We start from the raw sequence: 138,465 nt of genomic DNA, 5'->3' as shown, positions 1-138,465 counted from the left end.
AAACACCTCCTCAGTCCAAATCTCTTCTCTTAACAAGAGGTCTGTCAGAGATAAACTTCACATCTCGCCTTGTTTGTCTCTGCATGTCTAAACAGCTTCATCCGAGCGGGACGCGTCACAGATCTGTTACCCTCAGCTCAACAACAAGCATGAATTGTTGGTTCCATTTTCCCCCGTGCTGCCAAATAATCTTCACTGGTGATGCACTATAATCTGCAAAATATATGTTTGCTGTCAAGGTTATTGATAGGTTTGCAGCTTGAACCCATCCGCTGGAACGTTGAAGGCAATATAATTACACTGCAAAGCAAGACACAAGTAGGCAAGCTTCTTCATGTTTCTCGTGCACGGGAGAGAACCGGACAGGCACCGTTCCTTCGCTTGACCCCAGTTGCTCTCGTCCGTTCTCCCGTACCACTGTTCTTTTATTGAGGTTACATGAATATGCATAAGTTCATTAACATATGACGTCTACATACACACAAAGAGTACCTTGCCTGTGTGTGTGTGTGTGTGTGTGTGTGTGTGTGTGTGTGTGTGTGTGTGTGTGTGTGTGTGTGTGTGGTGCTGATCAAAGGGTCAAACATCCTTGGTCAGGAAGAGGGTAGCCTCCCCCTCACCCTAGATGGTTCATCCTAGATAACACGGTGAGGAAGTCCTGCAGTTCATCTAAACAAAGAGCACTTAGACTAGAACAGACGCAACTACGTTAATCCTACCATAAAATAATAAGACACGGTATGACCTCTCATGCTCCCAAAGTGCTGTCTAATACACACAAAGTTTGCAGACTATCAAGGATCAAAACCTCTACCAATCTACAACTAATTACAAAACTCTAAGCATATATAAGTAAATATTTCTAAGCATAAATGACAATCAACAATACAAATCTAACAGTTATTGCACAGTGTAGGTGAGTGATTTCAAGCCAACATTTTGTGAAAACTATAAAGCCTACTCCACGTTTTTCATACATGCTATAACAATAGGAGATAAGGTTTCTGTTTGTATTTGTTTTACTTCCTCTTTGTGAGTTCAGATTTCTCAGCTGTACTCTGTGTATTGACACTGTGGATAAGGACTGAAGTCATTTCTAAAGAAGTTTTCTTAAACTTGCCTGTCTGAAGGGGTTGAAAGTCCATCATCTCTGTGAGGTAACCGTGCAAGAGAGGTCAGTAAAAGCACCGCCCTATTTTTGGTTGCCCTTTTCAAAGGAGACTTGGAACCTTAAATGCGATTCTGTTCATGCTCTTTGGGGCTGACGAACTAACCATGACTGCACAGGAGCACAAATTACAAGATCATCAGTCACAGCTGGAAACCTCAAGTGTCCAAATACTATGCAAAAAGCAAAAGGAGCTCTGTTTCCTACCCTCAGGGCACATTTGATTTTTTTTCAGTGGAGAGGGGATTAAGGACATTCAAATTGGATGTTTCAGGCATGCCATGGACTTTTTTCTTCTTCTTTTTTTCTTTCTGCAGGAACAGATTATGAGCAGTCAGTACAAATGTGAGGCCACACACAGCAACACTCCTGGCACAGATGCTAATGACAAGACTGCAGATCTAAATGTCCTTAATGTCTTTGAGAAAAAAATTAGTGCGGTTTTGTTGTCAATCTGGGAACTGGGCAGACTAACAGAGGCAAAACCAATCTGTCATTCTGAAAAATCACTCAACGCAAACCGGACGAACCAAAAAGAAATGCAATACAAAGATCATTGGCAGCGGTTCTTGTTTTGCCCTGACTTCCTCTCATGCCATCGTCAGGTTGACAGGTTGTGGTTCTTGGTGCAAACAAAACACAGTTTGTCACACAGTCTGGTGCAAACATTCATGTTCTTTGTGATTTGTCTTCTTCTTCTTCTTTACAGCATCCATTACAGCTCACAAAATCAGTACCCTGGCATTAGACCAAGAGTAAAAGAATCGATGATATTTGTGAAAACAATAAAATGAGCAAAGACTTCCAGACTCGCTGAAAAATAGCATTACAAATTCTTTTGTGACAACAATATGAAAGAGTGAGCTGTATAGTATGTGACCTGCCTTCACAAGTTTGCAGTAAAACTGCAGCTGCCTGTTCATTTGCACGATATTTAAAGGAGCACGTGCGACTGCACTGAGCCTTTCAACGTGTACAGTCTGGACTCTGAAAGCGGGCTGACCATTTATCCAAATATTTACTATTAAAAAGGTTATAAACTGAATGGAGATCTAAGAGAGACCTTTGACTAAATGACCTGTTACTATACATGTATACAGTATTAGCGTTTTCATGTGTGTGTGAAAGAGAGAGAGAGGCAGTCAGTCAGGCAGCGAACCCTATCAGATCAATGGTGGTCTGTTTACTCTGCTGCAGTGCTAAAGGGCGTTCAGTTGTCAAAATAAAAGCTGTGGAAGTGAACTGTGGGTCAGTGAGTTTGTTTATTAGTGTGGTTTACGTGGAGGAGTAGGGCACCTTTAATGTGTGCCGCTATATACAGCAAAAAGGGCAACAAAGTTCTCTGTGAAATATGGAGGAAGCCAATGTGCATCACTCACTGGCAGAAGTACAGACTTTCTTTACTTAAGTAAAAGTGAAAAAGTACAGGCTGGATTAATATAATAATAAAGCAATATTAGTACATGAGTCAGTGGGATTTAGAAGGTGGGGGAACCTAAAGATCTGTCATAGTGGCTCAGCTTAGGGAAAAGAATCACAATTCAGTAACAATAATTTCTAATGGTGACCTGTTGCTCTTTGTGGATTTACACAACTGAATTCAACAAGATGTTATCAAATGCTTCACAAGCTATCTTGGCTTTTTTTTTCTATCTCCTACACTGGCACTATACTGTTTATACTATCTTTGTACTCAGCAGTATGGACTTGATATCAATTGGAATTAAGGGACTGAATCTTAGCATCAAGCTGAAATGCAGATTCATTGCTGCTACACCTGATGTAACCTAACTCTGACCATGAGTACCACAGCCACTGTGCAACACAGTGCTTTACTGCAAATCCACCACAGTACTGCAAACTGTGTCTATCCTGGACAAAGCGATATTTTCATTAAACATTTGAATAACACAAAATTAGGTTAGCTTAGTTTGTTTTGCAGGAAGTTTCACAATATGAAAATATCTAATTTATCAAAACACATCATATTCAAATCCAATATGTAATTAAAATGATGACATCACATGTAAACTTTATCAAGTGTCACTGCGCAGTCCTTACCTTTAAATCTAACCTCTCTTCTTCCTCTCTGGTCTTTCTTATCTTTCTCCATCTCCCTCAAAATGAATTTTAAGCTAGCAAACATCAGCAAACACGAACATTTTCCGTGTTTGCTGATGTTTGCTGAGCTGATGGAAAGCCGCATTTGAAAAAACATGACACTTAAAAGAACGTCACTCCCTTTATGCTTCCTCATCTTGGGTAGCACTGGCTAGATTCTAAAGTACCGCACCCGCAACTTACGGACACCTGCACTGGCTCCTACAATCGGCCCCAATTTTAAACCCGTGGTATAAACGCTATAAATGATACTGTCAAATCTAAAGTAACACGCCTGTTTTAAAAATGTGTGAAAATGTAAGAAGTAAAAGTAAAAAGTTGTCAGAAAAAAGTACAGATACCTGAAAATTCTACTTAAGTATAGTAACAAAGTATTAGTATTTCATTACTTCTCATCTCTGCTCACTGGTTTCTGGAGTCCACATTTTGAATCTTCAGTGTTGGCATTTTGGCCACATCCGCTGTCTTTTCCGGAACCAGAAGATACATATTTAGATGAAAGGGTGAGGTGAGGATTTGTCGGCTAATGCTAGCAAGCTTGGTTAGCAAACTGTATCTATAAACTCTGAGTAAATGCTGCAAAAGTTGTCAATACAAATTGGGTTCAGTTCGGGGCAGCAGTGTAAATATTGACATCAAATTTTGATTCAGTCATTTAGTTTTAGTCAAAATTTAGTCATCAAAATTCTTTTAATTTTAGTCTAGTTTTAGTCAGCTAATCATTATAAGGTTAAAATCTAAAATTGATGCACTCATACAAAGTATGAAAGTTAGTTGTGTTGTTACAGGTGAGAGTTGCTCCACGCGGTTTACAAAGTCTTATTTTCATTGGCATCCATGCAAAATATGTCTACTCTTGTCTTCCTCCCGAGCCTTGATATTTTGTTGCATTTTCTTGAGAAACAGGGAACTACTTGTACTGTTTCCCAAATTATTCAATAAATAAATGATCAAATGTGCGTGTCTCTCCTTACTGACAAGAAATTACTTTTGACTGGAACGCTTCCAAACTCGTCCCGCCTTTCTACACAACTTAATTTGTTCTGATTGGCTCTCGTCTCTTCAGAATATTTTTTATCTCGTTTTTATTCACTGACAAAAGCGTCTCTCATCATACTTTTTAGTTACCATTATCTTGCTGTTGGTTAAAACTATGGCAAAAATTATTATTCAATGAAAAAAACTGGAGGCCAGACAGGGTTATCTAACTTGCATTAACCTGTCAATCAAGACAGCCAAACCTTAAGCTTTAAGACAATGCAAACAGGTGATAGGTCATCCTGCAGATTTTTATGAAGGGCAAAAATAGTTTTATACATCAGACTGCTAATGTTTTCATTTCAACACTGAAGCTTGGTATGTTAACATGGGAGTCTATGAGGATTTACCCAATTTTGGATCCAGCCTCAAGTGGCCACTGGAGGAACTGCAGTTTCCAGCATTTCAAGCTTTCAGACTGCTTTGTTTGGACAGGAAACAAATCTTTGTGCTGCTTTTGTTTTATCTCTTCAAGACAATAAGTCACTAAGAGCAGGAAATCACTGGCAGTCTCTTAAATTACTGTGTATGAATAAAGGTAAATATTTGCTCAGGGATCAAAGTCAATAAGAAGGAATGTCTCCACAAAACTTTGTGTACAACTTTAAGAACCGCACCCATATACTGGTTTACTGCTGCAGAGGTCTGTAATGTCTGATCCTGAGCGCTCAGGCACACCACTAAGAACCCATCTAGTAGTCCAAGTGCAAAGAGAGTACTTCCTGTCAGGGTGTGACACACAACACAAAAGAACCTCTGTCCCCACAGTGCAGCCCTGACCAGGAATATCACTCCCTGCTTTTCTGTTTGGAAGATACAGAACAGGGTACATAAAGCTCTAACTCTCTCTCTGTGTGTGTGAGTGTTTTTCCTTGATCTTCTTTGACCTTTGACCTTGACTTTTACTGAAAACAGGAACATTTTCTGTGTGTCTTTGTCTTCCTGTGTTCAGATTACAATAACAGCGGTCCCAGTTTGTTATGGTGTTGAGCGGCCTCCCAAATACACAATTATAATTATGCAAGATGCAGTTCTACAAACAGATTTGTTCTTAAGTGGCACCTAGGAGGAGTTCTTTAGAAACCGTGGCTTTCACTAGCTTTTCTGCTGCTAACATAATCCACAAGCAAATTCATGAACAGATAGGTTTCATTTTGTGGTGCAAAGGGCACAGCGCTCTAATTTGCTGTAAACTCTAATATTCTGTAGTCAGATATGAAAACCTGGTCCGGCTGTCTTAGCTAATTATAGGCCAATTTCCAACCTTCCACTTATTTCAAAAACTCTTGAAAGAGCTGTTTTAAAACAGCTGAATGATCATGTGTAGATGAATTGCCTACTTGATGTGTTTCAATACGGTTTCATCATAGCACAGAAACAGCATTGGTAAAGCTTAGGAATAACCTTCCTATGGCCTCTGATGGTAGACTCATCTGTGTGCTTGTCCTGTTGAATCTCATTGCAGTATTCAGTGCTGCCGATCATATTACTGCAGAGAGCAGAACACACTGTTACTATCAAAGGAAATGCAGTGCAATTCTTTGAATCATACCTATCTGATAGACTCCAGTTTGTTCATGTAAATGATGCGTCTTCTTCACACATGAAAGTTGGTCAGAGAGTACCACAGGGCTCTGTGCTAGGTCAAGCACTTTTTACTTAATATATGCTTTCCTTAGGCAATCTCAAAAGAAAAAACTACATAAATAATGAGGCTCCATCTTATCTTAAAGACCTTATAGTACTGTGTGAGCCCAATAGAGCACATCACTCTCAGTCTGCAGGCTTACTTGTGGCTCCTAGGGTATTTAAAAGTAGCAGAGTCTTCTGTTATCAAACGTCTCTACTGTGGAACCAGCTCCCAGTTTGGATTCTACAGACAGAAAGCCTCTTTACTTTTAAGATTAGGCTTAAAACTTTCTTTTTTGATAAAGCTTATAGTTAGAGCTGGATCAGGTGACCTCAAACCATCCCTTAGTTACACTGCTATTGGCTCAGACTGCTGCGTGACTTCACGTGGATGCACTGTCAGGCACTGAGCACTTAGTCTCCACTCACCTCTTTTCACTCCCACATGTTTATACACCATTGCAGCATGTCATTATATTTGTCCTTTCTCTCCTTTAGTCTGTGTTTTGACCTTTCTCCCTCTTCATTTTTTTCCTTTTCTTTTCTCTTCTTGTCTTTCCCCTCAACCCCCAACCAGCCTGAGCAGACGAGCCTCGTTCTTCCTGCTAAAAGGGAGTTTTGCCTTCCCACCATCACAAAGCGCTTGCTTATAGGGGGTTGTTTGATTCTTGGGATTTTTCTCCAGAATACAGTAGGGTGTTTACCTCACAATATAAAGCACCCTGAGGTGACTGTTTTTCTAATTTGCAGCTATATAAATAAACCTGAATTGAATCATCAGTCTGAGAGAAGCAGTTCATTACAAGTTTGTCCAGTTTGACGAAGTGGGGCCACTTACATGAACAAGCCTCATAAGGAAAAAAAAAGAAGCATTATAGTTTAACATTTGCACCTGTACTAACATCTGCCTCATGCAAGCAAGGATGGTTGTTTGAAATATGAGTTGAGCAAATATTTGTGCAGTGTGCACACTTTGCTATTGTAAGCCCACATTTACATCACATCTGATACCAAAAAGCATTTTGCCATAGCTGAACTTTACTTCCACAACACCCAGTGGAAACTGCTGCCAGCCACTTTTAGTTACTAAAGAGTCAACCACATTTCACCTTGACCATTCAACCAGACTCTGTGTGGACTGACACATAAATATTTGCCTGTGACTAATTTTAGAAACAGTTTGTGTTGAGATGCACTTTGGGGCAGGTCGGTGGGTGAGAGTGCAAAGTCACTTTTCTGACCATTCAACCTTTGAGCCTTCTGACAGCCTGTCACGTTTTAAGTGTATGCTGTGTTGCAGATGATCAGTTTGGGGTTCAAAATTCCTGTGTTTCATGTATTTCACATTTATTAACTATACCTTGTCTTATCCTGGACAGGGTAGTGAGGGGCTGGAGCCTATCCAAGCTGACAATGGATAAAATCCTGAGCAGGGTGCCCGGCCAGAAATCAGACCATGATCAAACTCTAAACCCATTTAGAATCACTTAACGTGCACGTCTTTGGTATGTGAGACGATGCTGAGAAAACTGACACTCAGAGGCATCGGCTGCACAGCCATGCAGTCCCATTGCATTGGTCTTACTCTCTTTTTATAATACAAATTTTCAATTTGTAGGCTGATTAAAGCAGATTAAAGGATGCAAATGTGAACAAATAAAATTTTCCATCCATTCATTCATCCACCACTTGCCAAACCAGGGTCACCGGGAACACCCTTGATAAGGTTAAAATAGAGAGAGACACAGAATAACCATCAACATACAAGATTTACAGAAACTGACAGTATCCTTCATGAGCACAAGAATTCTCTGATTCATTTTTTTTTTGTACTATTTTTTTCTCAAAATCCAAATTCTTCCTTTTTTCATGTCTCATTTTACTGCTCCTCCCAGCTAATTACCAAAATGATTTACATACTGTGGCTTCAGTGATCTGAGAGAGATGATGAGCGGTAACCCAACTTAACCGTTAAAAAAAAAGTTCCTCTTGAGTGATGTCACATGCACTATGTTTTTCCACTGTCTGTGCAGCCTTCTGCTTAACTTAATATGCTGGGCGTGAGCATGACTATGCAAAATCATTGTGGAACTGTAGGAGTCACTGGCCAGTGGATCAATCTCTTCTCGGTTCCAAAAAGAGAGACCACATCACTCCGGTCCTCTGCTCTCTCCACTGGCTCCCAGTTGCTTTTAGGATTGATTTTAAAATTTTACTGCTGGTTTTTAAGGTTCTTAACGGTACTGCACCTCCTTACCTGGCAGAGCTTCTTAGCATTTACCGCCCCAGGAGATCTTTGAGGTCAGCAGACCTGATGCTTTTAGATGTTCCCAGGTACAGACTAAAGACTAGGGGAGAGAGGGCTTTTGCTGTGGCTGCACCCAGACTGTGGAACAGTTTACCTCCTCACATCAGATTCTCCACAAGCCTTGGAACTTTTAAAACTGCTCTTAAAACTCACCTCTTCTCATTGGCTTTTAGCAAGGTTTAACTTATTGTTTTAATTTATTGTTTTATCAGTGAGGTGTTTTATGTACTTGTGTTTTATTGTATTTTTATATTTGTATTTTATTGTACAGCACTTTGGTCAGCCTTGGTTGTTTTTAAATGTGCTTTATAAATAAACTTGACTTGACTTGACTTCTCTCAAAATGTAGCTACGGAGTCTGAAAGAGAAGTGAGGACCACACCCAGATACCACGGGCATGGTTAATACAACTATTGCTGTGCATCCTGCTTGGAAAACATCAGGCTTTGTAGTTGTACACGCGTGTGTGATCACCACCACCAGAGACAAACACCCATCATGATCATTAACATTGTCAGGTGTTGTGGGCCACCCAAGTCTCCTCTGCTTCCAGTTTCAGGAGCAGGTGTAATTCTATAACCAGTAGAAGAAGACTGAAAGCTCCTGCTGTACATCAGAGTGAGTGACAGCGGAGCTTACTCAAAGATCACTCTCTGTCCCTAATGGCATGCTGCACTCCCTGCACTCCCTCCTGAGCCACATGCGTATCATCACTCTCCCCTCCAATCCGTCCTCTTTCTCTCTCTCCCTCTCATTACACACATATTTTTCTTGGCTCATTGAGACTTCAACCATATAGTCACAGTGGCGTTGAGACCTCCTCTCATTTTGTCCCGTTTGGTTTCCAGATTGTATAATGCAAAGACTAAACAAGCAGAGTTATTTGAGTGGGTTGCTGCATAATGAAGGCAGCAGACGAGCCTGCCAAGTCAACCAGCAGAGCGAGGTCGTCAGCATCCATATTTACCAAAGTACCTCATGAATTACATGGAAGAAAAAGCATGGACGAAATATATAAGTAAAGTGTCAAGCTTTATGGCTTCCTGCACACATATGTGTATCTTTTTGTGTACTTAAACGTAAATAAATGGAGTCACTGATAGATAATAAGAGTCCCATACCTGAGTTGGAACCTCAAATCTCAAAGATTAGATGCTTAGAGGACAGAATTAACTTAAATATAAGTAACAGATGGATCTTTTAAGGGGTAACAAATCTATCCAGCTCTGTTCAGTTAAATTTATATAGCGCTAAGTCACAACAACAGTGGCCTCACTAAATCAAAAGGTGTGGAATTCGATTTGAAGGGTCAAAAAGTATAAAACTATATCGGTAATCGGTGAATATGTTTGATATATTAAGGTGAAGAAGGAAAAAAACATGTTAATAGCAGCTGCTTATGATATTTTTGTGGCGTTTACACCTCACGCTGTAGAATAAGAGCGCTGCAGATGTGGAGACTCACACGCACCACAACAGAAACGCCCCACAGTCTGTAGCGACCGCTTGAATTAATTCCTCCACAGTTCTACAGACTGAGGTGCGTTTCATTTTTATTTTTCCCCTCCTCCACCTCCTCCACGCAGACCGGGTTTGCTGGTGAATAGACCACTGACACTCCCGATTCAGCCTTTTAGTTAGATCGCAAGGTCTGGTCCCACCCATATGTGAACAGCTTTTGTCACAAGTGAAAAAAAAAGAAGTCCCTTTCACATTTTCCCCCCTTGCCTCCCTTCCTCCCTCCTCAGTCCTCCCTTCCTACCTCCTTCCCTCCCTCCCTCCTCAGCATCAAGTGCAGTGTGAGCGGAGCGACTTGTCTCTCAGCCTCTTTGAAGGAGCAATGAGGAGAAGGCAGCCATCGCCCTGCTGATAGCAGAAGGTCTGGGATGCAGTGAAGTCCCGTTTGTTTTCCAGTTCATTTGTGTAGGTCCTGGGAAAACAAACAATAACGTTGCGGATTTGGCAGATCCATCAATCGAATGCGAGCAGGTAGGAAGCGCTATTGTGCACACTTACCCATTATTATTGTGTCCCGATGGGGAACGCGGGGAATGACTGACTTTATTCAGTCTCTTTCTTTCTTTCTTTCTTTCTTTCTTTCTTTCTTTCTTTCTTTCTTTCTTTCTTTCTTTCTTTCTTTCTTTAAAACTTATTTACATTTTTAATAGATTTTCTTTTCGTTTTACTCCGACCTGTTAATGTTTTAAAAGTTGATTTAATTGGATTAGAGTGCAAACACAAACACACACACGGGCTTCAGTAATTTTGAGTATAATTACTATTGTTGTGCGATGTTATTCCCTTAGGGCACACTGAAATACTTTCAGTGCATTCTTAAATAGACACGTTGTCAATTTACTCTCCACGTACAGGTGATGCAGATGTGGAATTACTGAATATGTGCTAAATATGGGATTTAATTGTAGATTTATTTACATTTTAGTGTTGCCAATGAAAACACACGCCTCACATTTTTACTTTGATTTTTTTAATCAAAGTAAAAATGTCAGATTTTTGTCAGATTTCTGAATCTTTTATCTCTTTACCACCTGACTGACAGAAGTGGATCTAATATTAAGAAAAAAGGCTTCAGTGAATGCTAACGCTTACTGATTTCATTATACACCATTGTGCCACAGCGCCACCCCTTGGTGACGTTTATCTCCCGGGCGCCCCCGATACTTTCCTGTGACTTCTTCCATGGAGGGAGGAAGAGGGCACAGCCTGAAATGAGGGCCTTCTGCTAAGACCGAGAGCCACCATGGCAGCATATCAGTTTCCACTCTCTGTCGAATAATTGCAGGCTTTCTCCTAGATTGTGTGTTTGTGTCTGAGTCTGGCAGCAAGAGTGTGAAGTTAAACACAAAACTAAACGTCATTTTTGTCTTCTCATTTATTGAGAGAGTTTTACAGCTCTTGTGGGCTTGTAGTTTATTGCTGTCTGTTGTAGGGTGGCTAAATGATGGCCAATGGGTAAGTTTTATTAGAAGATTTATGGTAAGCTGAAGCCAAAAAGTCCCAACTACAGTTATACTTACTTGAAGGACAGTGTGCTTAATGACAAGTTTATCAGCTGGAGGGTTGACTCCTTGACCAGTGAGGTTCTCTGTCTCAGCTGAGTCTCCTGGGAACTGTACCAAACCAGGCAGCATGCCTTTTTCACAACACATCAGCATCTAATTGAAAGGCAGTGTGTCTTTGGAACCCCCCACCTCCCTTGCCCCATCTTAAAGGTTTGTGTTCCAGCTGGTCTGTCATACTCAGTTTCAACCCTGTATATTTTCACCCCTGACTTCTGTTTAAAATTAACTTTTGGATTTGCACTTTTGTGCCAAATCATTCTCTCTCCTTGCATACGTGTGACTTCATCGCCACAGCCACGCTGACGAAACTGCTCTGCAGTGAAGTGACGGTCTGCTGAATCTATTAAAACGCACACAAATTGTAATTTTCTTTTTAGGTTTATCAGGGCTGTTGGCAACGTCACAGTCGTACAGTAGAAGCACGAGCCAGCAGGCTGTGTGCAGACTGCACAGTCTCAGTGTTTGATGTCATTCGTGTGCATGCAAAGAGTCGAGTGCAGCTAAGGAAACCAGATACTGTCATTACAGAAAGAGAAGGTTAACCATTGTGGCGAACCTCCAAGCCAATGTCTCAGCCCATTCGGAGGATCAGGGTTCATCTTATCCTTTTCTCTCCCCGCAGCCTCCAGCAAGATTCAGAGGATATAAATCTTTCAACCACACAGCTAATGTAACAGCTCCAGAGACATGTCTGAGGAGCACAAGACTACTTTAAACTGAGTGCTTCTAATAAAAATAAAACTGCACCAATTTGCAACCATTTTTGGCAAGCATTTAAATACATAAGTGTGATGTGCTGTCACACTGCTGTACAGCCAACTGTAGTGCTGCAGAACTGCAAGTCTGTTGGACATCTCTAATGTTTTGGGCTATATTGCCTCCCTGTGGCTGTATTGGGACTGTGCATATTGTGATCCAGGGGTCTTAACATTGGACCTTTTCATTCCAGGGAAATCAGAGTGTTCCTATATTCTGAACATACTTAATTATTAGTGTCTGGGGAAAAAAATCCCTGGCAAACAGTACAAAAAGTGTTGAGACATTTCACTTCAAAACCACAAACATGAACCTTGGGGTGACCAAAGTTATTGTGGTTCATAATTTGGGGAACCACCAACTTTAAATTGTTATGCTAATTCATGTTGTGGATGTTTAGATATTACAATTAATAAATGGGAAATTTTGACAGTTTGTAGTCCTACATGAAAAGCCAAGGCATTGCCAGTGTCATTATGGTTAAGCATCTGGGAACCATGGATCTCTGCACTAATATTTATGGGAAACCATCCAATAGGTTTCAGCCTTCTTAAGTTGAAGCTCAGGACGACTAGCAGGGAATCGCTAGTCAGTGGAATATGTCCTCCATGCACTACAATGGCATGTAAAAAAATTGCATGGCAAATGATCTCATGATATTGAGGTGTTTTAGTCTGAACCAACCAAAATTCATTCTGTCCAATAGTTCTCAGAGGAACAACCTGTTGGCTACAGCTAGAGGATTATTATGATTTGTCATATCAGGATGACTAATGGTCTCTTTTTTTTTTTTTAGCGTGTCCATGTCGTGAATGTTTATATACACTCAACAAAAATATAAACGCAACACCTTTGTTACTGCTCCCATTCCCCATGGGATGGACGTAGAGACCTAAAATTCATTCCAGATACACAATATAACCATCCCTCCCAAACAGTGGTCACAAATCAGTCCAAATGTGTGGTAGTGGGCACATCTGCCATATTGAGATAATCCATCCCACCTCACAGGTGTGCCACATCAGGATGCTGATCTGACATCATGAGTAGTGCACAGGTGTACCTCAGACTGCCCACAACAAAAGGCCACCCTGGAATGTGCAGTTTTGTCTCACAGCAAAATGCCACAGATGCCACAAGCAATGAGGGAGCGTGCAATTGGCATGCTGACAGCAGGAATGTCAACCAGATCTGTCGCCCGTGCATTGAATGTTCATTTCTCAACCATAAGCCGTCTCCACAGGCGTTTCAGAGAATATGGCAGCACATCCAACCGGCCTCACAACCGCAGACCTCGTGTAACCACACCAGCCCAGGACCTCCACATCCAGCAGGTTCACCTCCAAGATCGTCTGAGACCAGCCACCCAGACAGCTGCTGGAACAATTGGTTTGCACAACCAAACAATTTCTGCACAAACTGTCAGAAACCATCTCAGGGACGCTCAACTGCATGCCCGTCGTCCTCATCGGGGTCTTGACCTGACTCCAGCTCGTCGCCGTAACAGACTTGTGTGGGCAAATGCTCACATTCGATGGCGTCTGGCACGTTGGAGAGGTGTGCGCTTCACGGATGAATCATGGTTCACATTGTTCAGGGCAGATGGCAGCTGAGAATGTCCCAGTTCTTGCATGGCCAGCATACTCACCGGACATGTCACCCATTGAGCATGTTCGGGATGTGCTTGACCGGCGTATACGACAGCGTGTACCAGTTCCCACGAATATCCAACAACCTCGCACAGCCATTGAAGTGGAGTGGACCAACATTCCACAGGCCACAATTGACAATCTGATAGACTCCATGCGATGATGTGTTGCACTGCATGAGGCAAATGGTGGTCACACCAGATACTGACCGGTTCTGGGTCCCCAGACCCCCAATAGCGCAAGAAACTGCACATTCCAGGGTGGCCTTTTGTTGTGGGCAGTCTGAGGTACACCTGTGCACTACTCATGATGTCAGATCAGCATCCTGATGTGGCACACCTGTGAGGTGGGATGGATTATCTCAATATGGCAGATGTGCCCACTACCACACATTTGGACTGATTTGTGACCACTGTTTGGGAGGGATGGTTATATTGTGTATCTGGAATGAATTTTAGGTCTCTACGTCCATCCCATGGGGAATGGGAGCAGTAACAAAGGTGTTGCGTTTATATTTTTGTTGAGTGTATTTCAGGAAAAGGGGGAAATGTTGACAAATTTGTGGTCCCACATGAAAAGCTTGTCATTGCAAGAATCTTTATGGTTCACCCTCTGGGGAACACAGATGACTAAAGATTACACCAACCTTAACCTCCTAAGACCCGAACTCTTACATGGCATGCATTTTTTAATTTCCCTTTGATATTTGGGCTGATTGGGACCTGATGAATATAAAAACAAAGAATTACCAGATTTTTTTTGGTCTAATTTTTGTTTCTGAGAAAAATGAGAGCCACATATGAGGATATTCATTTGAAATTTCGATAGAACAGTTGCAATATAATGTCCTCGTAAGTGGATATCAGGCCCTTGTTGAGCAAGATTTAGTATTTTGGTCTAAATGACCCAAAATGTAATGTCCACATATGTGGACGCCAGGTCCTAGGAGGCTAAGTGTCACCCTCACGATGGTGTGAGTGTCTGCTAGAGAAAAACTAAGAGAGTCACCATAGTCAGCAGTGTACATCCTGTTGGGACCACGAATATGTGCAGAGAGTTTTATGGCAATTGTTCTTTTGGTGTTTTGATGTTAGCGAAGGATTAAATGGGCAAGATTTATGGGAATCCATCCAACAGTTCACGCTTGTGGTAATGCTAGCAGGTGACAAAGGAAAAGGCAGGATGTCATCAAAGTCAGTAGGATATATCCTCTATGCCATAAATATATTTATGCCATAAATATATGGCAAATGATGTACTGATGTTGAGCTATTTTAGCATAGAGTTTTAAGAGTGGAGTGAGCAACCATCAATGCTACAATTAGTATCATGTGTGGCTAAAGAAAGTATAATAATAATAAGAATAATAATAATAATTCCCTCATATGTTCTTATTTTTCAGAGCCAGGCCCAACTTAACAATGGGCCACATACCCTTCTGTGTCCTGACAGCAGTGACAGTGCTGGCTGTGGTGGCTGTAGCTGCTGTAGATGATGAGTACACCTGGCCGCAGTGGAAAGTTCCTCTGGTGAGGAAAAGACGTACTGTGCCTCTCAGCAGCCCAAGCTTCTCAGCTCATCCACAGCCAGAGCTAAGTGGGACTTGTGGGATCGAGTGCCAGCGTCGCCTTCCTTCACCTTCCCTGGAAGACTTGGAGCAGTTCTTGTCTTACGAGACAGTCTACGAAAATGGCACACGCACGTTTACTTCCATTTCTGTGCAGGGTCTCAACGAGATGACTGCATGGTCCAGAAATGCCTCGTCTAGCTCTCGCCACAAACGAGAGGTGTATGGCACAGATACCCGCTTCACCATCGCTGATAAGCAGTTCTCTACCAAATATCCGTTTTCCACCTCTGTGAAGGTGTCCACAGGCTGTTCTGGGGTTCTGGTATCCCCTAAACATGTGCTGACTGCTGCCCACTGCATCCATGATGGAAAGGATTATCTAGATGGAGTGCAGAAACTACGTGTCGGGATTCTGAAGGAGAAATCCAGGCGAGGGAAAGGAGGCAGAGAGAGAGGAGGACGACGAAAAGGTAGAAGAAGAAAGGGAGACACAGCTCAAGAAGACGGACAGGAAAAGGATGAGAATGGCGGTAAAGGGAGGGGAAAAGGGAAAAGTAGGAAGAACCGGAATAGGCGAAGCGTGGAATCTGAGAAACCATCATTTAGGTGGACAAGAGTCAAAAAGACCCAGGTTCCTAAGGGTTGGTTCAAAGGCGTGTCAGGTGGACTGGCTGCGGATTACGACTATGCTGTTCTGGAGCTGAAGAAATCCTCAAAAGTCAAGCACATGGATCTGGGTGTGATCTCCTCAGTCAAGAAGCTTCCTGCTGGGAGGATCCACTTCTCCGGCTTCGATGATGACCGACCTGGTAACTTGGTGTACCGGTTCTGCTCCGTGTCTGAGGAATCCAGTGATTTGTTGTACCAATACTGCGATGCCAAACCTGGCTCCAGTGGCTCTGGGGTCTACATCCGCCTCAAAGAACCAGGCAAGAAGAAGTGGAAGAGAAAGATCATTGGAGTCTTCTCCGGTCACCAGTGGGTGGATGTTAATGGGGACGGGACGCAGCAGGATTACAACGTGGCAGTGAGGATAACACCCCTGAAATATGCTCAGATCTGCAACTGGGTCCATGGGGACTCAAGCGCGTGCCAGGTAGCCTAAAAAACACAGGATCCCCCCAACCTCTACACACTCCTCGTTTTTAATCATCAATCAGGGGCCCAACAACTGCCTTCCTGTGACCTCCTGTGCCTCCCAGTGGCTCCTGCTACACTGGTCCACACACACACACACACACACACACACACACACACACACACACACACACACACACACACACACACACACACACACACACACACACACACACAGCCATTCAGACTCTGTGTTGACAAGAGAAACTCGTCAGCGCATCAGAACTGTGGCTCTTCAGCTTTTCTAATTTATTTGCTAAAAAGAAAAAAAAACAACTGAGAAAAATCATATATATTATATGTATTTTTCAGATCATTCTGATCTGCTGTTTCTAATTTGACCTTTTTTTTTTAAAGATATGACCTCTTTGGAAGGTTGAAAAGTGTGTATATTATATTATCCCTGGTACATTTATTCCCTGTATGAAAAGACTGCACTACAAGTCTTCTCCACTAGTGCGCATCAAGTTTGACAAAAGACCCAGGAAAAATTATTGTAACTCTTGTTTCGCAATTGAACTATATGGAGATATGGAAATAACTTTTTTATAAACATTTTTAATTGAACATGTTCCACTGTGTGTATCTATCTTGTTTTTTTGTTTTGTTTTTTCAAACTACCTTTTGAAGACAAATCGTCTGTCTAAATAGAGAAAGGGTCCTTATAGAAAATAGTTTTTTTTTCTCTGTGAGTCTTGCAATCTTTTTCTCTGTTCTTGCAACACAGTGAAATGTGGTTTCATTATTGTGAACATAACTGTGTTGGTGCTTATCCAGAAGATGTGGTGCTAATTTATGAAAAAGTAGAAGGCTTTTAAAAGATGTTTTGTTAGCCACATACTGTAACTATATATTTAATGTGAGGCTACAGATTTGGGTTGCATTAAGATGGATCCGAACAATCCAACAATTTACTTGAGCTGCATATATTTTTCCAAATCTAAAGGATATTGGATTTGCTATAATGCTATAATATTGTTGTGTAATGGAAGGTTTTAAATGTGGATTTCTTGGGGGGGGGGATTTTTTTTTTTTAGATTTTCATGTTGCTTATATTCAAAAAGTTCATGAGTATCCTTTTGAAGACCAAATACCTGACATTAAAGATGCAGATTGAAAACTACCAAACATTAAATCAAGTTTACTACCTGTGTGTATATGTGTGTTTTCAATTACGTACATTCAACCACAGCGATCTATAAAATATCTAAACCATTAAACAACACCGCCGGCTTTGAAACCCGCAGCTAGTGATGACATATTTAACCAAGTATAATGTAAAATCAAACTTTAAAAGTGCTTTCATCTTTTAAATTAAGAAAACCGATCAGTTGCACACAGTTTATTGGATGTTTAATCCATAAAATTTAAATTAAATTACGAAAAACTTCTCCAGAGTAGCTTCATATCAACTGTGAAGTATAGCTTTGGAAATGTGATAGTTTGATGCGACCGTGCAGCTTGATATCATTGATTAAGCTCTGAATTCTGCTTCATATGAACCTTTAAACAGGATTACAACCTTAAGCACTTTAGCAAATCTACTGAGACAATAAAAAAGAAGAAACAGAGTGTTATTGGATCAAGATTATAAGCCCAGATGTGAATCACTCTAGTGAGATTTAAAAACTGGCAGCACATGCAAAAAAGTTATTTTTTTCATGGAAGAACAGGGATGAAGAAAATTCTCTCAGATGTATGGGGTTGCACTGGCTTCTCCAGTCAAAGGTAAACTTAGTTTATCCACAGACTAATGTGGAGAACCTTACAGATTAATAGGTTTTTATTGCGTAAATGATTGAAAAAGCTGAAATTTTTTAAACTGAAAATGACACATTTCACATTGGATCTGTTTGCTTGTTTAAAAAACTTGCAGAAAAGTATTCAATTAAATTTGGACACTGTGGAGTTTAGGTTCTGAATGAGTAAAGGAAAAAAAATTTTTTTTATCAACATATGGCTTAGAGAAATAAAGTTAAATTAAAAAAAGACAAAACAATTGAGCAAAAAACAAAAACAAAAAACAGCACAAAAAATGACTTGCTGATATCACTCCATTTCATTCAAATATGGTCACTTCTGGTTAAGACATAAGACAAAAATGCCAGCAAACAAAATACTAACACTGAAGCATTCATGCTCAGAATGAAATCATAATAGTCAGTACAGACTACACATGCTTCGTTCTACACCCAGACTGTACAACCCCACATCTAGATTGGAATAACTGGGAAGAGACACCGGCCTAGGATGTGTGTTTCTTGATTATTTTGTGATCATTTCAAATTTTGACATACACATGTTTTTCAACTCTACTCTTTTAGACCTCTTTTGGAGGACAGAGCCACAGCAAAAGACAGTTATAAGAAAAAAACCTATAATGTAGCGTTTTCATGTGGTGAAACTGAAATAAAAGCAGTCATTTTGGAGCCAGACAGTTCAATCCATCATTGAATTTATTGCATCTCAAAGGGCTTACATGCACATGGGGAGGGCCATTGTAAATAAAATAAATTTACAACTAAACAAAAATACAATTTTCATAATTTAGTCATGAAAAATGTTAATAATCTCCCATTATTTTCTCTGAATCACATCTGATTCACACAACCAATCCACTAAGAGGACAACACACAGAGTAAGCTTGATAACTGTCTGTAGTTTACAGCACAGGAGAGGGGGACCGGTGTTAAACAATGTCCAAACATATGCATATGTCAACACTGAAAACATACACATTTCAATGTAAGTAAGCAGGAACAGAAGTGCTTTGGGTAACACGTTCAGAAGGTTCGACAGTGACCTCCTGTGGGTTTCTCTACACACTGTTCCTCATGTGGCCACATACAGAATTACATACAGTTCCACTAAAAATTGGCCGATCGTCAGTACTGATCATATGAAGAACTCAAACGCAGTGTTCAGACAGCAGCAGGATCGGATTTTTTTCTTCACATTATAACTTGGCCACGTTTGCTCAGTGGGTGCATACTGCTAGATAACACTGAAGTTAAAGGTACCATGTGGAGTTTTCCACTGCTAACAGGAGTAAGGTTTTGATGAGGAGGTGTAAACACTGTACATTTCAAAGGTTTTTCTTTACATGAAGTAAATGCTTCGTATTCATAACCATAATCAACGGATCGGGGATACTTAAACAGCTTTCTTTGGTGTGAAATACTGAATGCAAGCAGAATATCGTATGCAAACTCCATAACGTACCTTTAATCCGCACCCAAGTCAGTGATGGGATTTTCTAGTTGTTGCTAGGTTACCATGTTGATTAACTGCTGTTCTTAGAAATGACTCAATATAAATTTCAATCCTTAAATCAACTGGATGTCAGATTGATTAATTTGGGCTGGCTGAACACAGGGTTTGGTATGGCATTGCTATTGAGAAAGTCTGAAAGAAAGAACAGGCACCAGACATTCCCCGTGTGAGAAGTGTCAAAAGCAGACTTACGTAGACAGTTAGACAGGAATAGTCTGAATTTACCTCCGTGCTGAAGAAGTACATTTTAAGATATGTCCTGTAATAGCAATACCAGCAAATATCAGTAGCAGTATGGAGGATTATTCTAAAACAAAGAGAACATATACAAATGAATAACATAAAACAAAAACACAAAAGAAGAAATGTAGAAAAATAAGCCACCAGTTAAAAACAAGAAAAACAAGAGAAACAAACAAAAGGATCACTTGCTGGTCTTGTATGACTCAGAAGCCCATAGAAGAGGTTTCTAAATACACAGTATATTAATCATGTAGCGGTAGTCATATTTGCTTCCAAATAGTGTTGAAAGATGATGGTAAATAGAAGGATACTCACACCACTTCTTACAACTTCATGTCTGACTCACATTTATATTTCTCTTCAACACACGTACAGAATAGAGACGAAATCCTCGCCCGGAGAAATCTATGTACATCAAAGAGGACCTTTCTGTAAACAACACACAGCATGTTTCTCAGAAAAATCTCCCGGGGCTTTGTTTGTTTTTCCCACTCTCATCCAATCAGAGTGGGACAAAAGGAGAGCCCCTCCCCCTTTACAAGGAGGTACAGACAAAGAAAGGGGTGGAGACAAATAAGGGGAGGAGCTCAGGACACCAAAGCACATCCATCATTCGAGTTAGTACTAGAAATGAATCCGAACACGTACGCCTTCGCTTTCTCACGCTTAATTTTCTTTTTTAAGTGATTTTGTTTAGACAAAAGTTTGGTACATCGACATAAGCACACGCTTTTATTTTTTTCTCGTATATTTATATGTAATCCGCTATGGTTCACTTTCACAGTTTGTGCTACAACATCACACAGGAGAAGGGCTGGGCTGGAGTAGGGTGGAGAAAAGAGGCTCTTAATAAGGTTGAATAGCTGAACATCGCTGGTGTTCTGAGATGTTGACAGACACCAGGTAAAAAGGTGAGGGGGCTCTCATCCAAAGAGGGAAGCAGCTGGAAGACAGGAAATAGAGAGCATTTTTAATATAAAAGTCATTTTGTTCTGGAGGCAAATGAAAAGGTCTGTACTGGAAGCTGACTGTGATTTTTGTTTTGCAAAGCGATGATCTGAAACCAGCTGATTTTCATGTTTCTTATATTCAAGAAGTTCATGAGTATCCTTTTGAAGACCAAATACCTGACATTAAAGATGCAGATTGAAAACTACCAAACATTAAAATCAAGTTTACTACCTGTGTGTATATGTGTGTTTTCAATTACGTACATTCAACCACAGCAATCTATAAAATATCTAAACCATTAAACAACACCGCCGGCTTTGAAACCCGCAGCTAGTGATGACATATTTAACCAAGTATAATGTAAAATCAAACTTTAGAAGTGCTTTCATCATTTAAATTAAGAAAACTGATCAGTGGCACACAGTTTATTAGATGTTTAATCCATAAAATTAAAATTCAATTAGGAAAAACTTCTCCAGAGTAGCCTCATATCAACTGTGAAGCATAGCTATGGAAATGTAATAGTTTGATGCGGTTTTGTTGCTTTGTGGACCGTGCAGCTTGATATCATTGATTAAGCTCTGAATTCTGCATCATATGAACCTTTAAACAGGATTACAACCTTAATCACACTAGTATTAATCCTAGCTGAAGACGCTCAATTCCACCTGGGTTTTATTTAATCCAAAGCTCATTCTTAGTCATTTTATTTTTGTGGATATAAAAGCACAGAAATAAAATATTTATTTAACTTCAGCTAAAAGCAGAAAAAAACCTGAAGATGCTGTATATGGCTTTATTGTTTGTTGATGACTTTTTTAAGCTCTGAACTCAGATTTGCAGTGGCACTGCCAAGTCACATGATTCCAACAAACGTACAACAAGAATTCTTTCATGAGCTCCCACCTGGAGCGTTATAAGAAGTCCTTGAGGTCAAGTTCTGCCAATGGGTCCTTGGGCTTCTTGGGGCTCTGGCTCGCAGGTCCTGGAGAAAGCTGGAGAAACAGGACACACAGATCTTCTTAAATTGACCACAAATATTTTAGATAAGAAGATATAACTAATTAAATTCAAAATTAAGTAAAAATTTTTTAGATTGACTCCCAACATGTACTGTAGCTCATTTATGTTGTTTTACATTGTTTTTATGTGCTTTTTAATGCGTTTTTGTAGCACATTCACAGAGAAGTTTACTGGAGCTTATATACTGTACTTTATGTTGTAGTTTTGCTGTTTGCTAGGACGAAGTCCCACAGCTTTGTAATGGACAAAAAATTGTTTTCTTATTATGATTCTTAATAATATAAGCAATGCTTGTAAGGAATATCTCTATAGATCTATATGAAAACCAGAACTATTAAATTGATACATAAAAGCCAGTATAAATATACATATATATGCACAGATCACGGCACAATTAATTTACTGTCAGACAACCCAATCGATGTGTTTTTAAAAGTTTAGCCCCTGCTAACCAGCTACCTTTAGCCCTTCTCACCTAATGTTTCCATATTAGCAGACTGGTCAAGTTGCTGTTATAGCAGCTCTTTATTTCATTTAGCTATCCTGAGTTTCCCACTTAAACAAGCATGCGAAAATACAGCCTAATTTTGAGGGAAAGACTGTGATGTGTTACCGGTGCTCCTGGTGCAGCGGCTCCAGGTGCAACTCCGGCCACCCCAGTGAAGGGAGGTCTCATCATGGACTGTCCCATCATGGGCTGCATCACAGGAGCTCCAGGCCCTGCTGCAGGAGGCTGGTAAGACAAGGGAAGGACATCAGTCTTGGAGCGATACAATTCCCCAATTCCCAAAAAATGCAATAAGATAGAAAAGCAGGTCAAAGGGGTGTAGTTTTTGGATGTCTGTTTTCAAAAATATGCATTCAGTCAGTTAAACAAAGTTAAGCATAAGGAAAAAAACATTTCTTAGTTTAGAAGCTCTCTACAATCCTCAGAAAAGATTAATTATAAATTAAATTAAGCTTACCATGCCAAAGCCAGGTTGTGCACTCATTGGTGGCACCATGGCTGCACCAGGGGGAGCTGCTCCTGGCACCCCAGGAGCTCCAGGGGTGGCACCGGTCTAAAGAGAACAAACAGGTGAACAGGTCACAATAACACATCTTGGTTCAGGAAGTGTCTGCACAGTGGCTGCCTAAGTGACCTGATTTTACTGTCCAGATTAAATGAAAGTACAGATTAAAAGAAATGTAGTTACTGATAAACCCGTGGCAGTACAAACGCACACTTCTAAACTTAGTTTTCAAAAAGGCTGCTTTTCATATAAAGCGTATTCTGATCCTGATGGAATGAATACTGTTCTTACCATGGGGGCTCCCGGTGTAGCCCAGCTTGTGGGGGCTACCTGTGGCATCCAGTTTGCGCCTCCTGTTAGCTTCTTCTCACTCTGTGAGTCCCTAAAGGAGTTTAAATGTAGGATACAAGTCAAGATATATGCAATTAATGTCACTTCAATCTCTGTCTTTTTGGGCCAAATGAGCAAAAAGAAAGAAAGGGTTTGCAAATCTAATGATTAACTAATTTTTATAGAATTCACACACTTACTTTTTCTTTACTCCAAGGTCTGAACAGGAAAAAGAAGGAAGAATGAGTTACCTTTCTATGTAAGAAGACAAATAATAGAACTCCATACAGGGAAAGCTACAGTTTACCTCCAACCAGGTTGGCCAGCGATGTGTCCAGATCTCCTACAATGGTTTTGGTAGCAGGAGGGGTGGCGGATGGAGCGGCTGCAATACCCCCCATTGCAACAGGAGTTCCCATGCTTCCTGCAGTGCTTCCAGTAGTGCTGCCCCCAGTGCTCTGGGGCGTTACACTAGGCATCAGCAAGTCACCTAATCCATCAAACACTTGATGGTGGGAAGGTGGGATAAAACAACATAGATTACAAACCTGTCAATCCCTACGTTAACGAACACAGAGCAGACAGTATGATGAGTGGGACAATCTGGCTGTGACAGCATAAGTATTCAGTTGTGTATCACATGCACAATGTCTGGTAATACATTTGAGGGCAAAACTGCACCAATTGAACTCACTTGGTCAGCTGCTCAACCAGTTAAGATTGTCACATCTCAGAACTTAAAAACCAGCAACATCTGGAGGACATGTTCTAAACCAGGTGTCATCAAGGCCAGCTGGTTTAATTCCAACTAACAATTACAGAAGTACTGTATTGTTACAAGTTGGCTGTTTGTTGTGGTATATATGCATGTACAAACGATCAATTTTAATTTTATTAACAGCTTCACAGTGTATAAGCAGGCAAGCAGAAGTAACAGCTTTGGCAAAAATTGGATATAACATTTGCTCCAGAAATGCCAGTCCTCTTCAGCTGATTGTTCGGCTACAAATTCTTTGTAATATCTCATATAGACCATGCTCTGAAATTTTGTGAAAGTACAAGTCGATGAGACAGAGAAGTTCACTTCTGTCTGAGGTGAGTTGCTGAGGATATCCTGAACTTTCCTGTTTTTAAGCACTGGTGTTAGCCTTTGTTATCTGCTGTTAGCCAGTGTTAGCAGCTGTTAGCTGCTATTAGCCAGTGTTAGTGAAACTTTCTTTGAAGTGTATCTAACATTGCTGGACTCAGACATTTAGTAAATAAACTCTCATGCAATGTGACAGGGTCATCCATCTGTTTATCAGAGAGAGAAACAGTTGATACTTTGACCTAACATTAGCTGGTACAATGTTAGCTTAACCATCTGCAGTTGCTGTTTAGCTGGCTTGTTCTCAGCTGTCCAGAGACGGGAAAGCCACATTCCTAATCTGCTGTTTTTGCATGTTTTAGAGGCTTGTCTCTTGAGTTTTCACTTCTTTGGTAAAGGAGACCCCTTCTCTTGTTTACCCTTTGACATTCTTTGGATCATGGGTAGTCGACAACGGCAAGAGACATCCAAAACTGGGATTCAAAATCTCATAGAGGTAGGTTAGCAAGGTAAATACTGAACCGTGTAGCAGAGTGGACCAAAAACACATCTACTCAGTAAACGCCATTACCGGAAGTCCCCCAGGAGACCCCTTCTCTGATGAAAAAAACCCCCCATGTGTACTATCCTTCATATCTCAAGTGTGAAGGTTCAGAAAATTTGCCTCTGTAACACACGAACACCTATGAGTTCTCATCTCTATGGCCAGTCTTGCCACATACATAACATCCTTCGACAAACCACCATCTGCTGCAGTGTATTTTTAATGTATTAATTCTAAGTTTATGAGAATGCATCAAGTTGTTGGAAAATGTAGTTGCAAACAAATCAATATATATTTATGAGTACATTTTTTAAATTAAATAAAATAAAAAAAATGACGGACTGTACCTTTAAGCTGGTATATCCTACCCAAAGAAGCTGCCCATCTGCAAGTCACTTTGCAATCTGCCTCCACCTAGCTCCTCTTTTCCACTTTCTACTGATCTCCCTGCCTCTAGCTTTCCCTGTATGTGTGTGAAAGGGTGGGGAAGTCCTAAAACAGAGCCATACAGCAAAATATAAAAATCTTACAGGTGGAACCATTAATCTTCTTTAGTCTGTAGTGGATCTGAATGAACTGTAACTGCAGGAAGTAGACCATAACCTTTAGTCTTTGACTAATGCTTGCAGTAGGTTTAATCATACGATGCCAATCTATTAGGTTTCATCGAGTAATGCTTTAAAAAAAAGGAAGGTTTGAAAGATGTCGCTGAAGCCTTGATGGCATGTGGTTACTCCAAGAGGCTAAAATCCAAAAGACTGAAGGGAAACGTAGATGCATTAAGGGTAAGCACCAATCGTGTCTCATGCAGGAGACAACATGCAACTTGGGAACAGCTTTGGTAAAGAAAACAGTAAGGGAGAGTTGTCCAAAGGGCATGCTGTTATCCACCGCAGGGTTTAACTCACCAGTTACAGATTAGAAGAAGCAAGCAATGACCCAGCAGAGTGGAAGGAGGGTGATGAGGGAACAAGATGTGTAAAGCAGAGGAGAAACACAGAAAGAAAGCAAGAAAATAGAAAGAAGGGAGAGTGGAGGGGTGAGTGGGGAGGTGAAGAAAGCACAGCATTTGTGAAAGTTAAAGAAGTAAAATAGAGGAGACTAAGAGAGAAAGACCAGTGCAAAAGAAGCAGCGGTGTTGAGGAATAAAGCAGTCAGCAGGAACAAGAGTTTTACATCAGACTGTGACCCCAGCACGTCAGCGTCTCATTCATGCAGAAATCAAGCTGTCAGCAGGTAACAATAACTAGGTCAGCTGTTAAGAGCGCTCGGCTTTAATAAAGCAAACCGAGATTAATGCACATCAAGCAAGACCTGTGCAAATATCAACAAAATATTTCATAAAATTCTCTTAACTCACAAGACAATGACATCAATCACTAAAATGAAGCAACATAACAACCACTTACTTGAAGCATCAAAGCCACCAGAGGGTGCTGATGTAGTGGATGGAGGTTCTACTGCTGCTGCTGGAGCTGGAACTATTGGTACTACTGCCACTACAGCAGGTACTGGTGGAGCTGGCGAAGGAAGCGCGCCCAAGGCATCAAAACCCGTCTCTAGGAGGTCATTCTGCACCAGAGCTGGAGCCAGGGCTGGAGCGGCAGCAGGGGTGAGGGTGGGGGACATTAATCCTGAAGGATATAAACAACAGGACTGTAGAATCATACCGAGTACTGCATCAGCACAGTGAAATAAACAGGAACAGATCATCCCTCCGAAAGGAAAACAGATAAAATATTCATGTTCCAACATATCTTTAGAATTCATAGTATCATAATGTCCCAACAGAGCACTTTGCTGTCAGACTGAAGGCTGACTTGTCATTCACAGTCTCCAAATGTATAATGAGAGACGAAGCCTTCAACTATCAGATTCCTCTCCTGTGGAACAAGCTATTAGTTTATGGTTCAGAAGGCAGATACCAATCTACTTTAAAGATCAGACTTCCAACTTCCCTGTTTCATAAAACTTGGAGTTGACGCTGAATCAGGAAACCCTGAACCATCCCTTAGTTTTGCTGCTGGCCTCAGGCTGCTAGTGGGCTTTCCATGAACGGTCTCCTGTTTACACTAATCCCAACATCTGGTTGCAGGAGATGATTTCCCCTCCCTGAGCCTGGTTCTGGTGGAGGGCTCTTCCTGTTAAAAAAGGAAGCTTTCCTCCCTGCTATAGCCAAGTGCTTGGTCATAGGGATAGATCTCTCACTATTATGGTAGATCTTTACCTTCTGATGTAAAGTGTCTTGAGAAGATTGAACTGATGCTGATAATGATTTAAATAAATACCTTTTTTCTTCCACAGTTACCTGACAAAATTTATTTCTAGATGTTTCAGTTATAAAGGCATTCAGCAGTATTTAACAGCTGAAAGAAGAGAAAAAACTGTGTAATGTTGAAGCGTTGGGGTTGATGAGTTATAACAGTGTATGCTGCCAATACACTCTGCATTAGTCTTATTATGACAGTTCTGAAAGCAAGACTTTCACTTAAATTGACTATTTCTGTAATGCACTGAAACATTTACTGGGCCAGATCTGCACAGTTTTCTTTTTACAGTGACATACACAGAGCCAAATAAATGCTTGCCAAGTGTCTGGGTATCATCATCTACTTCTAAAGGTTTTGTAGTTTCAATGTAGCTAATGCACAACTGCACCTCCCAGTAGGTTCATCAACTATTCAATAAAGATCTAAATGAGATGGGCAAGACATAGCCATGATGTCATTGGGAGGTCGTGGAGGAAAGACATATTCCAAATGAGTCCTAAGTCACTCTGGAACAGCTGTGCAATTAATTCAACTAGAGCTGCCAAGTCATTACTTTATTGACGACATCTTAATCAGCGTAAGACTCTCCAATCAACCATTTGCCAAAATGAAAAGTTTTTAAAAGACTTTTCAGCACAACTTACTTAAAGTTTTCTGTCCATTCAGTCTTTTGATTCGCATGAAACACTGTGATGGAACTCCAAAGAGTGACAACTAGAAGAGACTCACCTCCCAGCAGGTCGTCTTCAAGTCCTACAGGAGCAGAACTCTGCGTTTCCTCCACAGGGCCCCCGAAAGAGTCTACGGGAGCATCCAGTTATCCACAAGGCAGCATGGAGGGCAGAAAAGGGTGAGAGGTCAGCCCTGGTACACAAAATGAGACACAATGAAGGGGTGGGTAGGACACAAAATTATCTTTATAAAAGAAAAAGAAAAAGTGTGAACAAAAAAGGTTAAATTAAATCAGATTTTAAGGCAATCCATCCAAGAATTGTTTTAACAGAAAATACAAGGAAAACATCTGTGTTGGTTCAAGGACACATCTAAAACCTGCAGGACACCGGCATTTGAGGCCTGGAGTTCCCCACCCCTGACATAGAGAAATAATTGCTCTAGGATACACCCCCCCCCTCCCCAATTAAAAAACCCAAAACAAAACAAACCCACAAAAAACAAACAAACAAAAGAAAGATACGGAAGAGTCAAATAATATGAGGCACAAAGTACATCAACATCAATTATATGTCACATTTTATTGTAGAAGTGATATACCAGTGTGGGATGTCAAGTCAGTACTTAAATAACATCTATTGAGTGAGCGTACATATGCTTTATGGTATCAGGACACTGATGCTTACCGAATGTGAGTGTATTTGAGACATTAATAAAGTGGGTTTACACTTTGTTAACTCTAACAAACTCTACAACTCTTAACAAATCCCTCGCAAATCGTATATATCTGTCAGTTGGTGTTGTATGTACAGTACCCAACAGGTCAATGACAGGCTCTGGCTCTGCTTTAGGTGGAGATGAGGTCCCTGCCGCAGGAACAGAAGCAGGAGCCGGGGCAGCGGCAGGGGTAGGAGCAGGAGATGAAAACGAATCTGGACAGAAGAGATAGAAAAAGAGATTTAATTAAATCAGTTTTATTAATCACTGCTTCAGTTCCAGTGACAGACTCCTCTGCTCATGTAGGGTTTTTTTTCCTGCCTGTTCTAAAAAGACTAAAGCAGACATGCAGAGAAGAAGAAGCAGAAGGAGGAAGCAAGCATCCCTGCATCTTAACTGTGTATCCACATCCTTGAAGCGTGCATCCTTTGGAAGTAGAGGTCTGGTCTGCATGTGCATGCAGACCCCAGTACCATGCAAAAACTTGTCTGGCTGCACCCCTCATAAAAAAGGAAGGAAAACAGTGATGCAGTAAAGGTAAAGCAGCTTGACTCACCCGTCACAATGTCTCCAGCCGGAGCCGGCTCGGGCAAAGGAGAGGGCCCGCGTGAAACAGCAGGAAGGTCTAATTTACCAACGCAAGCAAGAGGCAGAATACGAGAAAGAAGAAAACCATGGAGGTTGGGCAAAAAAAAAAAAAAAAAAGCATTAGCGTGGCAGGTAGAAAGATAAAGCATAGAAAGAAAGCAGCCACAACGATTATCCGGTAATTGACGAGTGGGATGCATGCACAGTTGTCACATACCACTATGGGGGGACAAACCAAGAGGTGAGGAAAAAGAACAGCTGACAGAGGAGTGGACATATAGAAACCAGAGGAGATGAAGAGGTTCCATAGACAGAGAAATGGATATCAACTCCTGTACCTGCACCAAAAAGGTCTACGCTAGGAGTGGTAGCAGCTTTGGATTCAGTGGTAGGGCTTTGCTCAGGCATAGAATCAAACATATCTACGAACAAGGACACACAATCATATGTACATTCAGAGTCCAAAGTCCAGTGCATACAAAATGGATTCAGAAGAGAGATGAGGGGAAAGCAGAGAGAGCAGATATTTTGATTATTAAATGGATAAGTTGCTGTGTATCTATCCAGTGCAATGCAGAATGAGAGTTAAAAGGGAAATATTGCCAAAGTTAAGCATGAAGACAAACTTACATATTTTCTATATAATAATCACTACAATCTGCCATGTTCAAAATTCAAGAGCTAAGAGATAAGAAGACTAACGGGAGAGGTTTTCAACACCTGGCATTTCCTTTGCCCTCCAATAAAACATATATAAACATACTTTCATTTAGAAAATCCTGTTTGTAGCTGTGTGGCATTCTGAGCTAAACAGTAATGTTGGCATGACAATATTCTGATATCTGGCTTCTTCAGTTAATTTCATGTTAGCATGTTAGTATGCTAATAATTAGCAACAAACAAAAACTCCGAAGAGGACTGTCATTTACCTTTGTACATTTGCTACATTTGTTGGATAAAACAAAATGTGTTTGATCCCTTCTGATGCTAAACAATATATATATATATATATATATATATATATATATATATATATATATATATATATATATATATATATATATATATTAGTATCAAACTACCAAGTTGATTTTGGAGGGAGTATGATTAGTTCAAAATTCTTTTTCAATGGCTTCTTTACACACACCCAAGTTTTTGCTTTAGCCACGTTCCGCTTGGCCTGTCAGTACCTATCGACTGCCTCAGAAGTCCCACAGGCTAACCAAGCACAATAGGACTCCTTCTTCAGCCTGACGGTTCCCTTCACCTCCAGTGTCAACCATCTAGTTAGGGGGTTACCACCATGACAGGCACCAACCACCTTGCGCCCGCATCGGTGCAGCTGCTTCAGCAATGGAGGCGTTGAAAATGGTTCATTCTGACTCAATGTCCCCAGTCTACCTCGAAATGCTGTCTAAGCTATGCTGTCAAGGGAGTTGAAGATCTCACTATATGTTTAGGCACCCCACGTCTGTCCAGCATCCTCCCCCAATACCTGATCCAACTCCCCGCCAGGTGGTAATCAGTTGACAGCTCAGTGCCTCTCTTCACCCAGGTATCCAGAACATATGGCTGCAGATCTGAAGATACGATTAAATAATTGATCATCGACCTGCTGGTGCCACATGCACTTGTAGACACCCTTATGTTCGAACATGGTTTTTGCTATGGACAGACTGTGGTTTATACATAAGTCCAGTAAGAGAACACTGGTTGGGTTCAGATCTGGCAGGCCGTTCCTCCAAATCAAGCTCCTACAGGAATGTCGGGTACTCTGAGCTGTCGTTCAGTGCGTAGGCACAAACAACAGTCAGGACCCGTTCCCCGACCCGAAGGCACAGGGAACAAACCCTCTCATTCAAAAACTCCAATGTACAGGCAGCAACCAGATGGGATATTAAGATACCCACCCAGCCTGCCGTCTCTCACCAAGGGCAACTCCAGAGTTAGACAGTCCAGCCGTTTTCCAAGAGACTGGTTCTGGAGCCCAAGCCATGCATTGAGGTGAGCCTGAATATATCTAGTTGGTACCTCTCAACCTTTCACACTAGCTCAGGCTTCTTCACCACCAGAGAGACGACATTAAATGTCCCAGTTGTTAGTCTTGGTAGATGGGGATCAGTCTGCCAGGGTCTCTGCCCTGGGTCGCCACTCAGTGCACACTGCACCCGACCCCTACGGCATCTCCTGCAGGTGGCGGGCTGACAGGAGGGTGGGCCCATGTCCCTTGTGCCCTGGCAGGTCTAAGTTGTCATAGATTAACTAAAATTACTTAACCTTCATGCTGAGACTAGATGAGTTATTATAATTAATTTAAAAACGAGTGCACTAAAATTCATAACAAGCAATCCACTGGTAATTTTAAAAAACCTAAAGGTTCAACAAAACTTAGAAATCAATGGCTCAGCTCTGCTGAGTTTGAGAAAGCTCAGCAGATGACCAAAGTATACTTATCATGAATATCAGAATCAGTGTACTATCGCTAGCTTGGCAAAGATATACAGCAAAAACAATTCTTATTTGGGCTTCTTAAGGCCTTTGGGTTATTAGACCTTTCCACACACTGAAAAACAAACATAGACAAATTCTGTTCTTTAATTCTGACATTTAGCGATATTCCCTTTTAACTCAGATGCATAAGCTACAATACAGCATTCCCATCCACCAGTATCTAAAAACTCTGGCCACAAGCAGGAGAAGAAAACACTTTTCTTCCCTCCAAGTTTGGGAGACTGTTAGTAATATTAAAAAATCAACACAATTTGAGCCACCTCTGTTAATAAACACAAAACAAAATTTTCTTTTATCCACAGAGATCAAATAAGTACAAGTTTTGGTCCCCGGTCGGTAAATAATATTCAATTTTAAAACTGGCTTTGGAGATTTTTTCTAATTCGCTATATTCATGTTTTTTGGGGTTTTTTTAACAGAAGAGGTCAAAATGCTTGATTGTTTATAATCAATCTAAAGGAAAGGTATCATGGAAAAATATAAAAACAAATCAGAATGTAGGGACTGGGCAAGTTATTGTAATTTTCACCATCATCATCATCAATACCAAGAGCAACACAATCATCATAATTATTAATACCATCATCATCACCATTGTCATAATGCAGGGCAATGCAGTGAGAGGCATAATGAGAGCGAGAAGACTTTACCACCAAAGAGATCTAGAGTCGGGGCAGCTGCAGACTCTGTGGTGGTGTCGGTGGAGGTTGTGGCAGTAGTAGTTGTGGTGGTGGTATTAGTGGAAGAAGGGGTGGGGGCAGCAATGGGAGCGATGATAGTCGGCGCATCACTAGAGGTGGGAGGAGTAATGGCAACAGCATCCGCCCCCGTGTCGGTGGGCTTCATAGCAAACAGGTCCAGTTCTGGAGCAATGTCCGCACTGCCCTCCGTCGTAGCGAAGGGGTCTTCGCAAAGAGCAGCAGGTTGGTGGCGTTCAAGAGTTAGGGAGGGGGTAATGATTAGAAAAGAAGGGAATGGGTCAGTGGAGAGGGGATGAGGAAGGGAGGGATTAAGGATTTGTTAAAGTGACAAAAACTGCAAAAAGCATTTTTGTGAGGCTAAATACCTCAGAAGTGTCAAGTTAGGGTCAAAGAAAGTAAAACAATACATGGTAACTCTTTAACTTCAGTGCTCCATCCACAAACTTCAGCAGAAAATACAATAGAAAGAAAAAACAGTAATTATGGACTATAGTTAGTAGTGGAATAATTCCATGATGCCCAATTTGTCTCAAACATGCAAGCCTAATCCAAACCATCCATGTGTCCAGGAAACAGCCGGCTCTGTGAACACTGCTAGCAGTATATAAGAATGAAAGGACATGCTATAAATACCTTGTATCTATTAAAAATCAATTTAAACTGTTTTTTCTGTCCTAGAGTGACAAGTCTTTCTAACTTGGGTTGACAAAAAAAAAAAGGGGGGGGGGGGGGGGGATTAAATATTACTTATTACAAAAGAACTACTACACAGTCAACCATTTACTAGTTAGCATTAGTTTTTGTTTGTTGGTTGTTTTTGTTTTTTTCTGGTTTATCAATAAGAGCAGGACACCTATCAATACATGGAGCAAAGAACCTAGAAAATTAGAGATAAGATAAGATAAAACTTTATTAATCCGTCGGGTGGGTTCCTAGTTAGCATTAAGTAATTCTGGGTCTAGTCAAGTATACAAGTTAGTAAAAGTATTAAGTATTAAGTTTTCTTCTTCTTTATCAAAATAGTTAACTATATATAGTACTTCTTAATCAATCTACGTAAATGGCCTTGATCTTCATTCTTGAAGTAAATAACTTTGGCAGTGCACTGGTAAATAAGCTAAATGCTAACATGCTCACACTGACACTAGTGACTTGCTAATGTTTGGCAAGTAATGATTTAAAGTTAGCAAGGCAACATGCTAATCATGAACTTAAAACAACAACTGAAGCTTAGAAAAGCTAACAAAGCACAGATGTATTTTGGCCTAGCAATGGTGTTATAGTGAACATCAAGGTTCATAACACAATTGACAAAGTAAGGAACAAAATTATTTGTTTTATTTAAGTATTTTACAAAGTTATTAGAACCTAAGCTTGGCGATTAATGTATTTTGAGCAGTACTGGGGTACGTTGTGGCAAAATTGGAAAAAAGTCATGGAATCACTCCAGTCTTCTCATTGTTGAAAAACTAAGCTAACCAATGCACAAAGTTGTCAAAAGCTGGTGCTTCCCTTTTACACAGAAGATAAAGTGTGGATGCAGGATAAAGTTATTTTTAAGGTTAATCACACATAAATATTAAATACTCTGTGATTACAGTAGGGGTAATTATAATGTAAAGTAACATTTTTGCTTATTGAATGGACATTATGTAGGTTGCTTCAGTTTCTCTGCTATGTAAGCTGCTGCAGGCCAAAGAGAACAGCTGAATGCAAGTTATTAAAAACCAAAATAAAATATGATTAGTATAACCATCATAATCCAGTTGTGTCATGGTTAGTGGTGTTAAAAAAGACATTTATTTCTGGAATACTGAGAAGATAATAGCTGTGCTGTGCTTTTTACTGCAGTATTCACTGGATGAATATTAGGAGGAGAGGGTCCATGACTTGGGCATTGGAGTAGGATTTGGGGTGAGACAGTGGGACCTGAGGGCAGGTTTGTTCTACTGTCTTCTATGAAAGCAGAAGCAGCTTTATTAATATAATTAAAGCAACAGCCTTCACATTCGCACACGCACTCGTACCTCCATGCACACACGTTTGCACAGAAAGCTGTTTTGTCACCCACCAGATCCACCAAATGCATCAGCAGCAGGGCCCGCGGCCACGGCAGCAGGACCATCTCCTGGGGAAGGTGCAAACGCATCTAGGGTATTGCAGACGAAAAACAGCCGGAACGCGAACACAAAACGTAACACCCGGACCAACACACCAACACACACATGGATGTATAGAACAGAAGATGAATAAACAGATGAAATGGACAGGGAAGAAAAATGAGAGGTCAGCATCAGGAAAAAGCAGAGAATACAAGAAATATGCAGCCCAGTAACTGCAATGATTGATCTCATTGTATCATCAGTCACATGATGAGTTTTGTTTTGATGGGGCTGCATAATGCTGCATTCAGTGAGTGCACCACCAGTGCAGGCTCGTGAAATGAGGCATGTTGTCACAAGTTACTTGCACTCTGTGACAAGAGGGGAAATGTCAAGGTCAGGGATGGACAAAGGTCGTTTCTCTTTGGTGTTTTAGTAGTACTCTGAATGTTTGTTAGTATTAACTAATATGCCAAATTATCATTAAATAGCACTCAGCCAGTTTTCGTCTTGGCATATTTAAGAAACTGTTAGTAACTCATAGGAAGAAAATAATTCAGGGCGATAACAAAAAGCACAAATTGACAAATCTCAAATATATGCATCATGATTTTGCACATTGCAGGGGAATGAAATAATGCTGTACGGTACTGGTTAATTTTTGGGGGGCGGATTTGAAATGGTAAAGGTTTTTCCCCCGCCGAGTGAAAAACATGATGCGTGATAGCTGGACACAAAGCCAGCACAACAGTACGTGCATGGCAGTCACAAAGCAGGACGTAAAAACATGTTTAGTCACATCACTAAGCATTATTTTTTTTCCAAAAATGAAGTACATCTGTACATCAACAGCCCCCCCCCCCCCCCCCCAAAAACTCTCAAACATTTCTAGCTATAGAATGAAGAAATATCCGTTTAATTTTGGTATTTTATATTAGATAAAATAAGGCTTGGAAATAAAGCTGCAACTTGAGAAAAGATCAAAAAAATATGTTAAAAAGATTCTTAATTCAGATTAAGGAAACATTCTTCAAAAAGAGCTGTGAGTGCTGCTAAACAACATTTCTATCCTCGAAAAGCTTTGGTAATGCATTTCTCATCTGCCTACTGTTAGAATATGCATTTGATGTTGTTTTTCGCATCAAAAAGAGTATGTAGAACATTTAAGCTCAGTGGTTAACCTGATGAGACAAAAGCCTGTATGCTTTTTGTCAGGTTATGATATTGCACTCCTGTGTTTCCAAAAGTAAATCCAAGCTTCATAACAAAGGAAATCTATCATTATGTAACTAAACAATGAATGGGCTTGTTGCAGAAAAGCAGGCAGGCCGTGTCTGCATCCTACCCTCCACCTACACTGACCTCCGAAAAGGTCGATGTCTGTGGCTGAGGTGGTGGAGGCAGGAGCAGAGATGGGCAGCGAGGTGGGCGCCTGCGCAGCTGCAGCAGTGGTGGAACGAGCAGGGGCTATGGGCGGGGCAGCCACGGGGGCAGAAGCAGCCGCAGCATTGGCATCAGCAGACTCTTTCTTTGCCAGGAGAGATTCAGAGGCTCCGTCGGTAGCGGCCGGAGTCGCTACGCAGATAAACCCCGCAATCCAAACGCCACGACCCAGTCACAACCCCCAAAAGAGAGGAAGAAACAGCAGGAGAGAAAATAGGGAAGAAAGAGCAAGACGGCAGAGTCAAAGACGTCAAAGTGAGTGAAAAGTTCAAAAAGAAAAAAGAAAATTCAGAACTGCAGGTTGAGAGACAAGTTGAACAGGCGACTGCAGGCGACGCTGTCAACAGAATACTTACCCAAGAGATCTTCAAGACAGCACAAACCAAAACAAAGAGAGAGAGAGAGAGAGAGGTCAGAGACAGTGAATGACTGAGTTAAGAAAGAGATATACTTTGAAATTATGCAGATGCTCCAAGTAATGATTTTTTTGGTTAATTTGAGAGCTTCCAACCTTTTACAGGAAAAGCCAGAAAAGCAGAGATGGGACAAAAGCAAATCCAATTGAGTGAAAGGGTCATTAATATAACTGAGGCTTTAAAAAGGCTAAGGCTGGACCACAGCCATGGTTAAGGTATCAGAGGACATGTAGGAAAAAAATCGTTAAAATTGCGATTAAAACCACAAGAAGTTTCACAATGTTAAAGAGGAGAGTCCCATTTCTCTTTCTGTTAAAGCCGATGATTTTCAGTAAAAGTTTAAGAAGAATAAAAGAGTTTGTTTGTTTCTGCACATTTATTACAAACTATAAATAACTGATGCTGCTGCCAGCCGAAGCATACAGGCAGGTTTTTCCGTTTAGTTTCTTCTTTCTCCTTCTTGGTTTTCATTCATTCTATTTTGGCAAGAAAAATCACTCAGCAGTCACCTCACCACACTGTGTGCTTTGAAAAAAGGTTGCAAATAATTTAAAGTAAAGCTGGCGGCGAGTAGTTTAGTAACTGAATCATTAAAAAACAACAGATTTATTGAAGAAGTTGATGTAAGTGTGTAAAATGTGCTCTTTCACTGAAGTACATTAAGTTAAGGTCATTAAATATCACTAAAACTCTCCCCTGTCACAGCTGAGCGACCATAATGTGACAGTGTGAGTCTGTTAAACTAAACATAACAGCATGTTAAAGAGCTGGGCATAAGGCTGTAGGACAAGAGATACACAGTACTTTACACTTCAGGAGGTCTGGTTTAACATAAGCTACAACTTTTAGCAGAAACTTCTCACAGCAGTAGCAAAGGGTTATATCTGAAGCCAAGACGTGCTGGGCAAAGTGGCGGTTACAACCGTTTCCATGACAATAACACCCAATAAACTTGATTTTCCTAACTAATTGTGTTTGATGCTAAAATAAATTTACTGCTTTTTATGTTTCGTTAATGTCTCTGATCTCCTTATTTTGTAATGTTTAGATTCCAGTTTAATTGAATCTTCCCTTCTGTCCATTTCATATTTTTAATAAATTCTATCTTTGTCTTTAAAAGAGTAAAATACTAATTAATATATATTATCTTGTTAGCTTTCCAAAATTCTATAAAAAAAAAATCTATATTCATAACTAGAAGATCTGATCTAAATTTTCTTTCCTCTGTGTTTTTCTCACATTGAAAAAGATTGATGTTGATCTGTCTGATATATAAGCAAATAAGCTGAGTGTGTTAGAAACAAAAAGCTGATCTCACAGTTTAATTCATAACACTCTATAATACCAGGGATCTGATTGTTTACCTACATGGATCATTAGCTTATAGGGATGCTGACTTTTTGCCTGAAAATTATGAATCCAGTTGATTTGAACATTGTATCAGGAGCTACACTGACTATTCTAAGAATTCAAAATACAGCCTTGAAACAGTGTCATGTGAGTCTGTATTGTTCTGTATTGGACAAGCAATCTGATATGACGAACATAATTTCCCTAAAACACTTGATCTTTGGGACTAATGTTGTATTACATTTAAAATCAGAAGTCAGAAGTTCCAAAATTCCCAGTCAGTCATTTTTAACTGAAACATCCCCTTACTTACAACTCAGAGAGTTAGGGCAGCCCCGCCAACCCTGACTTCATAATCCAAAATGGTCCCAGTGCATGTAAACGATAATAAAACTTCTAATCTGTGCCGCCACTGCTGTGTCTTTGTGACTGGTTAAATAAGCCATATACAGTGCACTGACCCAGCTCTATCTATGAACTTGATGCACCGTTAATTTAAAGTGCAAGAAAAAAACTATTATTGTGCTGCTTTCTAATTATGTATGGCTGCCTCCACCTCCGAAGAAGCAAAACAAATCCTACTTTTCTTTGCTTTTATTACTTGAATGAACCCAACTTGGGAGTGACATCAGTCCCGGCTCTGACATCCAACTTCCGAGGTAAATGAAATGCAGCATGATTGAATGGGTTGTGGGACTACTCTGGGGTCAGACCTGTCTCTAACAGCATTTAGCATGATATCTTTGTAGGCATTCATTTATAAAGCCCCTTTTTTTAACATTTTAGCTAATGTTAGTCAATCAAAGCTGCTAAATAAACAATTAGTGCCTAAAAATGTGGGAATATCAGCTTGTACTCAAATCAGAAAATGACGGGAGTTTCAAACATTTCATTTGGTATATCAAAATGACCTTACCTCCCCATCCAGTTGTGGAGGAAGCCGCTGCAGTGCCCCCTGCTGATGAGGAGGACATGGGATCTAGATCCAAGAGGAACCCATCATCAAGTGCACTGAACACAGGGGAAAAAAGACAGTAAGGGTGTGTTGACAGAGGAATCCATTTAAAATGTGGTATCGATGCAGATAAGTTACAACAATCTGTTATATTGATGAGTAATTCTTACTTGCTGGCAGTGGTGGGGACTGGTGCAGTGGGAGTGACAGAGGGTGGAGGGGGCTTGGCAGGCGGCACGGGGCGGGCTGGAGGCCCACCGGGAGCAGCGGGAGGCGCGGGCTTGGCTGGCGCAGCAGGTGCTGCTGCTGCCGGCATGCTATTGTTAGCGGTAGCATCCTGCCGCAGAGGACAACCCCCGTTAGATGATGACCAATATATTCATGTAAGCTAATGTGATTCACGAGCTTTCTAAACAGATGAATAACAATAAATCACTACCCATCTAAAGTAAAAACTAGTAAGGGTGAAGCCCTTGATTCAAGTTCTCAACTGTATTTTGACTCTGAAAGTTGTCACACATAAATACAGAGTCCTGTTATCATAGCTACATTGTGATTATCATGAAGCATAGCTTACCTTTGTGGGCGACCTGCAAGAACAACAACAGCACATGAGTTAACGAGTTTAACGCTGTACACAATGGAAGCTAATGGCTGCTACTGAGACAGGAGGCAAAGTGACGGCTTAAATATCCCTTTGTCGTTTTCAGGCAGGAAGCATTTCAAAGCAAATCCATTAAGCAAGCATCTTCAATTAATGGATATATGCTGCATTGATGAGTTACAACTTCTTGGCCCCAGCGCCACTTGAACAAAGCTTTTTTATTTTGACATTACACATAGAAAGTAATGACTGACATGTGACTGAAGCTTTGTAAAAGTTGGGGCTGACTCTACAGTAGGATGATACAAAGGTGTTAGGTTAGTGATGACATGTGCGAAAAGGCAAGGCCTGTCATCACTCCAAATGATTTGATGATGAAATGATGATTCTGAAAGATGCAGGATATTCAGACGCTGTGTCTATTCAATCACTGAGTAATAATATAAAAATAATGTATAACCTGAATAAGCCAAAACACTGATGAATAAGGGGAAACAATGGTGGTGGTGAAATAACATTTACAAGTCCTACTCTTATGGACAGAGATTACTTACTTATCCTCTCTGAATTGTGTAAAGATAAGAAGAAATGACAAGTTGGAGAAGCATTAGTGAGTTTTACTACAGATGAGCAAAACCCCTGCAAAAACGTTGATGTTAAGCGTTAAAAAACCCACTAAATTGGTGTTTTGTTCGATCTACTTACGGTTTCTTCCCCTCCAAAGTGTTGAGGTGGGTCTCCAGAGACGCCAGAAGGCTTTCGGGGGCCTGCAGACAAATACACAGAGAGGGGCTGCTAATTACTCAAACACAGACAGCATGTTGAGTACAGTTAGACAGAAAGGCATAAGAGCAGACCAGGGTGCACAGGGTAATTTATAGATCACATTTGGATTGTGCGAATGCCTCTTTAACAAGGGCTTCTTCGTGGTGGCTATGAAATAGAAGTGCCTTTTTTCTAATACGCTGATAGGCTGCAGACTGGCTAATATCCTGATGGCTGTTCTGCCTTCTCGTATTCCTGCATGATGCTCTGATAATTGTCCTCCCTGCTCAGTTTTATTTTCTCTGTCTAATCTAATCAACATTGACTCAGCAGCACTGACTCTTGGAACACCTCACTCTATTTTCATTTTACTACATCTCTGAATGCACCGCTCCAAAGTGAACCTTAGGCTGGCACATTGCCTTAACTGTGACTTGAGTTTTAACACATTAGGGCTGCAAAATATCCTGACTGGCTCCTTCGTCCAGCACTTAATTAAATCCATAAAAGAAACATGCTCTTTTGGAGTGCTAGCTTCTTCTCCTTTTTGTTTTGTCTTTTGTTTGCTTTTTTAGAAATGGAAATTTCTTACGATAAAAACATGCAAACCAGGAAAAATAACAAATGTGAAACTGCTGCTATCCAAAATATATTTTTTATAATGTATAAAATATATTCAGGCACAAATAGACAGCTCTGCTCTGTGCTGGTTGTCTGTTGGGTCTTTACATCCATTTTCTTTTCTTTTTTAACCCTCACAATATTGTAAATTGATCTTTGGTTTTTGATATACAGTATTTTAATTGACCTTCTGTCACACAGTGGACACAGATTTAGGCATGCCTTCTTCCACAATCGTTCTCCAGGTTTCTTGAAGCGTATTCAAAGCTGTTCTTTGGATGTTGGCTGCCTTTTGTAAGTAAGTAAACTTTATTAAAACTTCATTTATATAGCACCTTTCTAGATAAAAGATCACAAAGTGCTTCACACAAGAATAACAAAGTATAAAACAAAACAGACAACAGTTAACAAAATGCAATTTTAAAACAATGTGTTTTAGTTGGGTTTTTTTCAAGAAGCTACTGAGTCCAGAGATCTTAAGCTCAGTGGGAGAGAGTTCCACAGTCTGGGAGCAAAAGTGGCAAAAGCTCTGTCTCCCTTAGTTCTCAGGCTTGTATGATGAATGACAAGTAGACCCTGATTACTTGACCTACGAGACCTGCTAGGGACATAGGGCTGTAGAAGTTCAATGATGTAGGCAGGAGCTTGTCCATGAGGAGCTCTATAAGTCAGTACCAGAATCTTGAAGTGGACTCTGAATTCAATGGGGAGCTGGGAGTTGGAGGAAGTTCTCAACTTTAATGGAATCTAAGCACTCATTCATTGTTCTGTTCTCTTTCAAGATGATCTGACGCTGCTTCAGTAATGCTGAGGTCCTAAATCTGAGGAGACCAATCCATGATTGATAGTGTTTTATTATTTGTTTTTCAGGTATGGTTTTACTGCATTGGCAGTGTGGGTTTGGGATCACTGTCACACTGAAAAGTGAAGCTGTTGACAATCAGATGCTTTCCCATTGCTATTACATAGTGAATTAAAGTCTGAGGGTATCAAAATATCATAATATATAAAGTTCTTGGCTAATAGCTCTTTGGGAATCAGCTTGTTGGTGTAAAAATAGGAATGCTTATGCTGGTCAAACTATGTTGCTTTCATACAACTAAAGAACAAACTTTGTTTTAGTAAAAGCTGCTAGTAACAAAATGCCTAAATATATCATGGAAAACTGTTTCTTTCTGAGGACACATCACTATTCAATGCCTTAAGTTGGTTTTTTTTATATACTTGAATGATTCAAGGAGCAGTATTAAGTGCCTAAACAAAAAACAAAACATAACTAAAACAAAAAAAAATCCTGTACAAAGACTGAACTGAAAATGAGTAAAAAAAAGCAGCCAATGTCTAAAGAAAAATCACTGGGTTCTTGGAAGTAAATGATAAAGAAATAAGGGGAGGCTTTCATAGCATTATACATACTAAAATGGACAATAAACAATAACTGTTACACAAGCACCGGGACACCACATTCAGAATAGAGCAGATACAGAAGCATCTTCATGCTAATAACAGCCACGATGCGGAGCTGCATGCTCAATCAAGCTAAACTCAACATGATCACCTAATGATGTGCAGTAAAAAGGATAGTATGATATTTAGAAAAATTCTTAAGAATCTCAGAAAAGGTTTTTGTTCTTCCTATAACACTTTATTTAATTCTCTGCACAGTTTTCTGGGTCTGTTTATTTATAGCTCCCTTTTAAAACTGAAGACTTACAAGGCAGATAATTTTGTCTTGACACTGAGAGGAATAGATAGATCATTATCACCCTGGGACTTTAAAGTGTCTGTCCTCACTACTCAGTACAAACTGTTCTCTGTGCAGAGGACGTTTTAACTGTTTAACTCCATTATTGCAAAGCTTAGACAAATGCAATAATGGCTCTCGTTTTAGGAAGCCAATACGAAAAGCTTCTGACCCAAATCTCTGTGATAGCAAAAAGCTTCCAGGATAACGTATGAACGTATGGCTGACACTGCCATCACTGGAAGGATAATTTCTACATCTACTTGTTGCTCTAACAAAAACAACAACAACAAAACAACACAAAGTGTGCATGAGTGATGACATAACAACACAGCAAGTTAGTCAATGCTAAAATTATTCTGTCTTGTTTGTGCTGATGTAAATCCTCCTAGAAGGGATGAGAATAGAAATCTGTATTAGATACTGAAATAAAGATTTCAAGGCTCTGTAAGACTGATAGTTTTTTCTCCTGCACTCATCAACTGCATTTTATCACAATATTCTGAGAGAATTTACTGTCGGTAGGTTAGTCTGTAATGATCAGTGATGCTGTTATGACAATTTATTGCTGATAGCTTTTAACAGTAGCTGGTAAAGGAAACTGTGGCAGTTTGGATAGCTGATCTAGTACCATTTAATATTTATAGCTTGTTTTATCAAAATAACAGAAAGAGATTTGTTTAGTTTTCTTTTCTCCTGCTCAGAAACAGTCATAAACAGTCAGTGTCTGGACTCTTAACTCTGTATCAAATTTTCCTCATATTACAATATGGCCACCATCTGAATGGCATTGTCAGAAAAGTCAAGAAATCCAACCCAAAGGAAGCAAAGAATAAAGAATTTCTCTATAAGCAGAACATCAGCATGCCATGTTGGGGCCAGATGTTGCTAGAACGCCATGTTTATATGCTTCCCAAACTTCCTTCATAAGTTATTGTGTAAAATTTACCACTAGAGGCCAGTAGATTGCAGATTGCAGTCAACTGAATTCTGTTTTCTTACCCCTCCCAATTTAAGTTCCTAAAACTTCCTACTGTGGCCGCTATAGGTAAAACAACTCTAGCCGTCAATCATCTGTAGCAAGTGTATGCTGTCACTCGGCTGTTTACCTCAGCTGGCAAAATGCGTCTACGTCTCTACATTTATTTGCTCTGGAGGAAGCCATAAAACTTTGTGAAAGGGGTCTGATGTGAGTCGATGAGACAGAGAAGCTCAATTCTGACTGATGGCAGCAATACTGGGGTGAGTTGTTGAGGATATCTTGAACTTTTCTGTTGGTGAACACTGCTGTTAGCCACTGTTAGCTGCTGTTAGCTGCCATGTTAGTGATAGGAGTCGATGAGTCAGTAAGATGGTGTTAGTTTCTCTCAGCTGCTGCCAGCTGCTGTTAGCCGACATTAGTAAAATTGTATTTCGAGTGGATCTAATATTGTTGGACTTGGACACTTAGCAAAAAAAAAAAAAAAAAAAATCTCATATGATGTGCAAATGCAATCAAACTGTTTATTAGAGGGAAAGTGTGATTTTTAAGACACTCAAGCCTAACATTAGTTGGCACAATGTTAAATTATAACCAACTGTTGTTGTTTTTTAGCCAGCTCTTGTCAGCTGTCCAGAGACAGGAGGGTTAAAACTCTAATCTGCCGACAATCAGTACTTGCAACAATATCAGGGAAAAAAATATGTTTATGCACATTTCCATGTGTTCCAAGGTTTGAAGGTTGAAGAGAATCACATTTTATCCAGATGCCGGTCATGTCATCTCTTTCCTTTAAATGAACACCTACGAGTTCTCTTATTCTACACCTCTGCTGTACAATATATGTGGCCAAATAAATAAAACATGACTTGGCGGAACAACGATGTCCATCTCGGCCACTGTATTTTTAATATGGCTGGACACCATGGTAGCTCGCACAGACTGACGCACACTCCTTTGTATTTTACCTGAGTTAATTATAAGTTTGTGACCTAATTACTAGAGCTGGGCGATAGAACGATAACGATATGTATCGCGATATAACTTTTACTCGATAGAGAAATTAAACTATCGCGATAGACCTCGCCGCTCTTGTCCTCTTAAATAAAAAAAAAAGGTCAGCCAATCCAAATTAAGTAGCGCAGAGCCGAACCAATCACAGCCGCAGCGTCACGTCGCGTGACTTGTTACGTACAGCACAAGTGCCAAGCCGCACGTGTGTTTGTTTGGGAAGCAGCCAGCGGGTAATGGAGCCAGCGCGTAATGGAGGAAATGAGTGTGCCGACTAGAAAAATCAACCGAGCGTGACCGAAGAGAAAACAGATGATGGTTCCAGTGCCGGAGAGATTGTCGAACGGAAGAGCCATAGAAGTTCCGTAGTGTGAAGGTATTTCGGCTATTTCAAGTCTTTTTTTTTTTTTTTTTAAATGACATCAGAAACAGCAGTATGCGACATTACGTGATGGCAGAGCTTCAGTTCATCCTTTGTCATTTTTTTTTTTTTTTTTTTTTTTTTTTTTTTTTTAATAATAAATAGGACAGGGGGAATGAATGAGAGAAAGAGGGGGAGAGAAAGAAAGAAAACCAAAGGGGAGAAGAGACGGTGAGAAGGGGGGGGAAGAGAGAGAAAAAAAAAAAAGAACTCCTGGGTCACCTGTATGGAGAAAAAAAAAAAAAAACAAACAGAGGAGACAGCAAACAACAAAGAGCAACATAATAATAGAGAAAACAAAGCACCATCACAATAAACTAGCTAGTCATAGATATCAATATTTACTAAATAATAAACGATATTGTGCAGCACGCAAGATAGACAGCGCACAGTGTGCTTTGAGGCAGCAGCCAAGAAAGCTTTAGTCCGCGTCTGTGAATACCCATGTGTGCATACCTGTGTGGATCAGCATGCTTGCATTCCAAAGGTTTCTCCATGTAATGATCTGCTAGGGAGTGTGGGGGGGCCACAGCCCCGTCCTCCAGGGTGTGAAGTGGGTATGGAGGAGATCAAAACTCCAGACATCCAGAGGCCCCCAGAACACAAGAGACCATGGAAGACCAACAGGGGGGCAGCCGCGCCACTGTTCCAGTAAGAGCTGAGGAGAGTCCCAGATGAGGGCTCGCCCAGCAGCCGCGGAGCAGAAGTCAGGGGGAGTTGCAGTGACGCGCCCGTGAGCTCCGCCGGCCCCCAGCTGTGCCTGAGTGACCGAGCCCCAGGCCGAGAGGCCGGGGGCACCCCACCTCCAAAGGGGCCCGAGCGAGCCCCAGGCCCCAGGCCCCGACAAGCGGCCGCCAAGGAGTGAGCCGGTGTGTACCCGGACGCCCACCCCCAGACACAAAGAACCACCAACACACCGACACCTGAGGGAGTCCGCCACCGGCAGGGGAAGTGGTGGTGGGTGGAGATAGGCCTCCAAACCTTGGAGGGCCTGAGGTGTCCCCAGAGAGGTGGCGTCTGATACCCAACCTGACATATAGACACAGACATACGGGCACACACAGACACAAACATCCATTCCCACCCTCATGCTCTCATATGCACTCACTCCACACTCAACCAACGTGGAGACAGACATAAAGAGACGCTGTACACACAATCACACTCCCCAAGCGTACTCTACAAACCGGGTCTAGGTACCCTTGCCCCTGGAGGGGGGAATTGCACCCAGACCCAGGTGGTGTTACCCTTTTCCCTGCGGTGGGGAGAGGCAGACCACCCCGACTCCGCAGCAGCAGGGAGGCCCCACACCCCAGACCGCAGTCGGACGGCCAACTCCTCCTACTAGCCCTCCCGCTCCAGCAGGCCGCAGAGAATGGGGGTGGGAGAAGACTCCAAACCTCCCTCCACCCGCTCATTGTAGTGTTGATGCATATGTGTTCTAAGGTGCAATTAAAACCCAGGAGGGCATGGAGCTACCTATTTCAAGTCTGACAAAAAACAGAGTAGCGTGCACTGTAAATTGTGCCGAAAGCAAGTCTGGAAATACAATAAACTGGTGCATGCGTCACACTGTGCGCCACGTTATTGTTTCGGTGAAATGAATTTCTACAATACTGTTACTGTTAATTCTACTCTCTGCAGTGTTTAAATGCTTACATATACACACAGTTACTGTCCCTCCACACATACGACTCGGTTCTGCTTCTATGCCCCAGCTTTGTTTACTTTTTCCCACCGTGGCTTCTAGACTTCTGATTGGCCAACATTTCTGCACGGTTAGGAATCTAGCTCCACCTGCTGCTTTGGCATGTTCATAGCAGCGTTTTCCTTCATTTCTGCCTTTATGTGTGGACGGGATTATTTTTTAAAACGAAAACGGAAAATCTCTGTTTTCAAAAATACCCGTGTACGTGTGGACGTAGCCTCAGTCTCTGACTGGAAGTGCTAATTCGTCATTCGGCTTTTGTCAGACTAAAGTAACTGTTAAAACTGTTTGAAAAGCTCAGCTATACAACAAGGAGAGATTGAGAATTTCCTTTTAGTTCTCAGTTTATTTGATATTGCCAAAAGTTAGTCAGTTTTGTCTGTTCTTCTGTAAAACAAACTAAGATTTATTTTTAGAATTAATATTTTGTTTCTAAGTGGAATTGACAATTTAGTCTGTTTCGTTTGTTCTATTTTGAAACTTAAACGCTTTAGCGGCTGCCTTTTGTGTAGTTTGCAATATTTGCCTTTATTTATCTGAAAAAGTCTCATGTTCCTTAAGCACATCTACCCTGTTGAACCTATTATGGGAAATAAATATTTAAATAAAAACAAGCTGCTGATTATTTCACATTTCACTTGTGAGCAACGGCACATTTAAATCTTACAAATATAGTTATTTGGCTGATATCGTGATAGATATCGTTATCGCCTGAAATGAAAAAAACATATCGTGATATGAAAAAATCTCATATCGCCCAGCTCTACTAATTACACACAAATCGATGTATATTTATGAGTACAATAACACTTTTTTTCTATTAAATAAAATAAAAGAAATAACTGACTATATTTTAATTGAGGGACAATAGAAGAATGTAACATAGTGTACAGATTAATAGGGAAAAACCTGAGGAAAATACAACATTGAAACATTTAATGAAGAAGTTTTTTTTTTGATGATTGACATGTGTAAGATGTTTCAGGTTTAGATAAATATGAAGCTAGTGCTAGGAAGTTCTTATTTAGCTTAGACTAAATACTGGTCTATCCATTAAATATTTCACCAGAAAAAACATAACCTGCTCTTTTTTGTCTTTATTAAAAATAGTAAAACTAATTTAATTCCATGTTTCTAGGAATGAGAAGACGCACATAAGAAACGCCTCATTTTTAGCACACAGACATGACACTGGTTTTGAAATTCTCAGCTAACTTTATGTAAACAGACAGTACCTGAAATGCAGAAACAGAAGGTTAAAGCTAACACAGCTAACTTCTTTTAACTCTTATGTGAGCTGATATATTTCACAGCCATCCAACCTGTATCTCCAGAAAAAGGTGTTCTGTTTCAGTTCAAATGTTTTTTTGCAACTTGCTCAGCAATGACCTAACAAGCTTCAGACAGCACTACAGCACACTTTTCATGCAAGGCTGCCATGTCTGAAAGGAACAACCTTAGCCACAGAGTTTCCACAGCAGAACAGAGCTTTAATAACTGCAACTGATTCAGGAAACAGCTGGAAAATTAGGTTTCTCATCCTGGGGATTGCTTATTATAAATAAATCAGGAATCAGATTAGGAAAAATTAATCATGTGACCCTATAGCTGTCATGGAAACTGCAGCACATTCTGAGGATAACAATCTGCTGTTTTATACAGTTGTTGAACGAAAGCTAGCTATGCTAAAATCAGCCACCTGATCAGCAGCATTGCTCAGCATGTCCTAGGTTTCATCCAGCTGGCTAGTCACATCATCCCACTTTGTCAGAGCGCCTGGTGTATGTCTGCTGGGTCTGCACTCACTGTGCAGTGTGCTTCAATTCAGTGCACTCAACGAGAGTTTAAATGACTACTTTCCCTAACCTGCTTGCTCCCAAAGCTAGCTCTGTGCACTGCTAACTACTCACACTCTCAGCCTGAATGATCGATCTGCATCTCTGAAAGTAAAAAGAGAAGGGGAGCCACGGGGACCGTCAATCAACAAATGAACACAGCTTATTGGTTGTGTGGCGGTTGTGTGGTTCCTGTTTGTGAATTTCTGATCGTTGTCAAGTGGGAGCAGTTGTGGTGGACACAGCAGAAAAAACAAATAGTAGCTTTAGACATTCATATTACATGCAATATGGTTAGAAAGACCACACCACTGTTAGTTAGTCTGTTAGCTTGTAGTCTAAAAGAATATTATATCTCCCAAAATGGCCCAAAACCCAAATTTGACAGTCTTACCTTAGTAAGCTCAGGTATGTCATTTTTGTCTATTCCCACTTCCTTTAAAAGAAAACAACAAGAGGTAAGACAACAACTGCCAGAATGTACTTCAGCTCCCAGCCAATCAGTGACACCTGCTGCTCAGAAGGTTACCTCAGCAATTTTGAAGAATTCGGAAACTCGAGTCATTCTTGTCAGGAACCGCTTGTAGATCTCAAGCCCATCTTTACACTGGCTTCTCTTCATTTGAAAAAATTTTTCTAGAAAGAAAAGAGGTTGAAATGTGACACCCTATCCCCCTGAATTTCACCCAAAGCTTTTCCTATTACTCTGCAGTATACATATCCAACCGTTTCCACAGACAAAAAGTATTTGCCACCCGTTTTTTCTTTCAGGAGTAGTGTTAGAAATGAAATCCATCTGCTCACCCATCAAGACAGTGGTGTAAATACCGACTCATAAAGGTAAAGTTCAGGGGTGACTCTTTACCTAACAGGTTGATGATGCCGTCATTATAGCAGGCATATAACTTGATCAGATCTTTGAAGAGCAGGAGAAAGCAGGCATTTATCACTCCATTGTTGAGATCCTTTGGATGCACCTGAGGGGACAAATATAGCTGAAGTCAAAATCTTCGTAAAATGTTTCCTATGATCAGCGTCTTCATTTAACATAGTCAAATTAGTATGTATACTTGAGAAAAGTTTAATATCCTTCTTCAAAATGGTCTGGCAAGTTACCCAGCACACAGTCAGGTTTACTCGTTCCGTACGAGTGGATGTACCTCCATGTTCAGTTTTGTAGCGGTCATGTTGTCATCTTGTAGGTCTTTACCCTTCTAATGTTAGACGTAAAGCTAAACTATGACTCCAAACAATGTGGCCTGATATCATGTATCACTTCTTCATAGATGCTGCTACAGTACACAGTTTTGTTACAGCTGTTCAGTATCTCTAGGGCAATGTCAGGATGCCTTGCAGTGTGACATTGTCGCCTATTAGCGAGTGTCACTCACATCAAATTCCAGCAGTGCGTCGATCTGGCTCTGCAGAGTAGGCATTCCTTTCAGCAGCTTCTCTACTGACATGGTCCTCATCACACCCTCAGCTCTGAGACAGAAAGAAATGGAAATTGTGAGGTTTAAGCAGCAGCTCTGTAAAACAGAGCCTGGGGAGAAAGCTACTATGAACAAACCCCACTCCCTTGATTATTGGGGAAGACATGGTCTACTAACCACTGAAATGAATCCAGCCTCTGAACCTGTCACACACAAGTATCCGCCACTGTGTCTCATCTGTATTTTGTCTTTATTCTGAAGTCTATTTCTCAGTGCCAGTTTATCTAGCTAGAGGGACCTTGTGACTGCCAGCTAAATAGAGCAGTCCCATCCATAAGCATGAGTGTTACCCCTCTCTGTATTCATCTCTACATGCCAGTAAAGCAATGCACGTGGTTCAGTGCCAGGCTGGATGTGATGGAGCCAATCCTACTCATAAACATGACCTTTGTGGCTTTGGGATATGTGCTATTCTGACTGATATGGACACCGACTTGCATAAAGTGTATATTTCTGATCTTGGGTAGGAAAAGCATGTTAAAAGATGAAAAATCAATAACAGAGCTGAATTAATCATGCAGCAAGGCCATTTGAGAAATAGATACTGCACCCTTTCTTGACACGGCCAAAGTCAAAAGACATCTGTCTGTAGGCGAAGGCCTTCTCGTTGAGATAGCGGCTGTAGCGTCTGATAAATGTGGACATGTCGAGGCCTGAGGACAAAATACGCATAAGCATCCACATGCACAGCTCCCAGTGCAAGAAAGACATTAGCAAAGTGTTGAAAGGTTGTATATATCAAAAATGACACCAAAGTCAGACTAGCTTTTTCCACACACTTCCAGTTATGCTAGAATCAGCTAAATGCCTGTCGCTTCAATATTCATTCAACCTACATGTCTGTATGCAAATTATAAAAGTGAAGCTAAGAGATTTTAGCTTAGGCTAGCATAATGGCTGTAAACAGCGAGGGAAAGTTAGCATGACTGTAAAATTGAGCAATTACAACATTATTTAACATATATATGTGTTTCAAACACATATATATGTGTTATATGTGTTTCAAAAAGAAGGACAACTGATCTCTTAAGGGGCTTATGATTCCAAATCTACTCATAATAGGGCGGAGGTATCTTGTTAAAACTAATGACAGGTGGTAGGCCTCACATAGGCTTCTATGGAAAATACTTAAATAAAAGCTTCTGACTGTGGCCTGGTTAGCCAAGTCACAGATTTAATGTTTAATAAAGATGATCCAGGGAAAGTTAAGTCTGCCCTTGGCCTATAAATAATGCTTATTTCAATATACAGAGTTAAACAAGTCTTAAAATTAGCTCTAACATTAAAAGGGCATTTAAGATCTAAGTTGGGCATACCTAGCTCCATAACCCCAGCACTTAAATATTTCAAGGAGCAGGGTGTGTGCTGGAGAAGCTGTGGGCCTATATTGTGTAAATCATGACATGGAAAAACTTTTTGGTTTGAAATTGTTCTGTTTTGTTTCACTTTGCGTTTTTTTTAATCAGTTCATTTACTTTTCCATTTCCTCTTAATGTGATTTGCAGTTGAATATTTGTATTTTTTTATGGTTTTATAGAAATTGGATGCATGTAAGTTTTTATCTCTTATGTAATTATATTTCGTCTCTAATAACAAACAAAATGATACAAAATGTGTACAAATGACCAGTTTTAGTTTTACAAAGCTTGTGCCGTTAGTTATGCTACGCTAAACTTAGCACTTAGCTTTAGCTTTATATAGAGTTATCGCAATCTAAAGCTAAACTTTGTATTTGTACTACAAAGAATGTGAGCTAGTGTCAGCAGCTGATGAGCTGTACTCTGTTAAGGACTAAAAGTATGAAAGCTAGTCTCATTTTGATTACAAGTAACTCCCTCCCGATTCTGCCCCCTCTCCCCTCTCTCCTCCACGGTCTCACTGAACTCTGTCACACACACACACACACACACACTCTGACTCACTCACTGGCCTGCACCAGTTACCAGTCACTTTGTGGAGCATTGGACTGCCATTACCTCATAAGACTTTGTTGTTATACTATCTCTAACCGTATATTACTAGATCTCCATTTGCACTATTTGCCTATTTGCACTACTCTGCCTGGTTTACACCCAATGTCATTTACCCATTATATTGTATATTGTATAGCTTTCTTGTTATATGTAAAATTGTATTGTATTTATTTAAATTTTTACTTTTTAATTATTTTACCTGCATTTTTTAATCACTCTTATATTTAAATGTTCATTTGCTATTTTATCTAGGGATTGAGAGTAACGTAGTTTCTATTCTCTGTATGTCCTGTACATGTGGCAGAATTGACAATAAAGTTGACTTTGACTTTGACTTTGAAGTAAAGACAGCCAACCAAAAGAGTAGTACAGAGCTTCTGACTTAACCTTCCTAAACCACTTTTAAAGGGATAAATTTAATGGGGATTTTGTCAGTGTAGAATCACCATAACAGTGCTTACCTCAGTAAACCCAGATTACATAATCCTCCTGTTAAACTAATTTAGATTTTAAATAGTCTTAAAAATGGCTTTCCACATTATGTAGTTCAACTAGCAGGCAAAAAGCTCATAAGAACAGCTTTTGGACCTACAATTCATCACAAAAAGACAGAAATAACGTGACTGGAACAAAATTGACTGAAAGGAACGGGGGTTACTGGAAGTGTTGCTGCTGCTTGCTTTTAAAATTCAAGTTTGTTCTGCTTTTGTATCTTCAAACATCCTAAACTGAGCTAATAGAGATGCAGAAATGGGCTGAATCAATTAGTGGTGGGATCCAGGATTACTTAAAGTTAGGGAACATGGGCAGCTGTGTCAGAAACTGGACAGAGGGAAGGGAACGCCACGCACCATGGGAGCCAGTTCTGTCCAGGAAGTTGCTGAGGTTGAACAAGGTGTTTCTAGATGCCAGGAACTGGAGGAATCTCTGCAGGAAAAGATGCACACACAAGGTTAGCGAATCATCCTAAGAGACTTCAGTAATGAACACATGGCATATTCACTGTTAATTCTATAGCTGATTATCATTTTTAAACAGATGGTTGAATCTCTAAGGAGCTGTTCGGTACAGATGCAGTAAGGCCCTCTGAGAATAGACATAAAAGGTGTGACTCTATACTTTTTTGATTTTCTTGAACAGAAAATCAGCATTGAAGGAGCAGTGCTGCAGCTTTATGAGTGGGAGGGTGTGAATATCAAGGAGAGGGCTGGGAAATAAAGTTTCATGTAATAAAGAGAAATCTGCTCAGAAAGGCTTTCTAAGGCTTTCTAAAATGCTGTAAATGTGCAAAAAAAAAGCAATATTTTACCCAACAAAATAATCTAGTCCTCAAGTAAACAAAGATTTTTGGTTTGGTTTGGGTTTTGGGGTTTTTGGGGGGCTTTTCCGTGCCTGAAACAATAATTTAAAGACGTTTGAATCCTTTGGATGAAAATAACAAAGTAAGCTGTATCTGCTCTTGGATCTCCCTCTTTTTTTATGTGCTTCCATGGAAAGTCAAAGGAGGCATCAATGACTGCAGATAAGGCATCAATCAAATCAAAGAAACCATGAAAGGAGAAGCTGGGTTGAAGTGGGTTGTAAAGCAGCTTGCAGATGGCCAGCAATTGTGGCCTGAAAGAGCTTATTACTGTATATCTGTTAAAGCTCAAACAAAATGAAAATAACTGAAAATGTGAAGTTAACCAAGTCTAGAAAAAAAAGATATTTAGATTTATTTATTTCTTATTTTATGTTTTTGTTTTTTTTAACCTGGTTATTCAGAACAACTAGTTTCCATAAGGCAAACTTTACGATTAAATCATACAGAAGTCTTGTGCCCACATTCACATCCACATCCGGCAGATTAGAGTAAAAACATGGGGAAAAATTCCCCTCGTGACATTATGTACACACTGAGATCCATTATTAAAAGATGCATGTGCAGTGCCACAGCATCCCATTGTGGCCCATGATAAAGCAATTACACTTGTCCTTTCCTCTGACACCTGCTGTGGGGACTGCAAGGGTCAATGCTGTTATCTTCCAGTTGCTAAATCTCATCTGCTTCCTGTCAGCTCATGCCGGGAAATGCAATCCCCTACCTCATAATAATAAATAGGAAACGTTAGGGCAGAGAAAGTAATGGCTTATTCCCCAATTAGCCACAGTGTGTTTGCTTTTCTGAAGAATATTTGTGTATCAGTATTTCTCTCTCTGCTTTGTGTCATCTGCTGTTTATTTCTACGAGTTCCCCATCAGAGCCTTCGGCTTTCTTCATGTATCAGGACAACATTTGGGTCAGGGGGTCAGGGCCAGGCCAGTCCCTCGGCTAAAGCACAACTGCCATTGAATGAATGGGATTATGAATGGGTTTTGCTGTTTCTCTTTCTTTATGGGTGGGAGTGGGGACATCCACGGCCATAGGTGAAGAAATGCTGGTGCTCTCACTGATAGTTACATTTCCAACAAACAAATAAAAATTAAGCACAAAACAAAATACAGCAATGATTTTTGGCGTCAGACATACACAAACTCATGGTGGTGTAAATAAATGTATTAAGTCCAAAGAGCAGGTAGAAGTCTAACACCTATCAAGCTCTACCGCCTCATATAAATACGAAGAAAAGCACAAACTAAACTTTATGCAGGCTGTCAATATTGACAGAGATATGTACACATGACAATAATAATGGACAATAGTGGTATCTGGATGACTCGACAGCACAAAAAAGCCAAACACTATATTTACCGAGCCAATTCATCCTCATATTCACAGAGCTTTTCGTCTGTCTGAACATATACGGTGCCAAACAGATTTTCATTGCCTCTGTGCAGTTTTTTTTCACAATGTTACTCCCTTGACTGTAACTTTCATCTGTGTTAAACCTGTAAAATCCCATTTTTTCTTTCAGTTCCCCTTAAAGAGATTTGAACTTCCATTTATTTTGGCCACTTGAGGCCTATAGACACCTTATAGAGCTGACAGAAAGTACTGCATGCACTGTGCATCTTTTTCTCTGGAGTGGATCAATATTTAGATTCACACCTAAAGTTTAAAACTATTCACACACACAAAAAATGAAAATATCAGTTCACTAGGCTGGCAGAACTAAGAAAACTACTGATTCATCTTTTCTGGTTACATTTTCACAGGGAAAAACATAACTGCTGCAGATTTTACCTGTTGTTATGTCTTTATATTGCTGGATGAACTGAGATCAAAACCAAACCTACATAAACAAGGCTATTCCTGAACAACTACAGGCCTCTGTTGTGTCTGCGGGGGGGCTAAACCCACATTAATGGCCACAAAAAGACTCAAAGTGGAAACTAAGTTTGCGTGTATTGTGATCTCACCTCATTGCCATGCACCATAAGGTGGTGTGTGGTGATCAGGGCTTTGAAAACCACCACCCAGCTGGCATTGCCAGCCCTCTCTATCAGCGTGTCGGCCATCTGGGGGACGTTCACGTTGGTTTCTTGGGTGGCCTGGATCAGGTCTGAGAAGCACAAGGGAAAGATGGAACAAGAGGTCAGTTCATGGATACTAGCAAGGGACAAAAGCAGCACAGGTACAGACTGTGCTGAAAGCCTTTTCATTTTAGGAGGTAATGGCAACTCAAACTGCTACACTGAAAGAAGGGAGATGGGCGAGAAGTGACGAATAAGAGTGCACTTGAATAAATACAATGACACTGCATCTGGCTGCTGCTACATTTCACAGTCACACTCTCACAGTTGTCACTTAAACTGACTGAACAGTTTCGCATGCAAAGCACTCCCTCAAATTTAAAAACACCTTCAAATGGAAAGAGATTTTATACAACCTTTTTTCAAATGGTCTTGTTCTCAGAATCATATTAAGGAGCTGCCACTTTTATAAACTAAACTGCCTTGGCCACACAACACATTGTCATCATTGAATACCATCTTTTAGGGCTATAATTAGATATTGATCTCTGTGAACTCTTATTTTGCCAATCGAGTGTCCATTTTTAGTCTGCAGCAGGCTCATCTGTGCAAGCAAGAAGAGCTTATCTGTGTGAGCAGAGCTGCGTTGGGAAGCTGCTGATTTCCATCATATTGAAATGTACTTAGATGAGCTCTTCACATTATGCCACTAGAGCCTGGTGTGAGTCACACTGGCTGCTGCTTTGTTTCGTTTCTGCAACCAGTCATTAACACCAGCAGGCAGAGCGTGGAGAGGAAGGCAGTGGAATATTCCACAGCAGAAAGACACAGAGAAGAAAATGAAGCAAGAACTGCACTTTCAATCAGACGTGTGGACCTATGGAGGGCAGTCAGTGCACCACCAGGAAGGAAAAAAAGTTTTTAGAGTTGTTAAGTAGCTGAGCGATATTAAATCATAAATTACCGATATCAATAATCCATGTTAATAATTAAATACATTTCAAATTCAAATTCAAATTTTATTTGTCACGTACACAGTCATACACAGTACGATATGTAGTGAAATGCTTGGACAACTGCTCGTGACCTAAAGAAAACAAAAAAGGAAAAGCTATGAATAAGATAGGAAATAAATATGAAAAATTAAAAAGGGTAAATTTAACTAGGAAGGAATAAAATATAAATTAAGGTTAAAAATGAAATAACTGTACAACACAAATTAGAATGAAGGGTAAATTTAACTGGGAAGAATAAGATAAAATATATAAATTAAAGTTGAAAATAAAATAACTGTACAACAAAATACACAATATAGAACTATATAAGAATGTATGAAGAAATCTAAATATAAATAAATATATACACAATAACAGCAGCTGTACAAGTATTAACCGGAAATGAAGAATATAGTGACCAGTGTTGTGCAAAAACAAAGTCCAGAAAGTCCAGTGTGTGTGTAAGAACTATATGTGTGGGTCAGTACTGTGTGGTGGTGTGATTGAGAGACCGTATCGCCTGCGGGAAGAAGCTCCTCCTCAGTCTCTCTGTGTTGGTCTTCAGGGAGCGGAATCGCTTTCCTGACCTCAACAGAGAGAACAGTCTGTTGTTGGGATGGCTGAGGTCCTTCACGATCTTCCTGGCCTTGGTCCAGCACCGCCTGCTGTAGATTGAGTGCAGGTCAGGGAGCTCGGAGCGGATGGTGCGCTCAGCTGACCGCACAACCCTCTGTAGAGCTCGTCTGTCCTGCATGGTGCTGTTCCCGAACCAGGTTAAGATGTTTCCCGCCAGGATGCTCTCTATGGTGCACGAGTAAAAGTTCCTGAGCACCTTGGAGGGCAGTTGGAAGTCTCTCAAGCGTCTGAGGTGGTAGAGACGCTGTCGGGCCTTTTTCACCACGGTGTTGATGTGACAGGACCATGACAGGTCCTGCGTGATGTGAACTCCGAGGTATTTGAAGCTGTCCACTCTCTCCACTGGGCACCCGTTGATGACGGGGGTCTGGTAGTTCCTCTCCTGCTTAGTGCTGAAGTCCACTATCAGCTCCTTTGTCTTACTGACGTTTAGAAGGAGGTTGTTCCTCTGGCACCAGTTCTCCAGATTCCTAATCTCCTTCAGGTAGGCCGTCTCGTTGTTATCAGAGATCAGGCCCACCACGACGGTGTCGTCAGCAAACTTGATGATGGTGGTGGAGCTGGTAGTGGCCACACAGTCATATGTGTACAAAGAGTACAGCAGGGGGCTCAGAACACACCCCTGGGGGGCTCCAGTGCTGAGAGTGGTGGAGGCTGAGACATGTCCGCCCATCCTTACTGCCTGTGGTCTGCCAGTTAGGAAGTTGGAGATCCACTGACACATAGATGAGCTGAGTCCCAGATGCTCCAGCTTGGTGGTGAGTGTGGAGGGAATTATGGTGTTAAATGCAGAGCTGTAGTCTATGAAGAGCATTTTAACATAATTCCCCCTTCTAGTGTCCAAGTGAGTGAGTGATGTGTGGAGGAGATGAGAGATGGCATCGTCTGTGGAACGATTTGGACGGTAAGCGAACTGTAGTGGGTCCAGTGTGTCTGGTAGTGAAGAAATGATGAAGTCTCTGACCAGGCGTTCAAAGCACTTCATCACTACTGAGGTGAGGGCTACAGGGCGATAGTCATTGAGAGAAGCAGGGTGGGGTTTCTTCGGGACAGGAACAATGATGGACTCTTTGAAGCATGTGGGGATCACCGACTGAGATAAAGAGATGTTGAATATCTCAGTGAACACAGGAGCTAGCTGGTATGCGCAGTCTCTTAGGATACGACCTGGGATGCCGTCTGGTCCTGCTGCTTTCCTGGTGTTCACTCTCTTGAAGGCTCTCCTTACTTCATGCTCGGAGATGACGAGCACGTTTCCGGTGCTGGCAGTATCTTCCTGTCTGCAGCCGTTAGCGCCGCTAACACTAGCATTGTTGGAGACCTTAGCTGCAGCCTCGAAGCGAGCATTGAAAGTGTTCAGCTCGTCTGCCAGAGTCACGGCCGCGTTCGTCATACCGGTTGTTGGTGCTTTATAGTCCGTTATTGTCCTTAGTCCCCGCCACAGGCTCCTAGAGTCACTCTGTTGGAGTTGTGACTCTAGTTTCCTCCCGTAGCGCTGCTTCGCCTCTTTCACCGCCCTCCGCACGTTATATGACGCGGCTTTGTACGGGTCCATGTCCCCCGTCATGAGTCCCGTGTTGTAGGCAGCGGTGCGGGATCTCAGAGCGTCGCGGATGGTTTTATCCACCCACGGCTTCTGGTTGGGAAACGTTGTGATAGTCTTTGTCTCCACGGTATCATCTGCTAGTTTCCCGATTAATCCCACAACCGCTTCCGTAAACACGTTGACGTCATCGTCGGAGCTGTTTCTGAACATGCCCCAGTCTGCGTCATCGAGTGCGTCCTGTAACGCGGCCACCGATGATGAGGAACAAAAAGCATAACCTTCCTGTAGAAGATATGACAATATGTCTTCAGCCTGTCATAAAATAGGCAGTCTTTAAAGTGGGCACCTTTAATTATTAGGTACTTAAATGTGATATGCAATTTAATACAAAATACTATCAAGCAAGTTCTTTTTTCATATTCCACAGCCCGGCGGACCTTCCAGCTGATGCTTTACTTTCTCAATAAAATTGATGTCTTGGAACTTCCTCGTTTAGCTCGCTCTAGTGCAGAGGAGCAAGAATTAAAAGAGCAAGTTGATTTCGAAAGCAATGTTTCAAATAGCTCAACAAAAATGAGCAAACAAACAAGCTGTTGCTATACAGGTCCTTCTCAAAAAATTAGCATATTGTGATAAAGTTCATTATTTTCTGCAATGTACTGATAAACATGAGACTTTCATATATTTTAGATTCATTACACACAACTGAAGTAGTTCAAGCCTTTAATTGTTTAATATTGATGATTTTGGCATACAGCTCATGAAAACCCAAAATTCCTATCTCAAAAAATTTGCATATTTCATCCGACCAATAAAAGAAAAGTGTTTTTAATACAAAAAAAGTCAACCTTCAAATAATTATGTTCAGTTATGCACTCAATACTTGGTCGGGAATCCTTTTGCAGAAATGACTGCTTCAATGCGGCGTGGCATGGAGGCAATCAGCCTGTGGCACTGCTGAGGTGTTATGGAGGCTAAGGATGCTTCGAAAGCGGCCTTAAGCTCATCCAGAGTGTTGGGTCTTGTGTCTCTCAACTTTCTCTTCACAATATCCCACAGATTCTCTATGGGGTTCAGGTCAGGAGAGTTGGCAGGCCAATTGAGCACAGTAATACCATGGTCAGTAAACCATTTACCAGTGGTTTTGGCACTGTGAGCAGGTGCCAGGTTGTGCTGAAAAATGAAATCTTCATCTCCATAAAGCTTTTCAGCAGATGGAAGCATGAAGTGCTCCAGAATCTCCTGATAGCTAGCTGCATTGACCCTGCCCTTGATAAAACACAGTGGACCAACACCAGCAGCTGACATGGCACCCCAGACCATCACTGACTGTGGGTACTTGACACTGGATTTCAGGTATTTTGGCATTTCCCTCTCCCCAGTCTTCCTCCAGACTCTGGCACCTTGATTTCCGAATGACATGCAAAAGTTGCTTTCATCCAAAAAAAGTACCACTGAGCAACAGTCCAGTGCTGCTTCTCTGTAGCCCAGGTCAGGCGCTTCTGCCGCTGTTTCTGGTTCAAAAGTGGCTTGACCTGGGGAATGCGGCACCTGTATCCCATTTCCTGCACACGCCTGTACACAGTGGCTCTGGATGTTTCTACTCCAGACTCAGTCCACTGCTTCCGCAGGTCCCCCAAGGTCTGGAATCGGTCCTTCTCCACAATCTTCCTCAGGGTCCGGTCACCTCTTCTCGTTGTGCAGTGTTTTCTGCCACACTTTTTCCTTCCCACAGACTTCCGACTGAGGTGCCTTGATACAGCACTCTGGGAACAGCCTATTCGTTCAGACATTTCTTTCTGTGTCTTACCCTCTTGCTTGAGGGCGTCAATGATGGCCTTCTGGACAGCAGTCAGGTCGGCAGTCTTACCCATGATTGCAGTTTTGAGTAATGAACCAGGCTGCGAGTTTTTAAAAGCCTCAGGAATCTTTTGGAGGTGTTTAGAGTTAATTCGTTGATTCAGATGATTAGGTTAATAGCTAACCTTCTCATGATATGCTAATTTTTTGAGATAGGAATTTTGGGTTTTCATGAGCTGTATGCCAAAATCATCATCATTAAAACAATGAAAGGCTTGAACTACTTCAGTTTTGTGTAATGAATCTAAAATATATGAAAGTTTAATGTTTATCAGTACATTACAGAAAATAATGAACTTTATCACAATATGCTAATTTTTTGAAAAGGACCTGTACACTTTGACACACATTGGAACTGTTAGCAAAAGGAAGAGTTACTGAATTTTACAGGAAAAAATATCATTAATATACCTGCGGAGGGTACTTGGTTCTGTATGACAGCACAGCTTTTAGGTTCAAGCGCTTGAGTACAGCCTGATAATTAGAGGCCTGCAAACTGTTTGCTGATGAACTTTTGTCTGTAAAAGTACAGACAGCTTTAGAAGACACAGGACACGAGATGGGTTCAACATTTCTTTTGAGTTCCATGTAACAATCCCTAACTCTGTAATTAAAGAATGTGCCATTTAATCTTGGCTGGCTAAAATGGGGTGGCTGCCGTTCAGGATTTAGCACAAGTCAGCTTTTGATCAGAAAGTTTTCTGGTTTGATCCCTGGCTGCTCCAGTCTGCAGGCGAAATATCCCTGGACAAGATCGTAATCCCAAGTTGCTTTCTGATGCATTCCATTGGAGTGTGAATGCTTTATAGAGTTTGTGAAACAGTTGTACGTGTGGTCAGATTGTTTTGTATTTGTGTGTGGATTCAAGCACATGCCTGAGAGCACATCAATCACTGCACGTATTTTTAAAATCTTAGTTTAAATAAAGTTTTTGATTATTTATTATAAAAAAGAGATGATATATATATATATATATATACTCAGTCCACTGCTTCAAATGCAAAAAAACTGCCGCCATCTGTTGGCAACTATGACACGTTTAGAATCTTATGACCACTTTGTCCTTTGATCCTAAAGAATACTTAAACAGGGGTGAGACACAACCACTTTTAGTCTGTTATTTGCAGCATTTATGTTTGTAGCGTTCAAACATTCGCCAGAGAAATCTTTTAAAACATTTGGATCCTATTGAGAGTGACAGTTTACAGATTCAAACATGTCTCAGAGAAAAATAAAGAAAGAAATCCTCGAAGAGAACGAACACCTGAAAATAAACCAGAGAGACTTGCAGTGCCAACTCCAAGACATGGAGGAGAAATACAGAGCGCTGCAGGTAAAGCCTGATGAAAGACCGCACACAAATGAAGAGTTTCTTCAAGAAAAAAGGCTACAGGAGATAAAACAGAAGGAAATGGATTTCAAGCTTCAGGACATGGAGAAACACAACAAAGGCTTGCAAATCAAGCTTAATGAAGCTCTGCAAAAAATTAAAGAGCTCCTCCATGAAAAAGATCAACAGGACATGAAGCAGCGCAAACTCCAAGGCATGGAGGAAAAATACAAAGCGCTTCAGGTAAAGCTTGATAAAACACTGAACAAAAATAAGGAGTTGCTTCAAGAACAAAAGCAACAGGAAATTAAACAGAAACAGATGGACTGCAAGCTTGAAGACGTGCAGGAAAAATACACAGCGCTGAAAATAAAGCTTGATAAAGCACTGCAGCGAAATAAAGGTTTCCTTCAAGAGAAAGAACAGCAAGACGTGAAACAGAAACATCTGGATTGCAAGCTTCAGAACATCGAGAAACACAACGAAGACTTGCAAGTAATGCTTGATGAAGCTCTGCAAAAGAATAAAGAAATCCTTGAAGAGAAAGAAAAACTGGACATTAACCAGAGAGACATGCAAGGTGTGCAGGAACAATACGGAGCGCTGCAGGTAAAGCTTGATGAAACACTGCACAAATATCAAGAGCTGCTTCAAGACCAAGAACAACAGGAGATAAAGCAGAAAGAAGACAAAGAAATTCTCCAGGACTTTGAGAGGAAAAACCAAAACCTGCAAGAACTTTATAACAAACTGAACTACAAAACAACTGAACTGGAAGGGGAAAAGGAAAAACTGCAAAACCAATGCTCAGAGATGCAGAGTAAGCTCAATGACATGCTGAGAAAAAACACAGAACTCGAGGAACTTTCAGACAACTTGAAGTGCAAAAACACTGAGATGCAGGTGCTAAAGCAACAACTAGAGAAAACAAACAAAGACCTGCAGTGTTCACTTCAAGAAATCGAGAGGAGCAGTCAGCAGTTGGAAGACACGCACAAGAAATTACAACAGAGTTATACAGAGCTGCACAAGGGAAAGCTAACGCAGGAGGCAACATCTAGAGAAATGAAAGAAAGGCTTGAAGACAAACAAGCCAAATTAGAAGAAGTGGAGAAAACATGCAAGAGACTTGAGCAGGAGAATGCAGAGACAATCGATCAGCTGCGAACCCTCATCCTAGACAAAAAAGTGCTCGTGCAAAAGCTCATGGAAAAGAAGAAAAAACGCTTCCGCTTCTTCTGGAGGAAGAACACTCCTGCTTTTTCTTCTTTTTCTACTTTTTCTACTGCTGATGTCACCTCGTCTTCCTCCACCTCTGTTCCATCTTAATTTTCACCTCTCCTCTCCCTTCCTCTCCCTTTCTCTCCTGACACCTCTCCCTCCCCTGTCTCCCTTTAACTCCTAACACCTGTCCCATCTCCCCCCCCCCTCTCTCTTTTCACCCTCACCCCCCAACCAGTCCCGACAGTTGACTGCCCCCTCTAGAGCCTGGTTCTGTCATAGGTTTCTTCCTTTATAGGGAGTTTTTCCTATCCACTGTCGCACCTAGTGCTTGCTCAGAGGGGATTGTTGGGGTTTTCTCTCCTCTATCTCTTTCCTTCTTTCTATCCCTTTCCTTTACCTTCTTCTTTACAACCCCCCCTTTCTATTTCCCAAATTAATAATAAACACAATTGGCAACATTTTAAAAAGTCAGATCAATGTCTTCATTCAAGAATGAATTGTCTTTGTCACGGGGTCATGTGTATTTTGTGTTTTCCTCGGGCTGGTGATCCTTGCAGTCGTTGAGCCCAGGAGTCCAGATTTTTAGTGTTTTAATCGCATTTAGTGTTACATTTTAGATCACAACAATAGGATATCCACAATTTAGGATTCAGGCATTTGTTTTTTTCAATATTGTAATCATTCTATGATTGAGTAGATGATACTTTCTTTAAAGACAGAACACATTTGGGTTCAACTTAAATAAAATGTGTGGTATCCTTGGTCTCAGCTAGGTGAGGACCTGCGTAGCAGTAGAGACATTATAAGAGAGATACTCTTCCCTGTACAACTTTATTTTTGGACAAAGTCTGCAAACCTTTACATGTTTTCTCTTTATCAGACTCTCCATAAATGCAGTCTTTATGTCTACTTAATAGAAAATTAATTGAAAGAATCTTTCAAAAAGCTTCCCAATAAGTGCTTCCAATATGGCTCCTGAATAACAGGTCCTGCTTCTAGAAAGACTGTAGTATCTATTTGACTTTAAGCTGCTGATGTTCTTGAGTCATTTAACAGATTCCACCTATCTACTAGCCTCTGGCCCAGTGTTGGTCAAGTTACTTGAAAAAAGTAATCAGTAACTAATTACTGATTACTTCCCCCCAAAAAGTTACTTTACTGATTACTTATTTTCAAAAGTAATTAATTACTTAGTTACTTTTTAAAAACACGATTTACAACCTGAATAGGTGATAAAGCGATAGATCTTTCAGCCCAATTCTACTTTTTCTACATAATCCATCATATAAAATGTAATCAAATGGAAAAGTCTCTTTTTTTTAAACTTGTTTTATCAGTTTTAATCTTTTAACTTTATGCATCAAGCAAAAATTTTATTATATGCAACATTCTCTGACTGGAAGAAATTAGTTTAACATTTAAACCTATTTTCTACACATTCCAGCACATAAAATAAAATATTTTTTGTGCTTACACTCACTCTTTCAAATAGATGCAAGTAAAACACAGCAGAAAACAAATAAAGTCAAAGACTAGCGGTCCTGTTGCTCTATTTTCACCTGTAAAGCAGGAGTGGGGCAGGCGGAGGTTTACCCTGGTGCAGGTGTGCCGCGGCGGTCAGTGGAAGAATCCGCGAGTTTCTCTGTGAGTTTCCCATTACGTCGTTGCGCACTCTGTGCTTGCTTGGAAGTTTAGGGGTTTTTTTCGCTGTAAAAAGAAGTTTTCTTCCCACGCACAACGGACACTAATGTTTTTGTCACTTTTTATGGAATCAAACTCAAAGTAAGGTCAGTACTTCCACGCTTTAAACACTGCACGCTCATACTCTCTCCCGCACTCCATATATTATCCACTGTTGATCTGCACACAGCTGTTGTCACGAACGTCGCACTGGCTTACGTCACTGTCATGAGACATTCTTCTTAACAAAACTCTTATATTTTAATTAATTAAAGCAACTTTAAAGGTCATTTTAATTTCTTAAACACATTTTCAATCAAATAACGTTAGCTAACTCCTACATTTTCCACTTGAATATTAAATGTTTGTTGCTCAAAAATAAAGCTGATAAAGAGGACCAAGCACGAAAAGCTTCGAATATCCACCCAAAAATAAGACCAGTGTTTAGCTGTGTTTCCTCCCTCCTGTTTATCAGCATTTTAGAGATAACGGAAAAGCCTCTGTGCAGGAAATCTATTCACTGGCAGACAGGAGAGGCATACCTTCAGCGAAAGCGTGAGGAACGAGATAACTAGATGTGTGCTCAAAGTGATGGACAGAAAGGCAGAGAAAAGATGACCGCTGTCATTTTAATAGCCTTGATACAGCAGAGCAAGCCAGACACCAAATATTTCCGTTGAGTCTTGTCGATTCATTAACAGTGTCATATCTATGTCTGCACACTTAATGGCAGCACACTGGGGGGAAAGCTGAGAGGTGTCCATTCAATTTTCCTCTTTGGCTTATTATTGACTAAATGCCACTGCATCTGCACCTGGTACATCGTACAGTAGGAACAATCTGCAACCAGTATTGGGAACTTGTAAGTTTTACTTTAAAAATAAGACTGAATGTTTCAAAAAGTTATATAGAAGATTGTTTTGTTAACTTTTGTATTGCTAGTATAATAGTATAAAATGTTTTTGTTTCCATATCTATTATTTTTTTTAATCAACAGAAAACTGAAGTGGACACCAACATCTAGAGTCATGTAAATGCTCAATGGAGTGCCCAAACTGCCTTTCCTTGAATGGTCACATGGTTGATTTATAGAGAATAGTCTGAAAAAGAGAAAATATCCAAAGAACAGCAGTTCTCTGGGAGAAAAAGTCTTAATGCTGCTAGAGGTCACAGCAGAATGATCAGACTTCTTCAAGATGAAAGGAAGACAACAGTAACTCGACTAATCCCTCGTCAATACCAAGGTATGCAGAAGAGCATCTCTGAATGGACACAATGTTGTGCCTTGAAGCAGATGAGCCGCAGCAGCAGAAGACCAAACTGAGTGCCACACCTGTCAGCTAAGAGCATGAAACTGAGGCTGCAGTTTTCACAAATGGACAATGGAAGACTGAAAAATGTTGCCTGGTATGATGAGTCTCAATTTCTGCTGTGGCATTTGAATGGTAGGGTCAGAGTTAGGCATAAAGAACATGAAAGCATGGATCAATCCAGCTTGTATCAAGGGTTTAGACTCCTAGTGGTGGTATAATAATGTGGGGGACATTGTTTTGGCACACTTTAAGCCCCCTAATACCACCTGAGCATCATTTGAAATCAGTGATGTGGACGTGACGGTACACAGATTAGCATCATAGATGAGCTGCCAACAGATCTGCAGCAACTATGTCATGCTTTCAGGTTGTGGACCAAAATCTCAAAGGAATGTTTCCTGCACCTTGCTGAATGTTTGTCAGAAAGCCTTATGGCATTTTGGAAGACAGTACGAGGTCCAGCTTGATACTAACATACTCATGGTGTTTGAGGGATTTCATTTTTTAAGGAATGTGCCACTGACAGGTTAGAAAGAAAAAATGGTAAGGCAAATGCCAACAACAACAAAAAACAATTTAGCGACATTAAATAGTTCCAAACTGTAGAGGTTTTTTGGTATAGACAAGAATCTTCTGGATTTAGACTTTGTCTTTGTTCATGGAGACTCTGGCTTTACTCAGCATCCTTGACATGATGTTTGGAGACATCGTGTAAGTCTGCTTTGAGCAAAAGTAAAATTTTTATTGACATTCCAGCGTGAACCACAAGCGGTGTAGACAAACGTATCTCTGCACCTTCTCTCGATAAAATTATTTATTTATGGACTGCTGTTAATTTTTCCTCATCCCATGAATAAATCAAAACCTGTATTCATCGGTATGAGTAGGTGGGAGAGAAAATGAATGAATAATGATGTAAAAATTGCATTCAAGGGCGTTTTGTCTTTGACAGTCGTGTTACAAGTCCGCTGGCTTTTTTGCTTCCTCTGTCATGCTTTCATCATGCAGCAATGATGACTGCGCACGTCCTCTCAAATAGTAAGGCGGTGCACATGCCCACAGCACACGCACGAACACACAAACATGTAAAGTGTGTGAAGGATAATCCCTACAGGGCTGATGAGTCAGCAGCCTGCGTCATCCTACGCTTTTCATCTCTGTCTGTCAGTCTCTCTCTCTCTGTATTTCCTCCTGTGAGGGTCAGTGCTGCTGTAAGACAGTGATGCAAAATACAAAGCTACTACATCTACTATCTCCATAAAGATTTTGCTTAAATCTACCCTAATCAGCATGTCAGATTCTAGCTGCAGGTTGTGAACATTAAATAAAGAATCTGGTCAGATCTGCTTGTGTGAAACTGTGCAGGATAAAGTCGAAGGAAATATTTCAAAAAGGCATGAGAAGCGAATCCCAATCGTACTGCAGGATAGGAACGTGGGTAGAGTCTCAGTTCAGATTAAGATTCTTAGCAGCAATTCAGCAGGAACTCCTGACTCATTGTCTCCCCTCCTCTTCCCTTTTAATTATTTATACGTGCGAGTATGAGTAGGAACGAGTGACACTGGGGACCCAGCGTAGCTGAGTGCTAGCACGCACAGATATAATCACCCTGACTAACAACTATTTGCATGTTTCGATCCACGTTCCGTGTACTGTGTGCAGAAATATGCAGCAGATGGAATCATAAATATTTTTATGGCATGGCTGCCTGTCTGCACCCTCTCTGCATGGGAAACACCAGCACAGTCCTAGCTTCTAGTCCAGATTCTGGTTCAAATCTTTTGTCATAGTTCACCTGTTGCAACAGTGAAATTTTACTTTTATGTGTAAAAATGAATTCCCAGGTTTGCTGTTAATTATTAGTAGTCAGGTCCACCAAATTCCAAAACTCTCCACATAATCCAGGTTATGTTAAAATCAGTTAGGCTCACGACTCCGTTGATTGAGCTCGGCAGCGTGCTATACACCACTGCATCCGACGCTTTCCATTGTGCTTGGTGATGTAAGGCTTGGATGCAGCTGCTCAGCCATGGAAAATCATTCCATGAAGTTTTCTATGTGCTGTTGTTGAGGTAATCTGAAGACCACATGAAGTTTAGAGGTCTGAAGCGATTGACTCTGGTGAAAGTTGGTGACCTTCAGCATCCATTGACCCTGGTCTGTGATTTCATGTGCCCTACAACTTCGTGGCTGAGCTACTGTCTCTCCTATTCCATTCCAGTTTGTTATAATACTACTAACAGCTGACCGTGAAATATTTAGTAGTGAGGCAATTTAACCACTGGACTTGTTGCACTATCACAGTGCAAATCCTATCACAATATTCACTGTGAGCTCCTGAGAGCGACCCATTCTTTTGAAAATGTTTGAGCAAGCAGTCTGCATGCCTAGGTGCTTGATATACACCTGTGGCCATGGAAGTGAAACACTTGAATTCAATGATTATGGTGGCCGAGTGAATACATTTGGCAATATAGTGTAGCAAACACACATATTTGTGTGGAGGATTCTCGTGTGATGGCCTGCAGTAGCATGGACACACTCAGGCACCTGAAATGCTTAAAGTACAGTTGGGAGGCTTCATTCTGTGGTATTTTGCGAATTACAACCCCAATTTTGGTTTTATTGATTGTTCCTGAAAAATAAATGTAAAACATCCATTATAGCTTAAAAACAGGAGGGTCAGTCTTGTACTGTGGCCACAGTATACCTTATCAGCATACAGCTTGTGTCCTTCATTTAAAGCCTAGGGAACAGTTTAGCCGTTACACAAGGTTATTTGTGACATGAAGATTATAATAGCCTCTACACTATTCCGCACATTTATTATTTTATTTTGTTCGCAAATGTGCATGCGCACACAAACACAGATTTTTCCTGCTCTATTTTACAACCACAGCACCTGAGCCGCCTTTGTGCAATGTACCGAACAAAGACGGGAGATGCATGATCATGTTGTTCCAAAACAGGAGGAGAGAAAACAAGAGATCCGCACCTGTTTGAATAAGAGGAGCTCATTCAAACAGGAGCTCTAAATGACGCGCGTATACATGCAGCAAAAATGATAGCAGACTTCTGTTGCAAAGGTGTTCCCTGAGCAGGTGGTGCTGCTGGATTATATTGACTGGGCTCGATCTTCTCACACTTGGAACTTAACATGTGCTCTGTTGACCTAAATGTTCAGATAACTGTCACAGATGTTCGCAGCATCTGCCACACCCAATAACTCTCAAGTGGCAGGACTCGGATTTCAACTAGCTCTTCCTTTAACGCATCAATAACTGTAAGCGATATCAAAACCACTGCATGTGAGTGCAACTGAAGGCACACCACCAAGCATGAGTGCACCACAAGATGCACACATATATGTGCCATAGCGAGGCCTCCTGCACCAACAACACCCTCGACATTTTTCTGTTCTTTTTCATAGATTATTTTTTACCAATGTGTCGAGAGACACTTGGGACATGCCAAGGTGGTTTCCTAGGCAACAGGCTCTGGTGTTTGCAGTGACATCGAGGATGCGGTGAAATTTCTTTGAAATCATCTTCACAGTAGCAAAATGATAGGGGTTATCTAGCCAAAGCCAGATGCATGTGAGTCATACCAGCCTGAACATGGCTGAGAGCAGAAGCGGCTCTGAATCCACATAAATACTCAGCTTTACCCTTCATATAACCAGTGGTTATTTTATCTTGTCATATCCATATACAGTAGCTCCACATTTGAACAGATGATACATAAACATGAATATTGGTTTATTCAGTAAGCAGTGTGAGTGTGTGCATGTATGTGTGTGTGTACGCGTGTTTGAGTGTGCAGAGCGTGATACAAGCCATGCTGCATGAGTTTACACATGAATGGACCACGAGAGCGCAGTGGTTATTTATAGCTCCTTTCACCCTTCAGCAACATGTAAGGGGAGGGGGGGGGGGGGGTTGTACCCACAATGCACTGCGCTCCATAGTAGCATGGCACCAATGTGGTGTGGCAGCCAAACAAAGAGGAAGCCATTGGGATTCAGACGCTGTGGAGGCTGGAAATGACATCTGAGGAACAAGCAGGCATCCCATATAATGTTGCAGTTACTGCTGGTGGACACAGATAGCAGCGCCGTATGGACGCTTTGGCTTTTGGTGACACTTCACCCCGCTGCTGGTGGAGTTTGTAGATTTGTTTTTTCAGGATCCCACATTCATTTGTTTCTGTATATTAGTGTTTTTTAATAATTGGAAAAACTTATTTTGATCTGGCATTAATGTCCTGATCTTATCTGCTATATCCTGTATAGTGGCTTGTCGCACTTAGCTTGTGTAGAAATATCTACATTTGTGTTGACACTTACCAAAAAAAAAGGCAAAAAAGTCCTGCTATATTCTTATGTTATGATACGATTTGGAATAAAAGAGAAGAAGTTTAAGAAAATGTGATCAAGCACAGTTAGAGTGGGAGACAGGCACTTGGCTTGGTGGCGATTAGTAGGTATTAGCATGGTTAACTAACATGGTGTATTAGTTAGTGATATTACCTTTTTTAGTCTGACTGGCACTCATTAAAGGTGTGCGCTCAGTAAAGGTGGCGGATCAATTTAAATATCGATAGCATCCATACCAAGGATTTTTTTGGGGGGGGGTCACACCTATTATTTTGCCCCAGAAAAGCCGTACCAGATACATGTTTACACAGTACAATATAAATGTGCCCATAGACCTTGAACAGCCTGATTTACTGTGATGATAATATAGTTTGAAATGAACCTTCACTGTTCACTGGACTGGTTCATCGCTCATCATATGACTAATCTTTTCTGTCGGTGAACAGATCTGTTTTTGCCAGCTATATTTACTGATTAGTCTTCCTCTAATTACTCTAATTGTCCTTCCTCTTGCCCACATCCCCTGTATCTGAAAACTGCTGTTGCTATCTGAGATTTAAATTAAACAACAAAAGAAAAACTTACTTATATTAAATCAGTTCTGCCTTCTGTCTTGCTGTGGGCCTTTGCTACACTAGTCAGTGTATTAGCTGTTTATTTCCCCTAAGTATGAGGGTCTTCCCTGTGTAAACAGAAAATTGTCTAGCTTGTGGATTTCTCTTGGGTGCAGCAAGTTGTGCTCTGAGGAAGGTTCAGCAGACAAAGACAAACATCTGTGTGCTGAACCATGTGCTGCAGCCAAGACATTTTTTGTTGTTGACTTTTTTAGGGGGTTGTTGCACTTGTTTTTCTGACAAAGAAACATTTATCTGTGTGTTTGTTACAGAACGTGTGCCCAGAGGTGAGGAAGCACAGAAGAAACATGGTACACCACACATAAGTGTGCACATAGCACCTGGTGATGTTATTTACTCTCTGAGGTCTAATTCAACATAGATGGCACCCTTTAGCAGATCATTACATGAACTAGAGCAGGGCGATATGGCCAAAAATATTTATCACGATATATATTTGAAAATTTGCGATAACGATATAACCGACGATATAATTGATGCGAGACAAAATACAACTCCACAACATTACTAGCGCAAAAAGACAACCTTCCATTTATTTTCACTTAAACAAGAAGCTGGTTTTTATGTACATTAAAGCTTTATAAAAATGTAACAGTGCAAATGCAAATTCCTTGCTGAAAGTTTAACCAAAAGGCATTTCCAGTAGAAATGGGCTGACATATCCTGAGCATAACCATGTATAATATCCACTGACGTTAAAAAGAGGTGCTTTGCAACATTAAACTGCAGTGTGCAGTACGTATTTTTCAGACCACATAAGGTGCACGGGATTATAAGGCACATTAAGCGAAACAAAGCAGTCAGATAAATCAAACTTTATTAAACTCATTCTTCTTGCTTCCTCCACTTCTGTACCATTGATTCATTAATGCTGTATTCTATCACAGCTGCTCTATTCCCATGTTGTTGCAGTATATTAATGACTAACCTCGTATTATGGATGGATTATCTCAGTTGTTCTCCTGACTGAAGTTTGGTCCGTTTACAGCATCCTGCCATGCGATTGCATTTGTCTCTAACCATGAAGAACCTTCACGTTAACTTTTATAAGTGGAAAAGTGTTAGTGTTCGTCCTCCAGCTTCACTGTTTATGTTATGCTAACATAGCTGTGTCGCTAGCGATCACGTAGCACATAATTACATACCAGCTAGCCCAACTTCAGTAACCCTACAAACGTCACTGCTGTTTAGTTTTCTGTCTTCATTTATGTTGGAAGTGATAGCAGAGCTGTACGTTTGATTTTTTTCAGAAATCTCTCAGTCAGAACATGCTATATCATGCTTAGGTAACTAGCGAAACTAGCGAGCTAACTTCTGCTAGCTTCCTGCTAACTTCTTAAATGTAATAACTTTTGTTTTCATGGATGCCTGGAAGTTAAACTTTATAGTTACACCTGGTAAAGCAGCAACGCTGATCGTTTTATTAAAGATGAAAGAATTTAGACAGTTTTTAACTCTCAGTGATGCTGCAGTGTTGTTTGACCTGAAGCATACGGAGTTTAGGACCCAGATTACTCCCAGATTTAAGAGCATCTTAGTCCGACAAATACGACAATAACAACGCCCGCTTGCATGTTCTGCAAAGAAATGTGCTTTGTTGTGTATCTGACGGACAAACACCAAACCAGTTCCGCATCACTGAAGTTGCTCCATTTTTACAAACCAATTCTGGTTCATCTGTTTCACTCAACAATCGGCCATGTGCGCATGAAAACAAAGGCACTGCGCATGCGCGTTTTACTCCCATTCTATCGCGATATTTCATTTTCCTATCGTTGCTTAACATTATACCGGTATTACCGTGAACGGTATAATATGGCCCAGCCCTAACATGAACTACTACATACTTTTAAATACAAGCGCGTTCATGCTCACAGGTGTGCACACGGGTGCTCACACACACACAAACTACACCCTTTTTGGCTCCTACCTCAAAGCACACTGTGCGCTGTCGATCTTACGTGCTGCACAATAATGTTTAATATTTAGTATTTACTGTTATATTCCCATAGATCATCGTGATGTTGTTTATTCTATTGCTCTCGTTTTCTTCTGCTTGTTTTCCATTTTTTTTTCGTTCTCAACAGGTGATCCAGGTGATTGATACATGTATTTTTTGTCTGCTTATTTTGTTGGTTTTTGTTTTTTGCCCTCTTCTCCGCTGTTTTTCTTTCCCTCTTTCTTTCTCCCCAGTCAAGTCTGTCCCGTATTTAGCAAGTGAAAATAAAATAAAATAAACAATAAAAGGTGAATCAAATAGACCATTACGGCAAGGCTGGGATGGTCCATTTGGTAAAGTAAATCCGTTGGGCATCTTTCTTCGCCTACGCCTAAGTCTGTGGCGCTTCATTAAGGTATTAAGGCAGACATGTATGTTAACTAATCATGTTATTCTTTTTATCCTCATTATATCACTATATGTGTTTTTTCTTCTTTTTCTTTGCAAGCTAGATATTCCTTCTGCAGAACAAAGTAATCAGTTACTATTAGCATCACTGTCTGATAAACACTTATTTACAGACTTGCAAGGCAAAACATTTCAGTGACCTCAAACTGCATCTGTGCTACAATTTGTTTAGGAACATTTAGTTATAAACCACAATGTACACATAATATACATGTGATGTAACGTACACGTAAGGTGACAGGTTGTTAGCGGAGATCAGCTAGTAGTGCTTGTAGTATACAATATTTGTAAGGATTTGAATGTTAATAAAATAATTCCCAAAAGCTATATAGATACTGATACCCTAAGCAATTCATATATTAAGTTTAATCAAGATTCACTAACAAGGACTTAAGGAACGGACTACATACGTACATATGATAATTATAGTAAGATTATTATTATCATTATTATTATTATGCAACTTCATTGTCAAGATTTAGGAGAACAGTTTAATAATAACTAACATGATTACCAAAGGTTAGAGTTTTGGTCAGGGTTAGGGCCATTATCAATGATAACATTGAACTTAGTGGGTTCAACTAAACTCTTAAGAATCAACAGAAGCAGTAACAAACTACTGAAAACAATCTAGCCTTGAAGTAGTTTTGAAGTAGAGTCACATTTTCTTGTGACACTTTGCTTTTTATTGCAAATGTCAGATCCTGAAGCAGATAGAAGGAGCAGCCTAATAAAACAGCAGGAAACCCTAGCCTCCCTGCATTATTGATATGCAGCCCTGGGTACAGACATGCCCCTTTACTGTGGGAGATTCTGCTGTTGTTTACCTGCATACCAGAACAAAGGAGTGTACGCTTGCATCCAGTCCTGCCCATTTAAGCACAATAACCCCCTCTGCCCCAAAAGATTCATCTTCACTGTAATTGGCATGTTTTCATTCTCAGGCTAGCAAACTCAAGGGCACTGCGACCTCTAAAGAATATGAGTAATAGGCCTGAGAGGGAGGGTAAGAGGTGGGAGGAATTAAGAGAAAAGGAGCAAATACTTTCAATCTGGTGCTCACATTTAGAGTAGATGGTCAGATAACAGCGGCATGGGGGATCCATAACCCGGCTCATTAATCTGGACACACACTGTTGGTAGAAGAGTGCACCTCCCACACATTGCTTGACATTAGAAAGACTTTCGGAGGCTTTTGCAGAGCCCCGCTGTGCGATCAGCGCAGCAGTACATGGCCAGCCTTCTCAACAACCTCCTTTTACTCTTGCACTTGTTCTCTGAAGCTCATCATTAGGCAAACACTGCACTCGAACAGTATACAGAAGAGAAGAAGAACGAGTGGGAGTAGAGATGATGCAGGAGAGTCTGAATAAATAAAATGAATATCACAGTCCATAACTATATGGACATTGCGTCAGTATAAGAAAAGGAAGAATTCTTCCCCAGCTGCACCATTTTAAGCAAAAATCTTTAAGAGTTATAAAGGGAACTGGTCCATCACAATTTCCAAGCACAAGAATACAGAATGGCAAGCTTGCAGGTAGAAATCAGAAAGCTTTTGTTGTTTTTTAGCTTTGAAATACAGTGAAATTAGGAGTGAAGTTGATAATGAAACCATGGAGAGTGAGTATTGCTGAGTAAAAAAGCAAAAACGAAGCAGGTAAACAAAATGTAAACACTGTTAAACTTGATAGAAAGAAGAAAGTGTGGTTAAAAAGAAGGAACAATTCTTGAGATGAAGCAGGCTCAAGGCTTGGGTACGTCTGGCTGCCAATGGAACTGCCAGCATGTTGGCACTTTTGGGTGATTGCACTGCGGACGAAAGCCACGGGACGGATGTAGAGGTATACGGGAACATGCTGACATGCTGTGTTCAGCCAAATGTGGCAAATGCTTTGGACAAAATTTCATAATTAAAAAATTCTAAATTGCTAAACAGGCAACTTTTAGCCCTTTTACATTAGTTTGTACTCCGGTTGGTTCTGCACAGCTTGAAACGTATTTGGGGTTTTCCATTAGGCAGTAATACCTGGTAATAACCAGAACCCTAAAACCACATTTTGAGTCTCAAAAATGCCTTCAAATTTTTCAGGACCGGCATTTTGTCCCCAAATTGGTGACGGTTCGTCCCAACAGGTATAGTGGCATGCCAATTTTTGGTCACCACAAAGTTTTTTCAACAAACGTGCACACACACACTCACACACTGTGACAACAGCAAGCTGTCGCAGGTGTCAAAAACAGTAAGATTACAGCACTAGATTGTACTCGTAGCTCACAGGATCTAACCGAAGCAGCATGAAAATGTACACTGCAGAAGCAGCCAGCACTTTCTGTGACGATATCCACACTGACAGCACAGGGTCAACAAGTGGAGGTGCTTAAAAAGATGTCACTTTGTGTCAACTTTACTGACATATTTCAGGCATGCCAAGCCTCTGCTGTTACAGAGAAAACTGGGCATGTCTTCAGCATTTCCACCATGCTTGGAATGAAGGCCAAGTCTCTGAATCCCACTGAAGATAAGCTAAGCCATGCTAACCTGCCTGTGGCTTCATATTTGCTACAGATACAGAAGTAATATCACTCTTTGCATCTAATGCTATGCGGGAAAGTGTGCTTCCCAGAATGCTCACTCTGGATTAATCCCTCAGTGCAGAGACATGAATCTAAATTGTAGGTGTGAAGGATCGCCTGTCTCTCCATGTTTGCCCTGTGAAAGGCTAGTGACTTGTTCAGGGTTGCCATTCTATCACATTTGCACATGGAAAATCATAAAAACAAATATCCATAAGATGGATATTTTACAGAGATATTGTCTGCACTAGACCGCCTTTATTTAGGGCAAATAAAGTTGAACATTGACCATGTAAACGAATACAGACACGCTTCAAGCCCCTTCCCCCATCCTCCATCCTATGAGGAGGCAGGAGGCCTCTCAAACATGGTAACACATTGATGGTGACTCATGTTGTGGTAACAGCACCATAGCAGCCAAAGGGGACTCAGCACGCTGTTTACGTTTCTCCCCGCCTCCAACACACACACACACACACACACAGAAGGTATTGTATCCTGTGTTTGCTCTAAGCAGAGTATAATCGTGTCTCTGGGTAAAAAAATGAAAAACCCCCTGTTCATCAGAGTGACTGGATTTAGAGCGGTGGGAGAGCTGGTGATAATGATTGCAGAAAAAAATGGACAGAATGTCAGCTGTGACGCTTAATCAGGTCATTATAATCAACATTGCAAAGGTTTAAATATTGTGTAGATATAGAGAAGCAAAGAGAAGAGCAGGTGGAACATGATGCCATACATTTCTGAAAATATAACCTTCAAACTGTAAACCTGTTATAGCTCCCTAAACAGCATGAGGATTAAGAGGTGAGGGGCAACATAAGCAGTGGCAGCTAGAGATGGAGGCTATTAGGAACAGCAGCAGGAGTTGTGGTGCCCGTCCCTGAAAACAAAGAAATCTTCATTTAGCAGATGTTAAAATCCTGTTACACTAGTTATCTAGTTGCTTCCCTTCAGGCTGCAGAAACCCTGTGTGTCCTCTGATCCACACGCTAGGCCTGTATCTAGTTGAAATTGTTGACCAACTGCGCAAAGAGATGCATTGAAGCACTGCTCATAAACTCCTAATTTCTAAGGCAGTGAAAAAGAAAACTGTCTTTGCAGGTAATAACAAAACGGACCTGATGGTTGAAGTAGTTTTGTCGCAGTTGCTGTTTCAATGTGCTACGGTGGCAGATGTTGAGTAATCCACCGACTCCAATCAATCTAGGCAGAAAGAACCAAAGCGGCATCTCGAACACGCCCACAATGGAGGAGCAGCATCAGATGCGGTGGCATTTCTCTACTCAGCCGCCGCCTCTTTAAAATTCTAATATTTCAAAACAGCAGCATCTCACCGTCATCCCACACATCTCTGTTTCATACATTGATAAGTGTGGTGAACATGGCTTGCTTGTGTCATTTCTCACTCCACTGTGAACCTCTGAGCGTACGTGCGTGCCAGCATGGCAGATGGCCACACTAATAACATTTCTACTGATTCATTTAAACTTAAAGTTAGCCTATGTAATTTACTGAAACATTAACACATTTGTGAAAAAAAATACATTTAACCCCTAATTGTGCACATATAGTTCAGGAATTGTGCTTTCACACAGATGTCCTCATCTTCACACCAAAACAATGAGAACACCTGATATTAATTCATTTTTATTAAGTTTATTTATATAGCACCGAATCACAACAACCGTCGTCTCAAGGTGCTTTATACTGTAAGGAACAGACTCTACGATAATACAGAGAAAACCCCAACAGTCAGACAACCCCCTATGAGCAAGCACATGTCGATGGTGGGAAGGAAAAACTCCCACTTAACAGGAAGAAACTTCCAAGAGAACCAAGCTCAGGGAGGGGCAGCCATCTGCCATGACTGGTTGGGGGTGAGGGGAACATTAAATGTGCCTGCTTGACTTTTCTGCTGTTTATAAAAAAATGCCAGAAATTCTGGTGAGCATATTTCCTTCCTCATAAAAGCTGGATTTTAAATTAGCTTGAAATCTCTTAAGTGACTCTTTGTTTATGGCACACGTTCAGTGCATATTTAAGATTTTGTGCGACTGACACAAACTACCAGACTTTTTAGAAGTGATCTTTGTACACTGCTATAATCCTCATCCCCTTTAAAACTTTGGCCCATTAAAGCACTTGACTCCCAGCTGCACCTCCTCACTTGGATCCACATGCAAGTCTATTCATGCTGGGATGCTGCCAAAGGTTTGTGAATGCACACATGCAGACACGTGCTTGTGTGTTTGTGTGGAGGATATCAAGATCCATCTGTAAGACACACTCATAGCATGTGGGGTGTCGGGCAATCTGTGCTGCTGCCTGAGCACTAATCTTTTAAGAGTTTAAAAGACTTCCGATCTGCATCTCAGTCATCTGTCAGGCTCTTAAAATTTTTTTTTTTTTTTAAAGTGATATCAAATAGTTGCTAAGCCTCCACAGACACACTTTACTGAACTATTCATCATTGTGTTTTGTTTTCTCCAGCCTTTTAAAAACCCAAGGTAAAGAGGCATGAACCTGGAGACATGTCTGCTTATATTCTCATCCCACTCTTTTCTAATACCATCTATTTATTGTGCTTTTCATCCTCAGAAACACTACAGCACCTGATTCAGTCTGAATACAGTAACTTCTAATTTTCTCCTGTCTCTCTATCTCACTGCACGGTTTGGGGATCACAGCTTGTGGAGCTTACTCCCCTGGATGTCACTTGAACCAAACGAACACACATTTGGCTGTCAGTGGAACAATCCATGAGAGATATTTTTAGACCTTGAGCACACAGCTCCTAACACAAAGTGCCCTTTTACAATTCAGCATGTTTTCTCCCCTCCCTTTTTAAATGACTTGCAGAGTGAAGTTAGTACATGTTTAGTGTATCATTTTGCACTGACAACAGACTGACCAACTACAAACATTATCTATTCACTTGGAGAGGGACAAAAAATGTGCTGCTGTCAGGTTTCAGGCAGAGTGAGAAGCAGCGCGTCACATTACAAGCCAAAAAGCTCCCAAAATGAAATACAACAAGGATTTGATATGCAAGAAGGCAATCAGTTATATCATTGCAGCATCTTTATGTTATTAAAATATGTAAATTGCTTCAGTAATAGAGTATCCTAGAGCCAAATACACATACATAAATCCATGTGATTGTGTGGATGACAGAGTGTATTTCCAGGGGTATTAATGGATGCCAAGCATGTCGATATAAAACAGGACTACAGCGGTGTTGGAGGATCTTGGCAACAAGTTTCACTGATGATTATGATGCATCTTTCTGCTAGCGGTAAAAGTAGACATTTTTTCTCCAAGCAGCACACTGGGTAAATGTCAGCTATGGGTAAAACAGGATGTAATGTCAAACAATTTAACCTAAGGCTGCTTCTCCTGCAGAACAAATTACCTTTGTCACATACAATGAAGCAGTTTGATTGAAAAAAACAGTATGAACTCAAGAGCTCCATGAATTTAAAATGTTAAATTAAAATAAGTTCAGCTAAAAGATTTTCAGGTCTTCTTTTTTTTTTTTTTTTCTTTAGCATGTTGGCACTTGTAGCAGAGATTTTAAAAGCTAAATGGTACTAGCTTAAAGTTACAGTAAGCTATGCTAATGCAACTTATTTGTAAGAGTTGAAACAAGGAGTTTTACCTCCATGCATGTTCTGCCTGTCACTGCCAAATTCCTTTTAATATATAGTTTTTATTTATTTTTAATATCGTGGGGGAAGCATGTTTAAAATGAAATGTTTAACTTTAACATAAGATAAAATAACCTAACAAGGCTGTTAGCTTAGTGTAGGAGCAAGCTAGGTGTTTTACTTCTGTGAATGGCTACAGACAGGTTTTTATGTGTGCAGTTAGGTCCACAAGCTGTTGGAAAAAGACACATTTTTGTATTTTTTTTGCCTATACACCAACATGGTAGATTCAAACAATCAATATGTGACTGAAGTGTAGGCTTTGCAGACTTTTAATAAAGACTGAAAATTAATTGGACAATTGAGTGACGATTAGTTGAGGTGAGGCCTGTTCCCAGTGAAGCAGACGTCTGAAGTTGGTTTAAAGTGTTGAATTTGTATTTGATAGCTTATCACTGTATTTCAATATGATGCCAAAAGCACAAGACATAATAAGGCTGAAAAATCAAAATAAACCTATTAGAAAGAGAAACTAGGAAAAACTTTATGGACGCAGCCAAATCAACAATCTGAATTATTCTTAAAAACAAGGACCTGGCAGCTCAGCAACACCAAAAGACCTGAAAGACCACAGAAGACAACTGAAGTGGCAAATTATTTCCATTATTAAAAAAAAAAACATTTTCACAACATCTAACCCAGTCAAGAACATCCTCACACAGGAAGAGGTATCACTGTCACATAGTCTATAATAAAGAGACACCTTCATAAACAGATATATGCAGAGATTACAACAAGGTGCAAACCTCTGGTTACACTCAAGAACAGGAAGAGCAGATTAGACTTTGCCAGAAAACATCTAAAGGAAAATCTGCAACAAAAAAAATGAAGAAGAAGAAGAAGACAAAAAAAGTGGATGGTGAAACCAAGATGAACTTGCAGCTGAATGATGGGAGAAGTATTGCGAAAGAGAGAAACACCTCATGATCCAAAGCAACACTATCTGTCAAACACGGCGGAGGAAGCATCATGGCATGGGCATGTATGCCTGGACACTGATAGACAATGATTTCACCGTTATATTTCCAACCCCGGTGATTCTGCCTGTTTAAAATTACACAAACAATAATTTCCCTGTCAGGGGGCGGGGTCTGTGACAGAGTATTTTGGGTTATTTTGTATTAGTTCATCGTAGTTGAAGTTTAGTGTAGTTTATGTTATCGTCCATGTCTCCTTATTTATGAGTCTTTTTCTGTTTGTCGTATGTTATCTCCTTGTCTAGGTAGGTTCCCCTTGCGTCTCTCTCCTCTTTGTCCCTCTCTCACTCCGACTCTCTGTCTCTTGTATCAGTGTGTCCCAGTTCACATCTCTCCATGTTTCCTGTTTTACTTTGAAAGTCTGTGTTTCCATGTTCAGTGTGTTTAGTTTTGCTTCCCCTGTGGCGTCAGGTTCATTGTGTCAGCTGTGTTTCCCCAGGTGTTTCCACTTCCCTCATTACCCTTCTGTGTCCTCTATCTCCCTCTGTTCCCCCTCTGTTGGGTCGTCTCTTTGTCTCGCGTCATGTACTTCCGGTCTCAGGATTATTTTCATGCTTCGGTTCAGGTTCATGTTTCTTGTCACAGTTTTCAGATGTACCTGTTCTGATTCATGTTCAGGTACCATGGCATAGTTTTCATGTTAGTTTTAGTTCATCCCAGTTTAGGTTTTAGTTTAGTTTTTCCCCAGCTCACCTTGCCTTGTTTTCTGTTTGATATCACCCTTAATAAACGGCTTGCTTTTTGTTATACTTCGTTTTTCTCTCACATGTCTGTTTTTGGGTCCACACCTCAAACACATCGGCCATCCCGGCCGTAACTCTTCCTCCATTAGTTTCTGTCTATATAGATGCCTATAACCTCAACAATTCAGTGACTTGCACTCACTGACCTCTCACCAGCTTGTTTCAATAACTTCCTAATGTTTCCAATTATTCCAAAACCAAATAAATGCACTAAATCGTTCATTTTGGGGGCAAAAGGTTCCTTGGATAAAAATCCAGTCAGGGATCACGGATTTCATTGGTGTAGGAAGAGGACTGAGGACATTCCATGTATTTCTATTTATGCCAAGTCTTTATGTTTCCCAGATGTGATGCATGGATGGTGTTTATATTATAGACAAATTGATTTTGTGTGTTGAATATCTTAATACAAGCTGTATTATATCATTGTGCAGAAAAAGCAAAAGGCTGTGTTATTCACATGTATGTGTTCAGATCAAATGCACAAGCTTGGTCTGTTTTTTGCATATTTATTGGCAAAAATACTTAAAGGCCTTGTGTCATTCATTTGCATCCTGAAAAAAACCCACTCTAACTGAAACCTCCACCTTTGCTGTGTTCACTATTATCTATTCTGCACATGAGTCATTGGAGAGTTCAATCTACTTTATGTATGGATGACCACTGGGGATATTGACTGTCCCTGAAATTGTGTGTTATCAGTAAATACAGCCCCATTCCATCCTTTCCAAAAAGCTAATAGCCTTTTTTTTTTTATTGAATTGGCACCGCCTGCTCCTTCATTTGACAACCCTGTTCGTGCAATGAAAGACATCTAGAAACTGCACCAAGAAACGAAAAAAGAAATCTGTGATAAATATGTTGGCAGTTTTTTCAGTGCTACCATAGAGGACAAGGTCTCAGGCAACAACCCCACCTGTGTGCTTAGTAGTACTGAAACTACTTTTAGCCTTTTAATTATGCAGTAACTAGCATAAGAGCAGCATTGGAGGGAGAGATAGCATGCAATCAGAGGGACTTTTATCTGTAAGTATCTGGTTGGAGACTTTGTGGTTTCCCTATTCTGGCTCTACACTAATGCACAGTCAGCGGGTGAGAGGCCATGTAATTATATATTAACTTTGGCTTGGTCAGTTAAGACTGAAAGCAGTTCCTGTTGGTGGTCTTTCGGTAGTACGTGTGTGTATGTGTGTGTGTGTGTGTGTGTGTTCATACACGTGAGTATATACTATGACTTGAAACCCATCCAAGCATATTAAGACACGCTGGAGTAACGGATGTGGGGGTGGGGGGCAACCATCATGTATTTGGTGCAAGGCCTAGTTGTGCATGACAAGGATAGATGGAGGGGTTACTTAGACGTAGATGTACTCACACTCCAAGTGTTTCTTCTTCGGGGCTGTCTGTTCGTGCGTGGTGGCTTTGCACACCGCTCGGCACACCTCGGATCCCGTCAGGCTGTACTGAGCCGCGGCGATGCGGTCCGTCAGCGTCTGCCCCGACATCTTCTCTCCGCGGAGTACAACCAGCAAGCCTCCAATATGGTCCTACCCCCCCCTACTCACACACACACACACACACGCACGCCGGAATGAGCGAGCAGCCTCAGTAATCCCAGCCGCCCTCGAGAACACCACACAGACACAGGCTCCAGGAAAAGAAATATTAGGGCACTTTCTAAAGAGCCGCAATTGATTTGAGTTGCATAACAAGCGGAGAGCTGGTATTCCCACTCAGATCTGCTGGATCTGCATGCGTTTCTGGAACAATCATGAACTGACTTTCTTCCCTGAATTCCAGTATCCGGTGATAACTACAGTCTATATGCAAAAAAAGGGGGGAAGGGGGAAAAAGGAGAGGGCAAAAAAGTAAAACGCTAATCCAGGTTTTAATTCAGTGTTTTCCCCTCCGTTTTTTAATGAATTTCTTACTGTTCCGCGTTATGGTCGGACAGCCTCCCTCACAATGCCGTCCTCCCTGGATGATGCTTCTCTCTTGCCTCCCCTCCTCCCTGTCTTCCTTCCGCTTGTCTCCTGGATAATCCTTACCACCACCACCAGTCTGACAGTCCCTGAGTATCAGCGGGGCGTGCAGGGGAACATCATCATCTTCATCCCACACCATCCAGTGCAGCGTTTTTTTTCTCTGTTTGTTTGTTTTTCTCACTCTCTCCTTCTCCTTCTGCAGCCCTACGCTTCCTCTGCGCCTTCCTCACCGTCAGCTCCGGGGATGCGCGCTTCAAACCGGGTCGTTGGATGGCGGTGCTTTCGGTGGACTTACATCCTTCCGTTTATTTAATTATTATTTTATTTATATTTCTCAACACGCCCTGCCCCCTCCTTTGAGTCAGGTGACGCAGTGTTACCAACCCCACTGCAGCCTCTTTTATCGCGAGAGCTCAAGGGAGAAGCGAGCGAGGTGGGGAGGTGGGCGAATGGGGTTGCTGCGTGAGGATGTGAAGGGTTAATACAGCTACTCTACAGGGTTTTGGTGCCTGTCATGCTGCTTCCGTACTACGAAGGTCATAAGAAGCGTGCAGCTTCAGGGAGCACGATTTTATATAACCACGCGCAGCCAATCAGCGGATTCGGCCCTGTCCGTGGTGCTGAAGTCTTCTGGCGTCGTGCTCTCAATCACATTTTCTGATCAGCATTATGCAGTTCTATCAGTCGTTTTTCATAAAAATGTACATTAAAATGTGTTAATGTACATTGGAAAGACCTACATATAAAATACAATACTTGTTCATGGCACTTAGAAATGTATTTTAAATATATTTATTTTTAATAGGGTATAATAACAGCTGTGACCTCTCTCCCATCTGACAGCGCTCATCTCTCAGTTATCAAATCAGACTACTCTGGAGAAAAAATGGGCAAGGATTTCAGTCTGTAGATGTGCAAAGCTGGTAGAGACATACCCTAAAAGACTGGCAGCTGTAATTGGTGGTTCTACAAAGTATTGACTCAGGGGGCTGAATAATTACCCACACCCCACTTTTCAGTTATTTATTTGTAAAAAATGTTTGGAATCATGTATGATTTTCGTTCCACTTCTCACGTGTACACCACTTTGTATTGGTCTTTCACGTGGAATTCCAATAAAATTGATTCATGTTTGTGGCTGTAATGTGACAAAATGTGGAAAAGTTCAAGGGGGCCGAATACTTTTGCAAGCCACTGTACGTAGCTGCTCAGGCTACTGTTGTTAGGACTCCCTTGCAGACAATGTTTGTTTTGCTCCTCTCCTGCTGAGTGTCTACTCAATGTAGGTGGAGTTGACCAACAGGAACTTAAAAGGGTACCATCTAAAGTCCATACTGATATGGTCATCTCAGAGACAAACTGACCTCTTGACTGCCTTTGTGGTGTCGCTGCTTTGCATCTTAAATGGAATTATCTGACAAGAATGGCTTTCTGTGCAGTAGAGAAGTCTTTGCTTCAGTTTTGGTTTTAGGCATTTTCTAGTATTTTATTACCCCGTTACTGCACTAAACAGCAGGTAGGTGTGTCTGTGTATTGCGCTCACACATTTTTCTATGTTCTCTAGCATCAGCTGATAACTTAGGACTCGACCCTTTTTGAGTAACTGTAGTCATGGCTGGCTCCAGAAAAACAAGATTCTGATGACGACAAAGCTAATCTGGAAACCAACGGGCAATGCGGTAGTGGCTGTCTATCTTTTATACACAGTCTACACCTGCTCAGATGAGAATGGAGAAGAGACTGAAGAGACTTAGACTGAATGGCAGGGGCGTAGTGTAAGTTCTTTCTTAATATTTAGAAAGAGAACAACATAGCTGATGTAAACTTCTCATTAGAAATCTTTATTAAGTCACATCGATATGGAATGGCACAGCATTTTCACTTTATCCTAAAGGACTCACATGAAATGTTGAAAGTCATCAAAGCTGCTCCATATATACAAATAATTAAAATCAATAAAGTAGCTTTTAAAAGAAAAATCATTATAAAAAAAAAAAAAAAAAAAAAAAAAAAAAAGAATGTACAAACTCCTCCCCAAGTTTATAATCCCATATAGTTTTTTTAATGTACAGGTTGAGGTTCACTAGTGTTGATCAGTTGTGTGTTAGTTCCCTCTCCCTCCGCTTGTTTTGACCTCACGTCTTGATGAGCCCCTCTAGAAAGTCTTTTTCAACCATCTCCTCAATGTTTTGTCGAGCTCGACTCCAGAACACTTTCTGGCTCTCCAGTTTGTGGCCCTCCTTGTGGCTGGGGAAAGAGGCATCTGTGCGGTTGTGAGCGTAGGCGGGGCCTGAGCGGCTGCTGGCCTTGCTGCTGAACACCTGGCTGAGCAAGTTGAAGAAGGGCAGCAGCTGCTCCATACTGCGGATCACGTAGAGGGTCAGCATTAGGTGACCTGGCTCCCAGGACAGGGTTTGGGTGGAGCAGTCCTCTTCTGGGTTTTTCTATGAGGAGGAGGCAAATAATTTACTGAAGCTGAATATTCACCTGCCAACCCGCAAAAACTACAATTTGCAAAACAGCCTCTTTTAACAAGCACTTTCCTCTTTGTAAAAGGCACTCATTTATCTTCATTATTTAATAACCTGTGCAGACAAGAGAAGATGAGATACCTTGGCTCGTTTCCTCAGCAGCTTCACTAGTCGGACAATGTAGGGCTTAAACTCTCTCTGGTGAATCCCCTGACGTCTCACTTCCAACCCCGAATCGTCTGACGCCTCTGGGATGAAGGCCCAGCGATACCTGTAATGAGGCGTGACATACTCAGATTGACTCAGAACAGCTTTAAAGGAGTGAAATTCACATAATCAATTATCACAATGTACCCTTCCACATCTCAAATACTGACACACAGGCACACACTTCTACCTAAACAAATTACAGTGGGGCAAAAAAGTATTTAGTCAGCCACCGATTGTGCAAGTTCCCCCACCTAAAATGATGACAGAGGTCAGTAATTTGCACCAGAGGTACACTTCAACTGTGAGAGACAGAATGTGAAAAAAAAAATCCATGAATCCACATGGTAGGATTTGTAAAGAATTTATTCGTAAATCAGGGTGGAAAATAAGTATTTGGTCAATAACAAAAATACAACTCAATACTTTGTAACATAACCTTTGTTGGCAATAACAGAGGTCAAACGTTTACTATAGGTCTTTACCAGGTTTGCACACACAGTAGCTGGTATTTTGGCCCATTCCTCCATGCAGATCTTCTCGAGAGCAGTGATGTTTTGGGGCTGTCGCCGAGCAACACGGACTTTCAACTCCCGCCACAGATTTTCTATGGGTTTGAGGTCTGGAGACTGGCTAGGCCACTCCAGGACTTTCAAATGCTTCTTACGGAGCCACTCCTTTGTTGCCCGGGCGGTGTGTTTTGGATCATTGTCATGTTGGAAGACCCAGCCTCGTTTCATCTTCAAAGTTCTCACTGATGGAAGGAGGTTTTGGCTCAAAATCTCACGATACATGGCCCCATTCATTCTGTCCTTAACACGGATCAGTCGTCCTGTCCCCTTGGCAGAAAAACAGCCCCATAGCATGATGTTTCCACCCCCATGCTTCACAGTAGGTATGGTGTTCTTGGGATGCAACTCAGTATTCTTCTTCCTCCAAACACGACGAGTTGAGTTTATACCAAAAAGTTCTACTTTGGTTTCATCTGACCACATGACATTCTCCCAATCCTCTGCTGTATCATCCATGTGCTCTCTGGCAAACTTCAGACGGGCCTGGACATGCACTGGCTTCAGCAGCGGAACACGTCTGGCACTGCGGGATTTGATTCCCTGCCGTTGTAGTGTGTTACTGATGGTGACCTTTGTTACTTTGGTCCCAGCTCTCTGCAGGTCATTCACCAGGTCCCCCCGTGTGGTTCTGGGATCTTTGCTCACCGTTCTCATGATCATTTTGACCCCACGGGATGAGATCTTGCGTGGAGCCCCAGATCGAGGGAGATTATCAGTGGTCTTGTATGTCTTCCATTTTCTGATGATTGCTCCCACAGTTGATTTTTTCACACCAAGCTGCTTGCCTATTGTAGATTCACTCTTCCCAGTCTGGTGCAGGTCTACAATACTTTTCCTGGTGTCCTTTGAAAGCTCTTTGGTCTTGGCCATGGCGGGGTTTGGAGTCTGACTGTTTGAGGCTGTGGACAGGTGTCTTTTATACAGATGATGAGTTCAAACAGGTGCCATTCATACAGGTAACAAGTGGGGGACAGAAAAGCTTCTTACAGAAGACGTTACAGGTCTGTGAGAGCCAGAGATTTTCCTTGTTTGAGGTGACCAAATACTTATTTTCCACCCTAATTTACGAATAAATTCTTTACAAATCCTACCATGTGAATTCATGGATTTTTTTTCATATTCTGTCTCTCACAGTTGAAGTGTACCTCTGGTGCAAATTACTGACCTCTGTCATCATTTTAGGTGGGGGAACTTGCACAATCGGTGGCTGACTAAATACTTTTTTGCCCCACTGTATGTCTGTTATTGAGTCCCTGATGATGACATGCAAGCTAGTGTCTGTACTGACATCTGAAACTGAGGCAGGCTCTCGGGAGGCAGCGCCAAGGCCAGATCCAGAAGCTTGCAGGCAGAGAGATAGAGGTTGAGCCAGCGTTGACTGTTGTAGGAGGTGGAGAAGCCGTTCCCTCCAGAATAGGTGGTCTCTAGCCCAGCCACAGATGGCCCGGATGTCCTACAGGTGAACAGGGTTTTGTTTAAAAAACAAAAAAACAGGAAGACAGGAGTGAGTTGTCTGTGATGTACATTTACCATCACAGACCAGTTTGTTATAACAAGACATTGTATACCTTGATATGTCCTCATCTGCTGTCAGCTCCTGCTCCATCAGTAGAAACACCTGAACCTGCAACATACAAATGTGTGAGTGCATCAGTTTGGGTAAAACACAGGCACAGCTGCAGCAGGGGTCAGATTTTATGTAGCCTGTATTGCTAACCAGCTCAGTGATCATGGTGGGCCACAGAGAGGTGAGGTGCTGAGGTGACATGCGCAGCAGCAGCACTCTGAAGAACAGGAACACCTGAGCATGAAGGATGGGCACCTGAGGCAGACGCAAGCTCTCCACGAGACGCTCTGTGGACACACACGTTAGAAGAAAAAATACCTAATAACTTCAGCTGGGCTTTCAGGCGACAGATAATATTAAGGAACTTCAGAGTGGTGTTTTCTGTGTGAGGTTACCTTGTATGTCAGGCAGATATTTCTGATACTGGTCCACTTCGCTGCTGTAGATGGTGAAGGCCAGACGTTTAAGCAGCATGGCCCTCTGCTCCAGCTCAGCATCTCTGTTGGTGAACAGACTCAGGGAACTGCTCTGGGCTACAGCCACCCGAGCTAACAGGAACACACACACACACAAATGTGACGTGTTATTACTTCACCTGCCACAGTCTTTTAGCTTTTAATATCTGTAACATATTAGAATGTTTTGAGCCGTCAGTAAGTGGAGGGAGGGGGGAGTGGTCTGATAAATGATCTGTGACTGCACCCAGTCATCTCCAAATTCTAATAGGGAAACTAGCTTACTCATGAGGTCTCTGAATGTGGTCTTGTCATGAGTCATCAAGTGGTCAATGATCGCTCTCCAGCTGCAAAAATGAGGAAAATTATGGAATAATTTCTACAAGCACAGCTTTGTTATATTTGGCAACAGATGCAAAACTAAACATAGTGAAGCTTTTACTTTAAAATCTCTCTCTTATGTAGATGAAGTGTCTTTGTTTATAATTCTATCCCCCTTCAATTGTGATCTCTTAAGTGCATTTCTCTCTTGTAATAACTTGCATTACAGCTGTACAAGTCTTCACCCACACACAGTTAGTTTCCTCTCCTTCCTACTCACTGGCTGACGCAGGAGGAGTCCATCTGGAAGAAGGTGTGGTCCATGAAGAGGTCGAAGGCCTCCTTCTTCCAGGCACGCCGGGTGTACTGATACCCACTTAGACTGCTCAACAGTTGGATACAAGCCCGGTAGCTGGGGGCGTTGTGAGCGCTGTCAGAGAAAAATTAGGAATGACCAGGATGTGAAGCATCCATGCAGACATTCAATGCGTTTTATTATTGATTATCATTACTAAATTTTTTTTTTTTTTTTAAAAGAAGAATTTACATAGTGTTATTTCTCAATGAGGACAAAAGCAGCACACAATACAAAGAAGCTCATCCACACCTGTGGTTGCGGAGGTAGGGAACTACGTAGTGCATGATATTAACCAGCAGCGGAATCACCTTCTCCTTCTCATCACTGTAGAACACCATGTCCAACAGATGAGCCAGCACCTGGCGGATACAGCCAACATTCATTGTGTTGTTTACATCAAAATCTTAGTAAATGGGACAAAACCAAGCAACATTTTTCAAAAGTAGAGAGCAGATAGTTGCGGCCACTGAGCCTCAACACCTGCTTCCTGTGTTGTTTGGTTGTAGGAAAAAAAAAAGCCATAAGACAGAGACGGGGGGGGGGGGGGGGGGGGGGGGGGGGGGGGGATATCCACCCAGGTGAGCAAACATTTTTAAATAACATGCATGTTCTGATGAGTACAGAAGTTAAAGTTGATTATGATAATGCTTTAAAATGACTGCTCAATTAACTGCTGAGTGATGCTTCCAAAAGAAGTTGTAAAAACCACATCACACCAAAGAGACTTAAACTGAAGCATCCTTGAACACCATCCAACCACTGCATTGTGCGTTTTTTATGCTGTCATAGTTTCCAGTGCTTGCACACCTTAATATTCTTCTTGAAACAGTAAGTTTCTCATTCATTTGTGCATATTAAGGTTTTGGACATAGTAGCATGCTAAACAGCGCTCTTTTCTCGCACAGTTTCCCGCTCTTTGGCTCTTTATTTACAAACCACATCACACATCAAACATGTTACTGATATGATACATATTTGACTGCATACTAACTTTCTTTTTGCTTAAATAAATGTGTTTTTCACAAAAGTCATGTACACTCCACATTTTGTCACATTCTTTCTGCCATTAGGTACTTTTATCCAAAGAGTGAAAAATAAGAAATGACCATCACACTACTCACCAGCTACCAGATGCATAGACTGCAGTGCAGGACATATTTGATGAACTGCCTTATATGCATCCATCCATCTATAAACTGCATCCATGAAGCATGGGCAATATCTGCGTAATGAGCTCCACTCTGAGCTAAAACAGCCAAAACATTGGAGGTGGCCACCGATTTCAATTATCCACCACCTCCAAAGCATAACACTTAACTCAGCACATGAATTTATTGGTTCATTAATAATGGTTTAAGAGTTTGAGAGGTGGTTATAAATCAGCTCTAAGAAGTTCAGATGGACCGTGGGGGTGTGCTTGATAACGACAGGCCTAAACATTGCTGGTAAATATGAGCGAGAGCAGTTTGAAGCATAATCAAGACGAACAGTGGAATGACTGATGGCACTGACTGATGGCTTGAGAAACAAAGACAGGGTTGAACTGAGTCACAGACACTCAGGTGTTTTACCTCGGCCAATAGCGTGAGGGCGTGCACACTGTACACTGATGGAGTGAAGCTGGAGGCCTCCATCACTGTGAGCATTAAATCTACAAAACACACATACCAAACATTAGCAGCAGCTACACAACAGATAATAACACATCCACGCTGAAGCACCCCAAAACTATTCACATTTCACATGTTTTCAGACATGTTAGCTCCTGTGAACACAAGTTTATACGTGCTTTGCTTGAGCTGAGTTACGTTAAGAATTATTGTCTGGCATTCAGATTAAACCCGAAAATGTTAGCTACATTTATGACTCTGCTATCTGAATTCACAGAATTACCGAAATCATCTTTAAAAAAAAAAAAATCAAGACGTGAAAAGGAAAACCAAGAAACACATTAAACCATCCATGGCAGAAGCAGAGAATGTAGTTGGTGTCAAGGCCAGACATGTTTAGTGTGACTATCAAGCAACATAGCTAACAGCCTTTTCATGTATGATCGTAAAGTTCAGGCAGCGCACCTTCTACATCAGCTTCCAGGTTGGTTCCATCCACAACGATCTGAGGAGAAGGTTTCACCTCCAGGTTCCTCCTCAGCCACGTGGTTTGCTCCAACGAGGAGCCTGCAATCGTCCCAATAGCCTCCACCACTTTATGGGTCACGTCCTGAACATACAAATGATTTTGATTCCCTCAGTGTTCTTGTTGTGCTTAATTTGATTGTATCCAGCACGTTATAATCCGGCATGTCTGTAGAGCATGGACTTGTCACATTATTATCTACAATCTGGCTGCAGTACCTACCTGCAGCTCTCTCTGGTCCTTCTTGCTCTCCAGATTAGGGTTCTTCAAAATGAACTCGTTTAGAACTCTGGAGAAGAAAAACAAAGGAGCAAAGGTATTAAATAAGTTAAAATTAAAAACTGTATTTTGGAAAATCCTGACAGAGACCTTTATTTACCCCAGTTACAAAATAAAAGAGACATTTTGTTGAAGCAGGACTCTATCAGAGTAAGCTGTATCTTGTTTGCTTAGTATAACTGGTTCTACTTGCCCTGTTAAATTTATAGCATTAAGACTTTCTTTAACTATTTCAAAATAAAAGCCTTCTAGAGCTAAACTGGACAGAAACACAGAAAACAGCTTTATACAAAGAATGACAAAGCAAAGTGAATCATACCACTGTTTACTCAGTTTATGTTTACTGGACTACTGTAACACCCAGGAGAGAAACGTACCCCAATATGAGAAACTGTCCTGGAGCGGGCAGGCCCAGCTGTATAGAGTCCTTCAGCAGTGCCAACAGAGATGGCCAGCTATCAACCAAACTGGAAACAGGAATCCTAACACAGAAAGAGGCAACATCATAAATTCAGAGTGGTTAGTTGTTGTAATTATACACACAAGGAAAGAGTGTATTCTATGTATATCGGAATTCAACAGATATGGTGTCTAATTATAGAATTATGTGAGAAGCTGTGTACTCACCTCTGGACATAAGAATAGAAGAACTGCAGCATGCAGACCTCTAGAGAGAGGTGCTTCTGGAAAGCAGAAAAAACAGTTATTGTAATGACTGAACTCTAACTGAAAGACTTCAAGTTATCCTATGAGAAAAGGTATCAAAATTAAAAAGCGCCCCTCTAAAACAAACTGTAAAGCCTCTGAAGCAGAAAATCATGGCAACAATTACCACAGTTCTTCATTTTTACTGACATAAATCATAATAGTCTCTTGATATTCACACGAGTACATTCCTGTCCTAGCATTGTTATGCAAAATTTAGAAGTGAGACAAAAACAGATAAAGACTGGCTTGAGCAACAAACACCAAAACACCAACCTTGTCCTTGGCGATAGCAGGCGGCTGTTTCAGGACCTCTTTGACTGTTTGCATAACAGTCTCAGTGCGCATGGCGCTGACAGAGCGAACCAGTTCAACTAGCAGCAGCTGCTCTTCACTGGCTACAGGAATCACCTGAAAGAAAGTCATTCAGACTCAATGGAAGAAATACAATGATTTCAAGAGTGTAATCAAATTGAGGCATACTGGACCCTGGTTAAACACTCCTATTAAGAGAAAGAGAACAAATGTGAAAATATATAACTTCAGCATGCTTTTAGAAATAACCACACTTTTTCCATTTACTACAGCAAATAGGAAAAATATTTTGTGTTATTTAAATAGCTTCAAATGGGGGCATTGAGACAATCGTCCACATTTTAATTGTGTATACCTTATTTCTGACTGGAGTCTTGACCTGTTTCCTCTCATTCCAAACGTAGGCTATAGCTGCCATGAAATGAGCGCCATGATTCATGGAGATTGGACCCAGCAGCTCTAGGATCTGCTGACGGAGGTTCTGCAGGAACAATGCACAAACATTAACCATACTTCTACCATCAACATCCTATAATTTCAGTCTATCTTGCAGAGCTCTGATTTCTCCATGATACAGCTGCAAACAGTTTACTTCCCTAAAAGTTCTTGGCTCACATGTCATATTCAAATATGTATAACACGCAACTTTCCACAGTGAGCATATAAGTGACACAATAAACTGTTAAAGAACATTTAAACTGGGCCTTGCACTTCGGATATGTAAAGTCGGTTACAAAAGTAACCAAGTTATTTAGTCCTAATTATTCCTCCATCAGGGACTCGGGGCCTGTAATAGTTACAAGTTATTTCAATTGCAGGATACGATTCACCACGATATCTCTGCGAAATTACATTTTCCATCCCACCTCAGTAAAACATGAAATGTTATCTGCAAGGGGCAAATAATTATCTATAACTGCAGAAAGAAAATCCTTAAGCACCAATAATGAGATTCTGTTTTAGTATTGCTTTATGAGTTATAGAGCCAAGCAGCAACTCTTCAGGTTAGGTAACAACACAAGGTTAACAGGCTATCTGGCTTTATCTGGGCCCAACTTGCAGAATTTACTGCGTCTTTGCTCATGCCTACAAATCATTGTTTCGATTTAAACCAACTATTAAGAGCAGCATCACTTCACTGGGATAGATCACCACATTAACTTACAGTGCTTGCTCCAGACCTGTCGACAGACCAGATACTAAATAATCAGATCACTGTAACAGCTCTACTTCTTTCCCACATGAGTTGAACGGGTAAACCAAGAATCAATAGAGCCAGCTCTTGAGTAGTCAGATAACTAAGGAGAACAAGACCAAGATAAAACTCCATTATTCAAGTTTCTGGTCGATACTTGGTCTCTGTGTCTGTGCTGATGCCAAAGGCATTTCAGATCATCTGTGAAAGAAAAAACACTTCTGAAGGTAAGTTATCTGAAATAAAATCTATTAATGGAAATCTTCTAAAAGTCTTAATATTAGAGGCTCCTTTCACCCAATTCAGTCAATTTGAGCAGTCTAACTATGAGACCAGACTGACTAGACAACCATGAATACATTTCAACTTATATACCTTAGTGGAGCCAAGGTTGATGTTAGATGTGGAAGCAGCAGAGGCAGCAGCTGGCTTGTCAGAGTTATCAGCCTGGTGGAGGACACTCCAAAGGAGGGTGACAGAAGACATGATGGTGTGGAGGATGGACAAAATGCCTGATCGAGCCTCAGCCAGGTGCTTCTGATCAACACTCACTTGTAACTAAACAGCAGAACATACAGCAAGACACTGAATGCTGGTATACTGCAAAGCTTTAGACAATGAAACAAAAAATGTGTAAAACCTCATTATGATTATCCTCACTAATGTATCAAATATGGAAACCACTATTCTAAAATATAGGGGAGGCATTGCTTTGTGTAAATGAGTCTATGTAAAGTCTGTGTAAATGTTCACTGAGGTATCAGAATGCAGTCTGCTGCAATCATGTGGTGCATGATGCCCTCACCTGGTGGTACTGGGAGGTGGGATCCAGTAGGCAGTAATGGATGATGGCTGTCACGCCCTCTAGCAAAGTCAGAATCAGGTCAGGAGGAATGCAGAGAGCCATCCACTGTGGTCTAAAAAGCACAGAGAATAAGCAGTTTAAACATGAAATATTTCAAATGAACAAAAAAGCACAACATTTTACACAATTATAGAGGCATTTTAGAGAAAATTACTTGCAAGTGAATCACTACATAAGATGGTCAAGGCTGCCCTCTGGTGACCAAGCCATGCCATGGCATTTTAATGCACTGTACTGCTGATCTGTTACATAGTTAACAAGATCCATCTAGACATTAATACCTGGTGTCAGTGATCCCGGTCTCATAGCGGTACTGCTGGAGAAGATTATCCAGGTTCCTGCACAGCTGCAGAGTGACCGAGGCCACAACCCTCCTTAGGACTCTCCCCATGTAGGGTAGTGTGGCTGTGATGAGTCCGATCCACTGTGGGTGCATCTTGCACGCGTGGTGCTGATGCAAGGCCCTGATGACCGAACAAAGGAACATACCCTGTGCTGTGATAGGCTGTCCATGGAGGTACTGCAGTGATGTCATTGGCTGCTGAGGGTTGACATGCTCCACTTCCCCACCCAATATCTCAAACCCTGCTCCAACACTGCCTCCAGTCCCTCCACCTCCTACCCCTCCTACTACAGGTTCTGCTCCTTCATCAGCTGGCAGAAGGACCCTGTGCTCAAGCACAACAAGACTCTGCAGCAGTCTGAGCAGCTGGGCCTGGACTGCACTACAGCTGTCTATCTGGTCTTCTGACAGGTTGATAACGCTGTCCTCAGATAGACCTTCTTCCACTGTGGCCATGTTGACCCCTGCCACCCTCTGTTCGTGCCATTTCTGAGCACTGAATATGGAAGAGAGAAGGCAGTGTAGAACCACCTTCTGAACTTTGCACTTAGAGAGGACATCGCTTATAAAACTAGCAAAGCCCTTCGCTGAGCCACCTGTGACTTTGGCTAGCTCGCTGAAAAGGAGAGTTAAAACCTCCACACTGGTTAACTGCATGGCCCGGTTCCCTGCCAAGTCCTGAGGGCCTGCAGGCACATGAGCAGAGTAATAACTTCTTAGGAAGTAGAGACAGAGTGAGATGATGATCTCCAGGTACATGGCACTGCGGAATGAATGGGAGTGGGAGTCCTGGGAAATGGGGCAGTAAAAGTCTTTGCCCATGACAGAAACACGGTGACGGGCTAGGAGGTTTTGAAGCAAAGACAGCTGTGGGGTGTAGGTGTTGTTGATGCTGGTGGTGGAGATGGCGCTCACAAACCCGGAGGGAGCAGCTCTAAGCATGGCTGCAATGGCTGACAGGGCGTGGAGTGCCCGGGAAGAGTCATAAAGCTGGAGGTAGAGGAGGACGTGCTGGTAGAGGGGGTGGATGTTAAAACGAGGTGGGGCAGAGGATGATCTGCGTCCTGTAACGCTGACACCCCCAACAGTCATCCCAGAGCCCCCGCTGGGAGAGCCTGTGTCGCTCTCTATCTCTGACACCTCACCTTCCCCGCAGCTGTACCAGTTTTCTAGATCTAAACTATCACCAAAGAAAATACTGGGTGGGCGCAGTTTGTCTGCTTGATTTGCCTTCCTCTGTCTCTCCTCTTCCTTCCTCTTAATCTTCTTGATCTTTGGCTTTGCCCCTGGAGACTTGTCTGCCAGCTTCTCCATAATTTTCCCTTTAAGGCTAAGCTGGATGCTGCTATGGCTACGTTTGCGGGCCTGAGAGTCATCCACCTGAAGGGTGTGGTCTGGGGTGGCCGGGTTAGAGCTGTCTGGCAAAGTGACAATGGAAGGAGAGGAACTATGGCGGGTAATGCCCTCTTTGTGCTGTCCGTCTACTGACGCAACAGCTGGTGTGATGGTGAGAAATTCCAGTGTGCCTTCAGCCAACATCTCCGGCACAGTCTGGTGGTTGGAACAATGAGGAAGCCCAGAGTCCAGGCGGGTACCAATGGATATATCCGAGGAGGTGCTGTCAGTGTCAGTTTGGGGCCAGTTTTCAGGTGGATATGATACTTCAAGAGAGCCGTCATCAACTAGCTGTAGAACTCTGTCGATGAGTTCACCTAAAACACAAGACACAACTTCCTCTATAGAATCCTCAGAGGGGTCATCTGAGGATCCAGGTTGTGGGTCTGAGCCATTTATCATGCATTTGACTCCCTCTGGTTCCTCAAAGCTGCCATTTTCCACTGTAGAAGAATGAGAACCAGTGGAGTCTGAACTCTGAGGCTCCCCCTGTTGGTGAGCAGGCTGATATTCACCAGCTAGATGCAAGTTCTCACTGCTCAGACTCATTATGGACAGGCTGTCACTCAATGGGTTTACAGTCAGGCAGAATGGCTCCATGTCACCCACTGTCAAACCTCGGAGATCCTCTTGTCCAACCCTCTCACTCTGGATCTGACTGAAGTCTAAGGAAAAGTAAGGAGGAGATAAAAGGAATATTTACATAAAGAACCAAAGTGAAGCCAAAGTTCAAAAAGACAGTTAAAGGTTAGTGCTCACTGTCTGAGAAGCCAGAGTCTCTGTTGTAAATGGGTTCTGATGGCTCCCGTTCAGGCGGTTCAGGGAATACTTGGGCTAAGTGGCGCTGCGCCTGCACCCTCTGAATGGAGACTCGGTGGGTCTTGGGATGGAGCAAGAGGAGGAGGAGTGGTTCGAGGACCCGGGCAATGTCATGTCTTTGAAGGACCTGATTCAGCCAAGCCCGACCAACTGCACTGGTACATGGATCCCAGTAGCTCAGGCAGTCCAGCATTATGAAGAGAGATCTGAGGGATAAAGACAACAGTAAGACAAAAAAGGTAAGAAAAGGAATTTAAGAAAAAGGGGTCATCAAATCTACTAATGGTGGATACTTTCATCAGCACAATTTCCATATGATCAGCAGTTTCACATGTACCTGTCAAATGTGCGACTAAACGGAGAAGACTTGGTGATGTTCAAATCTCGCGTTAAATGCCACAGCACAGAGAATTTAACGTGGGCCTCCAGATGAATTTGCTGAAACAGAAACATGCTTCAGCATGGATTTCTTTTATCTGATTTTTGCCTGGTAATGTGAGCACCATGCTGACCTTGTCCCTGTGCATGAGTTGCTGGCTGATGACATCCTCGCAGATGCTGGAGGAAGGAACGAGGTTGTGAAGCTGGTAGAAAAGTTCCACACTGCGCTGATGGTGCTGAGGGGTTCCCTCATTCAGCTGGTCCCACAAAATCAGAGCCACCGACTGAGCAAAACATTAAATGGGGTTAAAAAAAATAAAGAAAAAAAAGCCAAATAGTTCCACTGCAATCTGGAACCAGATCTCTACCTTGAAGAAGTCTGTCTTGTCAGCAATGTGCTTTAGGATTCCCTGAGTGAGCGGCGGCCTGATGACTACAGCCACTCGACCCTGGCTTGGACTCATGGGCTGGGTGGACTCAGAGCTGGCGCCAGATGCCACACTTTCAGCAGTAACCATGGCAACAGACTGGGTAAGCCCAACTAGGTCCATGAGGAGGGATATGGCTACACATTGCAGGCTGAAGTCACTGGCCAGGCAACAGGCATCCATCAGCGTCTGGAGCCACAGCGGGAGCCGGACCTGCTCACTCTCTGCATGGATGCAGGAGGGACAGAAAACATGTTAAAGACTTAACATGAATTCGTGTCAACAAACTTTCCTTGTTCTTATTTACAATGATGTACAACTGTATGCACCCATTCGTGCATTTATTAACATAGACTGCACCTACCAAGCAGTTCTTCCTGTCTGGGTGAAGACTTGAGATTCCCCTCTGCGATGTAGACGGGGAAACTGGAGCATTCAAGGAAGAGTTGGCAGGCAGCCGTGAAGGCAGCAATGCACTCTTTCTGGACCCTCCCAGAGCCCGAGCAAACCTCTGCATGATCACCATTCTGGGAGCTCTCTGAAACCAGGAGCCCTGATTGTGTCACTTCGCCTCTGTGACCCTCGACTTTGTTCACCTGCCCTGGGATAATGTATAAGGTAATGAGGCGGGAGAGAAACTGCTGGAAGTGCTCCAGACAGCATTGCATGACTGGTTTGTCCAGAGGTTTAGAATGACACGGGCCTGAGGAGCGACGGCCTGTTCTGACTGTGGAGTGCGGATGAGGGGTGTGCTCTGCCTCTTCAGGAACGTCTCCTTGGTATTGGACAAACTCTGTGAAGCCACTCTCAGAGCGACAGCTAGGAGTGTTTTCCACATCCTCGAAGACATCCTCAGTGCCAGGGCCCTCCAGAGTGGAAGGGAGAGTCTATCAAAAAAAAAAAGACAAAGGAAGAAAGATCGGCAAAAATGCAGGCATTATCCATCTGTAAGTGAATTATTTTCTGAAAAACTCTCAGATTTCTTATTAATGATTTTTTTTTTCTATACAAAACCAAAACAAAGGTATTAAGCTGAATGAAGGGTGTAGAGATGTTTTGAAGCATCATCATGGACACTGTCACAGCAGACCCTTTGAAGTATAATTAGAAATTACATCTAAAATAGGACATCACAAATTTATCTAATAGCATTTTTTACTCCATAAGGCATTGCAGGAAATGGTAAGACACCATATGGCAAAATTTGTTGAAGTTGCAGTTTTTGCTGCAAGTTACAGAATTTGTTTCTCATTTGCAACTTACTGATATAACTTGGTTTATTACTGATATAACACTGCTCAAGTAACTCAATCTCCACCTATAATATAATCTGAAGACACTTCCAGGAAGTGCAGTGTATCGTTCATATAGTGACTTGAGCAGAAATTTACAGCCTTTGTCCATAAGAAATATGCACTCTGTTCAGTAAATAATCACTATGTGCTTAGCTATTAGTTAAAATAGTGTTAGCCTTGCAGCAGACACATAAAGTTTATGACTACACTGGTCTTTATATAGTAAGGCTGCGTACACAGCTGCTGGGCCTGATCTGAGGGAGCATCCTGCTGCAGCGAGACTGACAGACTGAAGTTCTTACATTTCTTTATTCCGGCCAACCTTTGGGGGCCTCGAGGCTTCCTGGGATATATTTTGAGTGAGGTAGCGTGTACATTATGGAGCTTGGACTCAGATGGCATGTTTGCTAGAACGTTCTCTATATGCCCCTCAGAGTGGGTGTAGGGGTGGGGTGTTAACAGTATTCAATGGATGTATGCAGAATGTTTCCACTCTGATGGATATGGCAAACCCCAGAGGCATCGCGAGCTAGTTTATTCCTCTACTTCCTCAGAGGAAAAAGCGAGCTGGGCTCAGCTGTTGGGGAACCATCTTCTGCCTTTCTACTTGTCCTCTTTCAAGCCCCTCATGGGTCTCTCTCTCTCTCTCTTTCTCTCTCGCTCTCTCAACAGTCATGGCCCTCTCCAGCTCTGAGCACTGGACTGACTGAACTTTAAATCATGGCTCACTAGGCTTACAAACACTTAAAACAACCAGGTTGTTGGACAGGGACCAGAAGGACCTCAACAGCCGAAAGCAGCATTTGTTCTGAATAATCTTCAAATGACTTGTGTCGAGGGAGCGTGGAATGGCAGGGCCACCCAGCCAAAGACAGCACAGGCCAGAGGGCTGGCAGGAGGCACCAAGAGGCCCTGTTCATGGACCAGGACACACCATCAGAGCCTAAGCTGATGAGTTTTTGGCCAATAACTTGTAGGGAAAGCCAGTCAAATTAAGGTTTGATCCTTGTGTTTGGCAGCAACAGGGTCTGTTTTTTTTAAAGGATCAGAGACTAAACTAAATGATCAACAGAGCTTGGCAGAACACTGACTTCTCTTTTAGTACTTTATTTTTAACTTTGAATCTCTTTACTGTCATTAACCCCGACACTTTCCAATTATTATCTTTTTCCCTTTATCAGGAACTCCAACTCCCTTTTACACCCCTGAAACATTTTGAGACATTGTAATCACCTGTTTGTCCTCCGTGTCTCTGTTTTTGTCCCTTGCTGAGTTTGATGGCTTGCCGATAGAGCTGGAGAGGCCCTGAGCTTGAGGGCCAGATGGCAGGGCCAGAGGGGAGACCAGTGGAGGTTGCACCTTGCTGAGAATCTTGGAGCACAGACGGAGGCAGTGGGTGAGCTCGCCGAGGCCCAGGGCCTGCAGGTGACAGGTCAGGGCTGCTACCATCCGCAACAGCAGTTGAGGGAGATGCTCTGTCTGGATTTCTATGTACGTCTCCTAAAAAGGTGCAAGGGACCAAAACAGAACTGAGTTGTGGAACTGAATATAATTACTGTGCATTTGAAGGGCTTAGAGGGGAACGTGATATGAAGTTATTACGCCTGGTAGCTATGCTGATGCTGGGCTTTAACTCTACAAAATTGTTAAAAGAAGACAGTTTGCTTGATTAAATATTGTTAAATACAAATTCATATATACGACTGAGTATCAAAGGGCAAGTCAGTGGAATTTTTGTGTGCTTTCTTTTTAACTTACATGAGGTGTGACCAAAAAAAGTTACAGGCCCACAAATATCAAAAAAAGTACCCGATTTAATTTGTCTGAGCTCGTTCATCTTCTTGTGCACCACTTCCACTGCTGCTGCTATTTTTATTGGCTGTATGGAAATCCCATAATGACCACCGTGTACGTCAAACATCGAGCTAAGCTGAGCAGTATTCAGGAACCAGGAGCAGGATTGTTATGATTGTTGTTAATTTAGAGTTTGACTACCAACCTGAGACATCTGAAAAGGGACATTCAGTGGAACCACCCACCACATCGTAATGTTTGTTTACCACTGCAACACAATCTTCGCTCACAACTGGCACTACATGCCACATTATGGCAAGAAATCACTGTTTTGACACACTGGAGGAGATCCAGTACATCACAGAGGCACAAGTGCAAAGGGAGAGAACAGGTCTTCCTCTGAGGGACCTAAAAATAGCAGCAGCACTAAAAACAGTCTGGAAGAGCAGGGAAAAAAAACATTTTAGACCAGAAAATTTGAATGTTCCTATTTGTTTATGATCACACCTTGAATCAATAAATTTAGTGTTGTATCGTTTCAGTGAATGACCATGTGCTAATTCTAAAGAAGAAAGAAGTGGAAAATGCTATTTAATACTGTTTATCTGTTTATGTGTGTGCATCTTATATAAAGTCTAAATAAGAAAATAAAACTATCAATTCTAAAATTTTTTTACACATCAGAACAGGACAGAATTGGGTAAACACAACCAGATATGAACAACACATGATGTCATTTATTTATTTTACAAGCAAATAAGCCAAAATACAGAAGCAGTGTGAAAGCCAAAGTATATTCTAATTTTTAACAGCTTGTAAGCTAGTCCCCTTTAGAAGAAAAAACATGAAGAAATATTTTTTTGTCTCATCTGTCTATCAAAATGTGGAGGAATTTGGCCCACTCTTATTCATAATGTTGCCCTAGGTTGTTAAGGTTTGGAGGCATCTATTTATGTACAGCTCTCTTAAAGTCACGCAAAAGCATTTCAATCAGGTTGAGATCAGACTGTGATCGGGCCATTGCAACACCTTGATTCTTTTCTTTTTCAGCCAGTCTGTTGTATTTTGGGGGGGGATCATTATTCTATTACATGCCCCAGTTTCAGTCAGGCTTTAGCTGTCGGACAGATGGCCTCACATTTGACTTTCCAGAGTGTACTTTATTTTTATTTTAACTCGTTTGCATTTTTCTGTGTAATTTGGAATATGAACTACTTTAGGACGTGGTAAATCCCCCCCACCCCCTTTTTTAATCTGTAGTGGTTTAGTCCAGAGCCTGTTTGGCCTTGGCTTAACCTGTTAAATGCTAATTGGTCAGCTTGTTTATTTGTGAATGTGTGATTGGTCCACTTGGATTTCTTCTGTTTCCTGTTTTTTTATTTAAACACAAACTGTTTGATATTTTGTAATGACCCTGATGAAGGTCGAAAGCAGAAACACATTTGTCAACCAATAAAGTTGTTCACTAATAATTTAAGTTTCGTTGGAGTCTTCACGTCATCAGATATTTGTATTCTCCATGCACCTTGGAAGTAGGTGCAGTTGTGCCAGAAAAAATTGCTGGTTACTCACGTTTGACTCAAGAATACTTTGTTATACAGAGGAATTCATGGTGGACTCAATGACTGTAAGGTGTCCAGGTCCTGTAGCTGCAAAATCAAATCATCACCCCTCCACCATCGTGGTTGAAAGTTGGTTTGAGGTGTTTTTGCTGATTTGCTGTACAGTGGTCCCTCGTTTATCGCGGGAGTTACGTTCTAAAAATGACCCGCGATAGGTGAAATCCGCAAATCAGCCAACTTTATTTTTTATTTTAAAGGTGAACCGTGTTATAGTGAGGGACCACTGTATTTGTTTTTTATTATATGTGCTGCGTGGTTTTGGGGGTTTTTTGCAATTTTTTGCAGTTTCTCTGAGCACTGCACGGTCTGACATTGTTGTCAATTTTCTGGGACATCCAGCCCTAGACCACTGTTTTCGCCATCATAGTTCTTTTGATGGCAAAAACAGTAAATGGGTACTTTGTTTGCTTCTGCATTTTGGGTTAGATTTTACTCATCTAAGATTACATTTACCCAGTTTTAAGAGCTGCTTATTATTAACTTTCTTTTCTTTACCTTTAGTTCAATAGTTCAAATGGAAGAAAATTGTAGTTTTGTCATTAAATGTATTAAATCTATGCAACACAGAGATTTTATAAAACAAAAAAGGCTAACAAAACATATTATAGCACAAGCATTAACTCAAAGAGTAAAATAAAAGGGTCATATTTCTTAATAAATATGTCAGCACTGCAGTAGCATATAACTGCTTGCATGCTTAAGAAAAGAAAAAAAAAGCACATACACACTGGGCAGTGATTTCATTTTCACAAGATCCACACCAAACAGCCATGTTAAGCTTGCAACACATGTGATGGTATGTCATAATCCATTGGGATCATGTTTATTTCATTTGGGATTAAAATGACATTAAGTGACAACAAGTCAGTCAATTTGAAATGATCAGTCAAAGCAGGGAGGCAACAAAGACGGCCTGAGGGATGTTGGCAGGACGTTGCAGAAATGTTATCGTAGCCTCAGTGAAGCAGGGTGAGGTGAAAAAGCAGGAAAGAGCAGTACTTTACCTGGCAGATTACCCTCATGCTTCTAGTAGGCTTCAAGGAGAAAGAGCAGATAGTTTGAACAGACAGGAGCGAGCAGAGAACGGGCAACACAGCACTCTCACATTCTCTCTTTATACAAATACACCTGTACGCACGCACGCACGCACGCACGCACGCACGCACGCACGCACACGTACGTGCGTACACACACGCACAAGCTTTTAAACAGGGTAATAAAAGAGTGTGGGATTTCCAAACCATTCAGATTGGAAATTCAGTCTAGACAAGCATAATTTTACAAAGATGCAAACAATAGTTTTGGCAGGAAAATGAAACACACAGGCTTTTTGAACCTGTGCAGTGATGGCACACAAACACACAGAACAGACAGGAGGAAGGCACACACCCGAGTGGTGGCCGTAACATCCCACAGACTGGATGTTACAGAAACAGATCTGAAGGACAAATCTGACAACATGAGTGCAGAATTGTTAATGGCGAAAGTACTTGTAGGGGACATACTGGATAAAAAGAAAGTATGTGAGCCAAGAGAGAGAGACTGAGACTCAAAGCCCAGCAGGGTGACAAAGTACTGTAGGAGAGAGACGACAGGTTGTGCTAGAGATGCAACACCAAAGAAAAAACCTATTAAAGACAGAAACTAAAACATGAAGGTACAGTAATAAAAGAAAGAGCACAGGGCGTCAAAGGAACCTAACACTGCTGTAGTATGAAGCAGACAATGGAGATACTGGACAATGAAAATAACATGTAGAAATGCATGTACAGCTACAGGTCTGCTGCTACCTGCAATAATAGGAACACACTCTATACAAAAGGAAGACACACTTCAAACTGCAATGTTTCTGCCATCTATCAGAGTCGGCTCCAAATATGAGCTGGGTGCTGCTCCTAACGTTAAGAGAGCAAAGTCACTAACAAATTTGTTTAAATTAAAACCTTGAAATTGTATGTGGTGTCAACACTCATTTAATTTCAATGATATTGGTACGGACTACAAAACCTCAGATCACTGAAGTTTTGTAGTGTTAAATAAATAAATCTGTAAATGACAAAGTAGCACACAGAAAATAATACAATTGATAAGAAAGCATGAAAATGCTTAGAAATGAGTGAAGAAAGAAAGAAAGAAAGAAAGAAAGAAAGAAAGAAAGAAAGAAAGAAAGAAAGAAAGAAAGAAAGAAAGAAAGAAAGAAAGAAAGAAAGAAAGAAAGAAAGACTCACCAGGGAAACAATATCCAGCAGAAAATCTACCAGCTGACAGAACTCAACCAATAAGAGCTCAGGAGGATCTGCACTCGCAACATGCCGTGTTGCAGTTGCACTGCTGTTCACTGTCCGCCTGCAACAGGGAAACATATCTACTTAAATGTTAGGAACATTTTTTTGCTAAAATGAGAAACATCCTGTCTCTGAGTGAAGCTGAAAAACTAAGAAAGCATTTGTCACTTTTAGACTGGACTGTAGTTCCTTTAGTTTCAGTTAATAAAACACCCTGAAAAAGACTCGTGCTGATCCAAAATGTCACAGTGAGAGTACTATTGAGGATGAGAAAGAGAGATAGAGTCTTTTTTTTGTTGGCTCCCTGTGAAATCCAGAATTGAATTTAAATTGAACTTCCTAACTGGTCCTGAATGACCAGATTTATCTCATCGTATCTTAAAGAGCTCTTTTTAGGCTTTTCTCCTTTTGAACCAGCTTGTAGTTTGAATTTAGGAGACAGAAACCCTCTCTAATTAAAAGATAATGCTTTTTGATAAAGCATATAGTTAGGACTGGAGAGTAGGTGACCCTGAACCGTCTCTTAGTTATGCTGCTATGGGCGCTTACTCCCCCCCCCCCCCCCCCCCCCAAAAAAAAAATAAATGTTTTTTTAAATCTAATATTGCACATCCTCCAGTATTAAGCACCTTGAAACAACAGCTGTTATGGACTGAATTAGCTCCCACTACTGGCTGAAGAGAGCTTTACCACCACAATGAAAACCAAACAAGAATGAAGCATCAAAAGCAAGAGAGCAAATTTAGTTTTTAACAGATTTACACTTTTTGATATCAGCAAGATGTGCCTCAATTGCCTTAATTGTATTTTGTATGTCAACATTTATCTTAATATACAAACCTGCAGCACTCCTCAAACCAGTGAGCAATGTAGTCCCACATGTAGTACGGCTCAAACGAATTAAACAGCAAATTGGCTGTTTTAATCAGTTCTGCCGTCTTCTTGTTCTCCCGCAGTTTACTGAGAAAGAAGTCAAAATTATCATCATGCAGCTCCAGCACAATACAGCATGCCAGTGTTAGAGTAAATGTATTAACTCCGCAAATAAGAATATTCAATAAAAGGTCCAGTACGCTCTGTAGTAAATTCTATTTGTCATTCATTGTCCAGCTTGGAAAAAAAAAAAAAAAAAACGTATACTCACAGGCGGGATCTCACTGACAAAAGTCCTTTCAGCCAAAGTTAACTAATGTGCTCCTGTCACTGTCTTGCCATTAACAGTCTGACCTAATGTATCTGACTGGATGGTTTAAAGTGATTTATGTATTTAATGTACTACTTTTGCTGCGTAAGCTTTATATTGTAAGTCCATATTTCACTATACCAGAGTCCACCGTCACTGTTAAATGAGCTGACAAATAAATGAGGCTTTATTTATCATCCCTCATGTCTCAACAGTAAAGAAGGTCGAGTAGTGGATCAGACAGACCTGCTGAGGTGTGTGTGATCTTTGCTGAAGGGACTCTGGTTTTGGAGGTCCAGCTCTGTTCTGCACTGTGTGTGCAAAGTTCGAAACACCTCGATCAGAACGTCTTCCAGGATAGCAGGCCCTTGGATGACACACAAGCAGAGTGTGTGGACACATTCAAAAATCAGACTATTTATATAACACATAGTGCATATAGGACACTAATTAGACTTCTATTATCTCAACACTAATAAACTGGTTACCAAGCTCTGGTTTGTCCAGTAGACTGATCAGGATGCGAAATGGCTTGAGGTCATGCATGAGGATGCTCTCCTCCTCTCCGCCTCGAGCCTTACCCTGCAAAATCCCCACCATTGCCTGAAAAAATAACCCCACGCATCCACACACACACACACACACACTTTATTACTGCAAGAATCATAAAATATAATTTATATTCATTTGATTTTCATATTTGTTTTTTTTCCATTATGTTTGTCAGAACCAATTTTGTCTTCACAGTGTCGCCCTCTCATTTTTTTCTCTTTCTGTATGTGACGTGTGTGTTTCACGCTTCGTCTGCCACATCACTGGCAAAGCCGTGGAACAGACGGTCCCTGTAGTACTGACCGTATCCCTACGGAGGGAGCTCTGATTAACTATCTGAGCAGATGGCGAAGGAGGAAATATAAATGTATATGTATGTATATGTATGTATATATATAAAAAAAAGAGACAAAAAAATAAATTAAAAAAATTAAATAAAATATAAAAATAAAACTGCTGCTGGCTGCTCTCTGTGCCCACTGTGAGCACATCACTGAGTTGTTTTTAGCATGGCAGGGCAGATTACACAAGAACTGAGCTGTCTTCAAAGTGCTGGCTGCTGGGAATAGTAGCAGGACATACAGTATCTGCACAGCTAGGGAGAGGTGTGGGATAAGGATAAAGGGGGTTGAAAAAACTGTGTAGCACACAAAAAACAACAACAAAAGATTTTCCCCCCCACCATACTGCAGACATGTCTAGTCTCAAGAGACATTGTTTGGGGAATATTTCGAAAATCAGTTTTACACAAAAAACAATTTTTCCATTGGTGACCTGATTATGCAGTCAGCCTGAAAGCTCACCTGGACCAGCATGTCCTTAGAGAAGGTGTTGAAGTAGTGGCTAGCGTGCTCCTCCGGGTTGCTCTGTCGAGTGCTACGGGGGCCTATTATCACCCCATTGTTGTCAAAGCCTTTAAAGAAAAAAGTCGTATACTTAGATTCACATTAACATTCAGAAAAAATTCTATAACACTCAAGCACAGGAAAAGGTGTAAACCCTTTGTTAAAAGAGGAACAAATAGAGGTTGAGTCTCTCGCTGAGATAAACCTGTGTGTTTTATAGCTTCTTTTACAGTTAGTGGCTGCTCAAGCATTAGTAATATTTCAGCCTCAAATGCAGATCAAGATTTACTAAGTGTGACTAGATTAGACTGGGTCAATCTCCAAAATGACTGAATAATAAAACCAAAACAACATAGGTGCTGCTGACTGAATACTAATCACACTCTCCTGTTTACCTCAACATAAGACTCAGCCTGATTTGTTCCTTCATCATTTCTGTCATTCAGAAATGTTTGTATTTAATGCATTTAACATTGTAAGCTTGCACAGTGCTTTACTTAAAAAGAGTGGGCAGATTCACTTAGTGTCGCCTTTTAATCATGCTGATACTTACCAGTGTGTTTGCCCGCAGTAAGTTGCAAACAAGAAAAAATAAAGTAAGACAACAGCCAAAGCAGATACAAGCTTAATGTATTTTGTTAAAAACAGCAGAAACATAGTGTGCACACAGAAGGAGAGTGTGTTTAAAGCTTTGTGTCTCAGGATTCCTGCCACGGTCTGTGAAACTTGTCTGTTAGTCCTCTTGTATTTACATGAAAGTGGATTTAAGGCTAAGAGTAAATAGTAAAAGTAACCAATTCTTAAGAACCACGCACTTTGACAAATACAGGAAAATCTGGAAAATATCCCCTTATTTCTACAATATTCCACAACTGACATGATGAGTACAAACAGTGATGCATCCGAGTGTCAGTACTGTGTCTGAGCATGGATTTCGCACCCAGGAGCCAGGCGTAGAGTCTGCGGTTGAGGGACATGTCTCTTCTCAAAACCACATGCAAAGCTGCTGACAGGATCCGGATCATGTCAGGGCGAGTTGCCTGAACACAACACACAAGAGACCACAATATTTGTCATTGTGTATTTGTCCTTTTTGCACAGATTATATGGTTTTACACACAAACACAAAGACAATCAAGGCCATCCTAGCCCTGCCAGATCCAGAAATGTTTTTGAGGTGAAGAATTTAACAAGCAGCCAGCAACAGTCACCAAGCTAGCTGCCTAAACAGCCTCCTTGTGATCAGATACACACACACGCATGCATGTGCAGATGCACAGAAAGACCCAAAGAAACACCTTTAGATTTGAAACAACAAAAAACAAGAACAATAATACTAATGTTACAACGGATATCTTATTATGAGAAGTCCATAGATACTTCAGTCTAAAGCAGACTCAGGGAAACACTGTTATCATACTGCACAGACCACGCTACTTCCCCCTACCTGGCTCATATGAAAGGGGAAGCAGAAGAGGATCAGGTCCAGAGTGCTCCTCTGTACTAAAACACTGGAGTCCTGGACTGACGTACTGACTGCTTCCACCTGGCAAGAACAGAAACAGAATATTATCCAGCCAGCCCAATCCACTCTAAGCTGTAGTGCATTTTTTTAACTAGTGCTCTCACTGAAAGGGTCAAGACCTATATTTTTAATTGAAGGACATGCAATGCTGTCATGAGGAATTATCTGCCACGTACCATGAGCTCGATGTCACTACCCATGACATAAAGCTGGTCCTCCATGGAGAGCTTACGGTTGAGGTGCAGAAGTACAAAGGATACCCCGGGGAGACGCACAGAGGGGCTGGTCAGGATGCTGCCCCACAAGGCACTGTAGAAAGCCGACTGTTCCACGGCTGCAGCCACCTTTTCCAACAGGGTGTTGGTTCTACAGGAAGCACAGATGGGTCACAGGGACCAGCCTTAGTAAGCACATACCAACCTTTACCTCTAACTGGCCTGGCGCTAGAAATGATACAGTCCACAATGCACAGCTGGTACTAAGAAGTAAAAGTCTTTGTCTACATGAGCATCTAAAAATCCCAAAGTAAAGGGGGTTTATATGAGATCCACCACAACCAGGAATCTGAGAACTCCAGAACGCAAGTGTTCACATTCTCACACTACACCTTAATTATCATATTGCCAATCAAGAAATAAGATATATGTATTACTAATGCAACTATATACATAGTAGTATTGATAATGTTATTGCTATTTTTCCAACAAGATTTAACTGAGAAACAATCCAAGTTAAATAACAAACCATCATAATTTATTAGTCATTACCGAGTCTTCTCTGAAGAGAGCATTCACTGAGACACAGCAGATAACACGGCCCAATAGTGGTGTAACGTCTACTGAACTAACAAGAAGGCAGTATGTTTGTGTTTCACTTCAGTTTTGTTTCAGTTAGTTTCAAATGTTACGGCTTGCATCGTTCAGTTTAGCTTTCATTGTTATTACATTGTTAAGTACTCTGAAAAAAATATTTCTTTAGAGTAGCTGAAAACAGCCTCATTGTTAGATTTTAGTCTTTTTAATTATTCTAAAATAGCTGGTATGTATCAGGGGCAAGATACATGAAGTTCTGAATAAATATTAAAGTGCCAACACAACACTGTGGAAATAATTTATAATCATGTAGACAAATATGAATTGTAAGAGCCACATTAAGATGCATATCTTATTTTTTGCTTTACAAAACTTTTTAATAAACTATATGCATAAATATATCCACCATAGCCTACTGATAAATCTGTGAAATCTGTTTTCACAGATTTAACCATAATAACAAAGAATGAAGATATGTTAAAGTTATGACTACAGTAAATTTTGTTTATTTTGAAAGCTTTTTTTATTTTATTTCAGGTAACCAAAACATTTAAAAAAATTATTTTTTTGTTTAATTTTAGGTAAAATATAATTTAACTATAATAACCTTGCACACAAGGTTTATAAGACATAAGTTAGTTCTTAGGTTATAATGCAACATGAAAGTCCTTTGAATGAGAAAGAAAATACTGAAACAACAACAAAAATAAACACATAAAACAACCTCCTTTTAAAAGTAATTTGACAGAAGCAAAATCTGTTCAGAAAGGAATCACAATGATAATGTATATACAATTACTATACAATTACAGGCTGAAAAGACAGCCAACATTCAGATATGCCATAAATAGGCACATTTATATTCACAAATATTAATTCCATACGGTATTACTAACTGAGACACTGTAACAAAATGGCACCACCGTTTGCATTAGAAACACCTATGCGTTTCCTACTAGAGCATGCTGAAAGTCTACTATATATACTGTAGGCCAGTAGTACCATCATAGTTTAACTGGAACTGGAGCGCCCCCTAGGGTTTACTTTGCACAGGATGAATACATTTCTGACTACCTGGCCTATCATTTGCCAATAAATGCTAAGATAGTCTTTTGATTTGATTGAACAAATGAAAAGAATAGATGCCTACTTTCAGTTTTCAGGACAATCTTAGACTGTTTCAGTGATCATTATGAGACATGAAAATACATCGGTCTAAAGTCCACACCAAGTCTCAGGCTATCCTCTGTTAGTAATAGTGATGTTGCAATGACTCACATACCTCATTTATCATTCATATGATCTATTATCACTTCCTTTCCACATTAGGCAATAAAATGCATTCTTGTAATGGGCTATCACAGCAATTTAACTCTTTAAAGCCCACTGTATCGTATTTGATATGTGTGTCTTTGAGAGTTTTTGAGACTTCTATAGCATCAGCGTGACTTTTTTGTACCCTAAAAAAAATGACATAATTTGCATGACACATTTTAATGACTAAATTGCAAAAATATGCCTTGTGTAGCAAATGTTACACAAATTAAAACTCATATACAGTGGGGCAAAAAAGTATTTAGTCAGCCACTGATTGTGCAAGTTCCCCCACTTAAAATGATGACAGAGGTCAGTAATTTGCACCAGAGGTACACTTCAACTGTGAGAGACAGAATGTGAAAAAAAAATCCATGAATCCACATGGTAGGATTTGTAAAGAATTTATTCGTAAATCAGGGTGGAAAATAAGTATTTGGTCAATAACAAAAATACAACTCAATACTTTGTAACATAACCTTTGTTGGCAATAACAGAGGTCAAACGTTTACTATAGGTCTTTACCAGGTTTGCACACACAGTAGCTGGTATTTTGGCCCATTCCTCCATGCAGATCTTCTCGAGAGCAGTGATGTTTTGGGGCTGTCGCCGAGCAACACGGACTTTCAACTCCCGCCACAGATTTTCTATGGGGTTGAGGTCTGGAGACTGGCTAGGCCACTCCAGGACTTTCAAATGCTTCTTACGGAGCCACTCCTTTGTTGCCCGGGCGGTGTGTTTTGGATCATTGTCATGTTGGAAGACCCAGCCTCGTTTCATCTTCAAAGTTCTCACTGATGGAAGGAGGTTTTGGCTCAAAATCTCACGATACATGGCCCCATTCATTCTGTCCTTAACACGGATCAGTCGTCCTGTCCCCTTGGCAGAAAAACAGCCCCATAGCATGATGTTTCCACCCCCATGCTTCACAGTAGGTATGGTGTTCTTGGGATGCAACTCAGTATTCTTCTTCCTCCAAACACGACGAGTTGAGTTTATACCAAAAAGTTCTACTTTGGTTTCATCTGACCACATGACATTCTCCCAATCCTCTGCTGTATCATCCATGTGCTCTCTGGCAAACTTCAGACGGGCCTGGACATGCACTGGCTTCAGCAGCGGAACACGTCTGGCACTGCGGGATTTGATTCCCTGCCGTTGTAGTGTGTTACTGATGGTGACCTTTGTTACTTTGGTCCCAGCTCTCTGCAGGTCATTCACCAGGTCCCCCCGTGTGGTTCTGGGATCTTTGCTCACCGTTCTCATGATCATTTTGACCCCACGGGATGAGATCTTGCGTGGAGCCCCAGATCGAGGGAGATTATCAGTGGTCTTGTATGTCTTCCATTTTCTGATGATTGCTCCCACAGTTGATTTTTTCACACCAAGCTGCTTGCCTATTGTAGATTCACTCTTCCCAGTCTGGTGCAGGTCTACAATACTTTTCCTGGTGTCCTTCGAAAGCTCTTTGGTCTTGGCCATGGCGGAGTTTGGATTCTGACTGTTTGAGGCTGTGGACAGGTGTCTTTTATACAGATGATGAGTTCAAACAGGTGCCATTCATACAGGTAACGAGTGGGGGACAGAAAAGCTTCTTACAGAAGACGTTACAGGTCTGTGAGAGCCAGAGATTTTCCTTGTTTGAGGTGACCAAATACTTATTTTCCACCCTAATTTACGAATAAATTCTTTACAAATCCTACCATGTGGATTCATGGATTTTTTTTTCACATTCTGTCTCTCACAGTTGAAGTGTACCTCTGGTGCAAATTACTGACCTCTGTCATCATTTTAAGTGGGGGAACTTGCACAATCGGTGGCTGACTAAATACTTTTTTGCTCCACTGTATATGCAGATTGAAATTTAACATATTTTCATATAGTTTGTCTAAAAGGTTCAACAAACACTCCATTATCAAAAAATTTAAGATTTCTGGCAGTTATTTCATGGTTTAGTTAAGGGCTACTGTGCACGTCACCATCATTCCAAGTGTTACTTTTTGTGTTCCTATTCTCACCTGTCATAGTACTCAGAGCCCTCCTCCAGACCAGGTAGGACCCCAGTCAATAGTCCCTGCAGGCCTGGCTTCAGGGTCTTTCCCAGGGGCAGGTAGTAGGTCTCATACAGCCCCAGTAGAACAGGCTTCACTGACATAGCAGCATTGGAAAGTAAAGGGAAAAGCCCAGCACTGTGGAGGGAAACGGCAGATGTTTATTGCTACCCACCTAAAAACCTTGTGACTATCTTGCTTTTTGAGATCTGACAGTGCAGTATTACCTATAAAGAAAAAGGTCTTTGGCCAGCCTCTTAGGTCCTATGATCTTGAAGATGACTTCATAGGTCTCCAAGGCCTTGCGGTGGACCCCGCTAGGTAGGGCAGGGTGGAGGCATTGGGCCAACCGTTTGCCTATTGTCAGCTTCTTAGGAACCACTTGGTATTTTGCATTATTCTGCAGAACCTGAGACAGGATTTGAAAACTGACAGCTGGAAGGCTTTTCCGTACAAATCATAGAACCAAAACAAGTGAAACTAAGGCCATTGTACAGACCTGTCTGCATTACTGTTACTTATACAGATGCAGTTAGGCAACAAAGCAATCTTTAGAAGAAGCTGAGCCTATAGAACTCTTACCTTATTGAGTTTGCCCAGTGCAGAGATGAGGTCTGCCCACTCACTGGAGTACTCAAAGTTCTTGAGGGCCTTGTCCACTGCTGCGCCATAATTCCTGTACTTGGAGTCACCGAGCAGCTCCAGTTCCTCTGCATTCATTCTCCTGGATGGTAATGTTATGCTAATGTAAAACACCAGCCACACATATGTACATCACACCTGCAATAAAAGAAAGACAACACGAATGGTGATATTAAGCCAAAGTGTTATCCTCTGCGTGCCTTATCATGAAACAAGAAGCCTGAGCCTGCAGTATCAATTAAATGTTCAGATAGCTCCAGAGTGGAGCTGGAGCCATTTTATCGAATCAGTCTGACATGAGTAGCCATTATCGTATTTACTCTTAGGAATGAAACACGGCAGCAGACACGGTGACCTTCCCACAAACATCTGCAGAGTTTAGAGAAGGAGATGACGCTGCTGCTGTGAGTCCTACAAGGCAATAGTTCAAGAAATCCTATTGTCTAAAAGGAATGGGGTTCCAATAAGCAGATTCCTGAGGCTGGTTAACAGGAGAGGGATGAGTCTGACTAGAAATTTATGAGTAACGGCCTAACCGTGAAATGGCCTTTTGTTTACACACAAGCAGCTGTCAGGTCTGCTCCCTGTGTTACAAAGCACTATACAGGCTGACAAACCACCATTAAATCCATAAATACTGTTAGACTGGGGAAAATTCCCTTCTCTTTATATGGCATTTTATACATAAAAATTCCTAAAAACCCTAATAACATTCAAAATGCATCGCAACATTAATAAGCGCATCCCCTCTTTCTTAGAATACACCAAAGCTGCTGATCACACTCTACTTAAATTTGGATATGAATGCATCTGACGCACACATTCATCATATAACTAATCTGAATAGTTTGGAAAAAATGTAAAACAACAATGTCGTCAGTATACACATTTATACATATGCTGACAAAGCTGTATACACTAATAACACTGCAATATGCCAATACCTGCGCAATAATACTCATCTTCTGAGTGACATCCTGTGTTTTTTCCTCTGAAATTTGTAGTGTAGCAGCTAAAAGTGACAAGTGGAATCAGTGGGAGAAACTGATGTTAGACAAGTCACATATTACATGTGTACTATATGGCTATCTGCACTTGTTTATTTACATCTATAGTGGGTTTAAAGCCACAGACTTTTTCTAGACCAGGCCCTCTTGTCTTGTTAGAGGAGGGATCGTGACACAAGTAGCAATATAGGCGTATCGGTGAGCCTTCCTCCACAATGCGGTCATTACTAATTAATGTTATTAATCACACCTGTGTTTCTTCTGACGTCACGTCAAAATGCCCTCCGTAAAAAACCGAACCAAGTATAGCCGTTTTTCTCCACCTAGGAGAAGCAAACTTTCACTTGGGCTGAGGTGGCTGTGTAGTTTAAATTTCAGGGAAATGTAAAGTTACGATAAGGAGCTAGCTCTGAAACCTGGCAGCTGTGCTCTCAGACTTCAGTACAGCTTTCAGCAATGAAAACAACAACAACACCCCCACAGTGGAGCAGTACCTCTCTCCTGTGCGATGGTTGCTGCTACCAAAGTATGACAACGTAATGCTACCTGAATAACTACCCTTTTACACACGGAATATTCCCGAAACATTATAACTAACCCCAGTACCGTTACTGCCTGTTACAGTAACATTCCTGCTTGCAGCCACAACGTCATTAGCCAGGTGAGGTTATTTCAGCCAGCGCAGGTCGTGTGACACTTTATAACGTTGAAATTGAAGAACACATAAGAAGCTTACCTTTGTAGGGCACTGACAAACGACTGTCATTCATTCGTGTATCCCGTTAAACGAGGAAAACCCAGCTGACAGCATCAATAATGAGTCGAAAGCTAGCTAATGTTGGTAGCAGGTTGTTTTAAATGATGGGCCCGGCTACTGTATCAGCCGTTCATGCGAACAACAAATCAGACCCGTTGACAAGATGGCTTTGGAAGCAGACAATAGGTAATTATATTCTACATATTCTTTTTTTTCTCTTAGGGTTGCTGTGTGAATATAACAGCGGCGAGCGCATCGGTGAGCTCCCAGAGCCACAGATACAAAGCTAAACGACTGACAGTTCCCAGACTGCACTGCAGATTAGCTGTACGTCCAACCCAGGGCGTCCAACTGCTCTTCCGCATGGACATCTTCCGCCTCTCGGCTCTGTGGAGTCACCAGCCGTCACGACGAAAAATCCAGGAAGTATGCAAGCTTTGTTTTCAAATTAAAAGCTTAGTATTGTATCATTTGAACAAAGTATATGGCATTTGTGCATGTAGAGTACACACAATTTACGTTGACTTCCAAACAGCTCCTTAGAGCACATTTTCTCCCTCTAATAACTGTACACAAACATTTCCACTAGTGCAAGTTTAAAAATGGAGGGAAAATATTTATAATTCACACTATACCATGTCTCCAAATTTAGATTTTGCTCATTAATTCATATTGATACAATGAATTGGGCAGTGGCAGTGTTGCGTGAATAGAAAGATAAGAAATGTAAAATAAATAAAAATAGAAATAATAAAAGTTTCATTTCAATTAAATGAAATACAAAGTTTGGTGAAGAAGAGTACAGGCAGGGTAGAGTGGGTTCAGGTGAGTGTCAGAGGTGATTTGTGACAGAGCTGGAGGCACTAAAGCTGAAAATACTAGGATTTTCCTTGGGAGAGTGACCAGGATGGACAAGATTAGAAATGAGTACAGTTTGGGGTAATAGAATAGAATAGAATAATCCTTTAATTGTCCCACAAGGGGAAATTTGGTTGTAACAGCAGCAGAATAAAAGCATATATACAAACAGAACAGGACGCAGAACAGAAACATACATAGTAAGTATACTGCACAAAGGCTGCTGAAGATGGAACGTCTAGGCAGGAAGAAAGGGGGAAGACCTCAGAGGAGGTTCATGAATGTAGTGAGAGGACTAGGGTGAGAGGGAGGCAGATGATCTACTGTGGCTGCCGAAAAATAAAAAGAATTAGACAGAATCTTTAAACATCATCTCCTAATCATACAGCTGGTAATTTACCCTAAAACCCAAAGACTACACGAAAAAAGGTGTTCATTATGGGCGTGGTGTTTTAAAAACGCTTAACCTTTATTTTGAAATCTTTACAGGATGTTGTTCCTGCCTTGTCACTCTATTGCTCTTGGTCTTACGTACTCGTGGTGCCGTCACGCCGCGGATAAACATAAAACCCTGTACATTCAGTTTGGTAAATCAGGCAGATAGGGTTTTGTGTTTACTCTGCTTTGGATTCTGTGTTTCTGATTAGCGTCACCCAGCCACGCTCGTGTTTTGATAAGCGTGTCACCTCTTCTGGATTCCTCCTAAACAAAGCGAATGGCAAACGAGGTGCCAGCCAAGACACATGGAGTTGGAGTCTTCTTGGAGCTGAGGAGAAGGCTTCAGAGTGGACTGCTTATTGTGGGGTAAGTATGTAGCAGATATCGTAAGTACCAAGTAGTCAGAAATGCATGTTTCTTTGGCAAGTACAAGCAAGCCTAGCTAACATTAGCTAACTTAGGTGATGCTACAGCTTCACCATAGCACCGAGAGCAGGCAGGCTAAATGCAATTCAGTGTTTCAGCGAGATACGCTAACGTTTACTAATGTTTGAATTTGAAATTAATACAAAGAACAAGAACTTTAAAAGAAATGATCGTAGAAAGTAGCAAATTGTATTGTGAAACGCCGTTTTAAAGTAAGTGCTTAAAGTAACTCACCCGTGTAAGATAGTGTTTTGAAAATGAATTAACTTTATTGTTGTTGTCTAGACTAAAACCCTATGAATGCGTGGTTAGAAATGTGGCTTGAAGTCTAACACTTTGAATAACCAGTGAAACTGAAAAAGTGCTGTAACAAATCCGTGTGTTACATTACAGTTACATTGCAATAGAGTACCTTCTATAGAAGGTACTCTATTCTATAGAAGGTACTCTATTATACCTTCTATAGAAGGTACTCTATTGCAGTTTTCTATAGTTCTCTAATTCATAATCTTATTTAAGTAAAACTGCAAACATTTTAGTATCAAAATATAGTTAAATTACTAAAGTGGAAGCATTCACAATGGATAATAGCCTTTTTTTTTAAAGTTTTATGTATTATTGAATCATAATCCATCCATCCATTAATGTTTTAGTTAGATGGGCTGAATGAGTTTAATTGCCTATATAATGTTGGGTAGTGTTATCTAGAATAATCCATTATCATTTCTTCCATTCTCTTAGCTGTTTGTCTGGCCTAGAGTTGTACAGACACTGGAGTCCGTCTGAGCAGTCCTAGCACGAGAGGCAGGGTACACCTGGACAGGAGTGTCCAGGGTGTAGCAGACAGTTAACCTAAGTAGCATGTTTTTGGACTAATGGAAAAAGCCAGAGTGCCTTGATAGAGCCAACATAGGGAGTGAGATAACATGCAACCTGTACACAGATGCCCCAGCCAACCAGGAGGTTCGATCCTGTGAGGCAACAGTGTACCACTGTGCTGCCATATGTATATACTAAAGCTTTCAGATTAGCGATTCAGGGTAACAAGTATAACATTTAAAGTTACTGTGGAGTACAAATAGATGACAGTGTAATATAGAAATACTTAAAGCACAAATACACTGAAGTTTTAATATATTATATTTAATGAGTGATAGCGTCAAATTCCACCACTGGTGTTATACACACAGAATAGAATTAAAAAAAAAAAAGAATATTATTATTATTATTATTATTATTATTATTATTATTATTCATAAATCAAACAATAAAATTATATGCTGCTTAAAACACAGAAAAAGCAAATAAAAAAATTACAATAAAATAATTAAAAATTAAAACCAACTGTCATACTATGGCCAGTGAAAAGAGGTGAGTATTAAGAAGTGGTGTTTCTTACCTTGAGGTGGTATACACCTGAGTATATACTACAAAAGCCACTAGATGGGGCTAATGAGATTTGAAATTCAGCAACAAGAGCCCTAGTCCTTTGCTGTCTTTCATAGTATTCAAATAATGGTTGACAGGCTGTTCAATTGTGTGGTTTTACATATAACTACATTATGTAGCACTGTACAGACCTGTGATCAGTAACAGCAGAGCTACCCTCTCTCCAGTGTTTGCCTCTAAAGAAAAAAAGTCCATAAAATGGTTGTATATCCATGTGACTCAGGAAATGCTCAGGCTTTTGACTTTGAACTGTTTTTATTGGTGTTTATTACTGCAGTAGTGTTCATAGTAATAGCTCCTAACTGTGCCACTTCATATATAGTTCTCATCATTTAACGTACCTGATTTCTGTTGTGCAACAAAGGCTCGCTCATTTCTCACTGAGTGAGGCTAATTCTGAGTCCATATGTTTTGAACAAGGGAAAAAGATTAATTTATGCTGGATTGTGTGAAGTTTATGGGTTGTTTTATGTACACATTATGTGACAAGAACAGAAAGTACAAAAGGAGTCAGCCTTTGGAGTTTTTCTTTCATTCAAAAAAAAAAGACAAATGGTGCTCCAAAAGATGATTTGGCCTCCCTCCTGAAGAAAGATCACCAGAATTATTTTTTTTTCTTTTTGTTGCGGTATGCGGTGACCATAAATACAAGGAAAATGTATTATAGTACATGACTTAATGAAAGTATTGTTTTGATTACTTTGACTTTTAAAAATGTCAGAATAAGTGAAGAAAGCCTGTTATATTATCAACAGCCCCAAATCCCAAATATTTATCATTTTTACTTGGAAAATGAATTTTTCAAAGTTGCTAACTAATTATGGTAATATGGGCTATAGATGTGATTGGTCACAGCAGATGGCCGCCTTTCCCTGAGTCCGGTTCTCTCAGAGGTTTCTTGGTAAAAAGGAGTTTTTCCTTCCCACTGTCACCACATGCTTTCTCAAAGGAGGTTGTTTGATTGTGTTGTCTGTCTGTTATTGTAGGGTCTTTACCTTAAAACCTCTACAGGAGTCCAAACAGTTTGTGTTTATTTACACTTACAAACCATCTGCTCTTCAGGAAAGATGTGGCCCAGACGCCTGCAGATGTGGCCATAACAAGTGGAGATTCATCCCTCCACATCCGCACTCCCAGAGGGGTGCTGTACCTGACTCTGCCAGCAGGAGTCACCTTCGAGCAGGGATCCTGCATTCCGACACCTGCGGGAGAATCGTGTGGAGAAGAGCTTCATTTCAGACTGCGCATCAGCGTGGAACGAAGCATGGATGAAGGTAATGCCCAGGGAGACCTCCCTCTGAGTAGCTGCACTCCTACGTGCCAAGACAAGAACAAAGTCTTTTGGTAGCTATTTAGAGCCTTGCTGTCTATTCTGATTTAATTGGGCTGAGTCACTTGGTCATCTGAGAGAGTGAAGGTGTAAATTTTCCTCTCAGGATCCTTAGCAGCGCACAGGCAGCTAATCATCAGCCCAGGAAAGCTCCCTTTAAGTGGTTTGAACGGACTCATCTAAAGCAAACCCCAAAGCCGTTTCATAATATCCCCAAACTCCCATCTTTTGGCGTTCTGTTTGTTTTTGCCATTGTAACAGAAATTTACAGCCAAGCCCCATCAGTGACAGTCCAATCAAACTCGGATTGATCGCCCGCTCTCTATCCAGCCACCTTCACCACCCAGTGTTTCATCGATTTTTGTGCCAAGTCGTAGAAGGTTACCACCCTCTCACCAAATCTGCCTCATTTGTTTGTTTGTTTTTTGCCTTTCGTTCCCCACCCACTTCCCACAGATTCTTCTGCCAGCATGATGAAGATGCTCCGGGCAAAAAAGGCTTATTGTTTCTACTGCCAAGGCTGCATGACAAGGCTGCTCGAGGACAGGTGAGGAGAAGACGGGACGAGGAAGGGCACTGGTGGAAATGGGTTTTTATTTACTCCCTCCTGTGTAGGAAGAGGAGTGATTCTTTATTGATGGCGTGACCCAGCTGTAGGAGTGATAGTCGGAGAGAGAGAGGGGAAAAATTGATGGATTAGAGTTATAGAGTCTGTGTGATGTAAAGGTCTGTGCTAGCCATTAAAAACACAATTGTGTTTCTTACCTTGAGGTGGTTCGACTGGACAGCGGTATTGTTCTTATTGCCTTGTAGCTTTCTCTGGTCAGCAATGTGACATGCTGAAAATTGCAATAGCTGCATTATGGAGACCCTTGCCCTCAGGCTATGTTTCTCAGCTGTAACTCACTAAAAGTTGGCAAAAACATATATATATATATACTTTTTTTCTCTTTTTTTGCAACAAGATGTCAGCAAAGGTTGAAACATCAGGGGAAGAACTCAGTGCAAAATGAAAAGTTATAATTTCCACAGCATTATGGCTCATTGTGCTTTGTAACAAAATGTTCTATTTTATATGTCTGCTCTCAGGTATTAATGGCTGGACTTGCCACATAAAAGACTTCTGTGTAATAAAACTGGGCTGGAATAAAATAAAGAGTAGTATCTTGTAGCTTTAGGTGTTTAGGGTGCATAGCGTCTCTGCTGGCTTCAGTCTTTTTCCAGTTGCAGTTGCCAGGTGTTTTTATTTATTAAAAAAAACAAACAAACAAACAGAAAAACAAAAGTTCTGGGTCCTGCCACTCCAGCACCCAACAGCAATTTACAAGTTAGTGGACAGTGGAAAAAGGAAAAGGGCGAGGTAAACACCACTCATCCAATGAGCTGTAATGTGTGCTCAATTTACTGTAAATGTTGCTTACAATCATTGTCATTTATTTACCCCAGTTGGAAAACTCTGTAGTTACAAAATGAAGCCATCTGGTTACTGGAGTCAGGGGGCGTGTGACAGGTGGAGCACACTGCTCTCCGCGAGGCTACACATCACTTAATTCGAGTCACTCAACTGCATCTTTCTGCTGTGATTGTGATGTTTGTGCCTTTTGGATTATTGTGCTGGAATTATGTGACTAATATTATGACTTGCTGTCCCAAGAAGTTTGGGCTTAAATTTGGTTTGTGAAATTGTGTTTTTATGTTGTTGTTTTTTTGTCTGTTATTAATTAGCCGTTATTTATTTGTGCATTAAACCCCTACAGTTTACCATGCTTTAGCTGCTAACTTGGCATGCCACCCTTTCCAAATATGGCCAAACCAACATTAATATTATAATATGCAGAGTCCAAAGCCAGTGTTTGATTGTTAGTAACTGGTGTAGTTCCAGTTTTTTACAACTAAAGGCCAAATATTTCCTCCTTTTGAGCCATTTCCATGGCTCAAGCTTGTCCTCTTGCCACCCTGTGGGATCTGGAGACTTTGGAACCTGGGTCAGCTCTTTTGGGTCTTTGTCATATTCCTTGAGCTGCCACTGGAAGATGCTGCTACAACCAGGAAGTGCCTGTGCTCTGAGGAAGGATATTGACTACATTTAAGAAACTCCTGGGAAAAAAAAAATGTAGTTGGATGACCTATCATCATCATTTTTTTTTTTTTAGCTAATTATACTCTTCTGTATTTTGATTTTTCGCCAGCTCTCTGGGATCTCTGTGCTTATTGAGAGATAACGCCTCTCACTAAGACAAGAACCAATTAGCACCGTGTTTAAATATTGCTGAACAATAAACACTGTAATTGCTTTTTTTTCTTATTATTTTTCCTCTTTTTCAGAGTGTTTAAGCGAGTTCTTCCTCTCCCTAATGGTAACTGGAACGCCATCGTGGATGACTGGTGTTGTCACCCAGACCCGTTTGCTAACAAGAAACTGTTACCCCGAGCAGAAGATTGTTTAATGGGCGATTCCTTTGTGCTGTTAGCCCGTGATGGCAGCTGTGAGCAGACTCTGACTGAGGAAGTGAGTCCTGTTGGCACACAGGACAGCCAAGATCCAAAGGTGAGGGACGTGCAACAGAAATGGCTCCTGTTTATGCAATTAGTACAAAAAGATTTCAGTAGATTTTCCATCCATTCATCTATCCATCCAGACACTCTCTTCTTAGACCAAGCAAAATCAGACTGTGCAGATGAAGATTGATCCCCCTCTTCGTCCATTAGTCATTCTCCACACAACCCGCTCAACACAGGCACAACTGCATGACTAAAGCTGAGAGACAAAGTGCAGGAAAAACAATTGGGCTGCTGTAATTCTCTCTCTGTGTTACATCCTTTTCTGTCTTCCAACCTAGCTATAGCAGCTACTAAATTTTAAAACTGCTGAGTTATAGGTGGCTGCTTTGTGGTGATCCGTTTCTGGATGTCTCTATCTATGGTGTGCACAGAAACCTTGCCGCAGACTGGCCCTCATCTCCTGTGCGAGCTGTTCGTCAGTGCTCGGAGAGGCCGTCGCACCAGGTAGGGGACGATTGTTGCAAGTTTTTATAAATAAACAGCATTTCAACAAGCATGTGCGAGCCCTCTCCCGTGTGGTGTCTTCCAGAAACGCTGAAGCTGTACGTCACACAGGTGGTGGTGGAGCCTGCTGTGGGAGACAGAAAGCCAGAAGCTTCACTGAACAGGCAGGTTTTTGTTTTGTTTTTTTTATCCTTTCAAATCCATACGAGGGACTGTCGGTGCCAAAGATTCTGTTCGCATGCACATGTCGACTGAACACGTGATAGAACATTTGTTGATGCCAGTGCAACTTTACTTCTGAGCTTCCTTTCATTTTATCCACGTTGTTGTGAATCTTGTGTCGGTGCGTTGTTTGGCTACGTTATTGCAATTGCCACCCTGAAGGCACTGTCTTTGTTATTGTCCCATGCTGTATAAAACTGAACTAGTGTTTAAAGCATGAAAAATGTTTGCAGTGCAGTGTGGATGTGAATTCTTGGCAAAAATGGAACCTCATTTTCCACAGATGACAAGAAGGCATCTGTTGCTTTTAAATTACACTATTTTATAGAAAATAATCCCTTTTTTTTTTTTTTTTCATTTCAGGTTATTTGGTGGTGGGGGGGGGGTCGAGTCACACAAGCTCTAGTCAGGCTTTACTTTCTCTATAGTTTCATCATTATGACTGCTGTTGGATATTTTTAGCCCTTCACAATAAAATCAGTACGATGACTATAAATCAGTTCAGGTCCATTTGTATGTTTTTCTCAAGTATCTGACACACCGCTGATTGGATTTTACTGGATCTTGGGGGTGAATGAGGCATATCAGCACTGTGTTCAGGCTTCTTCAAAAATGATTGCAGTCTAGGTCTGAATTAAACACTTTAATAACCACATCTCCCACTGCACCAGTCTGAATAATTCAAAAATCTGCACATAAGCGTTTCTCGTCTACGGCCTCATCATTTGATTAACCGGCTCATAAAAACCAACTTTTACCAGACATATTTTATTTTTGTTTTTTTGTTTGTTTTTGTAAACTTTGATCAGGCAGAATCATCTCCTAAGATAGTGTTTGCTCCAATCTGTTGCCTTTTCAGGACAGAATATGTAAAGTGAATGAACATCGTGTCTCTCTTGGACAGATCTCTGTTTGTGGAGAGGACGGTAGCTGTTAGGTTGCTGGAGCTGTCAAACTCATTGAGCACCTACCACTTCTCTGTCCAGACTCCCGATGGAAAAGCCTTCCTGTTGGTAAGAACCACCCAGCATAATCAGAAAAATAAATGACTTCTAAATACAAATCAAGTACTCTATTATTTAAGAAACGGAAAAAGATTGACTGTGATTGTGTCGTGTGTAGCATTCCCCCGGTGCGTCCAACAGAGTGAGTGAGTAAATTTTAGATAAAAATGCTTGGTTATATAAGGTTTTTGGGGTTATTTATTTATTTATTTTTGTGAATGAGGATTATAGTAGAAAACACAGAATACTCAAGTTGAGTAGTAAGGTGCTATAATCAGTTTATTGTCTTGCCCAAGGATGCATTTTGCTCTTCTCCAACAATGCACTGTTCTGTCTTTGTAATATTCTTCTAGTTTTTGGAATAATATCTGTTGTGCTATCATTTTGTTCCTAATCCATTGTAAGAAAATCGTGGCGGACAGACTCCTTATGCTAGTAAATTTCTTGTCATAGCTTCTAATAGTCTTGTTTGGTGGAAATGAGTGCAGCTGGTTCCAGATCAGGCATCATGTCAGTGGAAAATGTGTATCTGACATGTGAACAGGTTTATTCATAAAATTGTGTTTTTGTTTTCTCAGTTTTACCTGATGTTGGAGTTGAAACATTTTCACAGTAAAAATGTCCAAAAACTATTCCAGTGTTCTGGTTGTGTTCTTGGCAGATATTAAACAGCAGCACATTAAAACTCATCAGTAAAACTCGGGATGGCAGTAACAGTATAATTAATCTTGTGTGAAACTGGGCTGAAAAGGAGCATATTCCAAATGAGAAAAAAATGATTGGAAAAATCAACGTTTCCACCTCTGTTCTCCCATTATTACACATCAGTATGAGGAATCATATTGCAGTAGTAACCCTTGATTTACACTGAACTTAGAGAATAGAACTTAAACCTGTGTTATCCTACAGAATAAAGAAATATTTTCATCTTTCATGTTGAATCAGCTGTACCAGAATAGACCATTTTATTTCTGAAAATCAAACTAATGAATGTATATCATCTCTCTGCTTTGTGATGTGTGACTCCTCACCCACATATCACATATACCCATATGTCTCAAGTGTTAAGTGACCTGTCTGCTCCTCCTGCAGCTCTGGCTCTTGAACAGCGACTCCATCATAGCATCAGTCCCGGAGACACGTGTCGGGACTGAGAGGTCCAATGGCTCCCCTGCTCTTCACAGTCCATCACCCAGAGCTACGAGAGCCCTGAAACTCCTCTACATAGCCTGCTCTGACACGGGCATCCAGCAGAGAGAGTAAGAGAGGACACTTAACATATCCCCCCCCCCTTCCCCTTCAATCTTTGTTTTCCTCCTCCTAATCTTATCCTTTCATCTCTCTTGCGCACCTTCTCAATCACCATCTCTCTTGGCTCACTGTGAGGGATGAAAGCCTACTTTGTTGGTGAACAGACTCTAGGTGTTAATAGAACACGTTGCTCTAAGGGTCCCTGCTCGGATATAATTGTCTGTTATCCTGCGAATGAGCTTCCCATCAAAGCTGCCTCAAAGTTGTCAGCAGCATGTTTGTTGCACGCATAAGGGGTTGTTATGTTGTTTTGACTGTATTGAGGCTCTGTGTGCCTTGCTGTGATGCATTAGAGAAGTGTAGGTGGATGTGCTGCATGTGGTTCTCCATGCTCAGTACAGCAGCACCCCACTGGAAGAGCCTTCCACCCTCATTATTTTCAACAGAATCAGAGCTCAGCAGTTTTTTCCCCCCCCCCCACCCTCCTCTTTCTTCCCTTTTTCATTCCCGCTGCCGGGGAAGAGTGAAAGCAGAACAGAACAGGTTTTGTTGTTTCATCCGTTTTGACAAGTTATGATGGAGAAACGATAATTAGAGACAACACTAACCCAAAGGAGAAATAAGGCTGGTCTTCTCAGCCATAGTAGTAAGAGTTAAGAGGAATATTGTAATGTACTGTTAAGCTGAGTGATGCATGGGTACAGAGAGTTGATTCCTCTTACACAAGCTATGAATGCATCTTCAGGGGAAGTGAGAGACTAGGACATACTTTCAAAACAATCTGCTCCTTTCTTTATTGTGCTGTACTTTGTCCACCTCGAGTTTACCCAATAACTCCTACAAATAAATAACACTCTCTCAAACAGCCCATGTAAGCACTCCTCAATAGAAATATTAGTGATTCACTTTATTTAAAAAAACAAAAGAAAAACAAAGCAAGTGTTGGAGGCTGAGGCACAAACACAGCTAACCTTTCACAAGAAGAGTGGTGTGGTTAAGTCTAGACAACGTCCTGATTGTTTTGTTTTAGGAAAAGATCACGGTTTCAGTTAAAAATACACCCTTTCATAACATTGCAGTCATGTTGGAGAGCTCACGCTTTGTCAGCACAATTTATATTTACTCACTCACAGTCTTAAAATGGCGCTTAACTTTAAGACCTAATTATAGGTAGCAATCATAGACTGTAAATAAAAGATCAACACTGCCACTGTGACATCACTCAGTGGTTTATAGACTTCCATTTTGAAGCCTCCATTTTGACTGCTGCTGTCTTTGTTTCTTTGAAGCAAAACTTAACCATATCCTGAGAAAAGGGTAGAAGAGGGGAGTAAACAAGAAAGCAAGTTTCTTCAGTGATATCAGTAAGCATACACATGCCGACAGGAAGTCCATATCCGAGAGAAAGAGTTGTGAGCTAGAGAGGCTTCATCCTAGACCAGTAGGTACATCAGCTAAGAGTTGAATTCCTACATTCTGAGACACCCAAAAATGTGGAGTTGTAAGTCACGTATGCTTTTACAGATTCAGGCAGGGACCATCATACTGCTTAGCTATGTTAGCGTGGTGAGCACGGCAAATTTGCCGCCATTTTTCACTTAATGTCACTAAACTCTGTACATTTAGGATATAACACAAGTGAAACTGGTAATACGACAGTTTACCTCGCTTAGAGTTGTCACAGATGGGGAAATAGTTATTACTCACAGTTTTTACTCACTTTTGGCAGATGCCTCAAGTGGCCATTTGAGGACATGGCGATTTTCAATTCAATTCAGTTTTATTTATATAGCGCCAAAGAAACCTCGATACTTACTGCTGATCCATCAGTTTCTCATTTTTATGCTTATTAAGTGGCTTGTGCACCATATTAATTACAAAAAATAAGGTAACAAAAGTGACAAGGCGTTTCATTGTGTCACACACGTACTCCTTTTTTATTGACATGTTGTTTATGTAACATGGCTTCAGCAGATACCAGATATTACAGGAACCCATCACAAATAAAGATTATTTTAAAAAGGATCTTTTTTGTTGTGGCAAACTTGCCAAGAAATAGGCTAAACAAGATATTTTGTTCTTAAAGTAAACATGTCACAACCCTCTGGTTGTGAAACTACTATTTATCATAGTGAAACTGTATCTGAACAGTTTTAAACATGCTTTATTTTTGACTGCAGTCACCTATTGGGCAACATCAGCCCAGCCAGTTTGGGTCTGTCTTTATTTTTCTTTTTTCCCTTTTCAATTGTTCTGTGTTTAATCCTGCCGTGAACTCCACGTCTTCTTAGAGAATAAGCTTCACGTTGGTGGGCTGCTTTTTAGAATTTTACCCATTTCTGCAATTTGAATTTTTGAAGTTTAGCGAAGCTAAATGCCGGTGTGACTCACACTTCCATCCCCCCCACATAATTTACCATTCACCCTTCATCACTCATCTCTGACATTTTTAAATTAAATGTTATGCCTGGGGAGCTGAAGTCCCGGGATGACGGCCCTCTTATTCAGGATACAGCTGGTTACAGTTCAGTGCAGCCAGTGGTTGCAGTACGCGTTGTTAAAACTGCCAATAATTGGCTAGAGAATCAGTGAGCCAGTGCCTAAGTGGATTAGGCTTGTCACTAATGGCAGTTATTTGATTATAAATTGAGTGAAAGTCGCAGGCACCATCACTGTCCCGGTACAATAGAGAAACAGGAGGTCTAATAGATGTGGAAAGTGAGTCTAATGAAAAACACACATGCACAACTTGTTCATAATGTCTAATCAACTCCTACAAAGCGTTATGATGTTGGCTGGTTGGGGTTCAGTACAGCCACAGTTGCCTTTTTTTTTTTTTTTTTGACTGTCTTTCATCTTAAGTACAACTGCCAAAACTTTGAGGAGACTTTACCCTTTCAGAAACTGCACAGACGGCTAAATGTCACCCAAACAAACTGGATCAGCACCTCACGCTGACAGACCATCAATCTTGGTTCTCTCAATCACTCTTCCTCTTCTCTCTTCAGCCCTTTCTTTTTGTCCTTGTCTTGAACACACACTTCATCAGCCTCACAGACACGTATAGCGACACGCGCTCACACAGGTTATAAATCCATGTGTTTGGATATGTGGTTATCAGTTTACAGTTTAAAACTAGTCAATTAAAATGGCAGGACGACCACTTCAACTTGAGATTTACGGTAGCTTTTCTGGACTTCATTTTGGTCGTAAAATGCTAAGGCAGTCACAATAAATCATTGCTTCTCTCTGTGTTTTCAGCACTGTAACTAGTTGGGAGGTCAGTGTCATAGGACATCCTGTGGTGCTGCCACTAAAGGTGTGTGAGGAGCTGCTGCACGTGATGGATGACAGCAACTCAACACTTCCCGCGTCGATGCGTTGCATGAGGTCCTATGAGGTGAGACGTTTACCATGTATTGTAAAGCCATATTCATTGGTTGCTTATCTTTATTACATAAGCAAAGAGAGAGGGAACTTCATGTACCTTTTAGCTTTCTACCTTTTGTAAAAAGCTGTATTAGCAGCACCACAGGCTTTGTTTTAGTTGACAGCGCTTGCTTACTGCTCCCCCTTTTTCCATACAGCGCCTTGTTTCTCCATTATTCAGTAGTGCTTGACAGTGTTTTTATCCCGCCTTAATTAATTTCATGATTCAGAGCTTTCAGTTAACAGCCTCGCTTTAGGGATTATGTGGGTCAAATGTAAGACTTTTCTTTTGTCAGCCTTATTTCAGCTCCTATACACCTGTAATTGTGCAAAATGTGTATATTTAGCCCGAGTTGCCAAGGAAAGCCATGCGACTAGAAAACGGGAGGCGTTAACTTTGCTGACAAGTCTATTCTCTCTGAGGCTTTAAACAGTGATGGGGTAATTAGTGCCATTATCCTCCACTTACTTCTCAGAAAGTTTGGGACTCCTACCTCTTAAACAAGTCTGCTAAAAATTACAAAGGCTAGATTTGAGCCTCAAAATCCACATTCTAAATCTCATTCTGATGCTTGGTTTGAGCTTGAGCAGATTACTGTGACTATAAGCATATATGCCTCAATGCCAGAATGCTTTGATTGGCTGAATAAATATTTTCATTAGCAGTTGAACAGGTGTACCTAAGAAAGTGAACGTCTTTATATTCCATTTATTTCTAACACAGCCTGATAATTAAGATGAGACCCAGATAAGGTAAGGTTTAAAGAAATAATCATCAATGACCAACTGATTTGTGACTTGGAGAACCAGTGGAGAACTGAAGAACTGAGTATAAGCACTGATGAAGATATAATTAGGAACTTGTAATTTCACACACTCAAATCTCTGCTTATTGCCTACGTGATAGGTTGTGGTATTTCAGCGCTACTTTAAGATAAGCTAATAGACTTGGGAATTTACAAGTGGATGTTTACACTTTTTTTTTCTTCCCCTAGCTCAGGAAATGGAAATGCCATGGCAAAGGACCAGATCGCTCTCTGGCCCTGTCCATGTAAACCACATTAAATTCCCATCATCCACATATAAAACAATCCGCTCAGCACTTATCCCTTTGTGGCTGATACATGGGCACTACTGGAACCCAGACGCTGGGTTTGTAGGTACCCCACACTCTGTTATGTCAGTTACCAGCCTCCTTTGCTACTACTAATATGTTCTCTAGTTGCTTTCCTCAAATGAAGATTAGTTTAAACTGCTACCTGTCCACTTCTCCTCACTAGCTACCAAACTTTATAGTGATTCCACAAGCTCTGCTCTTCAATTTTGTGCTAGTCTCTTATGGCATATGCCATAATAAGGATATCCCCTTAAGGCATAAGGAAGCCCACTCTTTTGTTCTCTTTGATGGCTGCTGTTTGTCCCAGGCTCCCTAATGAAATGCGCTGGGAGGGAAATCTTAAGACTCTGCTATATTATTTTGACTAAGATCTGAATTTGACTCGTCTGCTTTCATTCCTCACGCATAAAAACTGAAGTCCACCAGTTTACATCAACACTAACATAATGATAAACTTAGATGAAGCCACTTTTCCTTCTTCCTTCTTATGAGGGTAGTGGTCTTTAAAGCTTAAACATTCCTCACTATGGAATTGCCGTCTCGCCACAATCCTTAAGGGTGAGACACTAATAAAAGGTCAGCTCTGTCTCTCACCCCCCCGGGTGCGCGCGCGCACACACACACACACACATATTGTGGTACAATAATGAGCAGTATTTTTGCTTTCTCTGGTAACAACATGACAGCGGCGGGTGGAGCGGAGGGAAATTGGGCCCTGTTGAAATGGAGAAGGTTGCAGAGAGAGCGACCCAGACAAGAGACACAGTATCTGTCTGGTGGAAGCGGTTGTAACAGTAAAGAGAGTGTGATAAATTGACACACTCAAACATTTCCTGATAATAGGAGCCTCTTGTGCTGCAGGCGGCAGAGTACGGGAAGGTAATGTGATCATAGGGTTATCTAGAATTACCGGAGACTGTCTGAGAAGAGTATGTGAGACTCACTGTTTGAAAACACAACAGAGTATCAAAGCATGTAGTGTGGCATCCACCAATGATCTGAAGAATTATTTCTGCTGCTTAGACTGTTGAGTGAGTAAAAGGCTTACTGTTATAGTTATAGTAACATACACTTGGCAAATGGAGGGTCACTGGTTCAATTCCAGCCAGATATGGTATTGCATATGTGGACCTACCTGCTATGACAGACAAAAGTAGATTTTGACTATATTTAAAGTAAATTAAATAAAGTGAATTTTGTGTTGTGTTCATGATCTTGGTCAGTATATGTAATGGCTACTTTTCAGGTAATATATTACAAAACCATATAATATGTAGTGTCTGTAATGTTGTTTCCAGTGCAGCTGTGTTCCGTTCATGGCATGGCTTTAATCGTAACAGCAACATCTTGAAGCAGAGATGTAGTTTGTACTGGGTCTTTTATTTTGAAAATTGACCAGATTCTCTCTTGTCCCGTCCCTGTGTCTGACTTCCTGCTGTTACTTATGTAAATGAAAGTCTGTAGTCATTTGAAAAATGGATATTTCACAAGCCTTTAGGTAGCTCTGAGAAAAACTAAGTCTACTTTTGCTCCGTCTACTCTTTATATAGAAAGTAAGAGGATAAGCAAGCCTATAAAGGCAGAAGTTTTGGCAGTTTACTGGTCTGAAGCATGCATGTCCTACGAAGATGGGTGCATTGTGTTAAGTGTGTTAACAGAATGCCAGTATTTCCAAAGGAGTAGACTTCCCAGCAAATTCACCCCCAAGTTGTACAATACTCAGAGAAATTGCAACAAACCCAAAGATTTACATCTCAGACTCTACAGGCCACAGTGAGCATGTTAAATATTAAAGTTCATGACAGAACAATTAGAAAACGACTGAACAAGTACGGCATGTTTGCAAGAGTTTCAAGGAGTAAGTCCCTTGTCTATAAAAAGAATATGGTAGCATGGGTTGGATTTAGAAAGTTGCAAGACTTCTGGAACAGTGTCTAATGGACAGATGACATGGAGTATAATTACCTTAAACTGAACACCAGCATAGCAGCACAAGAACCTCCTGTTAAGCTGTTAAGCACAGTGGTGGAGTGGTGATGTCTTTTGAGCTTGTTGTGCAGCCACGTGATCTGCACTCAGTGAAGCACTCACTTAGTTAACCATGAACTCTATACCAAAGTATTCCACGTTAGGTCGTCTGTCCTGACAGCTAAAGCTTGGCTGTAATTAGGTCATGCAGCAGCAAATCTACAACAGAACCTCTGAAAAAGAAAAGAATGAAGGGGTCGCAGTCACCAAGTCAAAGTCCAGACCTTAACCTGACTGAAATGCTGTGATGGACTAAAGTAATGTTGTAAAGAAGAATGGACCAAAATTACTCCCCAATGATTGATAAAATCAAGACTGATAAAGTCATACAGAAAACCATCACTGCAAGTTAATAGTGCTAAATGTTGGTTTTACAAGTTACTGACTCATAGCATGTACTTACATTTGTGTGACTATAGGAAATAATAATGGCTCTTAAAACTCAATGTATTCACTCATGCTGAGCTTAGGAGCTAATAAAAGACCTTTTCAGCAAGTCATAGTTGTACAAGTACAGGTAACTACTGAATATACTGTGGGAGTACACATGCTGGATCTTTGGAATGACTTATCACGACGCTTAATTGAAACTTCATTAAAGTTAGTAGTCATTCTTTCATGTGTCGTGCCTACATTTAACTTCTCAGCAGATTACTAACTTTTACCTACACTGGCTTCCATTTACTGAGCTCACTTTCAAAGTTCTGATATTGTGCATGTTGGCTCACTGTCACCCTGTCAAGGCTGACTGGGACACTTGAATAGAACTGAGCCATTTTTAATGTGATTAGTGACAGCACTTCTTGTGATATGACAAGTGAAAATGTTCGCTGTGAAAAAGCTTTTTACAGGGCCCGGGAACGGCTCACCAAATGGAATGAGCTGCCATTGTCATTAATTACACCTTTTGAGTAGCAACCACAACAGCCTCTTATCACTACCACAGCACTTCGGCATTGTTTGCAGCTAACTGTGTTGAATCAGTTGTGTTTCTAGATCTGAGTTTCTTTGTTTAATTTCAGTCAGTGTGACCAGATCAAAGTCTGCACCGTAGCTGTGCCCATTATTATGCTACATGTGGAATGTGTGGACTGCTGGGTTCCCCGCCTTGCGTCCCTGGGCCTGCCAGCGTAATGGGGTGTAAAGTAGATCGAGCTCGGAGTGTCACTCTTGAGCCTGCAAACAGACAACGCCTCCCTCCTCCCCCTCTGCTTCATTAATCTCCCTCTCACACACACTGAGATGGCATGTAGCTCAGACAGAAAAGTGATCCAGTGTTGAACAATGGAGAAGCAGGAAGATCCATCGATCGTGCAGTGTTTCTGCAGTCCACATGCCATCACATCAGGAACACAGCTGCACTTTGAAAGAAATGACTTCATCCGAGTTGCACGCGTAGTGATTCATTGAACAGGGAATTAATTAACACACGGGGGGTGTGACCCTGTTCTCAGTTAAATGTTTACATCACTGGACTCTGTTCTAAACATGAAGATATGAATAAAGTTGATTATATGTTGGTTACCTCCAAACTTTATTGGAGACCTAATAGATGAGACTCTAAAGAAGTGCTTTGTCTTATACTTCCTCACATGCCCCCCCCCCCCCCCCCCCCCCCAGTTTTTCTTTTTCTTTTTTTAATGAAATCCCTTAGTTCTCTAGTAACTCATGAATGGCATTTTCTATGACAGGTTAAGAGTATCCTGTATTCGGGCTAGTAATAACTTGATAGCAGCTATAATCTGAAGCGATAAAGAAAAACACATCATTATTATTTATTTATCAGTTTTAACTGCTGGGAACTCGCTGTGTTTCTTTCATCACCTTCTACTCTTCCAGACCTCTTTCAGTTCTTCACAGGCAAAGACATGTCCTCAGTGCTGCTGGCCAAGTTTGGAGTGTTATGATAGTAGAGTTCTGGCACCAAGAATCAAAGAGCGTGTTTACTCGAGTGACTTCCTTAAACCAGGCTCCTGTCATTGTCTCACTACCTTTAATACCCACACTTTAACTGTAAAAGCCGCTGAACTAAAGAGCTGTCGTGTAGAGATGAAAACTAAAACTAGAAAAGGTGGTCTCTCACCACAGCTAGGTGTATTACTCTGAAGGATTTGCTGTGCGATGATGTATAAAATCTGAATTCTGATAGATCAAAAACACCCTTAAGTATATTAATGAGGCAGATCTGCTGTCAGCATCCCAAAAGACTTTGGAGAAGCTTTTTGTTTTTCAAATTCCAATAATTCTAATAATAAAAATTTAAATTCTAACAATATAGACAAGTGACTTTAAAAGGGGGAAGAAAAAGTCAAATCTATTTACCTCGACTTGGTTACCAGGTTTTCAACCCACTTCATAGTTGATGCCAAAGATGAATAACAACAAGCTGTGGGCCAGAAAACTGGTAATGCTGGCAGCTTACCTTTGTTATCTATATGTGAGCAATCATTGAGTCCCTCAGACTGAATTTGACGCATGTGGTAGGTTTGTTTTCTTCATGTGGGTTGCATATTTCAGGGTTCCTATTATGTGTGGAGTCTTTCTGAAAGATGTGTTATTTTCTCAAATAGTAAATGAGGAATCTCACAGATTAATAAAAGTTAATGTACGTGTTTTGTCCAAGCAGGGGAAACATTTAAGCATTTAATTTAATGTTGCAGAAGGGAAGAAACCTGCAGCTTTTTCTTTAAACGTTCTGAAAACCAGTGGTTTTAATCAGCTTCTCACACTGAGGGATGGCGCCCTTCCAATCACAAGTCTGTCTCTGCTTCGTCTCCTTTTTCTTGGACTTAGCAGCAGCAGCTCACCTCTCGTTGCCATTTCTTATCATTTGTATGAATTACCACTGATGCGCTTGAGCAGTGAGCAGACATTGGCACAGGGACGGAGAAGACAGGGCCTTGAGTGAGGCAAATGCCCTCATCTATCATCCCAATATAGAGCCCTCAGTGGAGCACAACCATTGTCTGCAGCAGGCACACACCCAGGAATAGCAGATGGAGGGAGGATGGGGCGAGCTGATTTGTTTTCTGGGCTTTGTTTATCTGAATGTGTGTTTTTGAAGTTGATTAAATCTCTACCACCTGTGTTTTTTGTTTTTTTGCTGTTTGAAGACAGTAATTGCAGATAATGTGCTCCTGAGCTGATCAGTGGACTGTAGAGATTGAGTACATCTGTGGTTTGGCCAACAACAGAAAAAGAAAACTGTACACTTGCCCATTGCAAACTGGAATTTGACCAAATGCTGAAGTTCCATTTATTTTTCCATGTTGTGAGTTTCTGCATAGATTTTCACTCTTTACTAAACTTGTGCTTGTCATTTCTAGGTGGCGTACTTAAGGCTGTGAGATCGCAGGTCAGAAGGCTAGGTGGTCAGGACTCCCACTCATCACTCTTGGTTACATATTTCAAGAACTACTGGGAACAGCCAGGATTACATGTGCCGTTTCTTTAAGTTAACATCCCCCCAGTGCACTGAGAGAATGGGAATGGAATTTACTGCAGGAGGGGGAGAAGTGCACCAAGCAGGCTGTAGCTTGTTAAGCACGTCAAGTTGTGGATTGCGGTTGCTTCTGTCAGAATATTTTAGTGTGTCATCACCTGCACTTAGATTCATGTTGAAACAGGATGATGGCACACTACATTTGTAGTTCCAATGATCTTGAAATGTATCACAATGGTACAAAAGCCTGTGTATATGTGTTGGGTTTGTTTGTTTTTTTTTGACAATTCTTAGCAAAGAACCTGAATAAACATTTGCCTAAAAGAATCACCTCTCTTTTTTTTTGTCTTACCTCCCTGAGATGACTGCTGGTTGATATGTGGGACATTGTTCTTCAGTTGGCTCTTGATGAAGGCTTATTATGGGAACACTTCAGCCCCAGGGCACAGCAGCACATCTTCCACTTGAGAGTAATTACAGCTCATGGAGCTAGGTGATTTTTTTTTTTTTTTTTTTTTTGTCTTGTTGTGGGTTTGTTTGGGAGTGTGTACCAGTTATTGATAGTATTTATATAATGTGCGTGATATGAGGAATTATTGTCAAAAAGGATGTTTATACTTTGAAAGTGGTCCTTTTCGTTTGAAATAATTGCTCTACTTCCAGATGGATGGAAATTCATGCAGACGGTCAGGATTTCCAACAGAGAAATCTTTGGTGGTCCCACAGATGGTGTGATGTTTATAGCTTTGACAAAAAATGTTTTACTATCACAAGGATTACCATGTAGCCTAGACATGTGTTAGTTATGTCCATCATTTTGGTTTATGATCAAACGCCTTCAAAACTAATAACACTCCCATAAACCTCATTCCTCTTAACATGCTAGCATTTTAAAATTAAGATGCTGAACACAATTAAAAGGTTGTCGGCGTGTCAAGTAAGGATAAGTAACAATCAGGGATTCCATGAATGACATTTAACTTGGGATTTACTAACACCTGCCTAATATTGTATTGGTCACCAGAGATGGGCAGTAACGCGTTACATTAGTGTCCGTTGTGCGTGGGAAGAAAACTTCTTTTTACAGTGAAAAAACCCCCTAAACTTCCAAGCAAGTACCAAGTGCGCTATGACATGATGGGAAACTCACAGAGAAAGTTGCGGATTCTTCAACTGACCGCGGCACACCTGCACCAGGGTAAACCTCCGCCTACCGCAGTGCTGCTTAATAGGTGAAAATAGAGCAACAGGACCGCTGAGTCTTTGACTTTATTTATGTTCTGCTGTGTTTTACTTGCATCTATTTGAAAGAGTGAGTGTAAACACAAAAAATATTTTATTTTATGTGCTGGAATGTGCAGAAAATAGGTTTAAATGTTAAACTAATTTATTCAACTCAGAGAATGTTGGATATAATTAAATTTTTGCTTGATGCATAAAGTTAAAAGATTAAAACTGATAAAACAAGTTAAAAAAAGATTTTTTCCATTTGATTACATTTTGTATGATGGATTATGTAGAAAAAGTAGAATTGGGCTGAAAGATCTATCGCTTTATCACCTATTCAGGTTGTAAATCGTGTTTTAAAAAAGTAACTAAGTAATTAATTACTTTTGAAAATAAGCAATCAGTAAAGTAACGGGATTACTTTTTTGGGGAAGTAATCAGTAATTAGTTACTGATTACTTTTTCAAGTAACTTGACCAACACTGTTGGTCACCCTTTTGTTGCCCAGCCCTGACCCACTGAGGCATGGACTCAACTAAACCCCTAAAGGTTCACACACACACTGCCTGCACCAACTTGCTTTCTTCCCACAGTGCATCCTGGTGTCACATGTTCCCTGGGTATGGTGGAGCCCATGCACCAGGCCATCTATGTGATGTACATAAAATGTGATTTCTCTGTTGTCCAGTTCTGATGCTCACATGCTCATTGTTGGTGCTCTTGGAGGTGTACAGGAGTGAACATGGACACCATGACTGGTCTGCAGCTATGAAGCCCCCCATAGACAAAAAACTGTGATGCACTGTGTATTCTGACACTTTTCTATCAGAGCCAGGATGAACTTTTTCTGAAATCTGAGCTACAGTAGCTTGTCTGTTGGATGAGACTACAAAGGCTAGCCTTCTCTCTATGTGTGTATCAACTTGGCTGTTGGATGAGCCTGTTGCTGGTTCACCACTGTTCCTTCTTTTAACCACTTTTGATAGATACTGACCACTGCAGACCAGAAACAGACACTCTGGCCCAGTCGTCTAGCCATCACAATCTGGCCCTTGTCAAACTTGCCCATTTTTTTTATATTCACTTGCGCCCTAAAATATCTCACTGACTAACAGGTGCCATGATGATGAAGAGATAATCAGTGTTATTCACTTCACTTGCCAAAGCGAGGAGTAGTTCCCATAGCCCAGCTTTTACACGCTGAAGGCAAACAGTATAGAAGGGTCTGACAGTGAGAAGGAGTCCTCACTGGCTGCATTCATTTTTATTTAGCAAAGACACAAGCTTGCAAGAAATGAGGAGAGACAAGGGCAAAGTATGGTGGCCCTGAGAGGCCAAACGGACTGCAACTTAAGAAAACACCAGCAATAAGAAAAACACTGCAAAAGCACACAAAACACAACGGAAATAGGAAAAATGACAACGGAAATAGGAAAAAACAGATTTCCAAAAGCACAACGGAAGTGTTTCTGGGGAGACAATAACCCGACGGACCAGTTGCAGGAACCAAAATATACTAAGAATTGCGCTGGGAGACACTTTAAAGAAGTGGAG

The 138,465-nt window shown here is 41.1% G+C and overlaps 5 protein-coding genes across 6 annotated transcripts; 2 read left to right on the top strand and 3 right to left on the bottom strand.

Annotated features, from left to right (window-relative positions):
- The first annotated feature begins 10,051 nt into the window (after nt 1-10,051).
- prss35 (serine protease 35) lies at nt 10,052-16,745 on the top strand. Its single transcript, XM_080897005.1, has 2 exons — nt 10,052-10,253; nt 15,155-16,745. The coding sequence occupies exon 2, from the start codon at nt 15,174-15,176 to the stop codon at nt 16,425-16,427; it is 1,254 nt and encodes a 417-aa protein (XP_080753131.1). The 5' UTR covers nt 10,052-10,253; nt 15,155-15,173; the 3' UTR covers nt 16,428-16,745.
- A 2,164-nt stretch (nt 16,746-18,909) lies between these two features.
- LOC308405538 (clathrin coat assembly protein AP180-like) lies at nt 18,910-38,964 on the bottom strand (the record flags this gene model as incomplete). The annotated part of the gene is made up of 18 exons (XM_080896209.1): nt 18,910-20,918; nt 21,833-21,921; nt 22,563-22,682; nt 22,915-23,010; nt 23,254-23,344; nt 23,493-23,511; nt 23,600-23,797; nt 26,333-26,557; nt 27,923-27,994; nt 28,681-28,797; nt 29,139-29,207; nt 29,509-29,592; nt 32,332-32,586; nt 34,454-34,531; nt 35,847-36,059; nt 36,284-36,292; nt 38,610-38,704; nt 38,819-38,964. 17 exons carry the CDS (start codon nt 38,962-38,964, stop codon nt 21,841-21,843), a joined length of 1,968 nt encoding a protein of 655 aa, XP_080752335.1. The 3' UTR covers nt 18,910-20,918; nt 21,833-21,840.
- A 989-nt stretch (nt 38,965-39,953) lies between these two features.
- Nucleotides 39,954-83,547, bottom strand: snap91a (synaptosome associated protein 91a; the record flags this gene model as incomplete). Its single annotated transcript, XM_080896414.1, has 9 exons — nt 82,579-83,547; nt 55,142-55,284; nt 52,654-52,729; nt 50,380-50,482; nt 49,728-49,821; nt 49,202-49,313; nt 48,866-48,972; nt 48,731-48,772; nt 39,954-40,019 (listed from the first exon to the last, which is right to left on the bottom strand). The coding sequence occupies exons 1-9, from the start codon at nt 82,706-82,708 to the stop codon at nt 39,954-39,956; spliced, it is 873 nt and encodes a 290-aa protein (XP_080752540.1). The 5' UTR covers nt 82,709-83,547.
- A 1,471-nt stretch (nt 83,548-85,018) lies between these two features.
- dop1a (DOP1 leucine zipper like protein A) lies at nt 85,019-116,047 on the bottom strand. Of its 2 annotated transcripts, XM_080896095.1 has the most exons (38): nt 115,664-116,047; nt 113,861-114,058; nt 113,506-113,687; nt 113,246-113,416; nt 109,278-109,467; nt 109,024-109,122; nt 108,517-108,616; nt 107,535-107,644; nt 106,668-106,782; nt 106,426-106,546; nt 105,837-105,956; nt 104,940-105,057; nt 103,716-103,745; nt 100,529-100,795; nt 98,365-98,887; nt 97,941-98,224; nt 97,704-97,856; nt 97,529-97,629; nt 97,132-97,397; nt 94,916-97,037; nt 94,575-94,686; nt 94,145-94,327; nt 92,930-93,055; nt 92,536-92,670; nt 92,182-92,237; nt 91,932-92,036; nt 91,498-91,564; nt 91,215-91,359; nt 90,711-90,790; nt 89,389-89,498; nt 89,062-89,211; nt 88,746-88,807; nt 88,401-88,553; nt 88,156-88,292; nt 88,007-88,062; nt 87,727-87,891; nt 85,801-85,930; nt 85,019-85,632 (listed from the first exon to the last, which is right to left on the bottom strand). In XM_080896095.1, exons 2-38 carry the CDS (start codon nt 113,996-113,998, stop codon nt 85,324-85,326), a joined length of 7,491 nt encoding a protein of 2,496 aa, XP_080752221.1. In that variant the 5' UTR covers nt 113,999-114,058; nt 115,664-116,047; the 3' UTR covers nt 85,019-85,323. The 2 variants fall into 2 exon arrangements, with proteins under 2 accessions (XP_080752221.1, XP_080752222.1); XM_080896096.1 differs by lacking the exon at nt 103,716-103,745.
- Nucleotides 116,048-117,058: 1,011 nt separating this feature from the next.
- ube3d (ubiquitin protein ligase E3D) lies at nt 117,059-136,011 on the top strand. Its single transcript, XM_080896491.1, has 10 exons — nt 117,059-117,346; nt 119,918-120,129; nt 120,642-120,732; nt 122,511-122,733; nt 123,119-123,191; nt 123,277-123,355; nt 124,318-124,426; nt 125,510-125,676; nt 128,930-129,068; nt 135,569-136,011. The coding sequence occupies exons 1-10, from the start codon at nt 117,258-117,260 to the stop codon at nt 135,587-135,589; spliced, it is 1,203 nt and encodes a 400-aa protein (XP_080752617.1). The 5' UTR covers nt 117,059-117,257; the 3' UTR covers nt 135,590-136,011.
- Nucleotides 136,012-138,465: the final 2,454 nt, after the last annotated feature.

The sequence above is a fragment of the Rhamphochromis sp. 'chilingali' genome (assembly GCF_963969265.1).
Source record: "Rhamphochromis sp. 'chilingali' genome assembly, chromosome: 11".
NCBI lineage: Eukaryota > Metazoa > Chordata > Actinopteri > Cichliformes > Cichlidae > Rhamphochromis > Rhamphochromis sp. 'chilingali'.
The sequence above is the reverse complement of the archived record's forward strand: the minus strand, read 5'-3'. Positions and strand labels throughout refer to the sequence as shown.

Excerpts from the sequence above, each read along its gene's own strand:
- prss35 (XM_080897005.1), top strand. The coding sequence starts at position 15,174 with ATGGGCCACATACCCTTCTGTGTCCTGACAGCAGTGACAGTGCTGGCT.
- dop1a (XM_080896095.1), bottom strand. The coding sequence starts at position 113,998 with ATGAATGCAGAGGAACTGGAGCTGCTCGGTGACTCCAAGTACAGGAAT. Across the intron at positions 94,687-94,915 it reads ACCGGGATCACTGACACCAG|ACCACAGTGGATGGCTCTCT; the intron begins GTATTAATGTCT and ends TGTGCTTTTTAG. Across the intron at positions 91,360-91,497 it reads AGGACCAGAGAGAGCTGCAG|GACGTGACCCATAAAGTGGT; the intron begins GTAGGTACTGCA and ends TTGTATGTTCAG.
- ube3d (XM_080896491.1), top strand. The coding sequence starts at position 117,258 with ATGGCAAACGAGGTGCCAGCCAAGACACATGGAGTTGGAGTCTTCTTG. Across the intron at positions 120,733-122,510 it reads ACAAGGCTGCTCGAGGACAG|AGTGTTTAAGCGAGTTCTTC; the intron begins GTGAGGAGAAGA and ends CCTCTTTTTCAG. Across the intron at positions 123,192-123,276 it reads CGGAGAGGCCGTCGCACCAG|AAACGCTGAAGCTGTACGTC; the intron begins GTAGGGGACGAT and ends GGTGTCTTCCAG.